We start from the raw sequence: 114,316 nt of genomic DNA on the forward strand, positions 1-114,316 counted from the left end.
GAGCTGAAGGCTGCTGTCAGAGCAGCCTGGGCTTCAGCAGTGCCACAGGCTGATCGCCTCCATGCCGCAGCACCTAGGTGCAGAAATTTGAGCAAAAGAACCTCCAACCAATTACTTAGAGCAGCGGTTCTCAAATGGTGTGACAAGGCATACATAATTCCTGCAAGTATGAAATCAATTGAGTCAGGACCACTTTTTCAAGAAACGCACATGATTTGCGGTCATAAATCGTTCTTCTTTATTGACAGTTGTAAGTTTGCACTTATTTCTGTTTTTCATATGTGGCTGTTCTGGGAAGGAGGAGCTGGGGTGGAGGACAGTTGTAAAAAGTGGCTTGGAGAGGGAGCAGCAAAGCATAGTCAGATTAGAGCAGTTTAAACTTGGCATCATGAGTGTGATTAGCCAATAGAGTGCTTTAAAGCAAATCAGCTGGCCAGCTGACAAGAGCTGGCATGAGATCAACTGATCTCAATTATATAGCTGTGCTTTACTCCGTGGCCTGCCTGAACCAATGCTATATGCTCGATTTGCAGGAAAATGTTTTAGATAGGCAATTTTGTATAGATATGCATTTGGTGTGCCTTGAAATTCTGGTCTGATCTTAGGTGTACCTTGGGCCAAAAAAGGTTGAAAACCACTGACTTAGAGCATAATTTTCTTATTAGTTGACATTTCTGTTATAAATCCCTTTTTTGGACTTGTGTTTTGGGATATTCTAATGTTTGGAGATGGTGAATTTTTAGGTTATGTGAGCTGTAATCGTCAAGATTAAAATAAGTCCTGAAATATTCACTATTTATGAAATGACTCAAGAGTATATGAAAGTTTAACTGCTTGAACTAAATCACAGGAAAAATGAACTTTTTCAATCTTCTAATATTTTAGGTACACCTGTACAGACTTTAGATAAAGTAACTCCAGACTTTGGCATTTAAAATGATTTAAATGTCTTTAACTTTGGAAAAAGAATTACCCAGAGACTCTCAATCACTTGAGTTTTGCTGATGAAAGCCCCCAGTTTAATATAATTAAGATTCACTTCTGAAAATAAACTGCTTGGAATACTTTGCGAAATGTTGAACAGTCTAAATGTCCTTTACATGAAAATTCTGAATAAAAAATATGTCTTCTAGTCCTTGGAACAATCTCAGTTAGTGCTGAACAATTAATCTAACTGCAACCATGATGTCAGGCTGTGCCATTACATAATTGCATAAAAGGCTGCAATTATTTTGTACCAAGTAGGATTTGAAAGTTTAAAAAAATGCCTGCTGAAAGGCCTTTTGAGAAGCACCTTTATGTGTACAAGGGAAATCATTTTCTGAAAATATTCACCTATTTTTAGCAGTACTGTTAAAAGTTGCTACTTTATATTTGTATGTTTTTAGTTGAGAAATAAACACTTCAAATCGATCATCATTCTCTCAATTTTCTTTGATAGCCAAGCAAGTGGACTCATACTATTAATGCTATACAGTATATCGCAATGTTGTCCCATAAAATCACAATCATACATCCCATTCTCTAACAAACATTATAGAAAATAACCAATAACTGTTGTATGTGGGGTTTTAATTTTTTAAACAATTTTGAATCACTTGAAAAATATCACAAAATACCACCAAACGTATAGAAGAACTGCATGAACCGTATCCAGTTCACAATAACTTAGCGTTTATATTAAGTCCTATAAATCAATAAATAAGTCCATTAAAATGCTTAAATTACTATGAATATTCAGAGACCATGAGCTGTGATGACACGTTTCTTTCTTGCTCTATCCTTTACTCTTTGGCATCAGTAACTCCTCCTGCAGAGATGGCAAAGGTGGCCTCGTTCTCAGGCATGTCGGGGCTGCAGAACACCAGAAAGAAGAGAAACAAACTGATGTCTGAAATGTTATGCACCAGGAAAAAGAAATATTTACAGTTAACACCCTTCCTGTGGGTTGGTGATACGAGAAACTTAAGATAACAAGATAGGCAGACGACCAAGTTGTGATATCCCCTCATCTTGTGAAGAGCTTAAAATCATCAGTTCACCTAACTGATGCTTTTACTTCGTTTGCAGCTGACGTTCTCAAGTTTAAAATAAATCTCGTGTATCAGGATGTCCCTCACTGATATTTGATATAATTTAAGAGCTAATTTATTTCTGTTATTCATCATAAACAGCAAACAGGTACCTGTCAAATATCTTGGCTATTCTCATCTCTCCACGTCCCTTCCTTAAGCTGATCCGAGTGGTGGAGGCATGGGCCAGAATGTGTCCCCCGATTGGCTTCTTTGGATCAGCCTGAAACCTTAAAGAGGAGACAAGAAAAACAGGAAAATCACGTTAGAGCTCAGCAATAATAACCGGATAATTTGGCTCTAATTTTTTCTGATTTAGTCACGGTGTACAGACACTACTTCTCTTACGTCATTCCTGCACCAGGGTCTGCTGTCATTTGGTTGGTGATGAACACAGCCACATTGTACTCTACAAACAGATTGAAGCAATCAAGACAGACATAAAGAATCATAAAATAATTACCAAGACCATCACACTTTTACAATTTTAGAGCACTATGAGTGAATGCCAGACAAAACAAATGGCTGATGTTTATGGTTCTTGAGTGGTGCAGGTAGACACACTCCTGGTTCAGACCTTCTGAGATTTTCTGCAGCCTAGAGAGCATCTGAGCGAGTTTCTGCTGCCGCTCAGCCAGCTCACCTCGACCAGAAAAGTCCACTCTGAACAGAGCCATGATGGAGTCGATGATCTGAATACATAAAGAAACAAAAAAGGGGGGATGACAATTTAGAAAACATGCAAATAATCCAGACTTGGTGTTTGACATTTTGTTTTGAAATAAAATAAAAGCAATGATTCATGAAAGCTAACAGCTAAAACATAAGTAACACCAAACAAATGCACGTTTGTTTTAAGTGTTTTTAAATGTTTCATTTCATCCACCAGCAACTTGAACACTCCTCCTTCCTCATGGAATTTAGCTGCCACAAAGTCCAAGAGCTCCATCTGGTGTTCACCTGAAGGAAAAGCAAAGCAAACTTTAATACACTAAAATGTTACCTTGCCAGGTGATAGTGTTTTAACACATTCTTGGCCTTTCCACACCTCAAAACAGTCATTTGAAAAAGTAGCTAAAGTGACTGTGTGTTCATACTGGTGTAAGCCCGGGCGTAAAGCACATTATCAAGCACAGCATCATGGTCCACATTGAACCTGTCAGCGATGTCTCTCAGTCTGTCTGGACGGCTGGTGCGAGTCAAGGACAATGTGAAACACATGACAAAAAGCCTGATATATATAAAAAAAAAAAAAGCACTATCGCTGTATTACCATTTATATTTCTCATAAACCTTTTAATCCTAAATTGACACATGTACTTTCCATCTGTCTTCCACTAATCCAGGGCTGGGCTGTGGTAAGCAGGCTAAGTAAATTGAACCAGACATCCCTCTCCCCGGCAATTTTAATTTTGTCAACTAAAATATGACTAAGAATGTTTGTCAACAATCTTCTTTTCTATGAGAAAGACAGGACGATAACGAGCTGAAAATAGAGAACTGATATTAAAAACTGTTGAAAAGTGAGTGTAGTTTTCTCAGGGAGACTGGACAACACTAAAATATTTGTGCTGGACTGTTGGACACCTAAAATACATGATACTTCTACGCTGTGTGTATGAAAGTTAGAACAGTTTGGGATTTTTTATCAGTTTTATTTCATTTGGTTTTCACTTTCCGTGTTCAATTTCAGTCATTCGTTTTTACTGGTGGTTTGTTAGTTTAGTATTTATTTTGCTAAAAACGTTCAGAGTCACACTGAGTTATACATTGAAGGTTGGGTATTCAAAACTAACTGCTGCAAATTTCAAATAAGTAGTTCACTTATAGCTACTGATTGAAGTGAACATGTTTCTGCTATGGCGTCAGAAAATGGTTAGCTTAAAAGTTGAGCAACTTATCAACTTTAAATTTTTGGTGAAGGTGTAACCACACAGCAGCTGAATGTTTTGGCATATTAACTGATGTAGATGGAGAAAAAAGCATGTCACGTGCACGTGAGTTTGAATGGCACAAAAGATTTACCAAAATCTTATGAACACTGCAATCCAAAGACCAAGACAACATTTACCAACTCCTGCTGGAGGATCAAAAGACATCCCCTGGCCAGAAAGGAAACATCTTCTAGCAGGATCTGGGTCTACCCCAGGGGTAATGTGTATACAAGAGTTGCTTTGTGGCTATTTCCCTTTTTATAAGGATACAAGGTGTTCTCTGTGTCAATGAAGATGATTTTGCCTCCAGAGTAGCCGTCCTCCCCAGGCAGCTGAGCGGTAACTGTACAATAAAATGTAGAATAAGTTTTTCTAATATATTTGAATTGTGCAGCTTTTTGTTGAAAATAATTCTTACTAACCACAGAGTGTGTGAGACAGCTGTGTTTTCCCTGTGCGAAACTCTGCAAGATGAAATAACGTTAGTGATTTAAGACAGAGCTGCACCCTAGGATATATTTAAATATTTTATCACACTTCATTCAGCTACAGGAGGATGTCTCACCTCCAAAGGCCTCTGTGATGGCCATACTCTCTATACCTCCACCCAAAAGTTTGCTGCAGAGAAGAAAGATTTATGTTTCAGTATAAAATTAAAAGAAATTTGAGACCGTCCATTGTTTATATGCTTGGCTAAAAAGGCCATACTTATCATGTATCATAATATTTAATAATTCAAACTCAAAAATGTTACTGTATTAAATCAGCGTCTTCCACAAACGTGTATAGCAGAGGTCTTAACTCAAACTCTTGGCTCCCTGTTGTGATGTGGAACACCTGCTTCCTCCTTGCACTGTACTCGAAGGCGGTCTGGAAACCAACATTCTATAATGTAAAGAAAAATGTCCAACACAGGCTGAAAGGTGTATAATGTCACAAGTGATTTGGTGTTAAGGCAATACGAATTAAATTTTATAGGGTAAAAATGATAATCAGACAGCATAATTATATTTTACCAGCATTTTTCCAGCAGCCTCCTTGATTTTTTCCACTTTTGCCTCAGACAGCCCCTTGATGTTGCACAGAGCCTTACGAGTGGTCATCTGAATCCCCTTCACGGTGCAGATACCCACAGACTTCAGCTTCTTGATGTCTGCCACATTCTGTGATTACAGACAAGAGGGATGCTGACTTTGATTGAAAGTGGAGTCGACGTAAAGGGGGTGGGCATTCGTTTGCCACCCCCACCTTATGAACTGCTGTGCCCACCCATCCCACACCTACTTTGCGGAACTTCAGAGATTGTATTTCAGCACTAATGATGGATTGAGAGAACGGGATTTCAGATTAAACAAGCACAGTTCACAGCTGACCAGTGCAATGAATCAAGAAAGTGATTTTCTTGATGTAAAATTGTGAAGCTCATTATAGGCCTTACAGGATCGCCTGTGATTGAGACAGAGAATGACGTTGCTACTGACTTTTTCAGCCCACAGAAACAATCACAACAAAGTGAGGGGAGCAGGACAATACAGCATATGGTGCCAAAGTACCAAACACATCTTACCGCATTGCCCAGTGTACTAACTGTTTTCGATCATGCTCTGACATTTGCAGCCTCCACTGCATTGTGTGGAAATTTATTCTCCACTCAGAGAAGCATAATGTTGGCGTGCAATGCACCACAAAAGTAAGCCCTAGCTGGTTCAGTCTGAGTTTTAAAGAGACCTGACCTGAAAATGCACAGCAGAGTGGAAGGAAACTTATCTTACGAGGTTCAGTACCAGTACTCACTGCCTCTATCTATTTTAAATATCAAAATATGTTCAAATAACCTGATTGCTTGAGTTTCATGATTATTTAAAAGGTTTAATTATGTCTGAAGTGCATTTAAAATGATAGCGTGCATAGCAGTGTGCACATGTGATAAGCATATGAAAAGGGTTTTAGGAAAAAGAGAGAGAGACATGGCTTTAACATAGGCTGTGGCTTTTGCCTGTGTAAAATATAGCTTAAACTCTGCAGCATGTTTTGAAGTCAATGGCAAACATGAATGGATATCACTGAATTATGAATGGTAGTTTGTGCCCCCGATTACAAGCAAAACTCAAAATATGTTGCTGCCTCAGTTCACTCACAATCCCATGTTTCTGTAGGAGGTCAATGTCTTGGAAGAAGGATTCCTGTAGGGTTTGAAGAGAAAGAATAGACATTAGAAATTGTGAAAAAAACAAACAAACAAACAAAAAAAAAAAAAAACACAAACAAGATTTAACCTCAGAAACTGGTGTGGCATAGTTACTATATATATATATATATATATATACATACATACATAGTTACAAGTTCGTTTCAACTATGACTTTATGATAACACTTCATTGTGTCTCTAAATAGATAATCTTTTATAAAAAATAAAAATACAGTCCTAGAATGGTATAATGCAGCTAATCATACAGTGGGCTACAGTAATATGGTACCTTACCTCATCATCCTGGTAACCAGCATTTTCTTCAACAACCTGGTCCTCTGAAACCTTCATTTTTAAAATGCTCTGATAAAAAGTCTTTTAAGGTAAAAGAAGCTTGCTAGTTCGGTTCTGGTGAACGTTTAGATCAGCAGTCAGTTAAATTAGCAAGCAGTGACGCATCCACTTCGCCAATTTAGCTAAGTATGAAGTCAAATATTCCGTTTTACTCTCGTCTTTTTGAAGCTCAGGCCATACAACTTTGGAAAAGGCTGAGTAAAAAAACTACATATAAAAGTTATATAAAAGGCTTCTACTGATGGAATCACTCATAAATGAGAATATTTAAACAAATGCATCAATTTTAAAGGTAAAACAAATGCGAATTTGATAGCTTTAGAAGCTCGCGCACACCAACTGGCGGCGGGAACTCGAAATTCTTGTTGCGTTAAAGTGTAGTAGGAATTTGATATACTGAATTAAGATCTACCATTAATTATAGCGAATTTATGTATGTCCAACCGGTTACACGCTGAAAAACGGATTGCTTTTTAGTGTTGGCAACCATGTTAGACTTGACGGTAAACATGGACACCGTTTGACAATTTAAGGCAAATTTATGTTTTCAAAACTGCTCTTTATTTATTGCTCTGAACCGAGTAGACCGTGAGCCCTTGAACTCAGAGGTCTTCGAGTTAACAGAGAGAAGTGAAGGCAGCATCTCACATGGCTTTCAAACAATGCCCATATTTTTCTTTTCGTTGTATCATTGGCTCCTATGGATACTGTTTATCAGTATCGGTTTACTGTTTTTGTAGACTTGGCATCGTTCTAGGTTTCCTATTAATTCAAACTTAAGTTTGACCTTTGCTTGCATCCTGGAAAAGTAAGGAAATCAGTCTTTGCCAATATTGTAAACGAAGAATGTCTTTGCTTACTCTGTATTTAACCTGAACTAAGAAAAATCAGACAAAATGGAAAAAGCCTGCCATTTGATTTGGTGTTTTAATTATAGCAGTCGTTGAACACAAACAGAAATATGGCTTTGTTTACTGAAATGGGTTAAGGTACTGTGAATTCTAAATATCACATGTATGACAACAGAAAGACACTTTCTCTTAAGACTGGGCATTTTATATGGTGTCAATTCTTATAAACCACCACAGGCACATTTGTCCAAAAAAAGGTTCCTTTTGTTAGATGACTAAGCTATTTTGCATTTCTTGTGCCATCAATGGAGAGATAACCAGCATCTTAATCCAACACGTGTTGCTGTCTTATGTAATCCCTGTTTTTGCAATCAAAGAAGCATAATAAAACTAGCTGCTGTGGCAGATTCAAAGTGAGATGCATTGTATTCCTACTATACATCCATAGTACAATGGTGAGCTGTGACAAATGTAAAGACAGATATCACACTGACTGTCATTTTGCTGTAAGAACTTCAGACTGTTCTGTAGGCAACATTCTTATCAAATTATGTTGTGTTCAGTTTCCTCCAAAATGCATGAGACATGGCTTTCAGACATTTTTAGCATATTTTACCACACAGAAGGGAAACCAGTAAACACGGTAGTAAAAACATCCAACATACTGTACATAAGGGTTTTTCAAACTGCTAACACCAAGACAAAAAATTGGTTAACTCCTAATTTTTTCTCCAATCAATGCATCCACCTGTACCTGCTGCTCCCTAAAGAACACATTATTTATGTCGATATAATATTTTAAAAAAGAAAAACAAAACAGAAGCAGTGCTCCTGGGAAAAAAGTCTTTGCATGATGTTGGAGTAAGGAGAGACAGCGAGGGAGAAGTGTATGAAAAATCACGTTCTCCTCTGATCACATTAGCTAATCCATCAGTTGGAGTGAGCAGAATGTAGCACTGTTGGCATACAGCGGTTTCTTCTTTCACATTTAACTTCAGTTCTTTGGTCTTCTCTATGGTCTCTCTGTCTCTCCTTGTGGCCGGCCATGCTGCATCTCTACAGTGGATCTCAGATTCATGTTGACTCCTCGCCGTCTCTCACATCTTGCCAGGTGCAGGAGGCATCATGCCCGGCATCCCACCAGACATTCCAGTGTTGGGCCCCAACAGGATCTAGAACAAAAAGAGACAGTTATTTAGGTGGTTTATGGAAGCTTTTATGTACTGCACATTTTTCTGCCCATACCATTTTCCCTACTTAATGTTGAAACATCTTGCTAATTGGGATGCACAATATTGTTTTTTTTTTTTTTCCTGATATCCAACATTCCTAGTTCAGACCTGAAACTCCAGTCCTTGAGACACAAAATTAAAAGTTTAAGTATTAATAAATTAACAAATTTCAGCCCTTAAACCACAATTTAAGGTGTAAGGAATAGGGCTGGTCAATTAATTGAAAATTAGATTAAATCGGAATATGGCCTGTTGCAATTTTCAAATCCTAGAGGGTGCAATATTTCTTTGACCTGAAATTTGTGCCAAAATACCAACAAACTTTTTTTTTGCAGCAGAGATGTCATGCATGACATACCATGCGATCATTCAAGTGCCATTTTTAGAAAAGTTTACAAAAAAATCCTACCTTCATTTTTAAAAACTTTTTTCTTATTAAATATGAGAATTACAAAAAACCTTGAATGCAACAATTCATATCCAATTTGCAAAATAAATCAAAATTGTCAGAATCAGACATTTTTAAATAACTGTTCAGCCCTTGTTTGGAAATAAACGACAGTTATGGAATTATAGCATTCCAAATCGCAACCGCAATATTGGAGAAAAACTTCGCAATTAGATTATTTTCCAAAATCGTCCAGCCCTAGTAAGGAATGACAGCGAATAAAAAGAAGACTTAAGCTGATGTAGGTCCTTTGGGCCAGCGTAAAACTCCACAAACTTATTTGTTCATATTGCAATATTTACAGCTGATAAAGGCAGACTTAGCCAAAATTTTGGGTTGTAAATAGCTGAAATTTTCATATCTGCCAAAACCAATATTTCCCTTTTCAACCCACTATCTGTTGATTCTGATATCATGCCAATAGTATCACGTATCCCTACCCGCGAATTAAGTTATTTTTCTTTTTCTGTGTGGTTTAAAAAAAAAGAAAGTCTTCAACTACTGCAGAACATATCTGTTATCCCAAATGCATCGTGGGTAACTGTGCTCTAAAATGGACATCCACCTGTCTCTGCTGTTGTAGCTGCTGCTGCTCCAGCTGTAGTCTTTCTGTCTCAAACACGACAGGCAGCACAAGGATCATGAAGGAGGTAGTGCCAACCCAGAGCGCCGAGCGGGAAAAACTGAAAGAAGTCAAAAACATTATTAAAATCTCAAGAATAAGAAATATCTTCAAGTCAAAGTTTTAGACAATATAATCATTAACATTATCAACATTTTACAACGCAAATGTCCATCACTTAAAAAAAACAAATCCTCATTGATTTAAACAGGGTTCCTACTCAGATTTAAAAACCATTTTTAGACTTTTTTAGAAAAGAACAGAGAAAAATTAACACCACTTCTTGCAATGCAAGCAGTCAAAATGTTCTGATTGTATACACTGTCATGAAATGTCAAATGTGCAAGGACAATTTTTGGTCATAAAGACCAAAATCTGATGGTTCCTGGAACATTCAACATATCATATTGTGATATCTATCATAGCATATTTTCGGGCGCTCTAACCTGATACTCAACAGTTTTGATATCAAAAGAAAATTACACTTTTTCTCAGCCAGGGAGGACCTGAAAAAGTAAGAATGGCCCATTTCATATCTTTAGTAAGCAGCTTTAAGTAGGCGTGAGAAACGTAACTTGGACAAACATCTTTACAAAAAAAGTTATTAAAATTCCAAAAAGTTAAAAAAGTTATAAAACGATTTGATGCAGACATGCCTAAGGCGAAGTGACATTTAAAATTTAAGACTTCTTCCAAGTAAGAAATAGAACTTTTTAAGACCTCTTATGGTCCTTAATTTCAAAAGTTCAATTCAAGACTTTTAACACTTTTCTAGGAGCTGCAGGAACTCCGTCCAATAGTTATTGCTGGGATTAAACCATTTATAAGCAGTCAACATCTTGCTTTACTGGGATGCAATGGCTCTAAGCTGATGCAGTGGTATGAAGAAACAAAAACTAAAGGATTTATACCTATACAACTTCTTTGCAAGTGAGACGGAGCATTGTGCAGACACCTCAGCAGCTGTACGAACTGTGTCAGGAAACATCTCTGTCAGGCCCCACAGTCTCTCCATCAGAGTCTCATCCAGCTGAAGGAAATAGAAAAAAAACACCTGGCATGACTTTTGTGCACAAAACTTTAAACTGAGTAATACAGAAGTGTATCTAATAGAAATAGAGGAGAAATAATGACATATGAAAACATCCTTTATATCTACATATAATAAATACCACATTTGGCTTTTTATTTCTAACATTCCATATAACATGAAAGTGTGGTAGGCAGACAAAGTTATACTCTGAAACAAACATAGGGGAGTTTGAATTTATAAGGGGGATTTGTCAAAGACAACAGTCTGATAGACAGCTAGTTCACTAGCTAGCCAGCTAGCCTAATAGTAGCCATGTTAGCTGGCCATATTAGCCACAAAGCTGACAGGTTGGAAACAAGACAGGAACACTTGGTGGTAAATTTCTACCCCCATTCTCATTGTGAAGGTATCCAACAATGACTAGCAACATACGTCCTCATCTTCGTCGTCGTCAATCTCGTCTTCAGGGGGCCGGGTAGACACTGGGCCCGCAGCTGGAGAAAGCTCGTCGATAGCGGCCATGTCTCCTGCTAACCCTGCTGTCGGATGAATGGGTGGGTCAGCTACGTGCGAGGATAAATAGTCGCAGGTTAAATACAGCAGCCGATATAAAGTTTGATGTATTTATGATTGTCTCCCACCAGCTTTCATTAAAGCTAATGCTAGGAGGCGTGCATTGGCTCAACGACGGACTGAGGTCACGGTGGGAAAGCGTGAGGCTTGTCAAGGAAGGATTACGAGAGCAGGGCAGGGGTCACTTTAAACTCTGGCTTAGAATAATCAGCGCCCCCTGCCGCAGCGGCTGTTTCATAGCAGCATAGACCCATGGAGGACCCATGGAGATTAAATTATTGCAAACGTGGCAAAAATAGGTGAAAAGTGGCCAAAAATGGCAAAATATAGTACAAAGAGGTTAGAAGAGGCAAAATAAATAGAGAAAAGTTGTAGAAAAGTGGCAGGAATTGGTGAATTGACATAAATAGATGGGGAGGGGGCAAACAAAAAGAACTGGTTAAAAGAAGCATAAAGTAGTAAAAAGGGTTTATAAGAGGCAAAAGTTAGTTAAGATTGGATAAAAAAAATGGCTCAAAGTGGTAAAAAATGGGTTGAGGAGTCAAATATGAACAAAATAAAACATCCAAAACTGGGTTAAAAGTCACAAAAAGTTGCAAAAATGCCAGATAAAGTGGTGAAAAGTAGTTACAAAAGGTCAACAGTAGTTAAAAATGGCAAAAAAAAATCACCAATAGATATCAAGGGCCCATTTGCTGGGTTCAGGGGCCCAGCCAGTTCTTCTACTTGTCATCCCCAAGGGGGTTGTGCTGTAAAACAGGACCTTTTCTTGATTTGCAATAACAAATGAATTTAAAATCCCCAAAACATGTAAAGGCAAATGTAAACATGTGAAGTTGAAATGCAAAAGCTATTTTTAGATGTAATGTGGAATTATTCTCTCACTATATGCTACTGAACATTGTGTGCAATCAGAGTCAAACCACTTGCCAGTTTCATGTCAGTGACAGAAGGCTTAGACCCCCTTGTTGAGACTTTTAGTGCTTATTTTTTCTACTCAGTGCTTGATGCTTTGTAGAATGCAGTGAAGTCCAATACTTGCTTCAAAATATATGTAAATAAAAGTAAAATTACTGAAAAGAACCTACAAAATGTAAAAAATACAAAAAGTAGAAGTGCACAAAAAAGCGAGCTGAGTACAGTAATATGAGTAAATGTAGTTATTTACATTCCATCCCTGTCTTTATCACATATAATACCTCAGATTTAACACCTTTTTTTATGTTGATTTTACAACTTTTGTATCAAACCCCACCAGCTACAAAAATTGTAACACAGTTGGAAAAGGCGTTTAGTTTTACCTTTTAAGTTGCAAGTACCTGCAAGGCAGACTTTTGCAGATAAAATAAAATGAAACCAAATAGTTATAGACCCTGGTTTCCTGTGAGCTATTCCTTTAATGACAGGTGTAGATTCTTTAATGAATAATGTTGCTCTTGTTTTTTTCTTCTGCAGACTGCAGTACATGTTTTTATTCTTTCCTATTTAGAAAAATTCTAGCCTAATACCCTGGATTATTTCTTAGGCAAACATTTTGTGCAACTTTTTTTTTCTTTTGGAGTAGCCTGTGTAATATCTCTTTAACATTTCATAAGGTTCCTGGAAAGAGAAGGGTTTGTCAATTCAAATAAAGCTGACCAAACCGTCCCCGGCCCTTGTTAGACTATGTTCCAGATCTAGATACTTCAAACAAATGCTGTATTTTTCTGTCAATTTAGAGCAGCCATTCTCGACCTGGTGCCGTAACACCCTGGGGTGCCTTCAGAAAGCTTGGCATCAACCAAGAATTGGCATGAATGTGCAGATAGAAGTATCTGTCATTGTTGATCGAAACTGTCTTATATGCCTTTTTCCTGAAATCACATCAGCACTGAGGTCAGCTAATGTGTAGGCTTACACCAGTTCAGTTCAGCCAAAATGTGTTAAATAGTGTTTATAAGGTCTACATCACCATTCTGTATAAATAAAGACATGTCAAGAGATTTTAAGAGATTGTTTAAGAAATGTGTCTGTTTAATTTAATCATTAATTAAATCCCTCGACAGTCATATGTAGAATATTAGTTCTCTACTGATACATTTTGTTTGGAGTGACTTGTGATTTTCTCTGGTTTTTGAAGGGTGCTTTGATGAAATAAGGTTGAGAAATGCTTTCTTAGTGTATGAGTATTGTAGCCTATTTTGGTGGACTGAACACATTTTTTATTCTGCTGCCTTTGTCGCCCTCATATGGCTAATACAGCCTACTAAATAGTGTGAGGTGTAGATGTGAAACCTATCCCCGTTTTTTCTCGTTTTCCAGCGAAGTTCTTGATGCTGGGAAAGGCGAGGGGGGCTGTCCATGGAAAAGTTCTGGGATTCAGGGATTCCTTGTTTACATCCTCTCGGAGTACGCCGCGGGGGCGGGGATGACTCCGCCCTCATTCTTTTGGCCTGACGTCATTGTCGCCTGTGTTTTTTATGAATGAAGGAATCCAACCTCAGAGAGCAGCGGAGTAATTCCGGGAAAAGGCGGACTGACATTTTGTCGCCAGAGTCGCTTCGACCCACCAGGTAAATTATTATCTTTTTCTGTATATTCAGCGTTTTCATATTAAGCCGGAATTCGTTGATAGCAGGCGAACACAAAAGGACCGTATCCGCCGGGGACTGGCCAACCAACCAAGGACAAGTGAGCAGGCAGCTGTTGGCTTTAATCTCCTTTAGCTCGTCAGAAACCGTTTGTGCTAGGTGCTAACAGTTAACATTACTAGCATGTTTGAGATAATGCGGATTATTACGCCCCACTCCTCATATTTATGCCTCTATACTCGTATAATTTGACAGCCAGAGGAGGTTCCCACTTCCTTATTTAACTGTATGTTTCGTAACTATTTAAATTGGTTATTTAAAGCCTTGCTAAAATGGATGTCGAGGGCACTCGTGATGGCTGTTTACTATAGCGGCAGCGCTTTTACTCGAGGCTGGCCAGCTCCTCTCCCTATAAGGATAAGGGTGGATTCTTCATGTAGCGAAACGAGCAAATACAGTGCTATTTTCCGCTATTTGGAAATCATTACATTTGTATTTTCAAAGAATAAGGCAACTTGTATTTGAATCGTCCATTGGGAAGTGCTTCGTTCACTTGTTGCTTTCCTTTTTGGCAACGTTGCTTTTAAACCACAATGTCCTCTAAAGTGATATTTATAGTGTAGTTCCGACGTGGGTTTACTGTGCTGTTTGGGTAAATAAATAAGGAAGTGGTTACAGCTGGCTTTCCTGGGTTTGGACCGATGGTAGCCTTGGCGGAGCTGAGCAAACGTTTATTGCTGAATCACCCTGACTTTACGAAACAACGGCGGTCTCATCGGTTTACAGCCGGAGTCCACCGGCGGGTTGGACAACCGCTGCTGCTGCAACCTCTTCTACCCACGCCTGTCGGGAAATGCAGTTTATTCTCAGCAAACTACTGAGTCCTACAGCAGCTGTTTTATTTAGCTTATGTAAGCCAAAACCATGTTTACATGCATTGTTGGCCTACTGGTGCTGCTGAAGCACATTTCAGTGTCATCATGCCAAGTAGCCTAAAAATCAGGGGTGGGAAGAGTTCTGTAATAATGAAAGTAAAAGCACTGAACAGTTAACATTACTTAAGTATAATTTGAATGAAAAAAATGTATTAACCTTTATATTTTCATTTCATAAACAGAGGATTTCAAAGCAAATTCTAAGTTTTCAGACAACACAAGAAAAGAAAGTACTGGCATAGTTACAATGAGCCACCAGCATTTATTTTGTTTAAATGGGCTTCTGCAAAGTCACCTGTATTTTCTTTTCTAATACCAATATCTGAAAATGAACAGTGTGACTCCATAAAACTTTCATAGTTAAATTAGTGCAGCATAGTAGAATGAACTGTGTTCCAGTATTGGAATTTGGCCGATACCCGATATGCCGATACTTACAGATTAATTTTAACAGATATCAATATCGATATTTAAATATGCTTTAAGAAATTTCAGTCCTTTTGGACACACCTTAAGGTTTGAGGATGACCAAGGAAACAAACTTTAGTCCCTAAAACACTTTAAAGGTTAAAAATTGAGGATAAATAAAGAAAAAGACTTCAACTGACATTGGTTCAAACTAAAACTCCACTTACTTATTAGTACAGTGGTTCTCAACTGGTGGGTCGGGACCCAAAAGTGTGTCGCAAAACTCTTTCTAGTGGGTCGGGAATGTATGCCAGGGAAAAATAATGTGAAAAAACAGGTGGACATACAGTAATTTCATACATGTATTTTTTTTTTAGGTTTTCCCTTGATTATGAGTAAAATTGTGATTTTCTTAAGATTTCTACCTATTTATCTTCCTTTTGTTGGGAAATAAAGCTAGTTTACCCAATATAACAAGTAAATTCCTAGAGAAATTACTAAACTTCCACGCGAGTACGAGTAAAATAAGATGTACGCATGCAAATCCTTTAGTAATTATGTGCTTTTCTAATGTGTTTGTTTGTGCTGTCTCTTAGTTCAACTTTTTTCTAGTTAGAATCCAAACATCAACATTTTTTGGTTTGTTGTTATGTCTTTAGGGTGTAATGGTAGCCAGGAATACTGACTAACCAGACTAACATTCATACAATACTTTTTTTTGGGGGGGGGGTTGTGATTTCTCTTGAGGAGGACTTGGTGGGTCCTGATGCCTAACCAGTTGAGAACCACTGTATTAGTATATATGAACAGAATTTACGGTCAATGTATGCTGAAATGGACAGGCAAAACATTGGATGTAAATATAGGCAGAAATGTTTATATCTGCTGATACCGATATTTGCCTTTTTAAGCCAATATCTGCCGATACTGATACCAGACCGATAATATCACGCATCCCTAATCAGGACCCACTACCTCCTCCTGAGAGTCTTTGCTAATAAATAAATTTATTATGTTTACTGTTTTTAAATAAGGTAAAAGGCCTCTCATATCCCACCTAAAGTATACCATGACATCTAATACATACCGTATTACCGTACCAAATAGCATGATAGATTTGGGTGCTTCATTTCTGTACCCCGCTGCCCCACTGCATTCCCCATCGCTTCAAAGGAAAGGCATGAAATACGTTGTGTGAAGTTACACCTGTTGTATTCGTTTATGAGTACTATTGGCGTCTTATTTCTGAATCATTTATGCTACTGAAAAAGCTTTTATTCAGCAGCCAACTTTGAAGACCCTTTTCTCGTGAAGTATCAATTCAGGCATCATTAAGGGCACCAGCATCTTTTCAAAAGTATGGATTTAGCACTGGTATCTCAACAAAACCCAGATAATACCCAGCTCTAGCAGGGAGTTAATTTATTTAATACCTACTTGTAGGAGTCAGTGGTGTCTTTTGGTACCTTAGAGGATGGATTTTAAAGTAAATATGTATAATGGAAAATCAGGTTGATGTAACTATCCAATCAGGCTGTATAATTAACAGCCCTCCTTAACCTCCCAATGAAAATTTCACTTTAATAGTATTTCTCAAATGTTGTTTAAACACAGCAGTCAAAATTATTAGCCCTTAATGCTCAAAGCTTGAGGAAAAAACAAGTGAAAACTGAGGGTTTTCTTCCAATTTACACACAATATAAAAACTTCAGGGTTTGAGCTGTCACTGGAGAAAGCACCGTGGTAAAAACAGAAGAAATCTAACCTTGGAAAGCAGATAGATACGCCCGTTTCCTTGTTTCTCACTGGTGAATCCATCTTGCAAAGCTCCTGTCTGAACCATTTGGGCCCTGTTAGAAAGTGACAGGACCAATCAGCGACTAGGGGCAGTACTTTCGGGCGCAGCGGAGTCGTGACGTAAGCAAGCAGCAACAAGAGGCTGGTGCCGTTATGGCAGAAGAGCTTAGCGTAAATGCTGCTAAAGCGCCAGTTTTACCAACATACAACACACGACATTTTTCGTTAACAGAAGAACAAAGAACAGCAGTGAGTTGTTTTCTTTTCAAAAACGACAAAGTCGTGTACTGGCATGTCTATTCCTCGGTAGCTGTGCACACGCCCCTAGCGGCGACAATGCCATGTGTTTTGTTGCTCTGATTGGCCCGTAAAGATGTGACAGACAGAAGGTTCATCCAATCACCCTCCGAGTTTTTCAAAGGCTCTGCCCTTTCCCAAATGCTGTCTATGGGAGGTTTTCCAGATGGATGTAGGAAAAAAATCCATCTGGTGTGTCAGGTTAGAAGAAATCAGTCTGGACTTGAGAAAAAGAATTGTTGATGCTCACAAAGCAGGAGAAGGATATACAAAGTTATCACGGCGTTCCTAAGTGTCAAGAGCTGAGTGAGAAGTATCACCTAGAATTGGTTGGGGTAGGGAGCCAAAGATTTCACAGACTTTGAAAAGAATACCAGTGAGAGATGTGTCTAAAGACCCCAGAACAACTGCCAAGACTCTAGTGAAGGACTTAGCTGAGTCAGCAATTGTAGTCTCAGAGAAGACCATCACTAGAGCCCTGCAAAGCAATTGACTGAGAGAGGCTGCAGACCAAGAAAAACCCCACTTCTGCAGGAGAGACCCCTTCAAGATAGACTGAAGTATGCTAAGGACAACCTGGGTAAGATTATGCATACTGGAAGTATGTCCTTTGGTCAGATAAGACCAAACTTGAGCTCTTTGGCCATAGAGATGTTGCTTATGTTTGCAGAAAGAAGGGAGAACACCACCCCCACAGTGAAACATGACAGTGGGAGTATTATGCTGTGGTGATGCTTCTGGAACTCAGAATCTCGTAAAGGTAGAAGGAATCATGAAGAAAGAAGGATATATGAAGATTTTGAAAGAAAACCACAAGCACTCAGCAGAAAAAAACTGGGTCTGGTTCGACAATGCCACACACGGCTCCTGGTGAAGAACTACCCACAGAAGACCACAGTGACGATTACTGACTGGTCTGCACAAAGCCCTGATGTGAATCATATTGAAAATCTATGGGGTGAACTGAAGACCAAGGTCAATGCCAGAAGACTATCAAATCTGGAGGAGCTTGAGAGATTCATCAAAGAAGAATGGGCTGAGATTCCTCAGGAGACGAGTCTGAAATTTGATGAAAAGCACAGCAAATGTCTGCAGGCTGTTATCCAACAAAAAGGATTCATGACTGACTATTAGCATAATTTTGACCCTGATAGTTTTTGGGTAAAGAAGCTACCAGGGTCTGAACAATGTACGCACCCGAAATAAAATTATGATGTTTAAAAAACTGTGATAAAATTCCATGTTCCATTTAACAGCACTTGGGAAATACTTGTGAAATTTTCATTGGGGGCTGATTATTTCATCCTAATCCGTATCTATATAATAAAAATAATAATATTAATAACTTTATTTGTATAGCACCTTTAAAAACAGAGGTTTGCAAAGTGCTTTTATTTTATTCAAAGTTACCACCTTCTTTAACTGAACTTATACATTCAGTATTTAGGTCAAGTAAAGGAGTATTCAGCTCTATAAAAGCCAAATTAAATATGAAAGTACCTCTTGTATTGCAGGGTAATAATCTTTTACAACTGGGGATCATAAATCCTATTCAGATCTGTTCATATCAATAGAAAGTAAGATAAAAAAGCAAACTTAACCTGCCAACCAACGTTGAAAAGCTTTGAAATTCACAAACAAGTTAAACATAGATTTTGAGTCAAAGATTCTGACTGCAAGGGATTTCCCCCCTAAGGCTTTTTGACACAAAAAATGGCATGACCTTTTCTTAAATTTTTTCGTATTGATAATTTTAAGAACTGGTGTCAAAGATCATGAATACACCGTGTAACCCAACAAAAAGCTAATGAAAGAGTGTTGAAATTAAGTCATAGGCAGCATTATCTTGTCTGCATCTGGCATAGAATAGAGTTGGCTCATCAGTAAGGCTGCCAAAAGGTCAAAACAAGCGGTTGACTCCAGTTTGTCACCCTGTGCATGTTTAACATCCTCGTTTGAAACATTTTAGAATCTTTTTTTTAAACCAAATGAAATCCCAGTCTCTCAAAAAAAGTCCAACCTTGCAGCACGTATGAAAGTGAGCACATTCACTTTCTGTTAAGCTATTTGGGAAAACACCCTGTGGTTCTGATGATGTGAGGTAAAAATGTCAGCCTCAATGAAATGTTGAGACCTTTTTGCTTCGACACAGTGAGGCTACTCATCGTGGCTGGATGTGAAATGAAGACAGCTCAAATGGCCTCAAGTTGAAGTGTAGAGTCATTTTATGGCTGTGACAGTGATCTGCAGCACTGGGCCAAAACAACCAAGTGACTAAGAGAAAAAAAGCAGGTCAAGTTGTCCAACTGGATGTTGGACTTTAATCCCAAACAACATTAGAGAGTGTAGGAAGTCCCTGTGTGGTGTGTGAACGGTACAGCAAGAAGAATGGGGGAAAACGTCCAAATAAAGCAGTGCAGAGCCATACAGACTTAAACAAACACTTAGTGTTGTTATTACAGCACGTTACTGGAAGCAGTCATTTAAGTCTGTGCACACACTTTTGGAATTTTAGTCATTAAAAGTCTTTAAAAAGCTGTTTTACATACAGAAGCTATTTTCACTTGAATGTCACCTGATATGGTGACAAATTCGCTCCACTTCTGACACTTTCACAATAAAACTTTTTAGCCGTTGGCGTTGTGTTGACAAGAGGAAGTGTTGAGGGGATTGGTTAGGACACCTGCTTTGAGCAACCATAGGGCAGGCACATGATGACTTCCTCCTCACAATTCCAGCTAACAGAGAAAGGCATGCTGCTTTCAAAAACCTCCCCTTCCTTTCATATCAAACCACAGAGTTAAATAGAAGAGAGCACGTTTTGGAGAAGCATGAAAGAGCACTGGGTTCTTCTCCTTTTCTTTATCATGCATGACTGGCTGTCTTGTGAGCGGATGGTAAATGTCAGGCTCCACTTGAACCCAAACAGCATGATGTCCTGGGTCACATGTGATAATGTACCTTTGTTTTAATGTTTGTCCTGTTTTTCACTCTTCTAGAGTGCGTGTATCTGTTTTGACTGCTGCCTGGGGGTAAAAACCACAGTCCAATCATGACGTCGGAAAGAAACAGCAAAGCCCTGAAGGTAACACACTGCACTAAAAAACTCTTAAGACTTTGAAGAAGCAAGAAAATCATACCCCTCCATATTTTACCATTTGTCAAAAGCGTACTTTTCCTCCTCCTTATTTCCCCCTTGTCCTTCCTTTTCAGGTGAAGCAGGAATGTGGCGAGAACGTGCCCATCCTGTCAGACAGCGAGCTCATGTCCCTCTCAGTAAGAGAGTTGAACCTCCACCTGCGTGGCCTCTCCCGTGAGGAGATCCAGAAGCTGAAGCAGCGCCGTCGCACCTTGAAGAACCGAGGCTATGCCGCCAGCTGCCGGGTCAAACGTGTCTCACAACGGGAGGCGCTGGAGCAGCAGAAGATGGAGCTGCAGAGAGAGGTGGAGCGGCTCGGGGCCGAGAACGCCGGCATGAGGAAAGAGCTGGAGGGGCTCGGCGCTCGTCTCGCCGCCCTCCAGAGGTTTGCAAGGGGCTTAGAGGCCGGAGGAGGTCACCTGCTCGCAACAGCTCCACGCCTCAACACCGCCTCTGTTATCACCATCGTGAAGAGTCCACCACAGCAGCAGCAGCAGCCACAGAGAGAGCATGAACCATCCTAGAAGGAGCTGATTGAACGTGACTGGGGGGAGGGACGCACAACCTGCAATGCAAACACCAACACCTGCAGACATATACAGACGTTGAAAACAGGAAAAGGATATTAGTAGGAAAGTACTAAACCACCATCAACGTCAGGCTTCACTTAAACATTCTACAAAATTACATTTCCTGGTTTCATTTAGTCCTGTGTGACATAATCAGTATGTTTACATGCCGTTACAAAAAGTTGAATTATTGTGTTAGTCTGACTTAAATGGATTTTTAGGATACATGTAAAATGATATAAGGCTGGGGATATACTTGCAGTTTCACCTTTAGATTGAGTGTGCATCCAGCTACATTAAAAAACATCACTAATTAGAAACAATAGATCAGCTCAGGCTGATAGCAATGATCCGGACACACCACACTCCAACATTACCCTCTGTGCACTAAGGACGAGTATTGAAATTTTCGTACTGACGTGGTACCGGTACCATCACATCCAGTACCTAACGGACTGAATTACAGCACAGATATCAGATATCAATCCTTCATTTAATACCTCGCCACCCCAAATGAGAGGCAAGAACTTGTCATGGAATTTGTGTAATTTGTGTGTCAAGTTACACTGATTTCCTTGTCTTATCCCATACACATCTGGCATCTTATAAAGAGATTCCCAGATGACTGTCAGCACACTTCTCAAAAGTATCAATTCAGGCACTTTTTATGCACCGGTATCGATTTATCACCGGCATTGGAAAACCTAAACAATATCCATCCCTAACGTATACCAATAAAAGACCACAGTGTTTCACTTCAATTAGTGACCATGTTATCTGGTGACATTCAGTTGAGTAAATTTTCAAATGCCATATTTACATTATCTGTTGGAAACAGGAAGAGTCTTTGCAAATGACCCTTTGTTTGGCTGTCACTGTAATGTCAAAGTATTCTCATCAGATTGGAAGGAAAAACAAACTCTTACAGCCGTGGATACATTTGCCTGAAAGTCACCACTTTAAACGTCACTCTATGGAGCGATACTTGGATATTATTTCCATAATTTAGTATTTAGGATCTGTTTACATTCCGTCCTCATTTTAAAATGGTTCAATGCAGACGGTTGCGTTTGAAAAAAACAGCCTCCGTGAACTCAAAACTGCAGAAAACACCAAAAATGTTGTAGTATTCCTGCCAGGCCACTAGTTGGCAGTGTGATTTTGCAATGAACCAAAACACACACTAGGTAGAGACCATTCCCTCTAGTGCCTATGTGTGTTTTCAGAAAGTTGCAGGTCTACATGGAGACTGACACAGGGGTGTTTTGAAAACTTTTCACCCTGGAGCTCATTTAAAAGTAGTTCCATTTTCAGGCACCAAAATCGCAGTACTTGTGTAAACAGCCAAAATGAAAACAAAAGTTTAGCGTTTTCACCTGAAAAGCTCGTGGAGTACACAGGGCCCTAAATTGCAAACTGTAAAAAATAAATTTGGACTTGGATCACCTGTTTGCTTTTAAAATTCTACCTGCTGCTGGGTCCACTCTCAAATCCTCTGTCTCCACATCACCCCTACTACATATGTGCATATACGTAGCATCTTTTGCCTTGATTTTCAAGGGTTTACACAGCCGACGCTCCAAACAGTTGCAGCGGAGATGTGGTATCCATGATGTGTTTACTTAAGCACAGCAAATAGCAAGTGTATCTCCAGACTTCCTTTACATGAAATCTTACCAAGTCCAATTTCTTTAAGCTAGATAACTGGACTGTAGTTGAATTGACTTTTACATGGACATGCCTCAGTAGCATTCTGCAACCTCTGCACTAGACAGTAACCCAGGAGTCAAACAACATAGCTGCTTCGCATAGCATCAGTCATGTCGTTTCTACCTTTGGTCATCAACACAAGCTAGGGAGAAAATGTGCATCACATTTACACCAAAAGTAAATCATAAGGCAAATGTACAGAGCTGTAAAATTGTTTTTGCATTCACCATTTGGCAAACATGTTCGCTGCCTGCTATTATGATAGCAATGTCAACTGGTGCTACGTCCAATAGTAAGTAGCTGAAATAGTAGCAGAGTCAGACATATCTCTGTCAGTACATTGATTTCTTTTCCCAGTGCTGTTGTACTGGGACAAAGACAGCTGTCCAGTAAAATATCCTGATCAAGCTTTAACTGAATCTTGACGTAGCTGTGCATGTAAATGTGCTGATTGTTCACACAGGTTTGTAATGTCACCTAAGAGATACTAACATTGCAAGAGTCTCAAACAGTAAATAATCAAGACAAGTGGAGATGTCCTCTACTTAGAGACACAGTAGCTTAGCTGACTGAAAGTTACCTGAGTGTATTTAGCTGTTTTAGAACAATGTTGTTAAAAGATGCTGCAGAGTTAATGTGAAAGATAAGAGTCACCACACAGACACACATGAACATAAACATAACCCTCAGTCATCCCCCAGATCCAGACGGGGTGTACACATCGTCAAACTGAGCTCTGACTGAAGCCAGACCAACCCTCCAGAGTTACTGCACAACCTCACGCTACCATCACCCATTGCTTCAGCCGAGGGGCTCCTCCTCGCTTCACCTCATGTCACCTGACCAATGGCAGAATACCAGGCAGGGTGGAGGGGGAGCATATGTGCAGCCTCCTCCACCTTTACATGTCCGCATTCCTGGTGCAGTTCTAGCTGCTGGCTGTTTCTTATATCAGTGCGTCTCTGCTGTCGTGTACCAAAGTTTGAGTCACTTTTGTTAGTCATTAATGAAGAGTTTCTCAACCGTGGTGTCACTTGATATATGGGCGAGGTCATGGGACATTTTAGTGACATTTTTTGCTCTGTTAAAGAAAATGAAATGATCAGATTCTGGGATCAGAATACAGAGAAAGGTTGAGCTACACTGCATTTGTGAATTCTGCCAAGCTATCCATTCCTTGAAATTTCATAGTTTGGCTTCCCCTCCCTCCCTCTGTATGTAGAGAGAGATTTGTACTGCTTGTGCACACATTTCTCACATCAATGCAGTGCCTTCAGTGTTGGAGTAAGAAGAATGCAAACCTTAGAGGAGACGGAGTTAAAAACAGACTGTAATCGCTCTTTCTTGACCGCACATTTCTTTGTCTACGCTGAGCTGTACTCCCTCGTTGCTCATTTCACAGTCCCTTCTGTGCAGTAACTTTGCTAAAGTCTGCTATGGCTTCCCTTTTGTTTCATATCTGCTAGACCTCCAACAACACATGTTGGTCATTTTTGCTAGAAACGTGTAAACGCAGAGTCACATCTGGTAGGAATTACTGCTCGAGGTTCAATGCAAATCCTCTGCATACATTCCTGTTGTGTGTTCTTTATTTGTACCGTTTGTATGTGCCGTTGAGAGACGAAAATGTTGAGTGACATTTATCAGAGATATATTCTATATTTTATTTGTATTTAAAGGTAGATATTATGAAAAGACAAGCTAACGAGTGCTGTGATGTTCTATATGTTTTCAAAAGTACTTACTTATGACTAGTCCGGGGATATTCTCTGTCTAATTATTGTGTTGTGTGGCGACGATGATTACTTTACAAAATGTTAATTATTATTATTATTAGCTATATAGAAATATGCTCAAAGCCAATGGCCATATTGGTGTATGATGATTTTTGTGTGTGTTTTTGCTATGTCTGTACTGGCTTGTCATAGTGGATTTTTGGAGGGATTTTATTTTTCTACGATGATTTGTTCTGATGTTGTTTGTCTGAAAAATTAAGGTCACTTCTGAATTGGCTGGGTGGGTGGGGAGGAATCATCGGATGTTAAAGGAAAACCAGAAAGTGGAGAGAAAGATTGTGACGTGGAAGAGGAGAGAAGAAAGTCAAAGAGTTGTTGAGTGATGGAAAGAGGAAGTAGGATTGTGAGAGAAGGTGGAGAGAAGCGGTGCTGTATTCACTTGAAAAACCTCTATCAGACACAGGCCTGTTTTCAGAGTCTGGGCCACCGCAGAGCTAGCAATATCATTTCTAAGCAGGCATTGTAACACATTAGACCGTGCTGACGAGTAACTCCTAAAGATATGAGGCATATATTTAGCTATATGAGTATCAGTGTGGCAAAAAAGCATTTATTCTCGATATTTTAACGTCTCACTTCTGTCAAACTGTGCTGGATGTTTTGTAATACTTGCAAAACAAAAATGGTTTTTGTATTTATTACTTGTATTTTTTCTATTGTGAAAATTTAAGTACATTGTCTATTTTATATATTAATTATAATAAATGTTGTACATATTGTACATAAAATGGTGTGTTTGTGATAATGGAAAAGATGAACGCGTGGCAGGATGTGTTACACAAGCTATCTCTCAGATCAGGAGATAAGAAGTCAGGGTTAACAGCTTTTTTACCTCAAGAATGAAACGAAAGACATTTTTTAATGTTTATTTTTGTAGCGCGAGAGTTATATTTTTCTGAATAATAGGATTCAGACAGTGTTTATTATCATCGAGCACACTGCACAAACAAATTACTGTAAAACTGCTGACTCATCCTCCGGTGCACTGCTGATGTTTACCTCAGATCAGCTAAATCTGTCGGGTATTTCAGCTGTGGTCTGCTGGTTTGAGTTATTTTTACACCATGGATGAAGGGAATGCTTAATGTGGGGAAAATTCTACAGAAGTTACATTAGTTTAACTGACATACTGACAATTACAGCATACAGTAAAGCATGAAAGTACTTTTCATGTTGGCAGCAGTGGGGTAGTGGTGCTTAGAGGTGGAAATACTCCTGAATTATCCCCACTATCCCTCACACTAGAGCTGCTTGAAAGTGTGGGATAACCCCGTGTTATTATAAGACAGACCTGTAAGACTTGTTTCCACATTTAGGGAGGAAGGATGGTTATGAAACTAACAAAGAATGCAGGTTTTACAGTCATGGCTGGACTATAAGCTGAGACAACTGCATGATTCTGCATTTCAGTGAACTGCTGTTCCTCTGCAGTGTTAGGGGTAATGTATTACAAAGCAATACACTAGTGTAATGCTTATTTTTTGTTAAACCATGGGGGCACAGACATAAATACACATATATTTAAAAAAAATAATCATGATAAGAATCATAATGTACAGCAGGATATAAGGACCCACCTTAAGATTTTGAAAATTATATTAAAGAGAGTTTTTTTCTTTTTATCAAAGAGTTCGGAACTTCTGGGAAAAATTTGAGATTATACAATCTTAAATTTAAATTAAAACAAAGAATTTCAGACTTTAAAAAGTTGGAAATTTACAAGACAATGTTCAAATTTACAAGTTTGACATAAGACATGCAAAAATTTTAAGTTTTTAAAATTGGTTATTTAAAGCTGTGTTATGTTAAAACTTTACAAGAAACCAACCTTAAAACATTGGTTGGATTTTCATCATTATAATTTCAAAAATTTTAAGTTTCAATTTGCATACATTTATGTCTTTTAAAGTAAAAAAAAAATCTATAATTTTCTCTTAAATCAATAGCTGTTTAGACTTGAGGACTTCATTTTTTATTGGAAATGAATAGATTCTCTTAATTTTTTTTTTTTACAAGTGTCGCTAATTCACTTTTATGATAATGGATAGTTGTACATAGATCTTTGTCAAGAACAAGTGTATGTTTGCCTATCATGTTGGATTTTTTTCAATGAAAACAATTAAAGTTGATGGGTACTTTTTCTTGCTGGGTCCTGAGGGGACTTTGTTTTTCATCGATATGAACAGGGGCCTACAAAAAAAAAAAAAAAAGAAAAAGGTTGGGAACCTCTGCTCTATGATGATTGAGAAATAACTGAGTAAAAGGCGACTATCAAATAATAAGACTGCACTTATGAGGATAAGAGTGTTGTATGTTAAAGGTTGGATATTCACGCACAACTGCTGTAAGTTTCCATTGAGTGACGTCTTTAGTTCACTGATCGCGACTGATGGAAGTGAAAGTGTTATTTCTAAGGATCTGAAAATGATTAGCTTTAAAATTGAGCAATGCATTGACTTGAAATTTTTGGTAGAATTAAACAAAACAGTAATTCAAAACTACTGAAAACATTCAACAACTTTAATACATTGTTTGACGTGATCTGACTACTAAATATAAGAATGATAACAGAAAGTCACCACTGACAAAGAGACAGTTCGGCAAATTTGCATGAAAATTTGAACATGACAAAAGCCTGTGGCAAAATTTTCCCAAAACTTCATTTTGGAACAAACTGAACCCAGTTTGTTTTAGAAGGGGTGATTACATGTGATGAAACTTAGATCTTCTAATTAGATCCTGAGACAAAACTGCAGTCAATGTATTGGAAAACACCATCGTCACCAAGGATGAAGAAAGCAGTTCAAAGCAAGTCCAGATTCAAGGCCAAAATGTGAAAAAAATGTGAGAAACAGTCAGAAGAAAGAGATCACAACTGTGGAAAAATGATTTTCATCAAGACAGCGCTCCAGCTTACACTGATCTCTAGCAGCGTGTGACTTTTTCCTTCTTCCTGAGATCAAATCAGTGCTCAAAGGAACACTTTTAAAGTCTGTGTCAGAAAGGAACAAGAGAGGATCCGAGACAACTGTCTGGAGAAGACCTACTGCACTGCTTTGATCAGTGGAAGACCTGAGTGCAGTGGCATCTCTATGTGACTCGTAGCAAACAGCCCATCAGAGAAGAGATTCCCAAAAGTTTTTTCAGAGTCTGTAACCTCTGCTGCAGGGTAGGCGTCAGATAAGATGCACACTGCCGGAAACCGAGCTTTACTTTTTTAGGTTTCCACAGCAAAGATTCACAGTGAATGGTAAAAGAGCAGTTTTTGGGTGAGACAACTTCTTACACATGTTCAAGAAACGATCAGCAAACAGATAAAGAACAGAGGAGCCTTAAACCTAAGATTTAACTGTGTACAGAGCAGCGCATGTGCCGGCCAGCCTGGGACTGGGAACGGGGGACAGCCATGCTTAAAGCACGTTATGGGCAGCTGGTCCTTGTGTGATTTTGCTCTATAACAGTATTTTCAATAATGCGGCCACCATGGATGGGCTTCAAAAGACGGCTTATGTAAGCACTGGGAGAAATTGCCCAGACTTTGTCCAGGACTTTATAGTCTATGGTACATACTGTACAAACAGAATTTATCTTAAAACTATCTAAGTCCATTTGCCATGCTATATCAATTCTAATGTTGAACCAGTGATTTAAACACTCAAAACCTCTATTTCACTTTGAAAACCCTTTCATTAAAATAGAAGTTAAAAATAAACATTGGCAAAACTCTGTTAAAACTTTTTACAGTAAGTCTTTCAGTAAAAGAAAATTTGATATTCTTTAACCTGTTAATGAAATGTTTTCATGATGTCACAGATTATTTTAGTGGCTTTTGCCTTTAGGACAGCTGAAGAGGGACAGGAAATACTGGGTAAGAGAATGAGGGAGGACATGGACATGCACCTAACAGCACCAGGATCACAACACACATACACTAGTGTGTATAGATAGGAGGGCTGGAATTTAGAATGGTTTTGTCTGTTGGTATTGATAAATAAAGCTCAATCATGAGACACTTAATACAAGTTTAACAATCATTTATTTTACAAATGCGGATGAAAGAGAAATGTACTGGACTGAGACACCAATGAGGTGGCTTGGAGGAGGAGGAGATTGAGTAGGACGAGATGAGCAGAGCGCCTGTGAGGATCTGGACTAGATGATCACGAACTGAATGGAGGTAGCTGGGGTGGAGGAAGGTTGCAGCATCCGCACCAAAACGACAGGCCGACTGTAAGAGAGGAGTATTACGAGTGAGTACCTATAATAAGCTGATCACCAGAGCTGGGGTCTGGTGATCAGACTCCGTTGAAGAATCTTTAAGGAAAAAAGGCCTTGATTTATGAGCTAAATTCATCTACAATCCCAACAGAAGTGAGCCCGTAAGTGGCAGAAAAGTAGCAGGGACAAACCACAAAATAGTGCGCCAATGAGGATTTTTAGGGAAGCAGGTAAGCTTGGGTAAAGATACTATCATCATGAACTGAGTGCTGGTATTACTTTGACTTTACTTCATGGCTGCAGGGTTTGTTGTGTGAATGTAGCCTCTGTATGTGGATGCCTGTACTATCACCAGAGCTAAATCAGGGGCTTTTAGAAACCAATACATGAAAAATGATTTTTAAAGATGTCTTTAAGATATTCTGTTAATATTTGGGCAAACATGCGGAGATAACAATCACATCAGTCTATATATCTTTTATTTTTTAGATCCATTTGACATAAAATAGAAGCATCATATGCAGCTTTAAATTATACAAAGTACTAAAAAAACAAGAGTAACTGAAATAAAAAAAGACAGTTATGAAATAAAAATACAAGTCTTTTTTCCTCCTCTGCTCCAGCTTTACAGCATACATAACTATGTCAACATACGTCACAACTACGCCTTCTTTAGACAGCTCTTAAAGCTGCTTACAACCTCAGTCTACAGTACTTCCCCAGCTTTTTTCATACATGTCCGAGGAGCTCAACTCATGTCTCCAGATAACAGCGAAGAGGATGAGTGTTTTTGTGCTTAGAAGAGAGTGATGGCATTCAAAGTGAGGCTATTAGCTGCATTCAGCAGGATGACATGTCCAAATTTAATAGATGATTCACTGGACAAATATTGATGTCTTCAGCCAAAAAATTCCAGCGCTGTGGTGCAGTCTTGGCTCAATATGAACATGCTTTTATACTATGCAGCACACTGTACTTGGCTAGAGCTTTTTTCTTTAGAGTACAGGTTCATGTGCGGCAGGATGAAGCTCAGCCGGGGTAAAATAATCCTGTTTGTATCCATGTCAAAATCTAGAAACCCAATTACCCAGACAACACTCAGCCGTGTCCAAAAATAGACCTCTGCTTTTGTGTGCTCCTCTCTTGTATAAATCTGACACTTTGTGATGCTGAAGCAGACATAAAAACAGCTTTTACATCAGTCTGAGGTCTGGCTTTTACATATTTACTAAATAAAACAGGCAGAGAAATGAGGAGACAACAAAGTGCCAGACTGTAGCTTGTTAAGCATGTTACATGTGAACCACGCTTAAGAGTGGTACTGTCTGTCTGCTTGGAGATAAGAGTGTTTGCCTCCCCCACAGCACCCCCTGGTGTTCTCAAAGTGGCCAAACAGAGCAGTGAAAGTAGTTACAGTAAACACGTTGGCAGACTCACTATGACTCACTCAGATGACTCAAGAACTTCAATTATGTTGGGGAAAAAAAGAAATAAGCAGCTCTGTCTGCGGTGAAGATGAATCCAACTAAAAAGAGGACTGCCTGGAAGAACACAGCGGCGTCCAAGTCAAAGAACTGCAGCACGTTTACACTGCACGGGTTATTTTTAGCAAAGAGATTTACTTGGAAGTATATTTTTTCATTTGTATTCTTATATACATTGTTTGGTTGTTTATTTTAAGCTGTCAGATAAGAGAAAAAGAACTCTTTCCCATGCAGAAAAGTGTTATACTTCACTGAAACCTGAAAAGAAAGCAGCACAGGAGGTTGAAGGTTTTTCCAAAGTGTAATATCACAATTAAGAACATCAGGGACATCAGAAAAGAGAATACAAATTTCAGTTTGACTTTTACATTTTGAATCATGCAGGCTTTCTAGCAGCGAAAAGGCTCTTCTGCTGGGAGCAGCCAGCTAAAGTTAGCTTTAACCTATATTTCTGCTGTTTTTTCCTCAATCCAGTTAACCTACATTGCGGCCGGCAGAGGTCTACTGCCAGGGCGGACCAGCTCCAGCTTTAATCCCAACCACGATTCAAATAATGCCCCAATTACCCCAGAATAATCCCGGCCAACTCTGCTGCAGCTGCAGGCTGGAATCCTGCAGCAGATGCACGTGATAATCTATAATCTGCTCCATGTCGCTCTCATCTGTTCCATTAATATCAATAACATTGATCCATAGGGCTGACAGTACTTTTGTTTTGAACTTAGATTCCCTTTAAATCCATCCCCACACTGCAGAGAGGATTTCCCTTAATGTTAAACAGAGCAGAATCTCCATAGATAAATATATTCTTGTCAATAGTTTTATATTTCACTTGGTACTGCAGTGACTCCTACTTTCAAAAAGACAGCTTCTCTTTGAGGCATATTAGGTACACTTCAAATTATTATCATGGTACTGGTTTAAAGTTCACAATATCAAAAGTGCAACTCTTAAATCTAACTTTAAAAAAATTTCTCATGAAGAAAAAATCAAATGCAACTTTGTGAAGTGTTTCATGACAACGAGAGAACATCTGGAAACAGAAAGGACTTTACGCCTTCGAACTAACCCAGATTAAGGACTAAAAACATCCATAAATTCAATCACACTGCCACTGAGTAACACATTAGAGCAGAGGAAACATGACTGAGCTGAAATGTGAATTTAAGCATCTTCTCAGGACAAAAGTCAAGTATGATTCAGTTCGTCTGAGTGTGACTCACACCGTTTCCAAAAACAGACACAACACTTCGTATTCTGGTTTTAACATCAAACCACCACAAAGAGTTGGCACCAAATTAGATGCTTTGTGAAATGTGGGTGCAGAAATGTCTCTGCAGAAAGGTCCTTGAATGATCAATCAGTCTCAGAGTGAAACCTCCCCGACTGGAGAGGATGGTCCAACTGAAGTACCATTCGCTGTTGAAACAGTCAAATTTGCTTCTAGCTCTAGAATTCATCATCAGAGCTAAGAAGGAGAGTCTTCTCTGTGTCACCGCGGCTTCCCACGGTGCTGTGGATGCGGGACACGGGTGGCGGCGCCCCCTGCTCCAGCGTGGACTGCTGTGTGTACTGCTGGTAAGCCGGGGAGAAGTTGTGGATGGCGTCCTGGACCATGTCGCCTGGGCTCATGGTTTCCTTCAGGCTGCTGGAGATGCTCTTCATAGGAGCACACCGACCTGCAGAGAGAAGAACGAAGAAGAAAGAGAGTTAGCAGGGTTTGAAGGAATTAGAATCAGGAAGAGAAGGTCATTGAGGAGAGGAAATAAAAGCTGAGGGAATGAATGAGAGGGGAAAAGAGGAGGGAAAGGGGTGATGCGAAGAAATAAAAAAGGAGAAACAAGGGAGGAAAGATTTATGGTAGGAAAGGCTGAAGAGGAAGAAATGTAATGAATGAACGATAGAAGAAAAAAAGGGGAAAGGAAGTAAAAAAAGAAAAGAGCTGGACAAGAGAGAGAGGAAGAGTGATTTAGAGGAAGGAGAAAAGGCTGGGAGAAGAAAAGATGGGACCAAAGTCATGGAGAGGAGAAGAACATGTATCATTGATTTAAAGGGCGTTCAACAGTGACACAAAAGGAGGGAACGAAAGAAAAAGAAATGAGAGGAAGAGGAGGAATTTAACCTAGAAAGCGGATGTGATTCAAATAAAGGGAACGGAAAAAGGGAAAGTGAATCACATTGATTTAAGACAGGAAGACTGGTCAAAAAATGAGGCGGGTGGGAGCCATTTGTAACTAGGAGGAAGAGAAAACAACTGAAAAACATAGGTAGAAAAAAAAACACATCACATTCAAAATAATGGATTCAAAAGCAAATAAAGTGGATGTATGACCAAAAAAATGGAGGAAATGTTGCTGTCAACATCATCAGTGTTACCTACCAAACTCTCCGTATGTTAGGACAGGTCCTTTATGACGCAGCAGACAAGAAAAGAAAGGAAAAAAGACGGATGTAAAGAAAGAGGAAAGAAAAACACCTCTGAAATTAAAAAATGTCTGTTATAGTCATAAGTGGATGGGAAGAAAAAGTCATGAATGGTTTAAAAGAAAAAAAAGACAGAAAAAAAATAAAGACACGAGTGAATATAAATTTATAAAGACAATGAAATGGATGAGAAATTCTCAGTGGCAGAAATCGAAAGTAAAAAGTCACACGGTAGCTATGAATATTCAGAATGCTTGCTTTTCTTTAGAGAAATTTGATAGCAAAGGTTATAATTCCATCATCAAAGAAAACTGCTTTTTTGGAGTACCTTGCTTTTATGTTTGTTGATTAAATAAAACAGTAATAAGACTTCAACAAAATTAATAAATTTACCAAACCAAACTATACTTCACTGAATAGAAGATGGATAGGAAAGATAATATTTAGAGCTACCTGCCTAATGCATACAAGTTGATCAACACTCACTGATTACTTTATCATCTAAACCTGTTCAGCTACTCATTAACACAATGAGCCAGTCACATGGCAGCAACCTATGTATTTAGGCATGTAAACATGGTAAAGACAGCCTGATGAGGTTCAAACTGAGTATCAGAATGAGGAAAAATTAAACTGACTTTGAATGTGCCATGCTTGTTGGTGCCAGACGGGCTGGTCTGAGTATTTAACAAATGGCTGATCTACTGGGATTTTCACACATAATCATCTCTAGGATTTACAGAAATTGGTCCAAAAAAGCAAAAATATCCAGGGAGCGTCAGTCCTCAGGGCCAAAATGCCTTGCTAATGGCAGAGAAGAGCTGCAGGACTGGTTTGATATGATAGAAAGGCAACAGCAGCTCAAATAATCACACGTTACATTTAAGATATGCAGAAGAGCTTCTCTGAACGCATAGCATAGCAAACATAAAAGCAGATAGGCCACAGCAGCAGAAGACCACGTCAGGTGTCACTCCTGTCAGCAAAGGACTGGAAACTAAGGCTACGATCTACACAGGTGGCACAAAACTAGACAAACAAAGATTGGACAAGCAGTGACTAAGAATCTTGATTTGAGTGGCAGGGTCAGATTTTGACAAAAACAGCCATGAAAGTCTGTCAGACCAACAACCATGGTACATTCAGAGCATCGCCTTTCGTCCTCATTTTGCTCCTCACTTTGAACTTCAGATCGTATTAACCATGTCTGCATACTTTAATGCAAAGGTTGCCGCCATTTGATTGGCTGATTAGATATTTGGATTTTATCTGTATCATGCTGCATGATTTCATTATAATGTGTAATTACCATTACACTGGGCAATATTCTGATTGTGATAACGATATAATACATAAATGGGATCATAAGCCTGCTTGCTTGGTTGTCAAGGAAAATGTAGTGAGTAATGATAACCTGTTAGTCAATATTTAGTCAAATCCTGAAGTCTTTATAGTACTGCTATCAAAATAACTTAAGTTTCTCCCAAATATTTTCCATTTTTTGAGATGAAGGTGCCTCTACAAAGTGCAAGAGTGGCACAACTGTAAAGTTTAAGATCCTTCTGCAGGTATTTTTTAATCAAGCAGCACTGGTTGAACAAGTCTGCCTAATACAATTACATGCAAGTTAAATCGCAGACCACCTGATTCATTCAAAGCTTTGATTTTTTCCTTAGAATCCCTGATGTTTTAAAGCTTTTATGGCTCTACTGCAGAGATAGGACAGTGGATAGAATTGGAAACGGGGAGGAGAGAGTGGACGATGACATGCAGGAAAGGAGCCTCAGGTGGGACTTCTAGCATCCATAATTTGTTCTCTAGTTATAAACAAAGATTTTATTTCAAGGTGTATTTTGTTGTTTCCATGCCTTTGTCACAACTTCATGGCTGTCACACAAAATAAAGAGGTAAATGTCCCCCATTTAACTATAAACATGTTTGTAATTGGCTTTTCATTCTATAAGAGTGTCTTTCCACTCTTCTGACACTGTAAATCTCCATACTTTTTTCCCAGTTTTCTCTTATCTTTTTATTTTCTAAATATCTGAATGATTTCTTTTCTCTTGGGTTTCTAATTTGAGTCATGTAACTTATCCCCATACTTACAAAAATAAAGAGAAATCTCATGAGACAATATTAATGCAAAAAAAGGTGAGAATGAAGAAGAAATTCCCAGTGGAAAAGATGGAAATGAAATGCATTTTTTAATTTAAGGCCAAGACATTAGTGCAGCATTGTCGAGTACAGTTTTTATTTCCTTTCTTACCTTGCAAATCTAGACTCTTGTCCATGTAGACTCTGTATGTGAAAGCGTGGCGCAGAGCTAGTGCAGCGAAGAACATCTCGATGCAAATAATAAAGTTCTGGTAACCAGCTGCAACTGTACCCTCACCAACGGACACCTCCACTGAGTTGATCTGAGGGATCGCCCCACACTTCTCCAGAATAGCGAGCAACATGCCTGACAGAAACAAAAAACAGCACTAAATGAAAATAAAATTCTTTTTCCATACATATATTCATAAAAGGAAAGGGTGGTTTTGCAGCCTTACCCTGCCAGAAGGAGAGGAAGATAACTGATTTGACCATGAAGAACTTGAGCATAGGGCTGAAAGGGCGCAGAAGCTCCCGCGTGGAGAAGTAAAAGAGGAAGAGCGCATAGAGAGACAGGCTGACGGAGATGTTATAGATGATGGTCACATACAGGTAACCACTAGCTACGCTGTGGAGAGAGAGACACAAAACACAAAATTAGCACTGCTGATTTAAAGGTTTTCTGATTGTAATAATCATATGTCAGCTAAAGGGCTAAAATTCCAATCAGAGGTCAATATGTGGCATTGATTTATTTTTTAATGAGGCAATGAGCAGACTGGTACATTCTTTAGTTTATAAATTAAAAGAGCAATCTGCCAAGTTATGTTTTTTATGTGTTAGCATTCTTTGTAAAAAACATTGTGCTGCTTTATCATACTTTTTTGAACCGTAACCTCTCACTGTTCACTCCTTCTGACAACAGTAAGCTGGTAAAGGTTCTGCTGACAAACCTCTTTTATCTTTTAGTGTGGAGAACTTACTTGAAGTCTCCGTCCTTATATTTGCCGTAGGCCTGCAGGATGACAGTGATGATTGCCATGAGTGGTTTGACCACGCAGAACTGCAGCGTGGCCTGCTTACAGAACCGTAAGAAGCCAATGGAGTAAGCCTTTCCTCTCAGACAGCAGGTACCATACATACAGCTGGACCTGAAAGCACAGGGATCAAATGTCATTTCTAACATTTTTGAGGAAAACTGCTTTGTTAATTTAAAAGAGAATGTTTACAACTTCAAATATAATCCTTGATTTCAGGTGATTTCTCACTTACTCAATGGGTTTTCCTCTGATTTCAGCCATGATGGCACTCTCTCCTCCCAGGTATTCATAGCACAGACTCAGGAAGTTGTATATCACAAAAGCTGTGGGAAGAAAAAGAAAGGTAAATCTTATTATCCTCATGGACACAATTGCACAATACACCAGTTGTTAAAAGGTTTCGATGTGGACTTTGGATTATAGGAGTCACTTCATAATAAAAAAGATGGAGTAAATATAACAAAAAAGAAGGAGTAAATACTTTCTGCTGCACTGACAAAAACAAGTAAATTCAGGACAGCCTGAATGTTCCTTGTAAAGGTAATGATAGCCTGTTCTATTTAAGTGTCCCATTAAGTCATGACAGTGAGCCAGACTGCAAATAAACCAGCACTCGGACACAGAGGAAGCTTAATGGAATTAAGCCCTCTTTAATTCGATGCTTTCCAACTGTGTTTTCCTACTGTGATGTGCCAGCATGTTTTCCTCCATGGCTTAATGGCTAGACAGGAGCCAGTCTACTGTGATGTTATCAGCCATCTGCAGGGTTTTATATACAGCACAATTAAATGGATTTTATTTTTCACATTTTCAAGCTGCACTTGGAAACTTTGCACCCCACCTTCTTTAAACAAAAAAAAGCTGTACAACACTTCAAGAGCTGTGATACCACAAACCATGCAGCTCACACACAGACCCCCTAAGACTTGCACATACACGTGATTTCCTGTCACACTAGTTTTAACTTCTGCAAATATTTGTCGCTGTAGTGTGACTTGTTATGTTTATTTTATTCTCAAAGACAGAGACAACTGTGGCTGAAAACCAGACGCATCTTAGTACAGATGTTGAATATTACAAACTATTTGTAAAAACAAAAAAACCCCATCCAAACGTGTGAGAAAATCATTACTTTTTTCCACAAACGAGCGTCATATTTCTGTCATCTGCATGTTAATATACACAGCTGGCATCTCAGAGTACTGTGTCTTGTGACATTTGGCCCATGTAGGGCCTCCTTAGAAATAACTTTGCTTTTGTTGTTTCTTTTCAGAAAAATGTCATTCGTGCAGAAGTTTTTGGCATTTAGGGCGCTAAGGATTCATTATGGTACCACAACCCGGGACTGGAGGAGCGGGGATGGAGACATGTGTGCCACTCAGCAACCAAGGTCAAACTCGATGGCATCTCTTTGGTCCCGGCCTATTCTCACCTGGTAATGTGCTTGGAGAATGCCGGCCCCTTAGGACATGCACAGCATGAGCAGGGACTTGAGGCATTCATTCTACCTGCAGAGAGAGTACCCTAGGCTATTGGTTCACAACCTGGGGGTCTGGGACCCCTTGAGGGGGCGCGAGGCTCTGTCTGTTTTGAGGTTGCCAAAATTAGATTCACTCATACTAACTAAAATCATAATAAAACACTTATAAATAGGGGTGCAGGTGGCCTAGTGGTTTGGGGCGCCTCATGTGCGCAGTCAGCACGGGTTCGGGGTCCGGCCTATGGCACTTTTCCCACGTCTCTTCCCAGCTCTCTCGTCCCTTTACTCGATTCTGTCCACTGTCTTCTGCTGTCTTTAAGGGCACTGAAAAATACACACTTATGAACAGTTCATGAAAAGGTCTCTTGATGAGAAAACTTTTGTGTGGGGCTATTTTATATAGATTTGAACAATGAAAACTTTTAAATTTGATGTTAATTTTTTATACCCATGTATCACCTCTTGTTTGTTTGGGTCCTGGGGGTCCTCAGCTCCTCTATGATACAAGTAAGGGGGAAAAAGGTTGGGAACCACTGCCATAGGCCACGCTTACTCCCCACATTGATCCCTTACTCCACTCTAAAGGTAGAGACTTGGATATTTTTCAACACATAATTTCCCATGCACAGTACTGAATATCCTGAATCTCTGTTCAGCTAATCAGGATATGATTTTTTTACCCAACATTTGACATTTATTCACTCAGGATGACTAGTGCTGGAAACTATCTTAATTCTTGGGAGTTTTCAGAGACAAGAAGAAACCACTGCATACCTGGAGCAAACTCAGCTAGCTGTAGAGAAATTCAATCAAACTTGAAAACCCAAGTAAGAAAGAAATCTCAGAAGTCTCTGGGTTGTTTATACAATGCATTACTGCAGATTAATGACTGTCTATAACATACGTTAAAAATATGGCTTGGTGACCTGATATTAAAACTCCTTTTTTTGGTGGAATACTGATTGAGATTGATGAGGGTGTCTTTGATGTATACCAGTATACTGCATCTACAAAATCAATCCACTTCTGATGAAGGCATGCCAGACCACCTCTGTATGCAGTCTGAGCTACTACATATCAAACTGTTTTCAGTACACACTGAGGTGGGTCCAAACAAAGCATTAAGGATTACCACTTGGTATCCAAAAGCTCAAAATGGATTTAAATCCCTGATTGTCTAAACAGGGTTTATGATTGCTTAAATTGAAGTAGTTTACATAACTCAATCAAAATAAAATTACAATGAATGTATAGTACACATGGAGCCAATTTAATACCACTCCAGCTCTGCCAGGCTCAAAAAATTCTACTTCATTGGCAACATGTCAGTATATATAAGTCAAGTATTTAAGCAACCAAGTTTTACACCAAGAGCAGACTGATATCAACCAGGAGCTAGATGAAGACTGAATATTGAACAAACAGAACCAGGGTTTTCAATGACAGAGCAGCACCCTATCATAAATCAGCTTAAAACAGCTCTGTCCCATCTGATGTCAATCAGAACTGTACACGATAACCTCAAACCAACAGCTGTGGACAGCTCAAAGTCATCTGTATTGACTTTGGCTCTGTGAGTCTGGTGTCAGCAGTTCAGTCTGGCATGTGTGCTCAAGAGTGCCAGAAGTCATGCTGCATATTCAGTTTACTGAGGCTATCAATACGTGGCCTCTAGCTCTGCGTGGTAGCTGCAGAGCTGGCTGCTTGGTTCTAGCTCTGTTATAGAGAGAGAAATAATGTTTAAAGTCCTCATATTAAAAGCTCGACTGAGATATTACAGCATTAAAAGAGGTAGGGCTGAAATATAACACTTAGAAAGTACAGACTCTGCCTCCATTTATGAATGACTTACATCACCTTAAAAGCCACATGTGTATTTATTTAGAGAGGAAGGGGCCTTCTTAAAGAATATATATGCTTACAGCCCAAACTGTTGTCTTTCAACACTGAGTGACTGTGCAAGAAGGTGACAAGTGAGAAAGATTAATGTGTTTTTTTGTTTTCTTTTTTGTTAAAAACACCAAATTATATTGACCATGACTGATTTATAAAATCAATAAAAGGGTAAAACATCCTAAAGTTAAAGAATATTGTTTAATGTCCCATTTCTGACTAGCTCATTGACCATGCTCATGCAGTTTTGTCAGTTTTGCAGGAACAGTAGACAGTTCTAGTTAGTTTTTGTGTTTTGTTTTTTTTTGGAAAAGCCTCTCTTTTTTTTTTTCAGTTAACTGAAATTATTTTTATATTTTAGTTTTATTTATTTTGTTAGTTTTCGTGAACTATATCAACCTTGTTGACTTGAACATGCCATGGTTGTTGTGGACTGGCAAGCTTTCATGTTGTTTGCCCTGATATTTGCTTTAATGATGAGTTGAACCAGCATCCATGATAAGTGAGTGTATGGTACTTATGAGTGTAAAGAGCATAACAATATGGAAATAAAAGACCCTGAGGACTAAAAAGTTGAGATAAATGACTCTTAATTATAAAAATACTACAGACAGCCCCTTGTACTTCCAACCCTCTGAAGACCCGTCTCCAACTTGCACAAGCTTAAGCATGACCATAAATCTTTCCCTAACAAAAAACACGTGCAAGCTGAGGCTGCACAGTCATCTTCACTTTCTGTGTGAGACACACAAGCTGCTCCTCACGAGGATGGGGGATCAGATCCTCCTCGCTGACGAACGCACACCTCCCTCTGTGACTTATATTCACCTGAATGTCTCTTGTGACCGGTGGATTATCTCTCCCCTGTGCTGCTTCACTAAGAGGGCGCTGATGACCAAGAAGCTCATAAAAAACACAGCCGGGCTAATCTTGTTAGTGCACGCATTCTCTGGGGGGGGCGCCATGTTTGTGTCACTGTGCTGTGAGGTAAAATAGGGTAAGTATGACGCCATATATATCGGTTGACTGTGACACTCGGACATATCTTAAGTGAGTGCCATAGTATGTGGAGTTCAGGAGGCCGTGTTTGTGTCACAGCACTGATCTGAAAGCAGCTGCACTGCTGGCAGAGATTGTTGTTACATCAGCTGTCTACTGCTGAGATAATATATTCTCTCCTGACTTTACTTGTACTCCTCTCAAACATGTACGAGAATTATGTCACCGCCCTCTGCAGCCTCCTGTCAGACGTCAGACGCCTGTAAGACTATACTTAGGTAATAATATTACCTAGTTATCTGTGACTGAGTGAAGAGTGAGCGATAAGATCTGGTTCATCTGCTCTGATGGCTCTCTATGTCTCAGCTGTTTACCATCACACCCTTTCCCGCTCCCCATGGAACCCTGTCAGCAATGCTTGTTGCCATGGTGATACAGTAGCCCTGCACACGATGAGAAGAGGAACTTTGCTGCAAGTGTGGTTGAGAGAAACTCATTATCTGACACAGCCATTTTAGGTGATGAGCAAGATTTGTGAGCGCAGTTGCCACGCAACAGGTCGGTCATCCTCACTGAGGGAAAGATCAGGATGGAGCTCAGTGGCAAAGAGGGAAAAAAGACAGGATGAAGAGAAGAAGAGGACAGAATGAAGAGGAGGAGAGGGTTGAGTGGTGACAAAGATGAGTTTGAACAAGTTAAATAAGAGATTGCGTCAAAGATGAGGAAAAAATAAAGGAGAAGGAGGAGCGCCTTCTGTCCAAGGCAGCAACATGACATCAAAACTGACGGCACTTCCTGCCAGAAGCAGAACCAAACGTAGAACCTCTCAATCCATATTCGCATTCATGTGACATCATCAATTCACCAACACAGGAAGTGACACCGATGAACAGACTATTTCTAGCCTGCAACAGAAGAGGAGCGGAGGCGGTGAGATCCTGGCCAATTTACGAATTTAGGAAAAAACACTGACTCGTTTTGTCTGCGTCATCAGACTGTCTGCTCATATAAATGTTTCTGATCTGACACAAATAAGAAAAGTCCATAAAAGTCCACCTCTAAGGAGGCAGCATGGCGTCATTCCACTTCCCTTCTGCCAGAGTTGATCTCATCAAAATCCAACCCAAGCCACATCTGATATAAGAGATTGGTAGATGAAAGGAAAACATCACTGGAGGTCAACCTAAAATATGAGCATTAATAACAATTCCTGTCTGAACAGATCTGAACACTTCAGTCCGTTTAGCTCAAAGGTAAATGAAGGTTTAATAGATCAGAGAAAGGCAGGGATTTAATATGGGTTAGAGAGCACTCTAACCCACTCTAACACTCTGATCTGACCACAATGCATTTCAACAAATCAACTGGAAAAGTCGCCCCTAATCAAGATGGAAGGATTTTAAGCAGAAATCTCAATTTATTAAATGCCTGTGTTTACTTTCCTAGGACGACTTGTAATTAATCACTAGGTCAGAATAAAACAATTTTGAAATTCAATGCAATTTATAGCACAGTTCTAGTCATTTATATTGATATATTTTTAGCATTTTTTCTGCTGTTTATTATTGTTGCTGTTATCTATTTATTGTTTAGGTAGCAGTGACAGCTTGACCTTTATTGCAGGAGGCAATTCTCACAAATTAAATGGGATATACACCTTTATTTATTAGATTGATGCTAACACAAAATGTAAATTGGCATTTTGAGGGTAAGAGGATTGGCATTATATTCACTGTAAACTTACAAAACAATCTATAGCACAAAAGTGAGGAAATTTATGTTTGGTAGATAACTCCTTTGTTGTATTGATGCTGAATAAACTGTTCAGCACTGCCAGAGGAAAACTGGAAATTTCTCATGATTTTTTTGCCAAGAAGCATTGTTACAATGAGGCAATAAATCTACCAAACACAAATTTACCTTCTTTTTGTGCTACGTGTATTTCAAAAATGCCTAGCAAAATAGATTATTTGTACATCCTTTTCAAAAGTATTTGAACAACAGAGGTGAGGTCACCGGACAATGATGGTCATTATTAGTGTTACATGATCAACCTAGTTACTGAAACTGCATTATCACTGCAAATAACAAACAGAGGCCTGAAGAATCTATAAGCGAGGAGCATCCTTACCCTCATAGCAGTCCCTGACAGTGTCAAAGTACACGTAGTACTGGTCGTTAGTGAAGAAGAGGAGGCTGAGCCAAGAGTCAAAGGCGTAGATCGGAACAATAAAGAGGATCCGCACAATGTGGCGCTGCTCCCTGGGAGAGCTGTAGAAACGCAAGTGCATGTAGATCTGGGGACAGACAACAGGGCTACATTAAATATTCAAATAGAAGTTCTTAAAACAGATTTAACTTGTTTTACAACTTTGAAACTATGATACAGTGAAAATTTAAGTTTAAACATCAGCACAATGAGAGGATTTATGAAAGTGCATGGAGAAAATCCCAATTCACAGGAAAAAAAAACCCAAACTTTTGTGGCATTACATAGAAAAGCTGCTTCACTGTTCTTTCTGTGGTTGAAGAATATTAAGCTTGTGTTAGAGGGCTTAAAAATTTGTGAGGGAAGATCAGACAGGAGAGACTTTAAAAGGCTGAATAGACTAAAGAACTAAAAGATACAATGGATTTCCATGACACAGACTCAGATTCTAGATTCCTACACCATCACTACACCATTACTGTCTATGTACCGTCTGTAAATGTCACTGACCTACAATCAATACACCACCTGACGTCATCTTACAAGAATGAGTGAGAGAGATTTTCTTACAGGAATAAACTCTGACTCCATTCAGCCTTTTATTGAATGTTTTACAGACAGATGGGCGTTGCTTCCACCTGGATCCAGTTTCACCTCTGTGTCCTATGTGCGTCTGTTTTTGTGTTTATTCATGCTCAGTATCACAAACACCTGCCTGGGGATGTTGCCAAGCAACCCCTGGCCTTCTCTAGGCCTTAACAGATGTGTGTTTGCAGGATTACATCACCTGTGTATCAAACACACATGCACACCTGCCTGCGTAATACACTTCACATCTTTGTGTGGACTGACTTCAGCAAATCCATTTTGTGCTTTGTCAGACCTCTAAATCAGTTTCTTCAGCTAAGTATATGAAATCAATCAACCTGATTTTAAGATCTCTTTATTCCAGTCTCTCCTCATTGACTGTTTATGGCAGTTACCTGGTGACAAGTGAGGATGAGTGCCGTCCACACGAAGAAGCCAGACACAGCCTGAGCCGCAGGAGTCATGAGGAAAATAGGTTGGTCTGGCGTCAGCAGAGGGGCTTCAGGGAGCCATGAGATGTTTGGGCCTGCAGGGGCAGCAGTTAGAGGGAGACTGGGTGCTGCAGCCAGAGGAGAGTCCTCCCCGAGCCTCTCTGAGAGTGGCACATCTCGTCTCCAAAGTCTTAACATCTGAGGAGGCACAGAACACAGACAGGAAGATGAGGCGATGTTTCTGTTAGTTCTGAACACTGAAACTCTTATCAAGAAGTGACTAAAGCAGAACATTCATTTCCATGAGAAATCATCAAGCTAGAATATAGATCCCACATTCTTTGTCATGGATGTAATGTGTAATCTGAGATAGGAGGATAAACAAAGATACACTGTAGGTCAAGTTTTCACAGTGAGTCAAGGATGTTTTGTGTGAGATCTGTACACAATTTTATCTTTGTTGCACTTAAAGATCTTGTGAGGAACTTCTTACTTGTGTGATGTGGGTGCCCCTTTTTGATGCTTTTCTGATTCAGCCTCACATCTGAGAAAATAGCTCTTTTCAATAATTCCCATCCTGCTGTCTTTTAACAGGCATATATATAACTCAGGGAGAATTGTTCCTGTGGAAAATATTTGAAAGGACAGTTTTGGCAGTGCGCTTTTAATCTATTTATCTGACATCTACCCCATGGTAGCATTTAGAGGCCTGAAAAACAATATATAAACAGCGCTCCTAAAGAGCCATCAAAAACAACTTTAGTCTGCTTTATAACCAGCTAGGTTTTTTTTTTTTTTAAGAAACGAGGACAGATCTGTTTTTTCCTACATCCCCCAGAATGCAATTTAACTGCTGCTAGATAACATGCCCAAACATCTACTGTTCAGCTTGACTGAATACTGTAATTTTAGGTAACAGAAAGCAACGTGTCATTTAGCTTCAAGGCACTGTTGTAATTTCAGTCTTCACTGGTTCCTCCTTCAGCCATTGTAAATCAGTGTACCAAAATGTTGAACTGTGCGAACTACTCCAAAAATCACAGAACTCAGTTTAACAATGGCACAACTGGTCTTCCACAAAATTTAGATTTATTCAGCAGGATGTCGTCAGTGTAAAGTTTGATTTCTTAATGTGTCCTGTCTTACTATAAACTAATAAAACCATTCCCTATGCTAATGTTAGGAATAAAAAAACATCACAGTTTAATTGTAAAGTGAAGTGCATCATAGGTAGGGGTGGGAATTGCAGAGAAAGGCATGTTACAATATAATACACACTGTATTAGGACAGGATGTGATATGATGCAATACAAGGATACAATACAAAACCATGCAAACGATGTGTTGAAACTACAATAATCAAGTTTGTATAGATGCAGTGGTTTAACAAACATTTGCCATCAGTAAATAATATGGACATGAACAGATGTCAGTAGCAGATATTCATCTGTTGTGTTTGATCAATTTAATGTGGGTATTTAACACACCCAACAGCTGATTCAGAAAGGAGATTTACTACTGGGCAGAAGATATAATCTGTTAGACAACTCTGGTCTGTTTTTTGGTAAAAAATATTAGAAAATGTTGAAGGTTTATTCCACTGAGAGATGTAATGGAAAACTGTATTGGCCATCAGCTTAATTCTTGTGTTGTAAAATTGCTTTTGGCTTTTTTATGCTGTATCACATCTAGGCCTGTGCTCAAAAAATCTATACAGCAATGTATCATCACATGCACCTTGTTTAAACACCTCAGAGTCCACAGCTGGATGTGAGTCATGCAAGCTGTGCAATAAACAAGGTAAAATACTGCAGCAACACCAATCTTCACTGACATGCCACCACGCTAATTAGCAGTAAGCTACAACAGCTAGTCAAACTGATCCTAAAGGGTGCAGATTTATGGTGTTTACTAACTACAATATGGTTACTGTCTCCTTACTTATCACGCCTCCTCCTTTAAGTCCTTTTGATGCCGTCAAAGATTTTCCTGAACATCTAAGTGGGATCAAGCGATCTTAAGCAGCATTTTTGTTTTATTTGTCAGAACATGAGCTGAACAGCAGCACTGATAATGAAGGATTCAAGCAGCTGCTTCAGGCAGTATGTGCAACACTGGTCAATCCTCACTTGCTGGCGCATAACAGAAACTGTGGTGCAATTTAATGCAGAAGAAAAGCAAAAAAGATTTTTTTTTTTTAATGCAAGTGGGCTCATAGCAAAGGGATATATTATACTGCATTAGCATTTATTGATAGCTAAGTGAGAAAAAATTGACTTTTAATTTACTTGGATATCTGAATATCTGAGATTAAGTGTTATAAGGTACTAGAACTTAAAAATTATGCCTATTCTCTTATCCTAAACAATAAACACAAGCTTCTGTAGAGACTTCAGTGTAGGAGATGTCTATTACCACATCTACTAATATCAAATAAATGCGTATAGCGATATGTATCGATATTGTGGCATCTGTATTATGATACGTGTCATATCATCAGGCTGTGGAAAATACACAGTCCTAACTGCATCCCACATTCTTCATCTTTAAAGCCTGTTAACATTTTATCATCCTAATCTGGCACCACTACCAGGCATCATGAAGTGATGTGATTCACATTGGCAGGGAAATCTGCAAAGCATCAATATTTGGCATCAGCAACTATTGAATTGGATCACGCAAGTCAGGATGGCGGCATATTGATATTTCAATACTCTGTCCCTACCCTCTACCCTATTCATTTCAGTGTAAAAGCACATTCTCCCTCCTCTGATAGTCACATTTATTTCCATGACTTGTGCCCAGTGACTTGAAAATAATAAAAGCCTAAAGCCTGAACAGATTTAGGCAGAGATAAACAAAAGATGTTATATATGCTGCTGATCTTTCTCCAGCTCCTGAAGATGACTGAACTTGAAGTGGCCAGAAGACACGTTACATAAGCAGCAGCTTGTCACCATCTTCAGGGTGACGCTGATATATTCTTAGGGTGCATTTGTTCCTTTTTGCTTGTGGACAGTTGTCATGTATGAGTGAGCTTGAGGGAGATGAGGACCTTGATGATGTGGAGGTGGAGTTTAGGCTGACGCAAATGCACCCACGCATCATTATAGACGCAAATAAGGCTGAAAATAAAAAAACAGGCAGCAGAAGTGCAGAAAATGTTCACTGAGGGTCTTTTTCTAGTCTATTATTTCTTCTCTGCAGCATGGTACTGCTACTACTGGGAGCATGGTACTTGAAAGTCACACAGCCATTAAACAAACAGTGTAGACACTGAAAGGCTGACATAATGTGGTTACACATACAAATATGCACATTTAGTTTTGTCACCCTCCAATTACCATAAAGTTGTGCGATCTAATTTAATAGATGGATAAAATAGATTAACCTGATTTCACTCTGCTATATAAAAGTCTGAGAACAGTTGTAAGTTTTGTGTGACACCAGGTCATTTGTATTGGTTTGCCAGTGATCAGCAGATCAATGTGTCAACAAGGAGAAGTGAAGGTATCAGTAGCAGCACAAGCACAATACTAGTGACAGTGAAATGCTATGATAACGCAAAGGGACATCTGTGGGTTTCATTTGAAAGGCAAAAAAAGGTCAGTCACACATAGACACAAAGACATAATATCACTGAAGGCACGGGGTCAGGAATAAAGAAAGCAACAGATGGATAGGGGTGTTGGGGGCAGACAGGGTGTGCTTTTAATTCATAATAAGTGACGATATGGTTGACAGGCAGGCTGGATTATCACGCTGTTTATGGCAGCTTTAACAACAACAATAACAACATTAGGATTTAGCCAAGGATAAGCACCATTATTTTTGCATGGTATTTTTCACTTGTGTTTTTATGCTGCTCTTATTTAATTAAAGGGAAACACCTCATTAAGTTTGAACAGTACGTAAATGACGTAGCAATTAGCACGCTTAGCAGAAAATCAAAGACATACCTTTGCTAGTAGCCAAAACAATTCACAGATCGACGTTTAAGCCTGGAATTAAGAAAAAGACGCACAAGTTAGGTAAATAAGTGCAAAGTAGAGACAAAGTGTTTCCAACTTGTTTTAAAGGCCATAGGCTCACCTGGTAAGTAGGCTGTCGCCTCAAAATCCTCCTCAGCTCCGTCAGACAAACCAGAAATAACCCAGAAATGGCCTTAATTCCTCCTTAGAGCCGAACCGTTGCTCCCCCGACATCCATGTTGAGCCCTCAACGGACTGTCCCGTCAACCTTTGAGTGCCCCCCGACAACGTAACACCTCTAAAGTTTATTTTTCATCTCTATTAGAACCTACAGTGATGTTATAACGCTCCCGTCTGCGTAATAACAGCGTCTGAAATCAGTGTTTCAAGAGTTAAAGCTGGAAACTCCGTCCTTCCACTCCACTCCTTTCTTCACTCCGCTGACTTCAAACCAATCCCTGTCGGATTAACTGTAGATCAGCAAGCACTGCCCACTTCGCGAGGGACGAGACCGTTCAGCCAATCACACTCAGACTACCATTAACAATCCGGAAGAAGGCGGGATTTGTTCATCTAACACTGAGCATGCGCGGGTCTATTCTCAGTCCTGGAAAGGAGCACTGGAAATGTGGGTGATGTTCTGAGCAGGTTGGACATAGCTCCCACACACTCAGTGATTAATAATTTGTTTACAGCTTCCTGTCCTCAATGTGTTGTAAGAATGTGGGCGACAAATAATGTCCAGATCAAACACTGGCACTTTTATTGTGTGGTGTTAACCTTTTTACAAAAGAAAGTGTATTCATAGACTTCATTGAGTTTACTTTTGACTTGGTCTATAAATCTACTCAAAAGTATTTCATTTAAAATTTACTTTAAGTACTGGGTAGCTACAGTTGTACGGTAAAATATGGTCTTTCACTACTGGCAGAAACAAGAGAATAGCTCTCAAATCAAACCAGGTTGCTCAGCTAAAGTCACACCTCTTTAATCAAGAGGGGTCTGGTTACAGACCATTCATCTCTGACAGCCACATTATGGCATCTCATCATATGTCTCATCATTTGAGACACCATACAGTATATCTTAAAGGGGGAGTGCTGTCATTTGCTTGTACATCATATTTTCAGTTTTAATTTTTTTAAAATTCAGTTTTATTCATAAACAAAGCCTAGCAGTTACAATCATGAAATTACTATTACTATCATTATCATTGCAAACATTACAGACTAGGCAACATTTTATTCATGTCAGAGGTCTTATTCAGGATTAAATTATGTATTGCCCTGTTTTAGAAGTAATTACATGAATCGTGGCTCACTTAAGCTTTGTTAGTTGTAGTTAAAGCTAACATAACTAGCTAATCACATAATTATTGTTACCACATAAGCCAGTAAAGATAACTTAGCTTAATGTGAGCTTTAGCAAATGTAGTTACGTAGATAACATATCTATGTACTTCACATAGCTGCTTTGTGAGTTTGGCTTTAGCTGTGTTAGCTACATAGCTATTTAAGCTTAGTAGCTCTGTTGTCTATTGCTAAATTAGCTTTAGCAAATGAAGCTAAATCTCACTTGGCTAAATGGATAATGTAGATACAAAGTTGTTTTGTGAGCATATCTTAAGGGACATAGCCAAATAGCTTCATTATCTACATAGCTTACGAAGCTAATGGAGCTGCATTGAGCTACATTAGCCATCTTATCTATAGCTAAGTTACTTTAAGCAACATGACCTTATGTAAAGATAGCCAAAGCTAATTTAGCTAAGAAGATAACATAGATTCATAGCTGCTTTGTGACCTTTCCTTTAGCTATATTAGCAACATAGCTCAGTTTGCTACATTGCTTACGCAGCTAATGGAACTACATTATCTATGTTGCTATGTTAGCTGCACAGCTCTGTTATCATAACTAAGTTAGCTTTAGCAACGTGAGCTGTAGCAAACATAGCTAAAGCTAACTTAACTATCGAGATGACATAGCTGTGCTTTGTGAGCACTTTTAGCTTTGTAAGCTACATGGCTCTGTTATCTACATAGCTTACGCAGCTTACAGAGAATGTAAACTACGTGAGTTGGGTTACAATGTTTTCATGGAGGACACGTTTTTTTTCTGTAAGCAGACTGTTTACTCAGCTCTAACGTTTTGTAATCAGGTTTTGCGGGTCAGGTTTTCAACTTTTAGCTTTTGGTATCCTAACCCTTACCTTAACCCTTACCCTGGACGTGATTTTAATCCAACTTTATTTCAAAAGTTTTAGCATGTATTATTGTTGATGTATTATTGCATTACATATGTGCAATTTCTAAATTACAGTTAAGAGAATATAAGATTTCAGAACTAATGGAATTATACAAAATGAACCCAGTATACGTGTGTATATTTTTTATTGATTCAGAAAATATACACAATTATTATAGTAATAAAGTTGAAGCATGGTAAAGAAATGCACAGGACTGTCTTGTTGCCTGTTCTTCCTGACAGACCTGGGGTCAAAACTCTCTTTCATTTTTTTTGAAAAACCTCTCTGTCATTGCCTGCCACTGTAGAAATGAAAAACACACATGTGGCTGACTCTAAAGGTAACTGGTAAAAGTTTTCCTTCTTCACTTTTGCCCCCAGGCAATCAGGAAGTAAACAGTACACTTCTCTCCTGCTCCATCTTTACACAATATTTCACATTCTGGCCATACTGTAGGTATCTACACATTTTTACATGTTTTATAAAATAAAAAAAAAGCTAACAAAAAAGACATAAAACAAAAATAAGTAACACCAGACTTGTTTATCACCAAGATCTTATAACTTTCTCAAGTCTTTTCATACCTGGAGTTACAAGCTGGACTATAAGGCTTTATCATATCATACAATCCACATGGCTCTCTCTTGTATTCTGTCCTTGACTCATCGCAGTCTTCCTCCTCTTCTTCAGTGAGCATGTCAGTCTCTCACAGGTGAGAGTTACAAGTGTGCCAAGGACAGGAAGTTCTTTTAGACTTATTGTTTGCTGTGATTTATGGATAATTGATGAACACTTTCCCTCGCTGATCCTTGGTCCCTTCTTTCCTCAGACTCTCTAAAGCAAAGCTAACAGCAATACGAACACTTAGGACAATAACACACAGACGTGGACATTTACTGACGAAAAGCAGCCTCACTCCCATCCACAGACTCTCCCACATCCATTCACTGATTCTCCTCTTCTATTACAAGTCTGAAAACTCTTTAGTTATGTGTTCGTCTCCATAGTTGTTTACATATTTATATAGAATCAAGAACACCATAAGCAGCAGATGAAGCTCTCAAACTTTAGCAGATTGATAGTTGACTTTTTCTTATTCTTAAATCACAGGTGTAAACCACAGAAGAACTGAAACTGAGTCCATTTTGTGCATTTTTTTCCTCTTTTTTTTGTTGTTGTTTTTTTTTTGCAAGTTGAACCTCTGAGTTGATAGACAGGTGACTATGAATGAAGAATGGGCGGGGTCTTTGTGATGTTTCACCCACTTTTATCACCCCCCCAAAAAGTCGTACGAACCAGTTCCAGATAAGAGTTTGTTTGTCCCGCTGGTTTCTAACATCTCCTCAGTTTCTGGTCACCAGTGTTCACACGGAAACATAATGGTCTCGTTTCCCGCTTCAAGGGCCTGCATCGCCTCCTCCTGCTCTGCTTGTCCTCCTTCACTCATTCATGTTTTCATTCATTCATTTGAAAAGTAAGGGGTATTTGATACCCTGCAGCTGCTGGACCACAAGAACCAAAACAAGGGAGAGAGAAGTCAGTTTCTGAGTCAATTAAAAGAGGGTTAATATTGCAAATATTTTCAATATTAATATTAGCAGAAAACACATCAGCTCATGCCAATAATGACATAAGTGAATATCTGCCTATACCAATATCATGACAATAAAATTGTGTCAATAGATATAAATTAGTGATCGTGCAAGGAGACTAGTGAGAGAGGACACTAAGATACTTATGAAGGAGTTACAAGCTTCTGCATACAACCGTTGTTCTTCACCAGTCAAAGCTTTACGGCAGAGTGGCAAGGAGAAAGCCACTGCTGAAAAATCTCATTAATCTTGACAGGAGTTTGCCAAAAGGCACGAGGGTGACTCCATGGGCGAGTGAAAGAAAAGTTATTTCGTCTGATGAGACCAAAATGGTGGGGTTTTTTTTGGCCTTCAGACAAGAAGCTTTGTTTGGCGAACATCGCACACTGCACACAAACCACAAAACCACCACAAACACACCATCTGTGAAGCACAGTGGTGGTGGCAGCATCATGTTGTGGGGATGCAAACCCTAGCCCAAGAGGGTAAAATGAATTTTTCATTCTGCAAGAGGCCTACAGCTTGGGAGAAGATTTCTTTTCCAGCAAGACTATGAAAGGCCTCCTCTCTAGCTGTTACATTATAACTGCACCTTTTAGACTTTCTCGATAATCAGCATTGCTAGTACTATAGAGTTATTAATGATGATTTGTCGACTGTTTCTTCAACATATTGGTGCTCTTTTACATTTTCCAGGTGTGTATGGTGTGATGGTGGGTTTGGGGTTGGGGGCGTTCAAGAACAAAAGAAATAAGTAGTTGTTGAAGCTTGTTGTGTGAGTGTGAGTGTTCATGTGTGTCTAACATGTCCATACCTGTCACTGACCTGCAGGCCAGCCACCAGGACTTCACTTTGCCAGGTGTTCAAACGGCACACTGACCTGAGAGGAGGCAAAGATGAGAAGCTTAAAAGACATCAAAGACAGAAGACAGACACCTGCTGAGCATTTGCTGAGAGCTCTTTGTGATCTGCTAGCAGGAAAAACCCACAATAGGTAGAACCAAAGAGAATAGGCACATTTAAACTGACTCAGGTATGTGGGAGCAGGATGAACAGGTTTATATCACAAGAGTGAACAAATCAGAAAACCACAACAGGGGTTTTATTCACTCTGTGGGAGCTACTGAATAGACCTGAACTCACTACAACAAAAGGATAATATGCAAATGTCTTTGCTTAGTCCACATCATTTTTAATTTATGTAAATTCAGGCAGTACTGTGTATATTTAGATTGCATGTATTCAGACTGAAAGCATCTCTTCCACCACACTTTCTAAAGTGCAAGTAGGAATGTTAGAATACTGATGTAAAGACACAGCCTAAGGTGTCTGGATATTTAGACAGGCTGCAGTCATTACTGCAGACATGATTCCCAATAAATGAAAAAGCAGTAGAGAGAGTCTAATTACGAATTAAAAGAGGCTTTAGGACACGAGGAGCCTGCCTTCAAGGATTAGTCTTTTCTGTGCTTGTATCATGTCAGACTGAAACTGCACAGTAACAAAACTCTTCACATTAATATCGTGTTGGTGGTAATTACAAGTAGATTATGTTTGAGCATCTCTCCTGCAACAATATTGTCAAGTTTGCATCATGAATAATTAACATCAAGGGAAGGAATAACAGACAGTCCATTGTCCAATGTAAAAAGAAACTGTTTTATTCCCAATATAGCAATTATTGCTACGTTAGGAAAAAAGCGAGTGATATCTGCTGCAGTTTTAGGTTAACACTTTGATGGTGAAAGATCATGTTTTATATTCTGTCAATCCTAATCCACTATTGGGCATGGTTTCAGAAGTTTCTTGCGACTTCCCAGCTACAGGGCCTATAAAAGTATTTTCCCCCTTGGATGCTTTTCTCTGTTATTGATGTCATTGTCAATAAAATTTGCCTTTTTTGACAATAAAGTAAAAAAAAAAAAAAACTCCTAATGTCAACATGAAATCAGATTTCTTAAAAGCAATGCCAATTAAATAAAATTAAAATATGTAAGATAAAATAAGAGACTGCATAAATATTCACTGTGTGCAGTGAGGGGCAGCAGGGCTAGCACTGCTAGCAACTCTATCCAGAAAATGGATGGTTATATTTTGTGGCGCTGAATAGAAATTTCCTACCTCCTAAACGCATCACAGCTCCTTTCCTCTGCCGGGGCCAGCGGCCGTTGCGTTGCAAGCCCTGAACTGAAGCTGGGTGTTACTACTGGGGCTAATCAAATTCTGATGTGATATTGACAGTTTGCCTTTAGGCCAGCTGAGTTTCTTGTGCTGGTCTGGGTGTTGCCATTCAAAAGTGTGGTAACACCCCTGCCTGATGGGGCATGATGATCTGCTTCCCCCTCCTCCCTTATTTTCCTTTGATTTCATTTCTTTGGAAGTGTAACATCTAAAGGGCTATAGTGAGACTGTACATAGGCAAGAATGTGTCAAAGGTCAAGTATTAAAGGCTATACAATGCAGGTTACCACCCTCACCTTCATTTGTAGCATATTAGCGTGCTAACCCTTGGCTTTGGCTTGGTATGAGCCATAGACTGTAGAACGAATTGGACAAAGCCTGTGTGATGTCAGCCGTTTGATTACAATAGGTGGACTCAAACAGCTTTTAAAGCCAATCTGTGGCGGCCTCCGTATTGAAATCGCTGTCTCAACAGAACTTTGGATCAACCTAACAACAAACGAGCCCACTGAGCTCAACTTCCTGTCAACTAAGCTAGCACTGAAGTCGGCCTTCTGGAGGTAGTATCTGCCTGTCAAGCTATCTGTCAATCAAATGAGACGTGCCAATCAGTGCACAGTGAGGTTTTTCCCAAATATAATTGAAACAATTGTGGTATAAGAGGTGAAGGGCAATCTTAATACTTCAGCATACCAAGACATTTTGGAGAATGAAATGCTTCCAACTGTGTTGCAACAGTTTGGAAATGGCCCTTTTCCTATTCCAACATGCCTTGGCCCCAGAGCACAAAGCAAGGACTATAAATACATGGTTTGATGAGTTTGGTAGGGAAAAACTTGACTGGCCCGATAGAGCCCCGATCGATCACCTTAAGGGTAAACTAGAACAGAATTCACATCAGTGCCTGACCTTATAAATGCTCTACAGAATGAATGGGCACAAATCCCCACAAAAATACTCCACAATCTTGTGAAATGCTTCCAGGAAGAGTGGAGGCCATTATAGCCGCAAAGGGGGAAATGACTCAATATTAAAGCACATTATAGTCTCTGTTGGTGTAATGGTCAGACAGCCAAGTGATTTTACACATATAGTGAGAAAAATTCTACCCAGTTTGAAGGTATGGAAAAGTAATGTGGTTACGATTTAGCCGTCATACAGTTTACCATGCCTTATATCAGCCAAAGGTGCCAAATAAATGCCACATGTGGGCTAAAAATCAATGCAATGCAGTGAACTTGCTCATTTCAAACAAACATAAAGCACCAATCATGCTTATAATATTGTCATTAGTTGAATTACTTTGCACTACAGGAAAGACAAGGCCATTTTTTGGTACAGAGTCTTTTCTGGAAACCTTGAATATCCAGCAAAAAATAATAGAAATCCATCTAGTGACATCACACAACTTATAGAATTGTAAAAACATGGACTCACCACAACATCAAAAAGCTAATTCAGTAGGATAAATCCTCTGAGAACCATAATTACGGTGCCAAATTTCAAACTTAACCATCTCCTAAATAATCTGACAAATATGAATAAGCATGACTGGAAATGATTCAGGAAACACATAAACTTTTTCACTTGTAGCTCTAAGATGCCCTGCCCTCTTTAACCATAACTTTTATTTAGCATTAATTCCAAAGGATGTAATCTGCATGTGTCAGTGGTGATAATAGAGGTTGTTTGTCTCATTTCCCCTTTAAGGCCATTATTTTTCTACCTGTGATGCGGTGATACGTGACTGGTCGAGGCGTGCAGTGAGGTCAGAGGAGGAGACATTGGCAGGGGCCCCGCGGTGGAGCCTCATGGCCACTTTCCTCTCTCTCTCAGCTCGCTCTGCTCTGCCTGCCTGAGGGGACCGGTTACCTGAAAACAGATTGAGATGTCGGCAGAAATTAAAATGACCCAATGACTTTCAGATGTCAGCAAGCTCAAAATTAAAAATCCTGACCTGACTGCTGGACCCCACGTGTGGCCGGGTTTGATGGGGTGGCATCAGCTTCATTCCTGACTCTGTTGGCTCCTGAAGGGTTCGGACCAGGCGGCAAAGCCCGACCACCGGCTCCTCTCTGGCCTCCTCCTGCCCGCTCCTCTCCGTCCTTTCCCTCCCTCCTCTCCCTCTCGCTGTCTTCTGTGTTTCTGCTGGCACCCTGAAACACAGAGGGACAGTGCAGATGTGGGCTGCTTTACATGCTGACTTTGATGGCAATAGAGAATGTATTGGAATGCAAAACCCAATTTCAAAAAAGTTGGGACAATATAAAATATGAACAAAACAGAATACAGAGATTTAACTAAATACAGCAACAAAGACAAGATGCTTTATTGTCAAAGTTATAAATGTTTTAAAATAAAAATACTCACATTTGAATCCAACATATCAAACATGATCCAAAAAAGTTGGGACAAGTGCATGTTTACTACTGTATTATATCAGTTTTTTCTTCCAACAACACCCTGTAAGTATCTGGGGATTTAAAGAATACTTAATACTGAAGTATAGAAAGTGGAAATCTTTCATTTCTTGTTTGATATTCATCTCAAGTTGCTCAACAGTGCAGGGTTTCTGTTGTCATATTTTGTGCTTTCAAACGGAGACAGATCTGGACTGCTTTCAGGCCAGTCTAGCATTTTTTAACCATGAAGCCATGGTGTTGTGACTTGTGCAGAATGTGGTTTCGCTGACATAACCAAGGACGACCCTGAAAAAGAAATTATCTGCATATAAGCATGTTGCTCAAAGCTCGTATATCTCTCAGCACTAATAGTGTTTTCAAAGATGTGCTTGTTACCCATGCAACGGGCACCAATACACCCTCTCACCATCACAACTGCTGGTTTTTGAACTTTATGTTGAAAACAATCTGGTTTATCCTTTTCCTCTTTAGCCTGGAGGACTGCATGGTCAGTATTTAAAAAACAGTGTGAAATGTGGACTTGCCAGACCACAGCACATCATCAACTTTTGGTCAGTCTACCTCAGATGAGCTCAGGTCCAGAGACGAGGGGGGCGCCTCTGGATGGGAAAGGGAAGAGGGAAAGTTAACATTGGCCCTGGCATACCCATCATCCTCTGCGCTCCACTACTGGCTTGATCTACCAGTGCAAAATGGTGGATGCTACAAGAAGCGAGGGACACATTTTTTTAGATTGTGTAGGCTCCAGCAACTTTTAAATCTAATATATGGAAGCATTTCAGTTTCCCAGTATGCCAAATTTTATATATTTAAAGTGCAATTGTTGTTTGATAAATGCTGACGTCACTTTTTTCCCCAAATCTTCACTTGTTTTATTATTTTTGATACCTGATTATTAACTTGTTACTGAGTTATTATTGCGCTGTGAGATTTTGATACCGTTACATCCTCACCTGTTACCAATCAACCTTTGTTTTTCTTTTTAAAGATTTATTTTTGGGTTTTTTGTGCCTTTATTTGATAGAGGAGGACGGTGGATTGAGTTGAAAACAGGTGGGGGCATGCAGTAAAGGGACACAGGCTGCCCGTGGACATGGGTAGCACCTTAGACCACTAGGCCATCTGCGGGCTCCCAACCTTTTAGACACACGTTTTAAGCATCAAATTAAGAATGTGTGAATATCAAAAACAAAGTTTATCAGTCTGAACAATTAATATCCTGTATTTGAGCCATATTCACTTGAAAAAAGTTTGAAAAGTATTTGCAAGTCACTGTAATCTGTTTAAAATCACATCATTGCACAATATCCCAACTTTTTTGGAACTTGAGTTTATCTGTAGTGATCCACTCACAAACTTCAGCATATTCCAGTCAAAGACGTAGTCATAGGAGAAGCCCTGTCTGTGGAAAAGGTTCCTGAAGAGCTGCCTCAGGTACGAGTAGTCTGGTTTGTCATCAAACCTCAGCGAGCGACACAAATTCAAGTAGGTGGAGAACTCAGCTGGGAATCACAAAAGAGGAAGAGAAGAGGACTTGGTGAGGCTTTAAAAGATAAAATGTGGCAGAAATATTGCTAGGATGCTCTTTCTCTGACCATTAATGTAGTCATTATTCTTTACTCACAGGGATAACCTTTGCAGAGCACCTCTATAGGGGTGGACATCTTCTTCTCACTGATGCGTTCATACTTCTGCCTCTTGGTGGCAGCCTTGAGCCCCTGCCAGGGCAGAGAGCCCAGGTTGAAGTACATGAGAACGTAGCCCAGAGACTCCAGGTCATCTCGTCTTGACTGCTCTGTGAGAGAGTGAAAAGAGAGTGAAAAGTTAGAGGGGAGAAGAGGAAGAAAAGGTAAAAGAGGAGACAATGAGGAAAGGAAGGAGTGTGCAACTCTGACTCTAGATCAATAAACATGCATATTTCAACATACTGCACTGACAGTCACATAATCCACAGTGGGGTTAGAGAAGCACACATTCACACCCTCGCAGGTATCTAGGCCAGCCTGTGTGAGTGTTGTCTTACCGATGCCCAGATGGGTGTTGATGGAGGCGTAGCGGGCGGTCCCGGTGAGGTTCTTATTCTCACGGTAGGGGATGTGCTGGTGTGTTCGGGCGTCTCGGTATTTCTTGGCCAGGCCAAAGTCGATAATGTAAACCAGGTTGCCCTTCTTTCCCAGCCCCATCAGGAAGTTGTCAGGCTTCACGTCTCTGTGGATGAAGTTCTTGGAGTGGATGTATTCAATCCTGCTGATCTGGAGGGGAGACAGAGAAAATAGAGTTCAAGTGAAAGTATGGAGCGTTCAATGTTGATGCCCTTAAAAGATTAAGTTATTAAGGAGGTCTTGCCTCATTTAAGGTGAAAACGCTGAGAAAGTAGTTTTAGGATTTTAACCTGGCTTGAACCACAAAATTGAATTAGACAGTATTAACCTTTGTTGCCTTGAATGCACAGTGAGTAAATTCTGCTGCCAGGGAGGTTGTAATCAAAACATTAACTAAAGATGACACGTAGGGATGAGCTGCAGAGAATTTTTGTTTATTACAAGTAAGCAGCACAAAACATGAATGAATGTAGATAATATAATATGAAGCAACAGAACAGCAGCTTCCAGTAGCAGCTCATGCTTCCTTATGAAGCAGCCTTTCACACGTCCAGCCAACATCCAGTGTGGCTCTGCTGCCTTGATAAGAATCGCCCCTTACAACTAAAGCAAAGCTTCGAATGCTTTAAAGATTTAAAAACTGTTGGAAATATTAGAGGTGATGTAAATCAGTAGTTCCCAACCTGGTGTCAGGGCACCCTGGGAGGGGGCGCCATAGATCTCAGGGGGTGTGGGACCCTGTCTGCTCTGGTGTTGTAAAAATGGATGTACGTACAGCTGCAAGAAAAAGTAAGTGAACCCTTTGGGATTTCTTGAATTTCTGCATAAATTGGTCATAAAATGTGTTCTGATCTTCATCTAAGTCACAACAATAGACAAACACAGTCTGCTTAAACTATTACAGCACAAAAAAATGATATGTTTTCATGTTTCTATTGAACAAAACATGTAAACATTCACAGTGCAGGGTGGAAAAAAGTATGTGAACCCCAAGGCAAATGACTTCTTCAAAAGCTAATTGGAGCCAGGAGTCAGCCAATCTGGAGTCCAATCAATGTGATGAGATTGGATGTGTTGCCCTATAAAAACACACACCAGTTTTGAATTTGCTGTTCTCAAGGAGCATTGCCGGATGTGAACTATGCCTGGCACAAAAGAGCTCTCAGAGGACCTACCATCAAGAGTTGTTGACTTCCAAGAAGCTGGAAAGGGTTACAAAAGTATCTCTACAAGTCTTGATGTTCATGTGTCCACAGTAAGACAGATTGTCTACAAATGGAGAAGGTTCAGCACTGTTGCTACTCTCCCTAGGCGTGGTCGTCCTGTAAAGATGACTGCAAGAGCACAGCTCAGAATGCTTAATGAGGTGAAGAAGAATCCTAGAGTGTCAGCTAAAGACTGACAGAAGTCTCTGGCACATGCTAACATTTGTGTTGACAAATCTGCAATAAGTAAAACATTAAATAAGAATGGAGTTCATGGGAGGACACCACGGAGGAAGCCACTGCTGTCCAAAAAAAACCATTGCTGCACGTTTGAAGCTTGCAAAAGAGCACCTGAATGTTCCACAGCACTACTGGCAAAATATTCTGTGGACAGATGAAACCAAAATTGAGTTGTTTGGAAGGAACACACAATGCTATGTGTGGAGAAAAAAAGGCACAGCACACCAACATCAAAACCTCATCCCAACTGTGAAATATGGTAGCGGGGCCATCATGGTTTGGGGCTGCTTTGCTGCCTCAGGGCCTGGACGGAGTGCTGTCATTGACGGAAAAATGAATTCCCAAGTTTATCAAGACATTTTGCAAGAAAACTTAAGACCATCTGTCTGCCAACTGAAGCTCAACAGAGGATGGGTGATGCAACAGGACAACGACCCAAAGCATAGAAGTAAATCAACAACAGAATGGCTTCAACAGAAGAAAATACGCCTTCTGGAGTGGCCCAGTCAGAGTCCTGACCTCAACCTGATTGAGATGCTGTGGCATGACCTCAAGAGAGCGATTCACACCAGACATCCCAAGAATATTGCTGAACTGAAACAGTTTTGTAAAGAGGAATGGTCCAAAATTCCTCCTGACTGTTGTGCAGGTCTGATCTGCAACTACAGGAAATGTTTGGTTGAGGTAATTGCTGCCAAAGGAGGGTCAACCAGTTATTATCCTAGGGGTTCACATACTTTTTCCACCCTGCACTGTGAATGTTTACATGTTTTGTTCAATAAAAACATGAAAACATATCATTTTTTGTGCGGTATTAGTTTAAGAAGACTGTGTTTGTCTATTGTTGTGACTTAGATGATCAGAGCAAATTTTACAACCAATTTATGCAGAAATCCAAGAAATCCCAAAGGGTTCACATACTTTTTCTTGCATCTGTACACTACCTAATTTATTAGACCACCTGTCATAAAAATAACAAAACATGAATATTTTAGAAATCTTCGAATAACTTGTTTAAACTAAAAATGTTATTGTATTTTCTTTGGTAAATAACAAACTGAAACACTTAATAGTCCTTTTTCACACAAAATAACCACAAAACTTTTATGGCCTCCTTTGGCCTTGATAACATCCTGCATTCTTGCTGCCATTGTTTTTATGTTTTTTCCACAGTTTCTTTTCTTTCTGAGTTCAAAATAGTTTCTAGCTGTTCCCACAGACCTGCTTTAGATTAAACTTTTGTGTGATCAATCTTTGAAGCTACTAAATCCTAAAATTTGTTTAATAGGATTCAAATTCAGACTTTGACTTAACCAAGAAATAATAATTGGTTTTACTATTTTATTTTTGAAAAACAGTAAATTAAAAAATTAATGAACAACAAAAATAATTATATTTTATCTTTAAAAATATCATTTTGGTTAAAGAGCTTCTACATACTGATGTATAACCCATTACAGAAACATATAAACGATTAATTTATGTCAGCTGAGGAATAAACCTTACATCGGTTAGTGGTCTAATAAATTTGTTAAGCACTGTATATATTCTTTTCAAAACCACGATTAGAAACAAAATGTAACAGGGGCAACCTAAGAGACGAAAAACATAAAGTGAAACCTCTAATTTGTGCAAAAAGGGAAAAAAACACATTTTGGAGATTAAACATTTGTATATTTACAAAAAATGCTCAGAATTTCAGAAATTAAAAAGTTGGAAATATGGACACTAGAAAATCAAAAACGTCAAGTTTGTAAAATTGTTAATTTACAGTAGTGTGAAGAAAAAATGTAGATAAAAAGTGGTTTGACTTCATAGTCTTAGAAATTCTACATTTTGGTTTTCTTATATTAGCAACATTAAAGTTATTCACCCCCCCATAATCAACAACTTTATAAGCTTATGAATTTTGATTTTTTTTTTCTTGAAATGTTCAGATCCACTTCACTTTTATTTTTTCTCTAGAGTTGCCTTTATAAACCGTCATAATAATGGATAGTTTATACATATATCTTTTGTCAAGAACAAGTGTATATAGGCCACTTATGCTGGGATTTTGTCAATAAAAACAATTAAAATTGATATTTTATTTTTTCCAAGTGGAGAATAGATATGAGTAGGGGGGGCCCTAAGGACAAAAAGGTTTAGAACCACTGCTGTAAATGAAACATTGAATTCCGTGGAAAAGAAATCTACATATTGTACCTTTAAAGTGCACTCCACGATTTAAGCTCTCCACATAACAACAGAAAATGTATGTTTTAAAAACATCATCATATGTTATTTAGGTGTTGTGGAAGGAATTAAATATTTGGGTTTTTCTGCATATACATAAATGTATTACAGCCATAACTACAGCATGTCAAATGTCCCTGAATTTACTGAAGAGGAGTGCATATATCCTAAGGACTGATCCTGTCTGTTTGGCTTAGAAATACCCAGGTTATGGGATAGCACAGTAGAAAAACACCACTATGGATATCATCTTTCTTTAGGCTATTGGATTAGTAAGAACTTGTTTCTGACCTAATGGCCTTTTGCTTGTAGTGATTTTGATTCATGAGGTTGCAATAATGGGAGTTTTACAGTTTAAGTGATTCTAAAGTGTTCCATCCGGTGCAGAAACTGAGTTTTACAGACCCCAAAGACTGGCTGCTGAGGTAAATAAAAGTTAATTCTCAGTAAATCCTCCCTGTATATCCAGTCTTTAGAGTTTTTTTATGTTATGGTCTAGTTAAAGTCTTGGTTACTGCCTCTTTAGAGAAGGGACAGGAGACACCAGAGAAAGTTATTAGAAAAAAGAGGTTGAAGTAGCACAGAAAAAAATGGGACAAAAAGAACAAATGTGCCAGTTGTAGACTTAAGAATGACAAATGAGGGATTAAAGAGACTCATAAAAGACAGCACAGACTGACCCCTAAGACGAGGATTAGGCCTTCTAGCGGAGCTTCCATGTCCTAGATTTGGACTGACTTTTATGGAGGAGCTGAATGGTTGAAGATAGTGAGGGGATAAGCTTCATCTGGAGCCAGGAAACAAGCTTCAGAGGTTTAGATGAGAATTATTCTCCGATTTCAAATGATCCATTTAGTTCCAGTCTAAAAATAGCTACATCCATTTATTGAAATCTGTGTGACTTCCCAGTCTGAGGTTGACTCAAGTGTATCACGTGCAAGTAAAGGTGGGATTCGGAATAAATGTGGCCTTTTATTGTAGTGACACGGCTTTATTTAATGCATACGTTTCCAATAGTCAGGACTATTGAAATGGTGCCGCCATGATACTTTGAGGAGTTCTTAAACCAGTTCATAAACATCAAAGTAGCCTCCGACGCCGACCAAGAAAGATTCCTCTCCTACCAAGGCATGTGAAAGCCTGCCTAGCCTATGCTAAGGCTCACAGAGACAAAGATGAAAGCTTCTGTTTATCTGTTCTTTGGTCTGATGAAACAAAGATTGAGCTTTATGGGCACAGAGATGTGGCGAAAAGAAATATTAGGCCTATAAACCAAAGAACACCATCCTTTCCATAAAGCAGCGGTTTTCAATCTTTTCTTGCCAAAGACACACCTAAGATCAAGCCAAAATTTAAAGGCTGACGGCAATCAAGCTAATTCATTCTAAGCACACTATTGGCAAATCACAGTCATGCTGCCATATTTGAACTGCTCTTGCCTTGCTACGCTCTAGCCTCTTTTTACAGCCCTCCTCCACCCCAGCTCCTCCTTTATTCTGCCTCTGACTTTATCAGTGTCATAACTGCTAATAAAGAAAAACTGTTTAAACCACACATCATGTTTGTTTCTTGACAAAGTGGCCCTGACTCAACTTATATTATTGTATAGATGTAGTAATTACTTATGGTTGAACATATTCCCACAGCACACCAAGACTTGGCTCAAGGCACCCCAGAGTGCCTTGCAACACTGCCGTGAAGCACAGGGGCGGCAGCCTGATGTTCAGGGGGTGCCTTTCAGCATGTGTTACCGGCAACTTAGTTTAAGTGGAAGGCATCATGAAGAAAGAGCAGATTCTCAAAGAAAACATCAAGCAGTCAGCTGAGAATCTGGACCTGGGGGAAAGGTTGGACTTATTAAGAGGACAACAACCCAAAACGTACGGCCAAAGTGGTGAAGAAATAGTTTCAAGACAATGATGGGAAAGTCCTGATCTCAAAGCAGACAAAGCCTGTATAACATCAGCTGTTTGATTACAATACAGTGGTGCAGTCGTGATGTAATTTTGTAGGCAAACCCGGAAGTTCGCGAAGCATGGGTTCCCTCGTCTTCGAGCCTATGGGATTTTTCAGTGGGTTTTTGGATTATTGCTGAAAATAAGCTCTGTGTTCAATAAAAGTTTATAAAGCTTACACGTTTTGTTCATAAAGATAATCTTCATAAACTGATAATATAAGAATTGTATCTGGTTCATTAATCTAACTGTTGAAAGTAAAAAGCTAACGTCATGCTATATTGAACTACAACACGGTCGACTGAATTTACGTCATCACACGCGGATACAACTGAACAGCTCAGTTGCCGCGCTTCGGATGATGACGTATGTAGTCCTTGTTAGCTATCTTTTAGCAACCGTCTTTATTAAGACGTGAAAAAATACACAATTCAAAGGTGGGGCACGTTTCAAAAGTATTTTATGTCGTAGGATGAAGCGTTAAACTCTCCTGAGCTTGTGTTCACCACAGACCTTATTTCAGGCATTTAACTGAAAACGCGTTCAATATTCCCATAGACTTTCAGACAAGGGAACCGGAAGGGCTAAAATGCTAACTTACTTCCGCGTTTTAGGACTTATTACTACACCACTCTATAGGAGGACTCAAACAGCTTTTGAAACTAATCTGGGGCAGCCTCCATATTGAAATCACTGTCTTAACCGAACTTTGGATCCCGCCCACCGAGCTAAACTTCCTGTCAGCTAAGCTAGCTATCCTTCTGGTTGACAGATAGGTAGCATCTGCCTATCAATCAAATGAGACGTGCCAATCAGTGCACAGTGAGGTTTTTCCTTAATATAATCGACACGACTGTGGTACAAAAAAAATATTCACCCCCCTACGGTGAGAGGACATGAAGACATTAGCTAATGAGACACATTTCTTTTTTTGAACCAGTTTATTTCTAGTGTAAAAAACGGCTTTTTAACAGGTATTGTGTATGTGACTTCCAGTATTTCTGCAGCCAGCCTCAAGTGGACACCTGCCGTATTGCCATTTTTTCCACTTCCACATTGGCTTCATTTTTCAAGACTGGAGGTTGCCGCTTGGTATAAGGCCACCTTTAAATGATGTCACAAGACCCAGGTAGCAGGAGCTGCCACTGAGAGAATGAGAAGACGCCAACTCGGACTTTACAACAAACACAATCCCATGGGCTTGTATGAAACTAGTCACTGTTTTTGAGTTAAAAGCTAACCCGATTAAAACTGAACTGTAATGAAGTTGCTATAGCTGATAAATGGGGGGCCAACTCTGTGTTAAAGTATATGTATTTGAATGCAATATTATTACACTCACTGTTGGTTTAATGGTCAGGCAGCCAAACGCTTTTGTCTATATTGTGTGTGTTGATTTTGGCGCCCACTGTGGATGAATCAGAAGCTCTTTCTTTCTAAACAAATCTGATCCTGTGTTCTTTGTACTGCTGAAATTACAGCTTTTTGAGAATTACTTTTGTGAAAGATTGCTGTTCAGTCTGACACCTTTCCCAGAGCGACCAATTCAGGCATTCAGAACCATAGTTTATGTTGACGGTCATGTGAGACATCAGTATTTATTCAGTCTGTTTCATAACCATGTAAAACACCCTATAGTGCCTTTAATACACTATTCTGTTTTATGTTAAGCTCTGCTGGAAAACTTTGATTATTCTCACCATTTGGTCGGCCAGCAGCAGGACAGTTTTCAGGCTGAACTTGCGAGAGCAGAAGTTGAACAGGTCCTCCAGACTTGGGCCAAGCAGCTCCATAACCATGACATTGTAGTCGCCTTCTGCTCCACACCATTTAATGGATGGAATTCCCACTGTTGGGGGCAAAGAGGGAGAATCAGGAATTAGCGAACAGTTGTTCAGAATAACACAGGGATAAAAGAGAAGACTGTGTTTGCTATTTTTTGACCTACTTTAACACCCACAAAGCGAGGTATATGAAAGTTTGTAAAACCAGTATAATGTGAAATAAGAGGTGCTCAGTGATTGAGTATGCCAAAATGGCTAGTTCAGTCAGGACCACTGAAGAAACACAGTTGATTTATGGCTATAATATTTCTTTATTGCCAGTTATCATTTTGCAATTATTGATTTTATTCATGTTTGGAGGTGTGGCTGTTCTCGGGTTCCCCTGCCTTTCCACGAGCCTATGTGGAAAGCATCAAGCAGGAACAGCACACGCTCCTGCTCTTTCTATAAGGAAAGCCTAAGGTAGAGAGAGAAGCAGCAAAATCCCCAGAACAGAGCAGGCATCAGTGACAACTGAACAACACCGATTAAGTCAGAAGTAGAATGAAGGAGGAGCTGGGGTGGAGGAAGGTTTGAGAGCAGCTTGCAGAGAGAGTGACAGAGTGTGGCCAGGCAAGATAGGTTTAAATAAGGCAGCATGAGAGCGGTAAGCTACTAGCATGCTTAGAGCAAATCAGAAGGCTGTTAGCTGATGAGATCAGCTAACAGCTGAGATCAGATCTCAATTGTGGCAGCTCTTGGCCTCGTCGCCTGCCTGACTTAACATTATATGCTCAATTTAATGGCTGAAAAGGCAAATAGATGAACATTGCCCGGTTTTTGGGGATGTCAGTCAGATTTCATGGCCCTGGAGTGTTATCGGTACTGCTATTTACTGCCGTAACCCATCAGGGACTTAGAAAACAAGTTAATGTTTTCATTTTGGTTGCAAATATGTTTACCATGTAAAGTGTTGTCTCAGTGTAGTCACATCAGTAAATTCTTTTTGTCAAGATGTTTGTTTACAGAATTAGCATGGTAGCAATACTTTGTGGTGAAACTGTGAAGTACAATACAGTATAGCACAAGCTTTATGTTCTAATGTGGGCCATATTTCATCTTTATTTCTAGACTTTGTTGTGGGCCAGTCAAAATTGGCCGCATTTGGCCCACTGGCCACACTTTGGACACCCCTGCTTTAGGATAACTGTCTTACTTTGATTTAAATATTTAAACTGTGTTCTTGTGTTTTATTCTCACTAGTGAGCCATGCTTTGATTACTTAAAGCTCTGTGTCATCCATGTTTCCATAATTCTAATTTATTAATTCAATTATATTTATATTAGTGGCCAACCATATAGGTTAATATGTTTAAGCTAGGTGTTTAATCCATGTATATTTTTAGCTCACTAAAGGAAGTGGGCCCCCCTGCCTTTAGTGAACTATACCATGGTGTCATCATTTTAAGCTTTGTTTAGTTAGTTAATTAGAATATTTAACCTTTACATTAAGTTGACCAGTTCAACCATCTATGCATAACTTTTTCAAACATGTTTTCTTTATTAGAGCTTGTTATTTAAAGCAGTGCTTCCCAAACTTTTCAGACCCTGACTCCCAGAACATCAGCCTCAGAGACTGGGGACCCCCACTTTCCCTTGAGGTGGTTAAAGTGTACAATGTTGCACTCAGAGTCAAGTACAAATTTACATTTTAGGGAGTGTACACATTTCTTACATTTAAGCACTTAATAGCTTCAGTTTTATTTGAAATTGAACTCATTTTTAGAATATTTTTGCAATAATGGATTTAACTGTACCACTTAAAATTGTTTTAAACTTCCCTTTTTTTGGAAAGTATCCCTTCAGTGTCTCTGCTCTTTTACTCCGCTATCTGGTCCATCTCAAAGTCTCCCCTGTCTGCTGCACAGAACGTCATTCTCATGCTGATCACAGGTGGATCCAGTGGACTGACCAGGCCCCTCTGAAACCCGACACGCCACCTAAAATCCCTAAAAATGACTGGTTAGCCATTAATGGGAGGCTGGCTCTGGGTTGTTTTTTCTTTAAGCATATTCAGTTCCTAAGCATACCTTCCTGTATGTTGGATTTGTGCTTCAACCATGTTTTCTTTATTAAGCCTCCAGAGAAAAATGTTTATGCACCCCATCTAAAAAGATATGTGCTATATAACCTAATTTACTTGACCTTTACAGCTGCACACACACGCTGTAGTCCTAAATTTTATACTATAATATATTCACAGTTAAGTCATATGATATACTGTGTATTATACAGATGTTACATATATATTAGAACACTGTTATATGTTTCCATACATAACATACTTACCCCCAAACCTTTAAAAGCTAACAGATAACATGCCAATGATATCATGCATGCCAAATTTCTTTTCTATCATTACATGTTGTATAAAACTAGTGTTTTTCAATTAGGTTGCTCTTTTTCAACCTTCATTCTTTGATTGGGTTTAAATAATGATCATTTCATCCTTACTGTTCTATAACTGTCCAGTCTGTCTCTCTGCTGCTGTGATGTGAATTATCGACAGGACCTGTAAAGCTGTCTCATTTTGTTATCAAAATTTTTATTTTGCGTTAAAACATCCAAAGCCTAAACCCCAAAAGTAAAACCATGACTACATCTAAGTGCTACAGAGTGACATTTAGATACTCATGGTCGACACCCTTAACAAAAAGCTTCTTACTGAAAAACCTAAAATTAAAATCCAGTGTCAATTTAAAGCCCGGTCCCTCTAAGAACACTGGTGTTGCTGCATGATTGGACAATTAATCCACACTATTTAAAATTCCACCACCAGGGGGTTGCCGAAGGCCTAGTGGTTCAAGGCGCGCCCCAAGTACGCAGGCTGCCCGGGTTCAAGTCTGGCCTTTGGCACCATTTCCCGCATGTCCTTTCCCTCACTCTCTCATCCCTATTTCTGATTCTATCCACTGTCCACCTCTATCAATAAAGGCATAAAAAAGTCCAAAAATATATCTTTAAAAAATGCCACCACCAAGGGGCTCTCAACCAAAGCAATAACACAATATGACGAGCACAGACCAGCTCTGCCCATGTTGTCTGCTAACTTTTTGTTTTTCAAATTGAGGACTATGTTCATTAAATACAACGCCTCATAAATACATTTCTCATAAGGGAGAAATGCACTTAAAAAGGCACTTCTGCATTTGCACTGGAAGCAATACTAAAGTGCATGTGCATCCTGGGACTGCTTCCAGCATGAATGTGGAAGTGCCTTTTTAAGTGCATTTCTCATTATGAGAAATTAATGAATCCTCAGTTATCCTCAATTAAAAAAAGAAGTAGTTTTGAGAAAGAAGCCTCAGAGAAGGGTGGCGCTGAGCAGTGCTAGTCTTAATTGCTGGAAATGCCATGTGTAGGGGGCTCCATGTTTATAGAGGTGAAAAATGGGCTGACTAACAAAGCAATGTAATTTGAATGGATTAACATTATCCTCAATTTTACACATATTCTTTTTAGTAAACATTTATAACTTCACGGTCTTCTCAAATTTTCTGTGCACAACTGCCCACAATTTTTTTTTTACAACTTTATTGTTTTGCAAAGCACAAATGAATTAAGTTGTTTTCATTTAAAATGACAAGTTTCCTGGTCAATTTTAGTTAACTTGTACACAGCAAGAATCAAACATCAGGTAATGCTAATCTTTCAGTCCTCTCTTCTCAGATGCTTCTTTGTTTTCCCTTGATATTTGAAATGAGACTTAAAGAAACAAACATGTGACTTTGAATTCTCCATACCAGGATAGTAAGGAGCAGGGTACCAATGAGCTGATGAAACTGTTGCCAGAGGTGCCATGTCTGATCCAACTAACCAAAAGATAGTAATGGAGAGGACAAAAATCTGGTCTACATATTCTAGATAAATAGTTAGGCCCTAAAGTTACTCTAAGTTCTTTATTTTGACTTAAGTGGATTAATGTACTTTCAGTGAAAAGTATTCACATTCTTGGATGTTTTACCCTTTAATCTATTTCATAAATCAACCATGGTCAATATAATTTGGCTTTGACAAAGAAACAACCTCTTTAATGTCAAAGTGAAAACAGATTTCTACAAATTAATTTCAGTTAAACAAAAACATGTAAGAAAAGTGACTGCAGGAACATTTCGCCCTCTTTATGCCTGTATTTAGATACACCTTTGGCTGGGGGTGTGGATAATTCTCAGTCTGGACTCTGCAATTTTACTCTATTCCTCTTTGCATAACTGCTCAAGCTTTATCAGGTTGCACCATTTTCTTCAATAGCTGCTTTCTCTTCACCACTCACCCATAAAGCTTTGACTGGTAAAGAACCTGGGCAACAGTTGTATGCAGAGTCTCTCCAATCTCAGCTGCTGAAGCTTGTAACTCCTTCAGAGTAGTCATAGGTGTCTTGGTGGTCTCTCTCACTAGTCCCCTTTTTCCATGGTCACTCAACTTGTGAGGATGGCAGATTTAAACGTGCAATATGCCTTCCATTTCTTGATGGTGGATTTAACAGAACTCTGGAGGATGTTCAGTGCCTTTGATTTTTTTTTGTATCCATACTGGTGACTTTTACTTTTCAATAACCTTTTTCTCTGAGTTGCTTGGAGTGTTCTTTTGTCTTCATGGTGTAATGGTAGTCAGGAATACTGATTAACCAGTGACTGTACCTTCCAGAGAGGGGTCTTTATAGGGCAATCACTTAAGATGCATTCACTGCACTCAGGTAATCCCCATTTCACTAAATGTGAGACTACTAGCACCAATTAGCTAGACCTCTGATGAATGAGCTCAGTCACATTAAAGGGAGTGAAAAATATGCAATCACTTATTACATATTATTACATACTGTATATTTAATTGGCATTACTTTATAGAAATCTGTTTTTACTGTGACATTAACAAGAAATTTTTTCTGTAAAATTTATATGGACCACGATTGATTGGGTGAATATTTTTTATATGTACTGTATACTCTTAAAAGCCTATGCAAATTGTTACCTTACTTGTATTGAGTAGGTTTAAGGTTAAAAAAAGCATTTAGGATAACTTAAATAAACCAAATTTTCAACCTAATATCCTCACAACTTTTGTGCTAGAATAAAGGTAGTTCAACTGAACTTAACTTATTCAGTTAATTTGATAATAAGAGCTTAGGATTTACCTGATAAATGCAGGAGTTGGAAGTGTGTAAAACTAGAAAAGCACTCAGAGTGTGCAGACCTCCACCATTAGCCCTATCTCCCCATAGTGAAGAATCCATTAAAAAATTCCTGGATCCATCCCCATGTGCCCCCCACCACGGCATTCACCGATTACTCACTCCCCGGTGGGGTGGAAACACAGTGAGGCAAAGCATTGGCTTTGCTATGGGTGGACTATTATGGCAAATGCATTGCCTGCCGGTGCCAACAGATGCACTGACAGTCTCACCCATGGTCTCACTGGACGACTGGAAGTAATGGCAGAGGGTGAATATTCCTCTATTCCTCCCAGCATTGTGAGTATTCTCACTACAATTTACTGTCTTTCTCTCTGTTATGCTCCAACTCGTCTCCTCGACCAGGCGTGTCATTCAAACTCTATGAACTCCAAACTTTGAATAGAAATACACCCAAAAATGCTGCTGGGATTGAAGTTACTCATGTCTGCCATCTCCTGGTGTAAAGTGGTAACAGTGCAGACCTCCGCCATTAGCCCTATCTCCAAATAGTAAAGAATCCTTAAAAAAATTCCTGGATCCAGACAGCGATCAGATCACTCCCAAAATCAAATCAGTTCTTCCTTTTGCCATTTCTGACATTTCCTGAAAATTTCATCAAAATCCATCTATGACTTTTTGAGTAATGTTGCTAACAAACTAACTAACAAACAAACAAACAAACCCAGCCGATCACATAACCTCCTTGGCGGATGTAAGGATGCACACAAAAATTGACCTCCATCTTTTTCTAAAGTACAGCCAGGATATATGGTCATGTGCATAAGTTTTATCCATATAGGGCACTGATGATTCGAGGTCAAGTTTGACGGCATTTCTTTTGTCCAGGTCTTTTCACCCCTGGTGGTACGCCTGGAAACCACCAATGGTTTGGCAACCCTACTACCCGCCTGTAGGCTGTGCTTACTCACCATAAAGCTTGTTATTTTTTCAACAAATTATTTTCCAATGCCCTCAGTAATATGCAAAGACATCCAGAGCATGACTGGGGTTGTGTCAATCCTCCTTCCTGTCCAGCGGTGCCCTCAGACGGGCTTACTCGCCATTACAAGCTTTAGTTCAACCTCAATTTTTGCCCCAATCAAGTGATGCATGGTGTGTATTTTTAGAGAATGCCAACACCCATCCTAAATAATGGAGGATCATTTCATAGACTGAGATCAATAAAATTCCTGACTAATAACTAAAGATTTCTAGTAACTCCAGTAAAAGATGCATTCATTGTCTTTAAGTGACCCTGAATGCATGTCAAAAGTCCTGTAATGTCCAGTGTTGTTTCTAATAGTCTCCACACCAGCAGAAATGCCATTTTAAGGTTAGTATTAACTGCTAAAACCCTCAGATGTCTCTTAATACTCCCTGGAAAAACCTTTAAAGCTCCCTTATCTTTTATTTGTCTTACCTCCACCCTGCATCATCTTGTAGAATTTGCTCTCAATGTGCAGCTGTGGATGTTTGGTTTTCACACATTCTAGCTTGATCGCTACTTCCTCTCCTGTAGCGATGTTAGAACCTGGCAAAAGAGAGATATAGTTACAACTTATCACATATTCTTAACACAATCCACACTGAGATCTGTCTTGGGAAGTTCTCTCCTCACCGAGGTAAATATCTCCAAAGGATCCACTCCCAATCTTCCTCCCAAGGCGGTACTTGTTCCCCACCCTCAACTCCATGGCTCCTGAGCTTTTTAACTCACTAAAGGGATAAACACACACACAAAGCTGTCATCAATCACTGGCGATCAATAGAGTAAAAGGACAGTGGTGCAAAGCTGCAGAGTTTAACTCCAAAGCTATGAGCCCTCTGGTGCCTGTATCATGAAAGAAAATGAAAGTGGGAGCTTGGGAAGAATTGACGTGAGACATGAGAAAGAATGAGAAGTGCAAATTACAGAGCCACAACAGTGACGTAGTGCAGCTGCGTGGAATCACTGAGACCAGGAGGGAAAATGTTGCTCACTTCCAGCTGTAGAGTGATTTTATGTCACAAGACTCACAGTGGCAGCCAGATTTAGTTCTAAAGTAATGCGACCACCATGCTCCTAGCAGCCATGTTTCCTTCAGCTGGAGTAATTACATCTTCAGAGGATGTGATAATAAAGCCTGCTATCTCTGAGGACAACTATGTAGGCCAATGAAGTGTTTATAAAGTGCATGGGGAAAAAGTGAGAGCATTGAAGAACAGAGCATGGAGTTGTGTAACATGATTTATTCAGGGCTGCAGGGGGGAGCTGGATCAGCATCTCACATACTCTTCCCAAAGCACTTCAAGGGAGTCTGGTCCTGTGTACAAGAGATTTGCATAAACTCCAAATTTCTGACTGGAGTCCCCCTGGTGAAATTCGAATGAGTCATGTTTTCCTCACCCAAGCCTAATTGTGTAAGGACTTAGTGCAGGAAGTGACTGGGGGCTTTTTTCTGCCAGGGGTTAGGCTTTACAAGCCAGTTTGACATTGCACTAAACACTGGCTGTGCTGAGCCCTTTTACAGGCTTGGCTGCATCATAGACCTACATACACCCCAACTACAATCAGTGTGCAGGGAAATAAAGCAGAGCCAGCCACTGCTGCACATTACCTTTTGCTCCTCTCAGTGTAAGAGCTATACTGTTATAAAACTGGGACCCACTAGTGCTGCAAAGGGCTGCAAAAACAGGCGAGGTGGTACATTTTCACAGAAAATACTTCATGCAGTTGGCCCAGATACCAAAAGAGAAGACGGTGCTGTACGCAAATACACCATCCATCCCTCAGTGATCATCAAACGTGGTGATGATTCCCATAACCGCACCCTCCACATACAGGTAGAACCTCTGAAAAAAAGCGCACCCCCCGCCCAAAAAAACCCCTCTATGTGGACTCTATTTGTCTAACCTAAGCCACCATGATATACAGACACACGCCTCCAGACACCAGCCAACATGCACCCCCCCATCTCCCCTCCTCCTCACCGGGTTATGTCAGGCTCCGTGGTCGCCCGCTGGCTCTGTCTCACTCAGGACCCTGGACAGCGACGCACCGACGCGGCTTCGGACGGCTCATAACCTCGGAGATCCGTGACCCGAACCCACCCACTCACGAAGAAGACCCCGAAATGTACACCTGATCCGAGTCGACCCCAGTCCTGTGACTCTGGAAGATTCTCACGTCACGATTTTTTGAGGAAAAAAAACGCCAAAACCAGACACTGATGCTCCTCTCTCTCTCTTTAGTGTCCGCGGTTCTCTCTCTCTCCCCCCTCACAACTCCCCCACCCAGCCCTCTCTCAGTTTACACCATTGACAATATCAATGATGTCATCCACAGACTGGAAGAAATGCCCGGATTGCCTTAAAGCTGCCGCGCGCGCAGCTGCTGCTGCTGCTGCTGCTTTAGCAGGCATGAATGAGGAGGAAACCTCAGACACAGAACCGATCCTTGAGTTTTTTGGTGCCTCCACCAGCTTATCATCACCTTTGTTTAAATTATACTCATTCACTTATCAGCTATACTTTTTCCTGCAATCGAGTATAATTTTTCATTTGTTGTAAGGTCAAAGGTAAAAACTTAGTGTGGAGAGAAAGGAAGCGAGAGAGGAGAGGGGAAGTTCATATCAGGTAATTTGTTTACATTTTGTGTCTTTGATCAAAGTGTTCTGGACTCACACCAGCGCCCCCTGTAGACTGCACTCCAAAACATGACTGTCATAAGTGTTATAAGCAACTGTTCACAAAATAGATAAATGTGGCACGTTTTGTATCTGACATTGTATCTTAATGCACATCTTTTAAAGTATTATTCATCTAGCATGTTGACATCTGTACTCTTTTCTCAGCCAGTCTTTCAATTTAAAGAGGACATGGGCAAAAATCACCTTTTCAGGCTTTTCTAACAAAAATATGTGCCTCTGGCATGTCCAAATCCATTCCCTCCCCCCCTCTCTTTCTCTGCATTTCAGAAAATGTGTACTGAAACAAGCCTTTGTCAGATTTTCCCCCTCATGATGTCATTTGGGGAGTTAGCCCTGCCCCCAGGTTCAGTTGGCCCTCCCCACTTGAAAGAAAGTTCTGCCCTCTTCTCCTCAGGAGAGCCACAGGCTGTGTCCAAAACCACACACTCATTCCCTACTCCCTATCCACCATATAGTGAGCTGCATATAGTGGACTATATAGTGAACTCAACTGCAAAACACAAAAATGATCTTGGACACTACTCCGGCTGCGGGTAATGACGTCATAGCCGTCCCTCAATTAAAACGTTTGGCAGCAATGGCCCGTAGATTTCCATGACAACAACTGAGGATCGAAATTAACGGTAGAATTTTTTAATCTGATACTGAAGGTAACGTAAAAATTACTAACAGATAAAAAAAAGTTTAGAGTCTTTAGTGGTAAAATAGTCTACATTTGTGTGTATTATCACTTAATTTTGCATAAAAATGATAGTCTCATGTCTTGTAAACCTGATGGGGGTGAAGTTACTCTGTTTTGAATTCTTAACATTTGATTACAGATTAAATACTTTGGTTAAAACCAACAAACAAAAACTTTTAAAAGTTTTTATATGTTGCTGACTTCCTGGAAAATTATTCTCATTTATGCACTCAGAACTTGGTTGAAGCTCCTTTTGCACAAATTACTGCATCTATGTGATATGGCATGGAGGCAATCAGTCTGTGGCACTGCTGAGGCGTTATGAAGCCCTGGTTGCTCTGATAGCAGCCTGTAGCTGTTGTTGTCTGTGTTGTTGAGTCCGGTGTCTCATTTTCCTCAACATTTCTCTAGCATTTTTCAACAGGGTTCATGTCAGACCAGTTGGCTGGCCAATCAAATACAGTTACATCATGGTCAGCAAACTAGTTTCTGGTAGTTTTGTTTTCACTGTGGGCAGGTGCCAAGTCCTGCTGGTAAAGGAAATCCATATTTTTTATAAAGCTTCTCAGCAGATGGAAGTGTGAAGTGCTCTGAAATCTCCTGGTAGACGGCTAAGAGCAGATGACATGGCACCAAAAACCATCACTGACTGTGAAAACTTCACACTGGATTCCAAGCACCGTGGATTTGGTGCCTCTCCTCTCCTTGTCTGGACTCTAGGACCATGATTAGCAAATTAAATTCAAAACATACTTTCATCTGAGAACAAAACTTTGGACCACTGAGCAACTGTCCCCTTCGCACAGGTGAGCCGCTTATGATGTCTGTATTTTTCCGTACTTTTCTTAGCACACTTTTCCCTTCCAGTCAGCTTTCAATGAATATGCTTTGATACAGCCTCTGGGAACAGCCTGCCATTTCAGCGGTGACCTTCTGTGGCTTACCTTTCTTATAGAGGGTGTCAGTGATTGTCCTCTGGATAATAGTCAAGTCAGCAGTCTTCCCCATGATAGTGGTTGTGAGCTGATCCAGAATGAGAGAATAAAGGCTCAGGAATTTTTAAAAATTGGACTTTTGTACAATATTCTATTTTGTCATACTGTGGTGGATTTTAGATTTATGTGAGCTGTAAACTAAAATCAAGATAAAAAAAAAATACTTGAAATATTTCACTTTATCTAAGATGAATCTAGAATATGTGGAAGTTGAATTTCTAAAGTAAATCATGGGGGGAAAGTACAATAATTACCCAAAAATACAATGTTTAACAAATTTATCAGACCACCTGTCAAATTTGTCTCAGAGACCATCCAGCATCATGAAGGACTTTAATGTGGACTTTCATTTTCAGTGAGCTCTCCACATTTTACCATTTTGAACAGGAATGAGGAATTTCAAACTGGATTCACCCAAATTTGAGCCGGCTCACTGGGCTTCTCTGAGAAGTCAGAAATCAATCAAGCATAACATTCAACCACTAAAACTATTTTTTCTGTTCAGGAATGCAAGTAAATAACTACAATTTGACATATTAATCAAGAAATATTTATGTGCTTTAGTATTTTTTCAGTTTTTTTGTAAATCAGTAAATTTGAAAATTCATGGATAACAATAATAATTCTATTTTAGCATTAAAAATATCATTTGGGTTAAAGAGCTTCTACATATTGGTGTATTAACCATTGCAGAAACATAAAAAATGATTTTGGTAATTACCAGTGCTGTTAATTTAGGGCAGCTGTGGAATAAACTTTACTTTGGGTGATGGTCCAATAAATTTGTTAAGCATTGTATACTTGAAGTCCCCGTAGAGTGAAAAAAAAAAAAAAAAAAAAAAAAAAAAAAATCAGTATTTAAGTTTGTTGTATGACAGGCTACTGTGCTCTGAACCACCAGGCCAAATTTCAGTCATGAAAACATCTTTGAGTTTATAAAAAACTTTAAAATCATGGAAAACAAGGCAATGATATCTGCTCGAGGATGGTGTGGGCATATTTTTTAAATGAGCCAAAGCCACACCCACTCAAATTCAAATTAAAAAAACAAAGTGCTACAACCTGAATGGAGGAATCATTTCTGCTATGCTGCTGTTACAGCTTTCTTTTAAGGCACTAGAGATCAGATTTATGTCATGACAGGCAGACAGTTTAGAGCTAAAAAGTCCCAGCTTTATTTTCTCATTCGGTATTATGTTGAATTGCTGCCGAAAACACTTCATTACCTGATGTTGCTCTCCAGAATAAAAGTCTTAAATGATGATTATCACTGGAGACTTTTATTGTGACAGACTTGGCAGGAATAGAACGTGTTCATCAGATACTTTATGAAACTTTAGCATTGTGATGCTAACAGACAGGAAGGACTGAACTGTGGCTGCTTTGAGAGAGGCAAAGCCACGGTCAGCTTTCTTTAATCACCCAGGATTCAAGACAAGTGAAACATGGATTACAACACACCCAGCAGGTAAGATGTTTGTTCCTCCTGCATTTTCAAGTGAAGAATAGATAAGCACTCCAGCAATTAGTCTGTCCCCTGACCTTGTGGTGAACTCTGGCCAAAGCACAGCTGCCAGGCTCTGTGCCATAGCAGACAGACAGAAGTTGGGGATTCAATTTACTCTTTTCTGGCACAACTCTCTGTTGTGATGCTGTTATGGACCCGTAGGCCACCGAAGCTGACCGATTTTTGAAATTTACCTCACAATGAACAAAAACCCAGCATGTCTGTTAACTTTAAGTGAAGGCAGAGACATCGGCTTACAACAGACTGTGTTGAGATTTACTACTCAGTGATATTCTGTTGTAGTGTTGGCGGGGCAGGATAATTTCCCATAGCGACCAGTGATGTGGTAGGTCCCAATATTTGCCCTGAACAAAATTAAACCAAGCCAGGACAGAGGTGATTTTTTTTTTTTTTTACGGTCTAAATCGTAAAGTCACACATCAGATCTCAGTGTTTTCTCGTTTACAGAAACCTTATTCCAAAATATCTAGCAAGTTAAAACACAACCTTTGGATTTCATTTTACTGGGACTTTAAGAGGTTCCTCCTCTTGCATCACAATCTTAGAGTTGGTGACTAAGAATACAAAATCAACACAATGTGTGATTGTTGAGGGAAAAAAATCCAGAATAATCCCTAATAAATGAAGCATTCATCTTTACAAGGACCCTTCTTGCAGGTCTCACACATACAAAAGTCAATTTGAGTCTTAAGAGCAAGAATATACCAACGCTCACCGAGCCACTGCAGTGTAAGGAGAAGTGCTGCATTGCCAGAAGGAGACAGCCATAGCAGTGTGCTCTGGATATCCCACATCCTAAAGGTCAACTGTTTACAACTCATCTCACAAATCAAACGAGAAACCACTAGACTTCAATTCAACCTTTATTATCTTGTTCTTTTCTGCTTTAAATTAATTTCCTCTCCTTTTGGTAACATCTGAAACAAATGAAAACATCCTGAAAAGGAGTGATAATAAAGACTGACTTAATTTAAATTGATACACAATAACAGAGAAAAAAAAACAGTAAAATATATCAGGTAATGTCTTTAACGTGTCTGTAAAACACTGTTCCAGCTCAGCTTGGTATGGTAGCATTTGGCATCTTAATAGAAATGCCTTCAGTTGGTTGCTTCGTCTTAAAAACAAAATATTCTCTTATTGCATTTGGCAGAAAAAAAATACAAATGGGAACAAAATGCTGCTAAAAAACACAACTTAAGAGACATATGCAATAGTGCCAATGTTTTTGAACTTTTTAGCTATCATACGCACAGATGAGCACGCAAACAACGCACTCACACAACACACAAATTCTTTCTCTCAAATGCAAGCTGTCAGATTAACATCTATTCACTTCCCTGACTGGAGCAGATAAGTGTTCAAAAGCACCCAGACGCTCACACAGACGTATACAAACACGCAGACGATTCTTATGAATCTCTCATGGACAAGAAAGAAAGAAACATTCAACATTGTAGCATTAACACAGACACTCCCGATATCTTCGTCATTATCTTCATCACATCTTCTCCATTCGGTCATACTGTCATCGCTCCTTTCATGCACACACAGGCAGGCAGGAGGGCACCTTGTACAGCGAGTAAATAAGTGATCGTAGTCATCATTAACATCATGACAATATATAATAACCAACTTGATTTCTCGAGTAAGAAAAAATACAATAGCGAGGTCAGTGTTTGAAGGGCAAAAAAAAGGACATCTCTGGATTTTCACAAAGTTTCACACATTTCTCTTTTCTTTTAAAACAGAAAAAATGATAAACAACCAACATACATCAACAAGGAGTTACAATTTTGCTTGTCAAATATAAGAGCAGATAACTGATGAGACGGTGTGATGCTGCTGACATGGCAGGCGGGCGGCCGCTGGGTGTTAGCCAAGGCCACTGCTGTTGTAACATTAAGTCGTCCTGTAAGGTCTGTGTAGTTGTAGCTCTGTTTTAAAACATGGAGGGATTTGTGGAGGATGTGTCAACAACAAACCCAGAGGCATATAGTGCAAGTTTGGCTAATGTTGTATTTGTTTAATTTTTTTTTTTTTTTTTTTTACCCTGGGTCCCATGTTGATGGCATATTCCCACCAAGGTAGAGGTGTTAGTACCTACTAGAAACCCTCTCCTTCTCCAAACCTCAAGGTTGCTGATCGTCCGTTATACTCAGTAGTGTGGCGCTGTCCCAAAATTTCAACAAACTTTAGATCCTTCTCCACTCTCAAGCTTCCAAACATGAGAACTCAGAAGTAAGCCAGCCAGGTCTAGGAGGGCTCAGTCTGCAAGTCTGAATTTTGAGATTCAACCATTAAATAGTAATAAAAAAGAAAAAAATAATAACTGTGGCACAATAAAAACAGCAATAGCGAAACTTGTTGATGTGTACGACTCTGGCTGAGCCTGTCTACAGTGCATGCCTGAGTGATCGGTCTCTGAATGCAGATGGTGGGATTTGGAGTAAAAAGACAAAGAGCTATCCAGTTGAGTCCTAAAAGTTTAATGGATTTCACCTTTTTTCCCCCGGTTCAAGTTTTACTGTTGTCTTCATTTAAAGTTAAGCGGCTTTATATGTATGTGTGCAATAATGTGTGCGTGTACTGCATGTAGCCTGTGTGTGGTATGATTGTTACGTGTCTGCTTTTTGGCTAACCAGTGTAGCTTTAATTCATGTCATCTGTGTGTAAATAAATACAGTGTGACATATGTTGTACAACTTAGGCAGATAGTGTGACTGTGTGCTGTGTATGTGTGTCAGTCGGCCCTTTCAGATCGAGTCGGCGCCCCCTCCAAGCAGGTCTCCTGGCAGCAGTGAGGCAGGGCTGCCCATCTGGTGACAATCCTCAAGTGCTGGGGAACCCCAGAGACTACTGCCGGGGTATCCCGCCCCGCTCATCCCTCCCATGCCCCCCCACAAACCCTGCCTTCCTGCTTCTACACCTCCGGTCCCGCCCACCCCGGCCCCGTTGCTGCTCCACTGGGCGAAGATGCCCAGCCCGGACCCCTGGGTGGCAGGCTGGTCCGCTGAGCTGCCTGTGCTGTCCAGACTCTGCCACCCAGAGCTTGAATGCCCGGCTCCTCCACTTCCTGCTGCTGTGGCTGTGGAGCCTCCTTCCACTCCCGCTCCTGCTCCTCCCACAGCGCTGCCTCCTGCTCCGACTCTCTCGCAGCTCCCTCCGTTACCGCTGGTTCCTACAGCGGAGGTGGCCGCGGGCCCGGAGCCTGCAGTGGCGGCTGTAGTTCCAGTACTCCCTGCTCCTCCTGCCTGGGAATGTGCAATGTAGCGAGCCACATCCTCCTCACTCACAAACTCGGCCAAGATGGTGGTGTTACCCAGAACACACCTGGAATGAACAAAAGGTCGTCAGTCACTCTTCAATCTTTATTAGCTTTATTGGGTCAAATAAATAATTGCAATGACAAAAATGGTTAAAAAAATCTCACTAGAAAATATCTGGACTCCCCTCAGGTTATCTGGTCCTATTAATACTTGAGAAAATAAGAACAGAGAGCACTTTCTTTTTTCTCCCTTTGTTTCCTCCCAAGTTGCTAATCTAATTTGTGAATATTTGTATGTTTTGTTTTCTGTCTTTGAGTGAATATTCTGTAGGGTGGACAGTTTGTCCAAGTCATAGTACTGTTCCTAAACTTTGATAGTATACTACAACAGGTAGAGGTTCTTCATTCAAAGTGTGTCAAAATTCTCATCAGCAGGTGGATATAGGTACATATAAAAAATTTGAATATCATGAAAAAGTTAAATATTTTTTGTCACTCATTTCAGAAAGTGAAACCCATATATCAAATAGACTCACAACACATAGAGTGAAATATTTTAAGCCTTTATTTCTTGAAATGTTGATGATAATGGCTTACATATAATGAAAACCCAAAATGTCTCAGAAAATTAGAATATTACATAAGATCAATAAAAAAGGATATTTTGAACAGAAATGTCAGGATTCTGAAAAGTATGTTCATTTCTATGCACTCAATACTTGGTTGGGCTTCCTTTTGCATGAATTACTGCATCAATGTGCCGTGGCATGGAGATGGTCAGCCTGTGGCACTGCTCAGGTGTAATGGAAGCCCAGGTTGCTTTGATAGCAACCTTCTGGTCATCTGCATTGTTGAGTCTGGTGTCTCTCATCTTCCTCTTGACAATACCCCAATCTATATAAATTATATAAACTAAATACCCCATAGATTCTCTGTGGGGTTCAGGTCAGGCCAGTTTGCTGGCCAATCAACACCATGGTCATTGAACCAGCTTTTGGTACCTTTGGCAGTGTGGGCAGGTGTCAAGTATGCTGGAAAATGAAATCAGCATCTCCATAAAGCTTGTCAGCAGAAGGAAGCATGAACGTCTCTAAAATGCCCTGGTAGATGGCTGCGTTGACTTGGACTTCAAAAGACACAGTGGACCAACACCAGCAGATGCCATGGCAGCCCAAATCATCACCGACTGTGGAAATTTCACACTGGACTTCAAGCAATGTGGGTTCTGTGCCTCTCCACTCAAATTCTTGTATGGATTTTGCTTGACAATCCTCTCAAGGCTGCGGTTCTCCCTTATGCTGGTGCACCTTTTCCTACCAGACCTTTTCCTTCCACTCAACTTTCTATGAATATGCTTGGTTACAGCACTCTGTGAACAACCAGCTTCTTTAGCAATGACCTTTTGTGGCTTACCCTCCATGCGGAGGGTGTCAATGACTGTCTTCTGGACATCTGTCAAGTCTGTAGTCTCCCCCTTGACTGTGTAGCCTACTGACCCAGACTGAGAGACCATTTAAAGGCTCAGGAAACCTTTGCTGGTGTTTGGAGTTAATCAGCTGATTAGGGTGCGACACCATGACTTTCCAATAGTGAACTTTTTCGCAATATTCTAATTTTCTGAGACACTGAATTTTGGGTTTTCATCATATGTAAGCCATAATCATCAACATTTCGAGAAATAAAGGCTTGAAATATTTCACTCTATGTGTAATGAGTCTATATAATATATGGGTTTCACTTTCTGAAATGAATGACAAAAAATATTGAACTTTTTCATGATATTCTAGTTTTTTTTTTTTTTAGATGTATGTGTGGAGTGAGTTGAGAGAAACATTTTTTACGCAAGTTGTAAGCATATAATGGAATTGTAAAAGATATTTGATGTAGTAATATCTAGCAATATTTAGTTTTTTTAATTCATTGTTTTAAAAAATATCTATGATGTCATGTATATTGATAAAGTAAAATAAGTAAAAATGTATCTGATTCATCAATTGAAAAAATAATTGGTCGATTTGTCCATTCTGGAAATAATCTATAGTTGCAGCCCTACTTATTTTCATCTAACTTCAGGACACCTGCTCCCTTGAAATGGTATCAAGCAACAGTCTTAATCTTACATGTGAAGTGCGCTCTGGGCCTTGGCTGCCTCCTGTTTGGAGCTGTAGCGAATCAGAGCAGTGCCCTGGGTCAGGCCAAGGTGGAAGGTCAGCAGAGGGCCATGCTGCATGCAGATAGTCCTCAGAGTGGAGCCATCAATCTGCAGGAATGTAAAGATGAGAAATATAAGTAAAACACTCATGGGTTGAGGTATGTAGGTAAGAGCAGTGTCCCTATGGGTTTTTACTTTTTGTGTGTCTGATTGGAGTGTGGCAGAATTAACATGAGTGCAGCTCTAAAAAAGGACTGTTTTCCCTCAGGCTGTTTCAGCAGTTCTTGCATAATGCGTCTGTGTGTTTACCTGTGGTGTGAGGTTGCTGAGCACCAACCAGCAGCTTTCCCGAGAGCTGCCGTCACTCCAGGTTGAGCCTGCAGAGAGAGCAAGCAGACAAAAAAAAAATCAGAGTGAGTTTTCCACATTTCCTGTAAACATGATCCAACTCTGTTTTGCCCCTTGGCAAAAAGATGAATTACTTTTCCTGCTGCTTATACTAACACTTGGCTACTCTTCAAAATCAAATATAAATGGAATCTCAAGTTCACAAAAACACTCTGCTATATCTCTGCAATCAGGGCCAGTTGTTTCGTCTAGCATGTACATTAAAGTAAGGTGAGTATTTTGAAGAGAGCTGTACTGGTAGAACGAAGCAGAACAGCCATGTAAACACAACACCATGAAAAATACATTGGGGTATTACCTGTGGTGCTCGAGCTACCACCCCAGCTCCTGCCAGCCAGTCGTGGGGCTCCTCCAGACCAGGGGGAAGGCGATGGCTGCTTTTGATTGGCTAGTCCTGGAGGTGGGCGGGACAGCTGGGTCTGGCTGCTGCCACGGCTGGCTTTCCAGGACTTGTGTCCAATGGGCTCTGGGGGCCAGCTGGTCTTGTAGTCAGTGTACTTTGCTGTAAGGAGACAGGAGAACAATAAAAACCCAAACTGTCAACAGCAACACATATAGGCATGTTTCCAATGAATGACACAGACAGGGCATCAAAACAAGAAAAGAAAGACTTCTATCACTCAGTTTTGATCTAAATTATTACTTGAATTGCTGTGACACAGAGCTTTTTAGGTCACAAGAAGACAGTTGAGCAACGTGCTGTAACGCATTTAGTCAAGTGTGTTAAAACTTGCTGTATGAATAAACTTAAAATTATTCTAATGACCGTAATAGTTTCAATATTGCTGACAAGTGATGATAAACGATCATGTATCAACTATTTTTCCCACCATGAAGATGAGATGGCAGTGGGCTAAAAATAGTTGATTGATATTAAAACTCTGATAAAACCTTAGCTTTGTTTTCTGTGAGGAGACATAATGGGAGATGAGAGGTATGCGCGTTAAACTAATATTTCCATAACTATGCTGATAATCCCCTACCTGGAAGGTTTGAGTGCTAACACTTTATTGTAGTTTAATTCTATGCTCCAATTTATTGTCATTTTATCTTTGTTTTTTAAAGGGCACTTGTTTAATGAAAATAATTTTAACATACAGCACTTTATGCATAAGTGAAATACTTCACATTCTAGCACAAAAAAGCCTCATTATTCACACAGTGGTCTAATGATGCCATTGAAGGCTGTGCTCTGACTACTAAAAACAAACCACACCAGTCAGAAAAAAAAGTGTCGAGACCTACCAAGAGGTCTCTGCATGATTATTTGGACAGCTTAAACACCAGTGCAAATGAATGGTACAAACTCTATAAACAAGTTTGTTTTAACTGAGCTAAACAGTTCAAGGATGAAGGCATGCTTTAACAGCAGCCAAAATTACAATGTTAAGATGCCAGAATGATGACACTGCCACATGTGAGAGAAGCAAATAACCTTTACTCGCATTATTTAGCATTTTTGTTTGTCAATGACCTGTTATTAGAGCTTTTATATGTAAAATAGGGTGTCAGCATTTACTCAGTCTTTTAGTTCTACCTCTGTTTGTATTTTTACACACTAAACATTTCAGGAATGAATGCAGGCATGCAACAATGCTGCTGCTCAAAAATCTGTGTTCTGTTTTGAATAAAGAGATTAAAAAAACATTTGATTGTCAGGGATAAAAAAATCTTTAGACTCAAATCAACTTAATAAATATTGTTTATGAAAATGATAATTTGTTGCAACCCTAAACATATTAAAATTGAGTTTTCAAATTCAGGGGGAAATGAGAAATATGACAAATTTGCTATATTACTATTTAAATCCCATTATTCTGTAATTTCCTAGATGCTTCATCTGGTCTGAGAAATGCCAAAACAATTGAGTTTGTCTTCTGTTACCTGAGTTGTGTGCGTTTAGGGGACTGTCTGAGGCACTGTAGGGCCAGGCACCAGGTGAAGGCAGCAAGGTGTTGAGGGGAGGGGTGGAATCTGCACACAACAACCAAGCAAGAAAATGTGTTATGGATAAAACATCACTTCCCTTCCAAAAAAAAAAAAAACAAAAACAAACAAAAAAAAGTTTGCTTGCTTCTGCAACATAAAAGGTAGAACAAACAGACAAATCTAAGTATCTGCTCAAAAGTTCATATTAAAGCTGTGTCATCAAAGATGTAATAGTAATTTTTACCAGTATTATCTTGTAACAACTGGTGCTCAGTATCATTGAGGTTTGGGGACACTGCGTTTCCCATTATGCTCCCTGGAGTCATGTAAGGGTCAGATTCAGGGTCGACACGGTCGATTCCCTTCCAGGGCACGCCAGGCTGGAACTCTGAAGAGAAAAAATACACATGTGGTCTACTGAGGAGAGTTTTTAAAACGAGGATAGCAGATCACTCTGAAACTCAAACACTTCAACATGAGGATTACCACAACCAATTACAAGAGTTACAGCTCACTCTTCAATCGAATTTCTCTTGATTCCATCACTTACAAATTTCTTCTTCTTCTGAATTTATCCTAATTAACCCTTGTAGGTAAAACAGCCCAGGTGATCACTAAAATTACAGCACGTCACTTACCAGGGGGCCAGCTGGGCGTGGTGGTGGGCTTGTTACCCATCTTGTTGCCTGGAGTACGATGCCAGTTGTCACTGAGCCCATCTCCCACCATCATGTCATACTGAGAGTAGGGCGAGCCCCCGGGCATCTTCATAGGGGTGACAGGACCTGGAAAGGTAATGATGTGTTACATCACAGATAGATTCACTCATCACCTTGACATGTGACTTCACATCTAATCCCATTAACACTCTCTGCTTCTACACCTTTTTCTTACATGGCCTGTTAAAACCCGCAGTTATGTGAGAAAAAAAAAAAAAAAAAACACTGTCTCACCATTTTTGTGGAATGCGTTCTCTGGTGATGAGGCATCAGGAGAAGAGTGCCCCTCCATCATCCATTTGAATCTGGACTTCTGACCCCCTGGGTCTTTCATGCCCCCAGGTCCCCCTACCACAGAGCCGCCCAGGTCCAGACCAGGGAGGTTAACTCCAGAACCAAAACCTGCTCACAAGATGACACCCAGAACAGAAATGACATGGGATTCTCCTTTAAATAAGTCCACAAATTATCCAACTGAAAAACATAGTTTTATAGTAAATATAAACAACATTAGCACAGATGAGCTCAAACCCAGAGTACAATCAGCCCCTCACCAGAGTAGGGTCCAAGATTTTTCTGGTGCAGGTCAGCCATAGATCCTGCCAGGCCTGGATGGGGCAGGGGATCAGCCCCAGGCAGTTTAGGACCCCCTCCACCATGGTGGGAGGGGGAGAGTTTGGAGCTGCCACCTAAACCCCCAACCTGCTGCTGCCTCTGCTGCTGGAGCACTGCCATGATCCTGGCCAGCTGAGGACAAACAACATGAAACCAGGGTCAGCTGCTGGGAGGAGGAAGTCGAGACATGTGGGAGCGGGTGAAATGTCGTGCTCATGTGTACCTGCTGAGGGTCAGCCTGCTGCCGCACATTGGGTGTGAACTTTCTCTGGTTTTGCAAGAGCTGCTGTGGCTGCTGCTGTGGCTGCTGCTGCTGTTGCTGCTGGAGGAGGAGCTGACAAGCCTGAACAAACAATGGCAGAACAAAGCACAAAAAGAATCCAAGGAGTGAGATGGAAAAAGGAGCAAAATGCAGTAAGCACAAGAAATTTAAAGCTTTGCACTGGTGTAACAAGATGTCACCTAGGGATATGACAAGACACTAAGCTCCAGAGAACACGACTCAATTTTTAACAAGTGAAAACTGTAAAATAAAAGATTACAAGTCCATTTTGAATAATTAAACTATTAATTCTCATGCACTGAGTATCATCACTTACATATAGTTTATGTCTTGTCTAGTCATGACTCAAACATGCATTTAACAAAACTTTATAATGGGATATCTATACATGTTAATAGTGTGTTACACTACTGCAGGTGTCGTTGCTACAGTTCCAGAAATATCAAAGATTCATTTTGTGGTCTTTTTTGCTCATATGAGTTTTGACAGTGTTGTGTAGGTAACACACATCTCGTACAGTTCGCAATGAGTGTGCGTCTGCTCTCTTGCTCTGCCTCCTGCAGTGTCTGTGTGTGTTGGACCACAAATGGAGCAATTATTAGTGACTATATCTGTTTTTTGGGTAAAGGTGCTCTGTTAACAGTTCTTCCCACTCATTTTCCCAGTGCAGTAAAAAGTGGGCTGGTCAATTACTTAAGCTAAGTTTTTGATTTATGTTACCTGCAGCCAACAAGTGACCATGTGTGTCAATCATGAAGCAGTAAGATTACAGGAGAAAATTAAGAGCTGACAAAGTAATGAACATCACTTTATGTGCCGTCCCTGTGCAAGAATCTGTGTTTATGCACTACTTAGACAACGTACTCCTCTCACTCTTACTTTGCATGGGTGTTTAGTAGCAGCACATTTATTTCATTCTCTGCAGCTTGAAACAGTGTGCACACACAGGGGCATGGTAAAGGCAGTCAGGTGATGGAAGATCAACTGTGCTCAGTTTCTTTACCAGCTGCCATAAAAACAACTAGTAACGATTAGTATTCAGCTCAAATGAACCACATCATGGGAGCTACTGTTGCCTCGCAATTCCTGTTGATCTCAAAAGACATCTTTCACCTCAACGAGAAATCTAACAATTTAGTCTCATGAGCTCTGATGGGACGCATTGCATCTCAATGGAACAGCAAGATTAAGCACCATTTTTGATCCAAAAAATGGTGCTTTGATCAAAGTTATCCAGAGGCTGTGTCAGATTATATTCTGATTTAACCACAAAAATAAGTGATAGCACAGGAACGCGGACGTTAACCTGCAAAAAGAAGTGAGGACTGGCAGTGCTAGCATTGCTAACAGTAGCTACACTCTGTAAGACAACTTTTTACACCATCACGTGTGGAGTTGGATTTACAGAATGTATTTGACTAAACACAATTTTAATTTGCCTTAAAATTATTTACCTAGGAACATCACTAGTATTCAAATGATGTAGAATATAGATAAACGTTTTGAAACATTACTTTCTTTTATCAAATGTTGTTTTCAAAAATGTTTACCCATTACGTAACTTCTAAAATGTTTCCAGACTCAGCAGATGTGTAAGTGAACTCTGCGTCGACGTGCAGAGGTGTATGTTTGTTTCTCACCAGCTGAAACTGGATGTGAGGTGGGTAGATGCTGCTGAGCATGGCAATATGCTGGGGGGACAGCTGCGGAGGGAACACACCTCCCCCCAGTCCTGCCACCCCTCCCACACTGCCGACACCCCCTACACTCCCGCTTGGAGGGGGCATCTGCTTCAGCACAGAGCCTGGCACCTGCAGACAAGACAACGGCAGGAGGGCACACCTGTTACCACAGAAACACTTTGGTGCTGCAACCAGTAGCAACTACATCAGCTTGCTGCTCCTCCCTGATGAACTCCCAGCCTCCTCCATGCTCTAATTAGCTGGTGTGAAAACTGACTCGACTCTGAATGAGTGACTGAAAGACATGCATTTAATATTTGTTTATTAAGAAGTGGAAAGGGAAACAGTATTGATCCCACTGGAGTAAACACACTATTAATAGTTGTCCAACTGCCCTTAACTGTGACCTTCCACCCCTAAAACAAACCCTGAGAGCACAAAGAATCCTCAAAGCAGATGTCTGCAACAAATGATCACACAACATATTAGTTATTAGCAAGTATAGCACCAGCAAATCCTAACAAAAAGAGCCTCAGAAACCATCCATAAAAGCAAGAATGTAGTGGTGGGCTTAGGAAGTTAAACAATTTTCAAGTTGAAGATCCTCTGCATTTAATTGGTTACTTAGCAACAACAACAAACAGTAAAGATGACTCACTTTAGCACAGACAGAAAGTCAACCCACATACTTCCTGTGTCTACATAAGTGTGAAACTCAGACAGCTGCAGAGAACAAGATCACAGAAGTAAAAGCAGAAGCATTAGTACCTGAGGTGACAGGAACTGATGAGGCACTTGCGCTCGTATCCCTGGGGACTGGTTTAGGGGTGGGACACTTGGCTGGTGTCTTGACGGAGCCATCCCTCCTCCACCGCCAAAGATACTGTGGCTGCCCTGTGATTGAGGATGGAAAATGAAACCTTAGAGGTGCTATAGCAGGGAGACACTGAAGAAATACAGATCAGGCAGAACATGACAGACGGGACAAGGAAAAACTGGAGGTATACAAGTATTGGAAACGGGAAACTACGAGAACTTAATGTTAAAATGGCAGGACAGAAACAGGAGGAGAGGTTATCTTACTTGTCTAAAGGGAACAGTGTGGTTGAAGAGGGAATGGGGCTTGTAGACAGTGGGTGGTGAGTACAGAGAGTATGGACCCTCCTCCCCAAGGCACCAATCTTGATTGGTCAAAGGCAAGGTCTGTCACAGAGACAGCCAATAGAGGACCAATTTGAGTGTTGGTGAAGGGGGGGGTACAGGAAGGTTCAGACAGAGAGGAGCAAGGCGAGTCAGGAGGAAAAGGAAGGATTACAAGAAGAAATATAAAACAGTGAGAAAGGACAAAATGTTAGCTAGACACAAGAAAGACATTAAAGAGCACTTAGATAGCAGTGAGATGTTACCTTGTCATAGTAGGAGCCAGGATCCCCAGGTACTGCCTCTTTGGAACCAGGTTGACGATAAGCCATTGCTCCTCCTCCTCTTCCGCCTTTCCTTAAATCTCCATTGTAATCGTTCATCATTCCTCTTTTATCCACATCAATCTTCTTCTCCTGAAGAGAACCCGGGGCCAGATCCATGTTTGAGCCACTGGGATCATCATTCTGTTGGCAGAAAAGACAACCGTCCTCACGAACATCATAATCATGTCGTAAATACTGTGCTAAGTGCAACCATGCCCCGTCTTAGTAGCATTCTGTGGATGAGAAAATAACTCAGAGATTTTTTTGTCTTACCAGTAGTCCCATGTTAGAGAACTGTCTGTTGATGGGGCTCATCCATGAGTCTCCGCCAGCTTTCAGTTGACCCTGAAAGACAAAATACTGTTTTAAAAGAGGCAATAATTTCATAAGCATATTAGAGAATTAATAACCCGGGTTAATAACTCAAAAGAACAAAACAGCTAAATCAAAATTTGTTTCTCCACCAGTTACCTACCTTGCTGCTGGGCTTCTTCCCACCCTGACCCTGTCCCCAGCCCCCATTGCTTCCCTGTCCCCAAGACGAGCTGCTTCCCTGGGAGCCAGTGCTATTCCACATGCCACCTCCCTCCTCCTCATCTTCCCAACTTGAGTGACGCGAGGCAGCAACAGAGCTCTCTTTGTCACCCCAGCCATCTTGCATAGACTTCGAACCTGAAAGGAATAAAGGACAATACTAAATGGCACATTCACCTAATAAAAGATTAATTATCAGAAGTGGGAGCGGTTTATTTCTCGATACTGTAATACCTGACTGCTAAGCATGTCAGTGTCCCAATACATTAAACATTAATTGGTCAGTCCGCTACATCAAACATAAACCTAAAAATAAGATGGTACAGACCTCTCATGATAACAGACATGTTTTATTAAACTAATTGTTGGCTGTTCTCACAGTACATTTTCTTGTCATTAATAATTGTCGGCTGTTCTCACAGTACATTTTCTTGTCATTAATTCTCTAACCAGATTTGATGGGGTTGGGAGAAGGGTTTCCCCATCCTGTAGTCTTCGCTCCAGCGTCGTCAGGATCTCCCCAGCCTGTGGGGGCGTCAGTAGGCTTTCCCCAAGCTGCCGTGCCATTGTCCACTGTAGGACTAGTTGGTGAAGTACCGCCCCAACCTGAAGGACCTTCAGACACACAAACAAAACAGGTCAGGATGGGAAGTCTGACAGAAACCGTTCAAAACAGGACACAATTATGTCATTCAACTACTTAAAGTCTAGACCAGAGTGCAGATGGGTTACGAAGTGACTGATTGGTTATGGATGTTAGCAGTGCACAGAGTGCAAAGGGACCAAAGAACCAAGGCTAGGCTCTTCAACAAGCAGATTTCTTTTGCAATTTGTTCACTTGATGTTGTGTAAACGCAAAGCCTTCATTGCCATTACACAGATGTTTTTTTGTACTAAGGTAGACTCAGTACAGGCTGAAGGAAAAGTAGCATGGCTGGATACTGTAAATGTAATTCTGTGTTAAAAGTTTTGAGACAAAAATACATTTCTCTCAGGGCTAAGTAAATCCTTACATGCTAAACCTCAATGCTAAACTTTGGCCAGTTGATCACATTCTTCAGCAAATGCAAAAACTAAAGTTAACAGTCTTATTCTCCTGAGATTTTTGCAAAAGCAGTCAAAATAAAACATTTGTCAAAATTTTCAACATTGTAACTATCAGCATCTTCAGCATCTTTAACACGAACCTCAATTTTCAAAATACCAGTTTAACACATTTTTGGGGCCGAGATGTGACGCTCAACACATCATGCAAACATTCAAGTGTTATTTTCTTTTTTTTTTTTTTTTCTGGAGTAATTTGTAAAATCCTAAGTTCCTTGTTTTTGTATGCAAGTCTCATTATTTAAGATTAGTTTTGGGGCTTTTATTCTGATAAGACAGCTGAATAGAAACAGAAAATAGGCAGGGGGAGAAAGGGGGAAGACATGCACCAAACATGCCAGAGACTGGGGATCCATCAAGTACGTTGAGGACTACAGCCTCTGCTTATGGACGCCTGCTCTACACTGATGCCAATGTTTGTCTTATTAACAATAATAAAAACATCAAATCATTATTCCTTCAATACAACAATTCATGTTAAATAAGCAATGAGTCAGAATAATAGTAATGAGACATTTTTTCTGAATTTTTCAGCCTTAGTTTAATCTACCAAATGTGTTTGCCATATTATAGATTGATTCATTGCTTGCTTTTTGAAAAATGGATAAGATTAGGAACTTAAAAATAGCATATTAAATCTCAAGGGGTCTCAAGGGGAAATTTTATCAGTCCCCAAAATTGTTCAGCCCTAACTCAAACAAATTAAAGTTAAATATGCACTTAAACATTCCCTCACACATTTACACTTACTCATTTCCTTCCCTAGCTAAATACAGCAACGGGGCCCCATGAAATCCTCACTTTGTATGTTGGCCATTTGCTTTATGATTTCTCAACCATATTTAGCGCTCTGTTTAACTGTATTTATTTACAAAGGATCCCCACTAAAGCAGGAACAATTTTCTTCTTAGAAATCAAATTCATTTGTTCACTTTAGGATTCAAGTAGACTGTCTTCACATTTCTAAAGAGATCAAGTAATAAAATTGTCAAAATATGGTACGTTTTTGCTATTATTCAAACTGACGTTAATTAAATGAGTAGTGATAATGAAATTGTGTGTGCTAAATAAGCCCACGGCAATAATAGATCATATCAACTGCAAACCACAGAATCAATCCAGATCAAGATCTAACCTTTGAACAGGAGCATGTCTATCAAGCTGTCCAAAGACTTTATATGGTACCTTAATAAAACTATCACCCTTGTGATTATAAGCATCTGATTTAATTTTCTACATCTTCAGAAACTTAAAACTCTGTGTATCAGTGTAAATTTGAATGTTTGTAGCTTCTTACCAACAGATGAAGTTTTTGTAGGTCCATGGCCACTGTTGAAGTCTCTACTCCCTCCAAGCCCTGCAGCCTGCCTGCTAGGCTGTTGCTGTATTGGAGATGCCTGCTGTTGTTGTTGTTGTTGTTGTTGCTGTTGTTGTGTCAGAGCCTGGCCATGAGGCTGCTGGCCAGCAGTGGCACTATTCTTGTCCCACAGGTTGACCGGCTTGTAGTTGTAATGGGTTGGGTCTCCCCATGCTGATGTTCCATCGTCTATCTCGTTCTTTCTGCTTATAGACTGCGGCGAAGGTTCCTCCCATCCACTTGGTTCAGATCCACTTCCTCCAGAACCCCCAGGGATAGGCCCCGAGGTCCAGCCTGAGCTTTGGTTCTGATTCTGGGCTTGAGAGATTGGTTTCCTCCCGCCACCCCCTTGCATAGCCCCTTGGTCCATCGTTTGCTGTCGCTGTGGATGCTGATTGCGGGGCTGTGATTGTTGCTGTTGCAGTTGTGCCTGCGGGCCTGTGATAGAGCCCTGCTGGCTGTTTGGCATCTGGTGCATTTTGTTTCCTCCACTCCAGCCTTGATTGGGCTTGGATCCCATGCTCCCAACAACACCCAACCCCCCTCCACCACTACCTCCTCCCCCTGTGCCCCCTGCTCCCCAGGTTCTCCGGGGAGTGCCATCATCCCAACTTCCCCAACCACCCCCACCTGAATCCCCACCTGAGTTTCCTCCATTGTTTCGCTCATCCTCCCATCCACCTCCACTATTTGATTTGGACTGTTGCTCTCCCCAGTCCCTACCTGCCCCTACCTTCTGTCCTGATCCCCACCCTCCTCCATTCCCTCCCATTTCTTTCCAGCCCCCTGTCCCTTTCTCTTCCTGACTTCCTCCCCAGCCACCGCTCATTGAGTCACCTTTTTGGCCAAGATCACCCCATCCATCTCCATTTCCTCCTCTACCACTGTCTCTCCATTCCTCATTACCCCAACCTTTAGACTCCTGGCTGTCTCCTGCCCCCATCCCTCCTCCACCCCAGCCTGCAGTTTTCCCCTGCTGGCTGTGTCCTTGAATAACCCCAGACCCCATACCAGGTCCTGTTGTGGTCACTGGCCCAGATTGTGAGACGCCAAGATTCCTCATGTTGGGACCTGAAGATGGCGGGGCTCTCCCAGACAAAGAGGCCCCACTACTGCTACTGTTGCTGCTGCTCTCCCAGCCTTCTCCTGAGGACCCAGCAGAGGGAACCAGGGAAGGACCTACCCCTGGACCCATAGATTCAGTGATTTGGGTCCTGGTTCCAGGATACTGAGAAGAACCACCAAGAGAAGATGGTTGTTTCGATGTAGCTGATGATGATCCACCTTTACTCTGCCCATGTTCTTCAATTTCCCAGGCTGTGTTTTGACGGATCTGTGTTTGGCCCCAGCCTGTGTTGGACAAAACCCGAGGGTCCAGATCAGACCGACTGAGCAGGTTCTGTAAGGCAGCTTCAGCGTTAGGTGCTGGGCGGCGTGAACGACTTTGACTGCTGCTGCTTCCGCATCTGGAATTTCCCCCGCTGGATGAAGATCCTCCCTGTGCTCCCTGTCCCTCCACTCCCCCACCCCATTCCCCTGTTTCACCCTCTCCCTTCTGATTGTCCCAGGCTCTGGTCATAGTAGTGGTGGTTGAGGAAGAAGAGGAGGCAGCAGGGGGGTTGCCTGCTGTGCTGCCCCCACTACTGCTGCTGTTACTGCTGCAAGCTCCACCAATTCCCTCGCCTCCAGGATTCGCTCCACCAATACCAGTGGAGTTGCTACCCCAATCACCACTTGTAACACCTCTGTCCACTCCTGATGACCCCCACCCTCCCTGAGATACCCCGGAGGTTTGACTACCGTTTCCCCCAGTTCCAGCACTGCCCCATGCATTAACCCCACTAGTGGAATTTGGAAACCCCCAACCAGAGGTCCCATTATCTCCTTCAGCAGCTCCGAAGCCCCCTGCACCACTTCCTCCACCCTCCCAACCATCAGTCCTTGAGGCACCCGTTTTGGAGTTAGTTGAAGGGTAAGAAGGCTGGCCTCTCCAAGAGGAGACAAGGTTGTGGTCTCCCACACTCATCTCACCTCCTACACCACGGTCCATTCCTCCCCCAATACCTTCCCCCCCTACATTTTTTGGTCCCGCTGATTCACTGTCCCATTTCCCCCCTCCAATCTCTCTGTCTCTGGATTGCATTTGGTGAAGTTGGCGCTGATGGGGGCTTGATTGATTCACAGATAAAGGTGGGTGACCCCCCAGCACCCCTACTGCCCCGCCTCCCAGCCCAAGGCCCAGGGAAGCAGAGCTGTTGGCAGACAAAGACCCTCCAGGGCCCTGGTGATGGAAGGAAGACGAACCTCCTTCTCCTGCAGCAGCAGGCCCATCCTGCTGCACCAGGGCAGGCCAGGCCGAAGGGTTGGCATTTGGATTGAAATTGGCACCTGTAACACCACTGCTGCCATCGACGGGGCCACTGGCATCATGGCTTCCTGGCACAGTGGAGGCTTTGGAAAGTGAAGAGGGCTGTTGTAGCAGAGGCCCAGCTACTGCATTCCCTCCTCCAAGATGACCCTGGGAGGCAGCCATCCCCCACGCAACGCCATTGGACGACTGCATACATTCATTGGGCAAAGAGAACGAGGAAGTGGGTGAGGATTGGTTGCCAGAGGCACTAATGCTGTTCACAGGCATTCCGTTGTTGCTGCTGCCCCCTCCAGTCCCAGTGAAAGAAGCTCCTGCCCCATCACTTCCACCAATGCTAGGCCACTCCTCCAGGTCGTTGCCATCGACAATTACCTTCTCCCTGCCCTGAGAGGAGGCCTGGCTGCCTGAGCTCGTCCCCCACATGGAATTTGCATAATTAGAAGTAGTAGTAGAAGCAGCAACTGATGATGAGGTGAGGGCCAATGAGGAGGCAGCTGCACCTGAATCTGAAAAGGCAAATCCAACAAGAAACTTGTTGAGTTTTTCTACACAATCTCAACATAAGTTGAATGTAAGTATCTTCCTACAACATTGCTCACACTTACCTGAGACAGCAGCCATGTTTGCATTGGGGCCATCCCCTCCTCCTCCTCCCAGCAGCATGGAGGACAGTGGCGGCTGACCCCTCTTCAGTAGCACTTTATGGTCCTGCTGGCAGCGGAATCGTGGCGGCACTTCTCTCGGCATGTAGCGCGGTTGCTGCTGAGGCGCCTGGGCACCGCCTCCGCTACTAGTACTGCTGTTTCCAGCAGCACTGGGGCCGCCAGCGGTGGAAGAAGAAATGGTGTTGGAGGTGGGTTGTCCGTTGGCCACCGCCAGGCGCTTGGCATTGTTGCCACCCTGAGACGGGTTGGCAGCACTGCCAGGGCCCAAGGTGGCTGGGGATGGAGAGGCAGAGGGGGTGGGTCCAGGGCTGGGGGAGGCAGAGCTGCTCTGAGTGGCAGGAGACTGGGTAGACACTGGCTTAGACAAGTCTGGCACTGCAAGAACAGCAAGGCAGAGAGAGAAAAGAAGATGGGAAGAAATCATTGTCAAATGAGTACAGCTTAAAATTAAGAACATTAATTAATTTTCAGAAGATCATAGCTTCAAACTTGTGTTAGGGATAGAGCATATAAAATTAAGGGGAGGAAACTATAAAGAAGTTCCTAATGATGGTGCAGTTGCTTCATGAATATATTGCAGCAAGCACACTCTTCTTAGCATGCAGTTAAAAACTGACAAAAATTTGAGTCACTGATAAAACATATACAAAAACAAAAATCTAATTTTAGATCATTGATACGGTTCTTTAAACCTGGAAATCTTCCTCTAAGCATTAACACATTTCAGTGCTTGTAGGGCTTACCTTTGTTTTTTTGTTCTGTGACCTGAAAATTAACAGAACACATAAGTCAATCAAAATGTTGACACCAATAAGTAAAATACATCTCCACATATTCTAACATTAAACTGCAGCATGAAAAAATGTGCTGATGGTGATTAACAAACAGTTAAGACCAATACACAACATTGTGTTTACAAGAATGTAACAGTGTTTGTTTCAAAGAACAAATGTGAGCCAGGACCCTGCCAGGAAAATCATGCAATCCATCTTTAATATTTTCATACATCACGCACATCTTTAATATTTTTCCTTAACACTGACAGACAATCAAAATGGTTTTGTTGTCTGTCATGATTTGATGCTGTTTACAGAATAAAGTATAAAGAAAGAATCTTACACAATGGCTTATCAAAAAGCAAGTATTAAGATGAGTGCATCAGGAAAATACATTAAATACGATATTTTCATCCAGAACAAAAACTTAGTTACCCAAAATAAGATTAAATACTGCATCAAGAACCAAAAATTATCTTTAAAACAGAATATAGGGGTTTTCTCAAATCTTTCTAGGCTGATGGTAAATTTGGCACAACAGGACTGTTTTAAAATCATCCAAACCAGACTGAGGATCTCAAGTTATTGTAAATATGCTCACCTTCTGAGAGGCTTCCCTTTTCCTTTTCTCGTCTTTCTTCCTTTTCTTGTCTTCCATGAACTACTGCTCCTGTCCTGATACTCCTTTCTTCTTAAAAGGAAAACATTTAAATTTCTGGTCATACAGTTATCACTTAAAATGACTTGCTGCTCATACGTCTAGTCCTAGGTTTGCTGATTAACAAATAGCCAGCATTAGTTAATGATGCAATAGTCAAGGGAAACAGTCTTTTCACAACCATGTAAGCCTCCATCTATGTGTGTAAGCAACAGTGGACGACATGCTTGAAAGGATGAATCAGCCATCAGGTGCTAGAGCTAAAGGATACTGCTCAACATGTAACAAACATGTAATTATTCCTATAAAAGGCATGCAGAACAGTGTAAGCCGATCACACTGGTAGGTTCAACCAATTTAGATGGTTTACAGCGGCTCATCATGTCAGCAGACTTACTGAATCTGCATGTGGCTACGGAAACCAAAGCTAGTGACCAACTGCATGCTTGTGCTTAATATTTTTCTCAAATGGAGTTCGAGCAACCCTTTTCAGATAAGGATCTCGTACAGATTTGGTAGAAAAATATAAAAGAATGCACTGCCATAAGGCTCTTCTTGTAGACCGACCTAAAGAGCAGGGTGATTTTTCAGGACCAACAAAATGAAAAGGGTTTAAGACAATAAACAATGCATATACAAGGTATGGCTATTAAACAATGAGACTGCACTTGTGAAGATAAAACTACATGGTTCACAGTAACACAGAGTAATATATGCTAAAGGTTGTGTATTCACGCTCAACTGCTGTAGGTTTCAAATAAGTGACGTCTTTAGTTCGCTGCTAGCTACTGACTGAAGGGCACATTGTTGGCAAGTTGTCAGAAAATGATCAGCTTAAAAGTTGAGCAATGCGTTAGCTTTAAATTTTTGGTGGAATTGAACAAAACAGCAGCTAATTCTTTTTTCATACATTAACTAATGTGTATGGGGTACACTGCTTGTCACAAGCACGTGTGTTTGAATGGCACAAAAGATTTACTGAAGGCAGAGAGGATGAACGTTCTGGGTGCCCATGCAAATCAGAAACTTCTGAAACATTCAACAAATTGAACAAATCGTTCGAAATGATTGACGACTCAGTTAAAAGAATGCTAGAAGAAATAATCTCCGTTGATAATGAAACAGTTAAGTAGGGCTGGGCAGTTATGGCAAAAATCAAAACCACGATTAACTGAACTTTTTACCTCGATTATGATTAACGAACAATTATTCCAACCCCAACCTCCAACCTAGCTTGTTCAGAAAATACTTGTATAATTTAAAAAAAAAAAAAATCTCTTCTCCTCTTGGGTTTCTCCTTCTCCTCAGGCTACATGCCTTGCAACACCTGGCTACCTATGAAGCGACTACACAAGCAGTAGCCAATAGTTGTTTTTAAGGGGGTGGTGGATTAGTAGAGAGAGAGTTACAAGGAAAAAATTGAAGTAATTTTCATAGCAGGTTTATGTCGGTTGAAGGCGCTAAATGTCGGTCTCGATTATTTTTCGAATTAATTGCCCAGCCCTACAGTTAAGCAAATTACGTATGAAAATTTGACCATGGCCAAAGTGTGCGCCAAAGCTGTCCCAAAACCTCTGACTCCTGAGCAGAAGGTAAAACGCAATTACATTTGTGGAGACATTATGGAACCAACTGAGGGAAACCAAGATTCTGTAGGCGGAGTGAATTCTCGTGATTACACTTGGATCTTCCAATACAATCCTGAGACAAAATAGCAGTCAATGCATTGGAAAACACCAGCATCACAAAAGACAAAGAAAGCAAATGTCTTGTGTATTGTATTCTTTAACACTAAGTGTATAACTGGGGGGCTTCCAGACAAACCATCAGTGAATCTACACTATTGCAAAGAGGTTCTTAAAAAAATGCAAGAAAAAGTCAGAAGAGAGAGACTACAGTCGTAGAAAATGATTTCATTCTTCATCAAGTCAGCACAGGTTAAGTAAAGAATGACAGAGGATCCTAGACAACTGTCTGAAGACGACTTACTGCACTGCTTTGATCAGTGGAAGACCTAAATGCAGTGGTGTGTTGATGCAGAAGGGGAGTATACTGATGGAGAAAGACACTGAAAAATGTTTGTCAAATAAAATTGTACTACAGCACAAGTCTCGTTTATAATAGCCATACCTCACATACAATTATCCAACAGTCAAAGCCATTCACTACTCATTTAACTAAGCATCATGTCTAATAGGCTTGAAACAATAAAATCCCACAGGATCTATTAGCTTATATCACCATGTTAAAGGTCGTTTTCGTTTACTTACTAAGCAGGCAACAGACTGCTTTAATGCACTGTAAACTTAATGACCTACTGAGGCCTGACTAAATACCTTTCGACTTTAGTTTCGTTTTTCCAGAAAGCAACAATACATACTTTCAGCATGCAAGATCTTCTGGTTCATGGCCGACAAATCCTGCATCTTTCTTGAGGCATTTCTGACCTCAGGCCTGGTGGATCAGACCTGCAAGTTATGCATAACGCTCTCCTTACAGTCTTCGAAACACGGATGTAGACTACAGCAGCTAATGATGCCATATCCCTGTTGCCCTGTCAATATTATCACAAGCTTTTTAAATGTACGTGGAGTACCGTCGCTGCAGAGGGAGAGCTGCTTTCTTAAGCTAAAATTGATAACAGCGGCCTCGATAATCGAAGACAGGTGGTTAAAGTCAATTGATTAAAATGTGCAAGAAGGATTCGCAATGAGCTTTACAGAGAACTAATTAAACCACTGACCATAAAGTTTATAACGTAACAAGTCAAACAGCAGCTGCTGAAAAGCCATTTCTAATAGTTAGGAGTGGTGTCTGCCCATGCTTGTAAAATACGCAGAAACAGAACAGTGCACACAGAAACAAGCTAGCATTTAAGACATCGAGCGGCTTTAAACCAAGGTAAAACAGGTGGTAAATCTGGTACGAGTAGCTTTAACCAGCAAATACACAGTCACAAATTCACATCTGCTAAAGCTCAATGCTAACGCCATCGAACGTTAGCTAACAAGGTAAGCTAAGTTACCTGCTATAGAAGCTACAAGTAGCCATGCTAAGTGAGTTAGCTTGATCAGTGCGCAGTAATGTGACATTTAATAAACATATACACAGCCCACATTTTTGCATGCATTCGCAGTCTGAAAATTAAAACCTTTAGAAACATTCTCACGTTTTCCCTTTCAGATACTCACCTCAAGAATCACATATGAAGAATAGCTAGCGTGCTAGCTAGCTTTGCTAAAGTGCTTCAGTGCGATTTTTTTTTAGCTTTTTGAGGCATTCGTCGAGGCTACAGGAACAGCGACGCCTGAGCGGATAGTCAAGTAAGTGGCAGATGATGAAAATTCACACGTAATAAGCTACTGGTTTGTTTATAAGTACTAACGTTGTAATAGTGTAAACCTTAATGTGCAGAAGAATTTAAATTTCAAAGCGCTGTGGAGTCAGTCGGTTGACGGGCGGCCATTTTGCTGCTCAGCATGAAGCGTCTCCAATGGCCAGCCTGTGGCAGCTGCGTGGAAGCCCTCTGACTGGTTGTTTCATACCGGAGGGATGCATAAAACACACAATTTGACCTTCAAAAACTTTTGGCAATCACCATTTGCACATCTGCGTATGCTTCGTAACTTTACAGCCTTCCCAAGCGCATTATGTCAGCAAGACACTTGAAGTCAGCAACAGAAAACGGTTAAACCTTGTGGACGGATTTGAAATTCACAATTACTTTCTTTCGATAGCATGGGTCCAAAAAAGAGAGGAGCAAGAAAAAGGAAAAACGAGGAGGCTTTGGAAGACGACAGGGAGGAAGAGGACACAAATGAGAGAGGAGAAAGGAGGAGGAAGGAGCGTGGAAATAAGAAATACATTGGAGCTCATGTTGGCATTTCAGGTAGGGGCATTATTTTGAGCTCATCTCCATCTAGGAGATATGTGTTTGGTAGAATATTTCTTTGTTTTATCTGCGCATCTTAGCAATAAAGCTTGTTTATTTCCCCTTTTAAATGTTGCCACATTTGTAAGGAACATGCATTTGTGGGATGAGCAGCAGAGCTGAGTATGTGGGTTGCACCCCTTAAAGATGTGCCAGATCTTCTCTGCAAATGCCAAACTGTTTATTTTGCAGTTGCTATTGATAAGAGAAACCCATATGGGTACTCTGCCCAAACAATGCCAGCAAGCGGCAACCCCCGGTCCTGGAAAATGAAGCCAATGCAGAAGTGCAAATAATTGCAATAGAGCAAGTGTCCACATGAGGCTGGTCAGTTTTTACACTGGAAATAAAATGGTTTACAGCCTGGTTCAAAAACCCAAACGTCTCTCATTAGCTATTTGTCTTAATGTGCTCTCACTGTAGGGGGGTGAATTTATTTGTACCCCAATGGTTTAGATTATATTTAGGAAAAACCTCACTGCAGACTGATTGGCGCATTTCATTTGATTAACAGATAGCTCGACAGGCAGAAGCTAGTTCTAGTTCAGCCAAAAGACACAGAGCTCTTCTTTGACACTCTTTTGTCATTTGAGAATAACAAAACATGCCATAAATTATGGCTTTCTAGTTGTGCACAAAACACAACAAAATAGCTTTTAATTGCATTGTTACTGCTGTTTTCTAATCTACCGACATTTGATCTAAGGGCTTGTTTTCAGTCGCAGCGCAGTCACTTTGGAGCGTGGGAAGTGACGTTGCAATGCTGTTATCAATAGCCTACAATTGCTGGCTGGAGGAACTTTTAGAGGCTTCTGTTACCAAAAGTTAAGGGTGCTGTTGGTAAAACTGCCTCTTTTCTTTTTCTCGAGGTGGAATATGGAACGCAGTGGAGTCCTGCACAGACATGGGCGGCAGCAGCTTTGCCCTGTTTCTGGGCTCCCAGCGCTCGTGGAAGAGACCTGCATTGGACCAGACAGCTGCATCCAAGTTTCAGGAGCAATGCTCCCTTCAGGGGTATGACCCAGCTCACATCCTGCCTCATGGGTCTTACCTGATGAACTGTGGATCTCCTAAAGAGGGTTTGTAAGACACTGATTGATGACTTCTTTACATTCTGGCTTTTCTCCAGCGCTAACTTGCCTGACCTTGTTTTACATTGGTTATTTATTCTTCAGAATCAGAAGAAACAGAATCAGTTTTATTGGCCAAGTACGCTTATGTAACAAGGAATTTGACACCAGCTATCTTTGCTCTCAATACAGAGATTATATATTAAATATAACATTTTTTTTTTCTTAAAGATTTAGATATGTTCAAGCTCTTGCCAGTTATTTTTTTTTCTACAAGTCCATGTGCATTGATAGTATGGTTGCAAGATGTGCAAAGGGTGCAAAAGTGCCAACTAGACATGATCAGAAGTATAAAATATGCAAGGATATGGAAATATTTACATAAGGTGGATAAGATGAATTAAGACAGTTTAAATTAATTAGTGCAAATGCGCATATGAGGTGAGGCTTTATACCACAGTGAGCTTTCTTACAGTATTTGACCACAATAAATACATTATTTAATTCAAACATGCATATGAGGTGATGCATTTTACCACAGTGAGTTTCCTCGCAGTATTTGAGTACAGTAAATTTATTAATTAGTTCAAATATGCAGGTGATGTGAGGCATTTTACCACAGTGAGCTTTCTTACAGGATTGGAACTACAGTAAATAGATTAACTGTGACAAACCTGCTATAAGGTAAGGCATTTTACCACAGTGAGTTTTTTTTACAGTAATCAATTACAGTAAATAGATTAATTAGCGCAAACATGCATTTGAGGTGAGGCATTTTACCATAGTGAGCTTTCTTACAGGATTGAAGCTAGAGTAAAGCTGTGAGAGACGGTGCAGGATATTTTACATCAAGCAGGGCTAAGGTTCTCGTTATTTAGTGTTCCATTTCCTGACGTTAAAACTGTTTTCTTTTGACAAGCTGCTCTGGTTTGTGTACCATTTTGCATCCAGATGTGTTTGAGAAGAGCCAGGCTCTGCTGGTGGATGAGCTCAGCCGCTGCAGCCTCCTTGGACTCAGCCTGTACAACTTCCACCCGGGCTCCTCCCTGGGCTCCATCACCACTGAGCAATGTATTGACAAGATAGCAGGAGCCATTAACCACGCTCACCAGCAAACACCTGCTGTGGTTACAGGTGGGGATGGACTAAATAATGAAAATACCCAGCACTATGCAGTAGTCTTGTAGTAAAGCCTAGCCTGATTAAGTTCATAATGCTAACTGCTGGTGGGGAAAGGACTTTCAGAAGTCCCAGTTAAATGCAGAGGTTGTTTAAATTGTTTATTTATAGTGCTGAAAATATTTCTTTGAATGCATTTGCTTCTGTAATGGAAGTAAACTTGTTTGAAAATAATACAGTCTTTATTGTTTCAAAAAACAACTGCACCAGAAAGTACTAGGACTGAAAATCTTATATATAGCTTTATATATTTTTGTGTAATATAGACTGTGTGCAGAAGTATGCTTGCAGTTTTTGATAATTAAAAACAAGAAAAGAAAGAAATTACCCAATATTGAGGGTCTAGGACTTTAACTTTGGGTGTCATGATATTGAAAATATTGACAGGAGAGGAGGGCCAACTGAACCTGGGGGCGGGGCTATCTCCCCACTTGACATCATGAAAGGAGAATCTGAGAACGGCTTGTTTCAGCACACATTTTCTGATCCATTTTCTATAACGCTTATCCTGTTGGGGGTCGCGGGGTTGCTGGAGCCTATCCCAGCTGTCATTGGGCGAGAGACAGGGTACACCCTGGACTGGTCACCAGTCAATCACAGGGCTGACATATAGAGACAGACAACCAGGCACACTCACATCCGCACCTACGGCCGATTTAAAGTCACCAGTTAACCTAATGAGCATGTTTTTGGTGGTGGGAGGAAGCCGGAGAGCCCAGGGAGAACCCACGCATGCATGGGGAGAACATGCAAACAGAAAGGGCCCTGACCGGGAAGCGAACCAGGCAACAGCGTTAACCCTTGCTCATCATGCAGCCCACCAGTGAAGAACAAACTGTAACAAATGGACACACTATCACATTAAAATATAGATATTCCCTGCCACAACAATGGTTGTAGTTTATTCCTTTTAGTGATTGCATCAGTATCATTTATTAAATGAAGACTGGCAGACAAGCAAGAGAATGATGTGTTGATTATTCCAATGAAATATATAGAGAGAACTCAGCAGACACATTTAAATCCAGTGCACACAAATTAATTTCTTGTTTCATTAAAACCACAATTGGTGGGTTAATCACTTTGTATTTAATTAATAAAACTCAGACTTAATATGTTTTGACCCCATTTAGTAAGATTAATATTTAAATACCACAAGAAAAAGAAATAACACAGTGTAATTATCTTAAACATAACACTTGACCTCAGACTGACCTTTATGTTAATAATAACTTTCAATTTGCAGAACTGTCTGGGATTTTCACTAGTGTTGTCTTCCTTATGATTCATGGCACACTCACATGCCGCAGTCCCTTTGACTCCTAATCCCCAAATACTACTGAAGTGACAAGAATCCAAGTCAAAACACTGAGGCAGGAGTGAAACCTGCCCTGAGGTGGTGCTTCAGGAATGTTTAGCAGCTACAGCAACATCAGACGTGTTTGTAGGATTGTTCGAGATAAATGGGGAAATTAAACTGATAATTCTTCTTTTTCTTCCATGTGGTCAGTGTTGGAGAACATGAGCGGTCAAGGCAGTACGGTGGGCGGCAAGTTCTCAGAGCTGAAGAGCATCATAGACAAAGTGAGGGACCAGAGCAGAGTGGGTGTGTGCCTGGATACCTGCCATGCCTTTGCAGCAGGTGAGTCAAACCTGAGAGAAGTTTTTTTATTCTGTTCAACCAAAACAACAATAATCTGTGAAATCAGTGTCCAGCGATATTTCCTGCAAAGGAAAACAAGGAAAAAATTGAGTGTATAACTTGCTTCACTGTCCTGGTTTTAAGCCTTAGAATATTAAACTGCCAATGGGACTGTGATCTTATCTTCATAATGATGTGATTCTTTTGAACAGTAGCTTTTTGTATCTTTGATACAAGTTCGTTTAGGTTTGTTCTTTTTACCAATTGCCCAGTTCTAACTTTAATCCTGAAGCCTGAGAGCTGAAAGCTCACTGACTAACCTGACTTCAGGCGTGCTGAGTGCAAGCGTGTGAGTCCTTGAGGGCTTGAGATGGCATAAAAATGAAGAATGGGTCACAGTAGCAGGACATCACAAGTTGCCTGGAAACAAGATGCAGCATTAATTTATAAGAGGAAAAACATCCCATCTTGAGTGTATATCTCTATTTCTTCAGTTACGTTCTTAATATTTTATCAAACTATCAAAGCTAGTGAAGCAATTGACGTTTAATCATTGTAAATAATTTAGGGATATTTGAAGTGTTGTGCACTAAGCCAGCCTTTCTCAACAAGAGTGCCATGGCACCCTGGGGTCCTTTCAGAATGCCTTAAATGTAACTAAGAGCTATCATGACTATGAACATTAGCTTTCCCTGCACTAATAATCAAAATCGTCTCATATGCTCCTGAAATCAAATCGATGTAGGGGTCATTAAGGTTTTTTTTTCAGTTTGGGCAGGTGTTCTTGGTGTGAGAAACACATTCAAGTGTGTGTTTTAAGGTCTACATGACAACAGAATTGAAATCCTTTTGAGCATACATTTAATATTGGTGATCTCAATCAATGTGTAGCTCAACTAGTACTTTTTTTTGGTCTACTAGTACACGACCAGGCCTTAAAAGTATGGCAAAAGGTGTCACTGGTAGTACTAGTAAGGCCAAAATTGTCAACTTCTATCACTAGTAGATGTTAAAAATATCCGCTAGTAGACAGTTTAGTAGTACAGGTGGTTGTTTTTAATTCTAGTACTAGTAGACATTTTTGGGTTACTAGTAGTACTAGTAACACTTTTTCTCTACTAGTAAGGCCTGGTCATGTACTAGTAGGCCAAAATTGAGTGGTAGAAAAGCTACAGTGCTGTGAAAAAGTATTTGCCCCCTTTCTGATTCCTGCCTTTTTTGCATATTTATCTCACTTAAAGGGGGCATATTTTACATTTTAAGACAAGTTTATATTGGTCTCAGAGGTCCCCAAAACATGCCTGTGACATTTATTGCTGAAAAACCCTCCAGTATTGGATTTTTGCATGTCTAAAAACCCCTCTGTTTCAGCCCTGCTCAGAACGAGCTGTTTCGGTGTCTGTGGCTTTAAATGTTAATGAGCTATCTGAGTCCACCCCTCTCAGGAAATGGATGTGGCACTCCTGATGTTACAGACACTTTTATCCAAAGTTTAGGACATATCCGGGATTCAAATCACCAATCTCCCAGTAGTCAGCAGGGTAACCCACTGAGTTATCCAGCATCTCAGCTGGTAGCTGAGAGGAAGATTAGGAGACAAGGGCGGAACGTTCCTCCAAGTGGGGGAGGCCCAACCAAACCTGGAGGCAGTGCTTATTCCCCATGTGAGGTCACTAAGGATATAATCCGAGAACGGCTTGTTTCAGCACACGTTGAAAGGTGGAGAAAGAGAGGGAGAGAGGGAATGGATTTTTCTTTGAGGGGATTGTGGACAGGCCAGGGGCATATATTTTGTTAGAAAAGCCTGAAGAAGTGATTTTTGCGTAATATGTCCCCTTTAAATATTTTGGATCATCAAACCAATTTTCATATTTCACAAAGACAACCCAAGTAAATACAAAATGCAGTTTCTAAATGATGATTTTATTTATTAACGGTAAAAAAAAACAAACAAATCTATCTGGCCCTGTGTGAAAAAGTAATTGCCCCCTGAACCTAATAACTGGTTGTGCCATCCTTGGCAGAAATAACTGAAATCAAGCGTTTGTGATAACTGGTGATGTCTTTCGCATTTCCCAGCATTAATTGCCTGTTTAAGGTTACACTACAGCATCTCAATTGGATTTAGGTCCAGACTTTGACTTGGCCACTCCAAAACTTTAATTTTGTTTATTTTGAGCCATTCAGAGGTTGACTGAGGTTGATATGTTTTGGTTCATTGACTTGATGCATAACCCAAGAGCACTTGAGCTTAAGGGCATGAACTGATGGCCGGACGTTGGCCTCCAGGATTTTCTGGTAGAGAGCAGAATTCATTCATCAATCACAGCGAGTGGTCCAGGTCCTGAAGCAGCAAAGCAGCTCCAGACCATCACACTGCCACCCCCATGTTTGACTGTTGGCATGATGTTCGTTTTATCAAGTGCTGTGTTATTTTTACTCCAGATGTAATGGGCCGCACACCTTCCAGAAAGTTCAACTTTTGTCTCGTCAGTCTGCAGAAAATTTCTCCAAAAGTCTTGGGGATCATCAAGATGTTTCTTGGCAATTTTGTGTTGTTTGTTTGTCAGCAGTGGTTTTGGTCTTGATGCCATTTTTGCCCAGTGTCTTTCTTATGGTTGAGTCATGAACTCTGACCTTAACTGAGGCCAGTGAGGCCTGCAGTTCTTTGGATGTTGTTCAGCATCTGAATCTGCAAGTCACAACAAGACAATCTGTTAGAGGAAAAACCCACCAAATTTCCATCCCTGTGTTGCCTAAAGTAGTCTGTTAGCTCAATATATTAACCCTTTTCCTGTAAATCAAAACAAGGAACAAGACAGCAAGACCTTCTGTTAACAACACACAGAGAAATAAAATCCCAAAGTGTCATGTTTTTTGGGGTTTGCATTATTTTTTCTTTGTCTTGTCAGGGTATGATGTGTCTGCAGAGGGAGGAGTAAAGGCCATGCTTGATGAGTTTGATCAAGAAGTTGGGCTCCACTATCTCAGAGCTATCCATCTCAATGACTCAAAAGGTAAAGCCAGGGCTGTCAGAAATATCAGCTACTCATTTAACCATAGAAACTTTGGGACTTTGTTAATCAGAAGTTAATCTGATTGGACTTAATACTCTCAGCAAGAGCTTCTTTTTTAATTGTGCATGCGTGGGAGGGTGTGTACACATATGAGATGTTTCATGTCGTGTCTTGAGCGCTGCTTCTGGATAACTTGATTAATGACCTAGCCACACATCCCTTTTACTTTGTCTTTTATTTTGCAGGCAAGCTTGGTTGCAACCTCGATCGGCATGAAGACATCGGTAAAGGTCAAATCGGACTCTCTGCTTTCAGAGACATTGTTAATGAGCCTAGACTGGACAACATCCCGTTGATACTGGAGACACCTGGAAGGTGAGAAAACTGCAGAAACATGAAAACTGTCTATTAAAGATCATCATCTTAATTTAGAAAATAAGATTACATGAATTTTTCATTTCAAACATTTGACATAGGGAAGTGTACATTCTGTTCTGTATAAGCAATGTTTTCTAGATATGCATGTTCAAAAGGCTTAGAGATGCTGTCATGAGTCACTGGCTTTAAACATTTTGAAGTGCAGTTTTAACATTTTCATCCTTTTTAACAGGCCTGGATTCGAGTATGCTGAGCAGATCGAACTTCTCTACTCCCTCTGTGAGAAAAAGTAAAAAAAGCAACACGTTTGAATTCACACTGCTGAATTAAAGCATGCCAGTCCATAGATCACACAACTGTGATCTGTCAAGGACCAAATAACATGCCAGTTGAGCCTGTTACTCTAAATATTCTGAAAATATTTTATCTGTTAGTGTTTGAAAAGTTTCAGAGAGGATCTGCCTCTGATTGAGCTTAAGTTAAATAAATGGGTTTTGTAAGTTTCAAACCTCTGAGAGGTGGTCTTGTCATCAGTTAGCCATTAGGGGGCAGCATGAACACAAAAATTCAGCAAAACAGTGGATTTCATAGTCCTTGGGCATCATGATGTCAGAAAAGCAGGCTGATTAAAAAAAGAAAAAAAAACCCTGCATATTTGCATTTGTTATGTAATTCACATCGACATTTTGCTACCTTCACTTTAAACTGAATCCCATATACAGTGCCAATAAAAAGTATCCCCCCTTAGACATTTTAGCCTTAATTGATTGGATAAATAATTGATGATCAATATAATTCTGCCTTTTTGACAAAAAATAGAAATATAAACAGATTTCTACGAAGTAATGTCAATTAAGTAAAAATATGTGTGGTTAAAATTAATGACTGTATCCAGCCCCTCTAAAGTGACTGGCCTAATCTTACCAGTGGTAAATCAGCATGCCTGGCTACCATTACACCATGAAGACAAAAGAACACTCCATACAACTCAGAGAAAAGGTTATTGAAAAGTATAAGTCAGTGATGGATACAAAAAAATTCCAAGGCACTTAACATCGCTGGAGTTCAGTTAAATCCACTATCAAGAAATAGAAGGAATATGTCACGTGTAAATCTGCCTAGAGCAGACCGTCCTCACAAACTGAGTGACCATGCAAGAGGGAACCAGTGAGAGAGACCACCAAGACACCTATGACTACTTTGAAGGAGTTACAAGCTTCAGCAGCTGAGATGGAAGAAACTCAGCATAAAACAACGGTTGCCAGGGTTCTTCACAAATCAAAGCTTTATGAGAGAGTGGCAAAGAGAGAGCCACTGTTGAAGAAAACTCATTAAATCTTGACTACAGTTTGCCAAAGGACATGTGGGAGACTCCATGGTCAAATGGAATAAAGTTCTTTGGTCTGATTAGAGCAAAATGATGCTTTTTGGCCATCAGACAAGACGCCATGTTTTGCAGACACCAAACACTGCACATCACCACAAACACAACATCCCCACTGTGAAGCACAGTGGTGGCAACATCATGCTGTAGGAATGCTTCTCAGCAGCAGACCCTGGAAGGCTTGTGAAGGTATAGGGTAAATGAATATGGCAAAATATAGGAAAATCCAAGAGGGCAATCTTATTCAGTCTTCAAGAGAACTATGGCGTGGGAGAAGATTTATATCCAGCAAGACAATGACCCAAAGGATGTAGCGAGAGCTGCACAGAAATGGTTTAGAGACAACAATGTGAATTTTCTGGAGTGGCTGAGTCAAAGCCCAGACTTGAAAAGGGCTGTACACGCAGTTTTGCAAAAAAGGAATGGAGTAAGATTGCAGTGTCCAGGTGTGCAAGCCTGACTGAGAGCTATCCACACAGACTCAGTGGTGATTGCAGGCAAAGGTGCGTCTATTAAATACTGACCTGAAGGGGTGAATATTTATGCAGTCACTTATTTTTTATTTCATGTTTTTGTTTTATTTACATTATATTTAATTTTGACTGCTGCAATGCAACCTCAAAAAAGTAGGAATGGGTCAAGAAAAGGCTGAAAACGTAAGTAGCACTAATGAAGAACAGCTGAAGGAGAATTTTGCCGCGAATTAAGTTAAATGGCAACAGGTCTGTAACATGACTGAGTATAAAAGGAGCCATGAATTTTATTGGAAATTTCAGGGAATGTGTGTGGATGTTTGGGGAAATTTCTGTCATTTTCAATAAGTTTTGGTGTATTTGCAGATTTTTTTTAGAGTATGATAAGAAATTAAAGGGAGGATTTGCATTGGGATTTTGGTGAATTCGCATGAAATTTCTCTTGAATTTCCGTGGAATTTTTTGGGACATTTTTAATGCAGTGTTTAGATTTTATGATGAAACATTTGGGGAATATTTCAGGAAACTTTGGGGTATTTTTATGGGAATTTGTGTGGATTTTGGAAAGGAAATATAGAACTTCTGGTAGAAATTTAGTTTATAATCGGCCTTGCCAAGTCGTTGTGGACCATCATCAAAATAAGAAGAAAATTGACGCCCCTATACCTCTCTCAATGACTGAAATTATTTCTGACTGAAGACCTCAACATCTGACAAACTGGCCGTCACTAAGCCAAAATATATGCTCAAAAACCAATCTAGTGCTGGATTTTCTGCAGGAACAGGATCTTCAGGAGATTTGTGGAAATAATTTCTGTTCAAAGATGAGGCTGAACTTTCAAACTTATCAGGTCCTCCTTAACTCAAATAAGTATGAGAAACTGAAAATGCACTCCACACAAAAGTTCTGTCTCGGGAGGCTTTGACATTAGTAGCCCTCGTGTTCTTCGTCACATTATTTTTACACCACTCAGATTAGGATTGAGATTTTAAACACAGTCAAATACCAGAACAGTTGCATATTTCACATACAGCAAAACCTTTGACTCAACATCAGACTGAAAGAACCTGATCTCACATTCAGAGCCTCTTTCCGGCATCACACGATGGAAACTCAGCGTCCTGTCATTACAGCAGCTCTTTGTGACTGAAACATTTCACATGCAAATGTTTTCCCTCTGATTCCTTTTTGATTCAGCTCTCCATGTTAGCCGTGGGTCAGCTTGCCTGCACACGAGGGGCTGTTCAGGTCTAATTGCCTTTCAGGCCCTAATTGCCCTGAGCCTTGTCTTGTGTTTTTTAGAAGCACCTGTGCGTGGATCAAAGCACCTGATGTGTGCGTCAGCTTTGTTTCAAGTGGGTGTCCTCACAGCACACAGATTGTCAAGTAATTGCCTCTTCAAAAAATTTCTATTGCTGCATTGTAAAAAGAGCCCAGCTTGTATTAAAACAGAGCTAAAGAGCATGGAAATGTTTCATGACAGAGTAATTATCCTTGGAGATGAAAAAAATAAAAGATCACAAACACTTTTTTTTTTTTTTTTACAGAAAATGACAGTTTATTTTCACTGTAGTACATGATTTACCACATATTTTTAATGGCAACTATCTGTTTCCCTATCAGCTTGACTTCTGACCACCTCCTTCACTTTATTTTACATCTGAATTGTCCCTTATAATAAACCAAGACTGAGCAGTAATCTGTCGAAGTCAATTGATCATCCAATGAAACTCTACCTTCAAAGCACAGCTTATGTTTGCTCAAAGACTCCTGCCCACGTATCCCCGCTCATATCAAAGAAGCATGTGCACATCACAAGGTCACCAATGAGTAATGAAGGAATATCAATAGATGTCCAGATGTCTAGTAAAATGGAGATGAAAGGTGGGCATGTGAAATGTAAATATTTAAGAAGAAATTTTATTGAAGATGTCGGTTTTCTGCTGCTTTTTAAGTATTGGTGTCCTAAGCAAATACTTCAATCTTAAATTTGTATTTTTTTTGTAATGTTAATGCTGCAAATACTTCACTTTTTCTGTGACGTTTTACCCGTTATTGTATAGAAATCAATGCTGGAAGTCTGCATGGAAATTCAAGGCAAGTTCATGACCGTGTTTGAAGGGGAGGGGTCTATCAGGAGGTATAAATGCACCCTGGAAATTGTAAGGGCAGATGGAGACACCATCACATTTGATGTATTTTCAACCTTTTTGATTAAAGAGTGACAGAAGTGAACTTAAAGGCTGAAAAGAGATGGATAACTGGAAGATTCACCTTGTTTTTGTAACTTTTTGTGCTTTGGTGCAAACTTACCAAGCTTCTTCTGTGGATGAGGAGAGAGGGTTGTCTGAAGACTGGCAGGTGAGCATCAGTGGCATTATCTTTTATTACGAAGATTTCAAACTGTGAGCAAATGTGTGGTTATACCGCAGAAATGTTTCGGAGCTGTAGATGTAAAATAAGTCATATTTTATCACAATGTAAGGGAAATTTGAATATTTTATGTGTTTTTCTGTCAGGATGAGTCAGTGCAGGCAAGTCTGACCCTCCCGATGGCCAGTTTGATGAAAAGAGCGAAAGCCCTTCGTTTCTATGGGCTCATGGGTAAACGCTCAGAAGGTATCTAAAGCCATTCCTACATAATAAAACATGAGACAGTTTTGTGTGTTGAAACTGATTCTCTGTGCTTTAATACAGATATCTAATATGAAAGGGAATACTGGGTCAGTGCTTACACTGGTATTATTTTTCTTGTCATTATTCTTCTTTTGCATGTTTTTCTGGCCCTTTAAAACTCTCTAACACTTTGTCATGTGGGCTTGGTTCAGATATACTTTTCAGCTTTTTAATTACATGATGGCTATGACTCCACATTTATAACTTTGACAATTATTAAAGTATTTCACTTGTCTGAAATTTTTCCCCATTCAAACGAATGGAGATTTTCTGCAAAACTGAACTTTCTTTGACTGCTCATAACTTTGGTAAATCTTATACTATTTTAAACATTCCACTATAAAAATCGTTCACCCTTTCATCTTCTTTTTGGCTATCTTTAACACTTTCCTCTGCTATACTTATTTTCTAAACTATTCAGCATTTTTTTTTTAAGTTTAAACATTATTTCAAATGGGAAAACTCTTCAAATCCTCCCAAACCCCTTTAACTTCACAGGCTTAAAACTTCAGCTCCCCTCCATACACAGACTTCATTCTTGCTTTTAAATTCAGACAAACTCTTTCACTATCTAAGACTGGTTCACACAGTTGATATCTTTTCCAGATTTTTAATAATCACTGATCAAATATGTTGATGATTTTTGTCTCTGACTTTCACAATGGGTGTGTATGTGGTGGCATGTTCGCACAAGAGTGCGTACCAGAGTGTGGGAGCTTTCCCAAACAAACTGTGGTCCTGAAAAAAAATACTGGTCCACAGCAATAATTATATATATCCAGTCCATCATTTCAACTCTCAGCATCCCCACGCTTTTTCTGCATGGAAAAGTATTTTTTCCTAGTTATTATTAACACCCAGATGGTGTAAAAGAAATTGTTACACGGAGTGCATTTGTGGCCAGCACACATGAATGCATTCATATTTTTAGGAATTAAACCCTTTCATTGCAAGTTTCAGTCCAAAAACACATTGTTTTTTTGTAATGTGAGAACAACACACACAAACATTTTTTTTCCTATATTCTACATGCAAATTGGATTTCCTTGAAGGGTATTATTACAGTATTAAATGTTTATGATGAGTAACAACTTTCATTTTTATAAATGATTTTTTTTAATTTTAAGATTTTAATGAAATGTTACAATC

General features: G+C 40.1%; 7 protein-coding genes across 13 annotated transcripts; 2 read left to right on the forward strand and 5 right to left on the reverse strand.

Moving 5' to 3' along the window:
* Positions 1–1,578: 1,578 nt before the first annotated feature.
* dmc1 (DNA meiotic recombinase 1) lies at positions 1,579–6,613 on the reverse strand. The gene is made up of 13 exons (XM_041816063.1): positions 6,491–6,613; positions 6,145–6,189; positions 5,023–5,169; positions 4,809–4,891; positions 4,572–4,624; positions 4,429–4,470; positions 4,277–4,349; positions 3,170–3,261; positions 2,959–3,032; positions 2,650–2,764; positions 2,421–2,481; positions 2,186–2,302; positions 1,579–1,854 (listed from the first exon to the last, which is right to left on the reverse strand). The coding sequence occupies exons 1-13, from the start codon at positions 6,545–6,547 to the stop codon at positions 1,785–1,787; spliced, it is 1,029 nt and encodes a 342-aa protein (XP_041671997.1). The 5' UTR covers positions 6,548–6,613; the 3' UTR covers positions 1,579–1,784.
* Positions 6,614–7,463: 850 nt separating this feature from the next.
* On the reverse strand, positions 7,464–11,459 carry tomm22 (translocase of outer mitochondrial membrane 22 homolog (yeast)). Its single transcript, XM_041814996.1, has 4 exons — positions 11,169–11,459; positions 10,615–10,733; positions 9,647–9,764; positions 7,464–8,573 (listed from the first exon to the last, which is right to left on the reverse strand). Exons 1-4 carry the CDS (start codon positions 11,256–11,258, stop codon positions 8,499–8,501), a joined length of 402 nt encoding a protein of 133 aa, XP_041670930.1. The 5' UTR covers positions 11,259–11,459; the 3' UTR covers positions 7,464–8,498.
* A 2,250-nt stretch (positions 11,460–13,709) lies between these two features.
* On the forward strand, positions 13,710–25,252 carry maff (v-maf avian musculoaponeurotic fibrosarcoma oncogene homolog F). The gene is given in 4 exon segments (XM_041815505.1): positions 13,710–13,861; positions 20,316–20,354; positions 20,356–20,401; positions 20,530–25,252. Coding segments are annotated over 4 exon segments (624 nt in total). The 5' UTR covers positions 13,710–13,772; the 3' UTR covers positions 20,980–25,252.
* A 4,023-nt stretch (positions 25,253–29,275) lies between these two features.
* tmem184ba (transmembrane protein 184ba) lies at positions 29,276–47,811 on the reverse strand. The gene is made up of 9 exons (XM_041816507.1): positions 47,483–47,811; positions 47,350–47,391; positions 43,355–43,588; positions 42,294–42,459; positions 36,023–36,113; positions 35,734–35,901; positions 35,209–35,378; positions 34,923–35,117; positions 29,276–31,911 (listed from the first exon to the last, which is right to left on the reverse strand). Exons 3-9 carry the CDS (start codon positions 43,586–43,588, stop codon positions 31,682–31,684), a joined length of 1,254 nt encoding a protein of 417 aa, XP_041672441.1. The 5' UTR covers positions 47,350–47,391; positions 47,483–47,811; the 3' UTR covers positions 29,276–31,681.
* Positions 47,812–49,828: 2,017 nt separating this feature from the next.
* Positions 49,829–73,721, reverse strand: csnk1e (casein kinase 1, epsilon). Of its 3 annotated transcripts, none has more exons than XM_041815600.1 (11): positions 73,506–73,721; positions 72,154–72,251; positions 71,956–72,066; positions 65,240–65,388; positions 57,826–58,054; positions 57,427–57,597; positions 57,156–57,304; positions 55,337–55,535; positions 55,106–55,251; positions 52,024–52,078; positions 49,829–51,108 (listed from the first exon to the last, which is right to left on the reverse strand). In XM_041815600.1, the coding sequence occupies exons 2-10, from the start codon at positions 72,227–72,229 to the stop codon at positions 52,046–52,048; spliced, it is 1,263 nt and encodes a 420-aa protein (XP_041671534.1). In that variant the 5' UTR covers positions 72,230–72,251; positions 73,506–73,721; the 3' UTR covers positions 49,829–51,108; positions 52,024–52,045. The 3 variants fall into 3 exon arrangements, with proteins under 3 accessions (XP_041671534.1, XP_041671533.1, XP_041671532.1); XM_041815599.1 differs by having other exon boundaries at positions 49,829–51,105; positions 52,013–52,078; XM_041815598.1 differs by having other exon boundaries at positions 52,013–52,078.
* A 4,558-nt stretch (positions 73,722–78,279) lies between these two features.
* On the reverse strand, positions 78,280–100,723 carry tnrc6b (trinucleotide repeat containing adaptor 6B). Of its 4 annotated transcripts, none has more exons than XM_041814914.1 (22): positions 100,608–100,723; positions 97,360–97,446; positions 96,726–96,747; positions 95,923–96,357; positions 92,887–95,823; positions 90,936–91,100; positions 90,427–90,623; positions 90,225–90,296; positions 89,892–90,092; positions 89,569–89,688; positions 89,254–89,379; positions 88,444–88,614; positions 86,744–86,863; positions 86,460–86,652; positions 86,140–86,307; positions 85,825–85,971; positions 85,431–85,574; positions 85,142–85,231; positions 83,556–83,759; positions 83,159–83,226; positions 82,818–82,957; positions 78,280–80,762 (listed from the first exon to the last, which is right to left on the reverse strand). In XM_041814914.1, the coding sequence occupies exons 2-22, from the start codon at positions 97,414–97,416 to the stop codon at positions 80,186–80,188; spliced, it is 6,354 nt and encodes a 2,117-aa protein (XP_041670848.1). In that variant the 5' UTR covers positions 97,417–97,446; positions 100,608–100,723; the 3' UTR covers positions 78,280–80,185. The 4 variants fall into 4 exon arrangements, with proteins under 4 accessions (XP_041670848.1, XP_041670847.1, XP_041670849.1 ...); XM_041814913.1 differs by having other exon boundaries at positions 97,360–97,449; positions 100,608–100,715; XM_041814915.1 differs by lacking the exon at positions 100,608–100,723 and adding an exon at positions 99,797–99,959 and having other exon boundaries at positions 97,360–97,449.
* On the forward strand, positions 100,603–109,148 carry si:ch211-141o9.10 (probable endonuclease 4). Of its 2 annotated transcripts, XM_041814918.1 has the most exons (8): positions 100,603–100,739; positions 101,154–101,305; positions 102,217–102,426; positions 103,369–103,551; positions 105,107–105,238; positions 108,151–108,255; positions 108,501–108,630; positions 108,866–109,148. In XM_041814918.1, exons 2-8 carry the CDS (start codon positions 101,155–101,157, stop codon positions 108,924–108,926), a joined length of 972 nt encoding a protein of 323 aa, XP_041670852.1. In that variant the 5' UTR covers positions 100,603–100,739; position 101,154; the 3' UTR covers positions 108,927–109,148. The 2 variants fall into 2 exon arrangements, with proteins under 2 accessions (XP_041670852.1, XP_041670851.1); XM_041814917.1 differs by lacking the exon at positions 100,603–100,739 and having other exon boundaries at positions 101,147–101,305.
* Positions 109,149–114,316: the final 5,168 nt, after the last annotated feature.

The sequence above is a fragment of the Cheilinus undulatus genome, linkage group 20 (assembly GCF_018320785.1).
Source record: "Cheilinus undulatus linkage group 20, ASM1832078v1, whole genome shotgun sequence".
Lineage (NCBI taxonomy): Eukaryota > Metazoa > Chordata > Actinopteri > Labriformes > Labridae > Cheilinus > Cheilinus undulatus.

Excerpts from the sequence above, each read along its gene's own strand:
- tnrc6b (XM_041814914.1), bottom strand. The coding sequence starts at position 97,416 with ATGGAAGACAAGAAAAGGAAGAAAGACGAGAAAAGGAAAAGGGAAGCC. Across the intron at positions 91,101-92,886 it reads TACAAAAACTTCATCTGTTG|GTCCTTCAGGTTGGGGCGGT; the intron begins GTAAGAAGCTAC and ends GTGTGTCTGAAG. Across the intron at positions 83,227-83,555 it reads TGGTAGCTCGAGCACCACAG|GCTCAACCTGGAGTGACGGC; the intron begins GTAATACCCCAA and ends CTCTCTCTGCAG.
- tmem184ba (XM_041816507.1), bottom strand. The coding sequence starts at position 43,588 with ATGTTAAGACTTTGGAGACGAGATGTGCCACTCTCAGAGAGGCTCGGG. Across the intron at positions 35,902-36,022 it reads ATCAGAGGAAAACCCATTGA|GTCCAGCTGTATGTATGGTA; the intron begins GTAAGTGAGAAA and ends CTGTGCTTTCAG. Across the intron at positions 31,912-34,922 it reads CAAGAGTCTAGATTTGCAAG|GTCGGTGTGCTCCTATGAAG; the intron begins GTAAGAAAGGAA and ends TTCTCTCTGCAG.
- tomm22 (XM_041814996.1), bottom strand. The coding sequence starts at position 11,258 with ATGGCCGCTATCGACGAGCTTTCTCCAGCTGCGGGCCCAGTGTCTACC. Across the intron at positions 10,734-11,168 it reads ACGACGACGAAGATGAGGAC|CTGGATGAGACTCTGATGGA; the intron begins GTATGTTGCTAG and ends TATTTCCTTCAG. Across the intron at positions 9,765-10,614 it reads CTTGCAAAGAAGTTGTATAG|TTTTTCCCGCTCGGCGCTCT; the intron begins GTATAAATCCTT and ends GACTTCTTTCAG.
- csnk1e (XM_041815600.1), bottom strand. The coding sequence starts at position 72,229 with ATGGAGTTGAGGGTGGGGAACAAGTACCGCCTTGGGAGGAAGATTGGG. Across the intron at positions 65,389-71,955 it reads CAAGATGATGCAGGGTGGAG|TGGGAATTCCATCCATTAAA; the intron begins GTAAGACAAATA and ends TGCCCCCAACAG. Across the intron at positions 52,079-55,105 it reads CACGTATCACCGCATCACAG|GTCAGTGTGCCGTTTGAACA; the intron begins GTAGAAAAATAA and ends GCCTCCTCTCAG.
- dmc1 (XM_041816063.1), bottom strand. The coding sequence starts at position 6,547 with ATGAAGGTTTCAGAGGACCAGGTTGTTGAAGAAAATGCTGGTTACCAG. Across the intron at positions 4,350-4,428 it reads GCTGTCTCACACACTCTGTG|TTACCGCTCAGCTGCCTGGG; the intron begins GTTAGTAAGAAT and ends TTTATTGTACAG. Across the intron at positions 2,765-2,958 it reads GAGGAGTGTTCAAGTTGCTG|ATCATCGACTCCATCATGGC; the intron begins GTGGATGAAATG and ends TTATGTATTCAG.
- si:ch211-141o9.10 (XM_041814918.1), top strand. The coding sequence starts at position 101,155 with ATGGGTCCAAAAAAGAGAGGAGCAAGAAAAAGGAAAAACGAGGAGGCT. Across the intron at positions 102,427-103,368 it reads CTGTGGATCTCCTAAAGAGG|ATGTGTTTGAGAAGAGCCAG; the intron begins GTTTGTAAGACA and ends TTTTGCATCCAG. Across the intron at positions 108,631-108,865 it reads ATACTGGAGACACCTGGAAG|GCCTGGATTCGAGTATGCTG; the intron begins GTGAGAAAACTG and ends CCTTTTTAACAG.